Below are 143,163 nucleotides of genomic sequence, written 5' to 3'. Positions count from 1 at the left end.
GCCAAGTAAGAAAATATTGGTTTAAAACACTACATGATAGTTGGAGTAGAGGAACACACATCCAACCCAGTGCTCTAGAGGTGGAGGCAGGAGGATCACAAGTTCTAGGTCATCCTTTGCTACACAGTGGGTCTAGGGCCAGCCCGAGACATGTAAACCCTGCCTTAAAAGCAGCAAGAAAACAAACCAGCATGGAGAGTCCATCGGAAATGCATACAGCTGGTCTTCAAGCAGGTACTTCAGAGGCCATTGAAGAGAGAATGAGGAGTTTCTTCAACAAATAATGCCAAGCTAACTGCATAGCAGCAGCAAGAGAATGAAATTGGACCTCACCTCACAACATACACAAAGTCAACTCAAAATGGAGGCTAGCTGAGGGTAGATGCTCTTGGAAGACACAAGAAGAGTAAATGTTGGGAATAGTTTCTTAGACCAAAAGCATGTGTGCATTCACACACACACACACACACACACACACACACACACACACACACACACTCAGAGAGAGAGATAGAGAGAGAGAGAGATATAAATCAGACTTCATCAAAATTTAAACTGTTTGTACATAAATCACTCCTGCTTCAAGGAAACCCATCGAGTGGAAGAAATGTATTTGAAAATTATATGTTTGAATATAGAAAGATCTGGGATATAGAAAGAATTTTTATAATTCAACCAGAAAATGCAAGCAACCAAAGGCTTGAATAAATGTATTCTCTAAGGAAGATAAACAAATGGTCATCAAGGTTATGAAAAGACGTCGACTGACACTGTCATCAGGGAAGCACAATTCAAAACCACAATAAGACACCACTGCCTGCCCACAGCAAAGGGCAATAGCCAGGGTTGGCAAGGAGCCATGAGCATTGCTGATGGGAAGACAAAGTGGCACAACCACTGGGCTGACTAGTCTGTGGCTTCCTCAGTAAGTTAAGCATAGACAGACCATTCAGCCCAGCAACACACCTCAACTGTAAACCCCTAGAGTTGAAAACGGAGTTCAAATAAAAAAAAATGCATGTGCGTATCAACCATTCACAAGAGTTCCAAGGAGAAAAATTATTCAAATGTACCTCAGCTGATGAGCGGAGCAATAAAACACACCACATCCACACAGTGGAATGTTATTTGACTCTAAAAAGGAAGGAAGAACTCGTTCTTGCTGCAGGGTGCATTGGTCTTGAACACATGTTACGTGAAGGAAGAGAGATGTCACTCATGAGAAATATACAGCACTGTGATCCACAGAGACAGACAGCAGAGTGGAGGTTGCCAGGGGCTGGGGACAAAGGGGACTGAGGGTTGCATTAAAAAGACAGTGCCTTCCTGGGATGAGGAAGATGCTCTAGAGTCTAGAACTGGGTAATGGTGTTGGTTGTGTGGTATTGTGAACATGTTGAGTTCACCAAATTGTACTCTTTTAAGTGGTTAACATAGAGGGAAAATTGTGTCTAGTTTGGAAAAAAAATAACTGTCAGGACATAGTCAAATGTTAGCTGACTATATGTGCAGGAGTTGTGCCTTTTTACCCTTTTTCACAGTCTGCCTAATTTACAGTGGGTACACATTACACTAGTAATCAGAGTGGGAAAGAAGACACAACAAACTTTTCATTTTAAAAGCTAAAAGAAAGGGTCAGCAAGATGGTGCAGTGGGCAAGGTGCTTGCTGTGCAAGCCCGATACCCTGAGTTCAATCCCCGGGACCCACAGTAGAAGGAAAGACCTGCTTCCCAAAAGTTGTCTTCTGACTTCCAAGAGCATGACCATTAATAATAAATAAAATAAAAATGAGAAAAATCAAGAACAAGTACTTGAGAGATGGACCAGTGTGTAAAATGCTTGCTGAGCAACCAGGGTTGGATTCTGAGTGGTCACACACTGACAGGATACTCCTTGTCTTACTTAATCAGTGTTCTATTGCCGCAAAGAGACACCATGATCACTGCAACTCTTATAAAAGAAAGCATTTCACTCAGACTTGCTTACAGTTTTAGGGGTTTAGTTCATTTACCCTCATGGCAGGGGGCATGGCAGGATACAGGTAAACATGGCAGCTGAGACATCTACATCTGTGTCTGAAAGCATTAGGAAGAGAGAGACACTGGGCCTGGCTTGAGATTTTGAAACCCCAAAGCCCACCCCTGTGATGTACCTGCTTCAACAAGGCTACATCTCCTAATCCTTTTTGAATAGTGCCACTTCCTGATGACTAAGTATATGAGCCTGTGGGGGCCATTCCTATTCAAACACTACATTCCTGCAATGCCAATGCTGAGGAGGCAGAGACAAGAGCACATTGGAAGGTTGCTGGCCAGTCACTCTACGGCAAGGTATAGGCGAGCATGCCTGTTTAGAAATATAGGGTGGATAGCCCCTTATAAGCAGAGAAAACATTATCTGAATGAACTCTCATGCATATATTCTGCAAATCATTTAAGTTATTCCTAGAGAGGGAAAAAAGACTCTTAATGTTGAATATGGTAGAAAATAGAAATCATGATTTTTACAGGTAAGTGGATGTAACAAGAAAATATTACATTGTGTGGGTAATCCAGATGCAGAAAGACAAATATTGAATTTCTCTCATTTGTGGTTCCTATCTCTAAATCTCCAGGTGTGAGTATGTGACCTAGAGTAACCACAGAAACCAGGAAAGAAAAAAACGAGACTGTGGGGGTGGGGGTGGGGACAGGGGTGGTAGGGGGGAGAATACCTGTATCTGATGAGGGGTGAAGGCTAGGAGGGGGCATTGTGAAAGGGGTGGGACTTTCCCTGGGGAGATAAATAACACTAAGGATGTTTGAAAGGACCTATACACACACGCGCGCACACACACACGCACACACATACACACACACGCACACACGCGCACACACCGCACACGCACACACACGCACACACATACACACACACACACTCGCACGCACTCCATAGTTTCAGTGAAGTTATACCACACAAGGTCATAATGGTCTCCTAAGAGCCACGGACTGACTACCTAACAAAACTCCAGGTACCAAGCATGAGAATACTCACTTTGAGTTGTTGGTCAGGGGAGTCCAAGAGACCCCAGAACAATACAGGCTGTTGCCTCAGTTTCCTCCCTGAAGTAGAAGGTAAAGCCACAAGACTGGTAAGATGACTGACCCCTCCCCCCATCCCTGGACTAGTTTTCATAGCATCAGAAAGTCTATCACAGGGAGGAAACTAGTCAGCAGTCCTACCCAGCCCTGACTCCTGTGAACCACAACAATGACCAGAATGCCAAAACATCACCAAAGATGCAAAGTGTCTTGGGGTGTTCAGGAACTGTCTAACTGGATTTAAGACCTGAAAGCAGATGGGAATCCATGCCTGGTACTGTAAACATAGCCAACTACTCATGGCCGGTGAGGTCATGGAAGCTAGAAGAAAACCTGCCACTGCCACTTTCCAAACCAGTATAATTCCCAGCTGCATTCTAAATTTTCACCTTTCACCCACAAATAAGTGTAGCTCTCACCCCTCTTCAGAGAAACTCCTTTTTGCAGCAGACAGAGGCCATTACAGAAAACCACAGCAGGTCAAAATACAGACAGCCACTGACCATGGGGTGCCCGGCCCCGACTCATACATTTACAGCACAACCCATATACTTAGGACTCAGGGAACATGTATGAATAAGAGGCAGAAGGATCACCAGAGTCAGAGGACCAGAAATCTCCTGTGAGACATGATAGGAGACTGCACCCGTGAAATCTCAGCAATACAACTCTCTAAATAAGACCTGAGTGATGACAACATTGGCTGACATGCCTATGCGAATGATAGAGATCTCACGGAGTCCCACTCTTAGACAAGAAACTACAGGTATTAATGAATACTGAGTCTTCCCCAGGGATGAGTCCCCCAGCTTGATTATCTGATACAAAATAATCAGCCCTAAAAATGTGTGTATATACAAGCAACACTAGATGGACTCAGCAGGTTGTATTTATATACTTATTAACTTCTACATATATTATTAAATATGATGATAACAAATGAGCATACATAAATAATTATTAAAGAAAAAAGGGTCATGATTTTGAGAGGGAGCACACAGGAAGGGGTTGGGGGGGAGGGGAGAAGTGATGTAAACATAGTACACATATATGAAATTTTAAAAATGAATTTAAACATTTTAAAAAAGAACATGAAAGTATATAAGGAGGAGAATAACAGAGAAAGACACCTGATGTTGACCTCTGGCTTCTACATGTACACACAGGATGAGCACTTCCTCACATGTGCACATACATGTACACGCGCGCACGCACACCACACCACGCCACACATACACACATACACACTACAAAACACACACACATACACACCACAAAGTACACACACACACACACACACACATACACACATGTGCACAAACACCACACACACAGGCACCACACACCACACACATACACACACACACACGCACACATTACCTACATAAGAAGAAAAAGCAAAAACAAAAGAGAAAGAAGAAAGCAGGAAAATCAGAAGAGAACTAGAGAGGGAGGGGCTAAAGGGAGTTGTTGAGAGAGGGAGGGAATAAGAAAGCAAGCCTTTGAACTGTACCCCACCCCATCTGTGTAGAGATGAAGGCCTTGCTGATGTCAGTTTGGGAGCTGTAAGGACTTCTGATGCCCCAGGAAGGACTCTAGATTATCAGAATTCCCAACAGACACAACTCTACATGTCCTATGGAAAGATGCTCAAGATACCTGGTGGCATAACTCAAGTGCCACCACTAATGAGACACAGGACAAACACGTAATTGCTACAGAGCGAATACGCATACACTTGCAAAGATTCTCTACAAAAGTAAATGAAAACCAGTAATGGTTTTCCCAGGCCAACAAGGTGGCTCAGGCCCGGGTTGGGAAAGGTGCTTGTCTCCAAGGCTGACAATTTAATCCCCAGAGCCCATATAGTGGAAGGGAGAGGACCAACTATTGTAGGTTGTTCTCCAGTCTCCACAAATGTGCTGTGGTGCTCCTGTACACACACACACACACACACACACACACACACACACACACACACACACACACACACGTGCGCGCGCGCCAAATAAATGTGAAGGAGAAGAGGAGGAGGAAGTTGTAGCTGTCACAGGTGTGATGGCACTTGTTATTAATCCCAGCACTCAAAAGAGGCAGAAGCAGGCAGATTTTTGTGAATTTGGGGTCAGCCTTGTCTACAGAGTAAGTTACAGTCCAGCCAAGGCTACACAGTGAGACTGTCTTAAATTGTTTGTTTGTTTGTTTCTTCTGATCTGGCAACTGGGAACAGAGAGACAAGGCCAGTGCGGCTGCCCCATGGCCCTAACAGTACCGGTGTGGTACAGGGCGCCTCGTCACACATGCCTGCTAGGATGAACTTAATCTTTTTAAACAGACTCATTCTTTGCCGGGACACCTGCTTTATGCAATAAAACGAGTCTCTCACTCACAAGATCAAAGCTATTTAAGTCAAAAATGCTTCTCTTGTCCCTGTCCTATTTCATGTTTGCCAGTTTTTCATAAGACAATTATTTAACACATGGACACAAGCAAACATACCGTAGCACGTGGCAACAACCAGGAATGTTTGCAGTAAAAACAGAACTCTGTTCCCAGCTAACTTTCAAAGGGAAAATATATTTATAAAGAAGTACTTTTCCCAGCATTGCATACAATATGCCAATTCAAATGTTATTAACTAAAATTAAAATACACATATAAAATAAAGAAAAAAATTAAGATGTTAGGGAAAGCTGTCCTACTATGCCTAAATTATTTATGGGGCTATCTATTATTGTCTCTGGGAGAGTCAGTACTTTTCAAGCAGACTTTAGTTGTAGGTGGCTGGCAGAGGAATGCCAGGCTGACCTTGACCTCCACCAGTGCCCTCTGGTCTCATTACCCTCCTGCAGCTGCCGGGCCTCCCTGGCAGAGCCCTACGGGCCCCAGTGGAGTTGGTTGGGCCTTTGGACAGCTTCGCGGTCCTCCTGGGCTACTCAAGCTATTTGAAACTCTGTTTATCCAACAAACATCATGTTTGTGTTTTGATATTGCATATAGATTAGAAAAAAAATAGTCTTTAAAAACAAAACTTTTTAAAAGGGATGGCAGAGGGGACCCACTGGAGTGGCTACCATGAGACATGCCTGCCCCTTAGCTTTTCTGTGTCCAGATATGTCACTGGAAATCCACCTTGGACTCTCCTGTCACCGAGGGCCCTCAGTATGTGTCGTATCTCCCGGGATTATTTTCTGAGCCGTTCCTCATGTTGGCTTCTCTACTCTGCTCCTCCTTGCACATAGTGAGGGAGATGCTGAGTGAGGTGGGGGTGGCCAGTCAAAGCTTCCCAAAGCAGGGCAGTGGAAGCTCACACCTTTAGTCCCAGCACTCTGAGGCAGAGGCAGGCAGATCTCTGTGAGTTCAAGGCCAGCCTGGTCTACAGAGTGAGTTCCAGGACAGGCTCCAAAGGTACAGAGAAACCCTGTCTTGAGAAACCAAGAGAAAGAGGTGGGGGTGGGGGGGTCCTATCATATTCAGGATTCTTTCACTGCGGGCCTTAATAGAATCATTTTTATTACTGTTTTACTTAGCTTTGATCATTCCTTGTATCAGCTATTTGTTTTTAAGTGTGTGTGTGTGTGTGTGTGTGTGTGTGTGTGTGTGTGTGTGTGTGTGTGTGTCTGTGGCTTCAAAGGCCACAGAGGCTTTAGGTCTTCTAGAATTGGAGTTACAGGTGGTTATAAATCACTCAGTATGGGCGCTAGGTTGGGAACTTGGGTTTTCTGGCACAGCAGGATGTGTTTTTAATCATTAAACCATCTTCCCAGACTATTTTATTTTTTGAGACAGAGTCTCAAGTACCTAGACTGGTCTCTAACCCACTATGTGACTGAGGATGACTTTAAACTTCAGATCCTCTCTAGTGCAGAGATTAGAGGAGTGTGATACTGCTTCGTTTATGCATTACTGGAGATCAAACGGGAGGTTTTGTGCATGCTAGGCAAGCATTCTACCAGTTGAGCTACATCCCCAGATATTTACTGTTATTTTATTTATTTATTTATTTTTATTGAGACAGCTTTCTCTGTGTAGTCTTGGCTGTCCTGGAACAAGCTCTGGGATCAAAGGTGCTCGCCACCACCAGCTGGCCTTTTCTTTCTTTCTTTCTTTCTTTCTTTCTTTCTTTCTTTCTTTTTTTTTTTTTAAATAGACTATAAGGCTGCCTAAGCTGGCTTCAAACTTATGATTCTGTCCTTCATTCTCTGAGCCCTGGGGTAGTCACACCCAGCGATTTTTATCCTTTGTTTTACAACAGGAGTCAGTGTTGCTCTAAGTCCGCTCTCTGATGTGCTGTAGCTGTTAGATCTTGGGGAATCTCTTTAGGCCGTTTGCTTATCTGCAAAATGGGGATAATAACTGGTTCTATCGTACAGGGATCCCGTGAGGGGCCAATGTGATAATGCAGTCTAGTGCAATAAAGGTCAGTATCCCGAGATGCTGCTCCGAGTTCACTTTTCAGGGTGTGCAAATAACACTACAGTCCCTACCCCTTGTTCACACTGGAGATTTATTATTTACAAGAGGTTCCCAGAATTAGACCTGGGGGATGCAAAGGGTCTGGATCCTTTCCAAGTTCTAGTCAGGAGAGGCAGAATCCAGGCTTTCGGTGTCACTCTGTCCTCTGGGGTAGGACATTGAGTCTTGTTACAAACAGCTTCAATGAGTGTGAATTCAGGAAGTTTCCTTCTCAGAACAAGGCTATTGTGATACGGCCTCTTAGCATCTTCTGGGGCCTCCTGGAATAACCCTGAAACATCAGTTTCACTCTAAAACTGGAACAAGGATCTCACCCAAGTTATGGTAAGGGGCAATCAATAGCTAATGGCTGGAGCTGACTTTTGTCCTCTTCATCATAAAAGACCTTTGAGTTGCTTGGCCACTTCTGAGTTTCTGAGGAAAATGATAACATGAGGCCAAAGTTCATAGCAATTGGCCAGGCTCCCTCTCTCCAGTGCCTGTGAGCCGGAGAGCAGGAGGGAGTGACCAGTCTCATGAGTGTGGGAACAGGTTCACTGGAATTGGGGTGACCAGGGGAGAAGCCATTTTCCCACTGGCCTTTGCACACATCCCACCACAGAAATGCCTCGTGGATTCCTTATCTGCTACTAGTTTATCTACTGACATGGGTAAGATTGAGCACACAGTGAACAGAAGACCCAGGTACAGTGAGGGGATCACTTGGTCAGCCATGATGTGAAAGACACAGATTAAAAACAGGAGCCACCCTTTGTGGTCACTATCCAGCCTCCCAGAAACACTTTCCCAGAATGGCTGACTCAAAATTCTCTGTCCCTGAGTCTGGAAGTCTGCATTGTGTCCTCAGAAGATTATATCATCTAGCAAATTAACTGAAGGAACACAGAGATCCACACACCAAGTATTATCTGCTCAGCTCTCTTCTGTGTTCAAACACAGCTCTCCACAGCTCTGCCCTGCAGAGCTAAACCTGAGTGCCAAGTGTGGTGTTCAGGCCTCAGCCTACCCTCAGAACTCTCTCTGCTCCCAGAAGCTTTTCCCCACTTACAGCCCTGGGGAGCTCCTGATGCCTGAGTAGGCTAGAGGCCTTGCTTTGCTACTCTGTTAACTTTATAAGAGTCCTTCCTGATATTTAACATCCAACTTGAAGGCTCCAACCCCAGGAGTGTATTGTTTAATTTCTATAGACTTGTGAGTTCCACAAATTTCCTCCCATCATTCATTTCTAGTTTCTCTCCATAGTTATCAGAGGATACACGTTATATACTTTGAACCCTTTCAGTTTATTGAAATTTCTTTTATGGCCTAGCACTCGGTGTATACTGTAAAACATTCCATGTGCTCCAGACAAGACTGTGTGTTCTGCCAGGTGTGGTGGGGCACGCTTTTAATCCCAATACTTGGAAGGCAGAGACAGGGGGATCTCTGAGTTCGAGGCCAGCCTGATCTACTGGCTGAGTTCTGTGACAGGTCAGGCTACATAGAGAGGCCTGTCAGAAAAACAAAAAATCAGCAGAGAATATGTGTTGGGTTCTACTTTTGCTAACTGGTATGGTCTGCAGATGTTTTTGAGGTCTGTTGTGTTCACAGCATCCTTCAAGACTCCTGTTCCCTTGTTCTGCGCCTCGTATGTCTTTAGTTCTTCCATGAAATAGTAAAAAGGCCTCCTTTGATATCACTGTCGTTTACAGGTTAGCTTTGGAGGCCTATCTACTCCATTTGACCAGGTCCCAAGTTTAATCCTGTGTCTGTGTGTGTGCAGGGGCATATGAGTGCCTGTACATGCATGCCTGTGCACATATATGTAGGGGCCAGATGTCAACCTCAGATGTTCTTCTCAGGCAGTGTCCACTCCCTTTCACTTTGGGGGGCCAGGATCTCCCAATGGCTGGAACTTCAGCTGACCAGCCAGCAAGAACCAGCGATCCACAGCACGGGAATGGCTAGGGTATACCATGACAGCCAGCTTTTTAGTTTTTCTTTATAAACGTGAGTCTGGAGGTTGAACTTGGGTATTGTGCTTATAAAGCAAGCACTTTCCCAAGTGTGCCGGTTAGTTTTGTCAACTTGACACAAGCCAGAGTCGCTTGGGAAGGAGGGACTTTTTAAGGAATTATCTCCACTGGACTGACCCTTGTACAAGCCTGTGGGCATTTTCTGATTAATGACTGTTGTGGGAGGGCCCGGTCCACTGGGGGTGGGGCCACCCCTGGGAAAGTGGTCCTGGGTTGCATCAGAAATCAAACTGAACAGAGCATGAGGGCAAGCCCGTGAGCAGCAGTCTCTCAAGGCCTCTGCTTCAGTTTCTGACTCCTGGTTCCCACTTTGAGCCCTGACTTCCTCCATGATGAACTATAATCTGTAAACTGAAATAAACCCTTCCCTCTCTGAGATGCTTTGGGTCATGGTGCTGTAGTCACAGCAACAGAAGCCAAGCTAGGACTTCATTTGAGTGATCTCCCCAGCCCTCCAAAGTTAGTCCTTTCTGAATGGACATACTCCCCATGTTTCTGAGGGCTCCATGCCTAAACTTCCCTGGGTACATAACTCTTTAGAGGGGTTCTGGATGAGTCAACCCGACTCCCATTCAACCAAGCCAGTGCCCGCCCCCCTTGACTGGGCTGCTGCTCTGTGAGGCCTAGGTTGGCCTTGAATTATCCATCTCTCTGCTTCAGACCCTCGAGTACTGGGATTAAGGCAGCCCCACTACTCTTAGCCTTTCCTTTCTTTTTTGTTCCTTTCATTCCCTTGAGCCTTGTGTTTCTTTCCCACACATCCCTGTCCTTCCATCCAGCCTGATCCGTTCGTTTATTCCTCCTGGCTTTTGTCTTTCCATCCAACTATTCTTCTTTACGTCCACTCACCCACTTACCCCCCTTCCTCCTCCCTCCCTCCACTGCCTTCCTCCTCCTCTTGCCTCTCCCTTTCCTGTCTCCCCTTTATCTACCCATCCACATCCAACAGACTCAAACAACCTAAAATGCTGGAGCTCAAAGCAAGTGTGTCGAGCGAGGAAGGTCTTGTGGCGAGCTGGAGCAGAGGAGCCTGGTTTCGAGTCCCCACTTCCCACCCAGGAATCTCCAGGGTGACTAAAGCTGTTTCTTTACTTAAAATTGTTCAGAAATACCCAGTGTGTTGTACACACAGTGCTAGACATTGTGGGGGTTCGCATGGGGAGACCTGTTCTTCACAGGGCTGGGACTGCCAGAGCCTGACACAGCCACAGTACAGCAGGCTGCAGTTTCCAGAGCAAGAACTCCAGGAGGGACTTTGAAATGGCTTCATGGAAATGTCAATGGGCCTTAAAGGGCAAGCATTTTCTTGGCAGTGGTGACTGGTGCCTTTAATCCCAGAACTCAGGAGGTAGAGGCAGGTGGATCCATGTGAGTTCAAGGCCAGCCTGATCTACAGAGGGAGTTCCAGGACAGCCAGGGCTATTATACAGAGAAACCCTGTCTCGAAAAACAAAAACCAAAACAAAACCAAAAATAAAAAAGGGGGGGGGAGGGCTAGCATTGGGTGGGGGAAGGTGTCAGAATCAAATGTAAAAATGTCACAAAGACAGAAGTTTACAGTTAAGAGTTAAGATAGCCTGATAAAAAAAAATTTAGACTAATTACAATGCTTTCAAAATGATTTAGACTAATTACCATTGTCCAAAGCAGTGACAAATGTCTGTGCAGGCTTTAAGACTGCAAGCCCGTTTTCTCTAGTGGGAACCCGGCACTCAGAGTAACTGGGTAAGTTGGAGGAGTCCTGCAGACTGAGAGCTTTGAGGGCAAGCCAACTTTGCCCCAAGCCCTGCTGTTGCTTTGTTCTTACATGTTCATCTGTGGAAGAAGGTGTAGCTAGAAGAGTGTTTGGTGGAGTAACATGGGTGGAGGAGGGTGGCACATGCCATGTGCAGCTCTGGCTGTGCAGGGGAAAGGCGCTACGCAGCGGTGGAGCAAATACACATGTTCCTCTAGAAAAGATGCTTTTGTCTACTGTGAAATAGCCAAATGTATAACTGTAAGAAAATTACTTGGTCTTTCTTAGCCTTTCATTTTTAGATAAGATCTCTCAATATTATAAAGAGAGAGTAAAAAATAATCTGTCAAGAGAAAGGTCTTTAAATTTATGAAATTCAAGTAGAAGCCACAAAGATGTTCACCTTAAATGTTGTTTAACAACAAAACAAAACATTTAAAAATAGAATGTTTAGGATACTTGCTGGATGATGGCCAACAAAGTCTTGAGGAAAATGTCCAGTGTCCACCAGCACGTGGGACTACTGCATGTTTCTGGAGGGTGAGTTGGAGCATGGAGACTGGTCCCAACTAGAGAGAATCCATGGGCATCCAAACTCATCAGGGTACTAGAATGTAGACGGGTATGTAATGACCTGAAAAGAAGGTCACAGCATATTGTCACATAAAATAATCAGACACAGAAGAGGTGGTGCAATGTCAACCATATGCTAGCTAAAACAGAAAAACACTTGCTCATCATCTCTCAGTGGTGAATCAAGGGGGTTCTCCTTTGATTATTCATGCTTTACACTTCCCTTTGCTTGATCCGCATCTACTGCTTGTAAAATTAAAAATGATGCAAGAGGCTGGATGCGCTTGAACTGAGCTTAACTGGATCTGACCAGTTGCTAAAGAAACTGAGCTAGAGGTCAAGCAACATTGTCAAGGTCGTGCCGAGCCTGAGTGGTGCATTGATTTATGGCCAGTTCCATGACTTTTCCACTTGACCAGGAGAAAACACCTCCATGGTAGTGTGTTGAGTGCCTTTGATAGAGCCCCAGAGTTCTGAGAGGCTGGGCCTTGCTGTCAGCCTCCTGCCTTCTCCCTCACTCCCTTTGGCTGTTTACAGAAGGCAATCTGGAGGAGCCCCTGGCTGGGAGTTCTGTTCCTCTTCTCCCATTTCAAAGGATGTTCACTCACCAGGATTCTTTTGCACTTGAGTTTGGTACCATGACCCTGGGGATCCTCTAGGCAGAGTCTTCCCAGCAGAATGAGCAGTGAAGCCTCCTGCAGATTGAGCCAGTGTAATCTGTTACTCGTATGTGCAGATAACAATTTTTGTAAAGGTGTCTGTTGTGTGATAAGGGCACTTAAAGGCAGAGACAGATGCAGCAAGAGGTGTCAAATAATAACCAAGGAATGGAAAGGGCCCTTAGAAATCACCTGATTGGTGACTGATGACCTGGGAAACTGAGGCATGTGTTAGCCAGCCAGGGAGCTTTTGTTTCTTAACTATTTCTTCATTCTACTGTTTTCTGCTCCTCCTTCTTCGTGATCAGTCCATGGGATGCCACACATTGCTAGCTGATCTTTCAATATATGGTATGTTCCATAGGGCCAGCCCCTTGAGCCATTCTGAGGACTCTAGACTGTAATATGAGCCATGAGGCACCATGGAAAAATGTTGAGATAGGAGCACATGAAGAGGGATCTGAATTTCATGGTGCAACTGCAACCTCCTGGCTGCTGTATGTAGAGGGAACCAGAGGCAGTTAGAGCATCCTCAAGGAGACCACTGAGGATGCTGATGTGGCTGTTCAAGCAAGAGACAGTGGGCCTGGATGGAGACAGTACCAGCAGACATGGAAGTCATCAGTGGTAGTCTCCATGGCTTTCTTGAGTCACATCCATCTCCTCCTATGCCACTGAGTCAGTAGCCACCTAAATAATGCCCAGCTTGGGCTTTCATTTGGTGTGGTTGTAGAGGGACTCAACTCAAACCAGCACATGAGTTGTGTAGTGCCATGTATGAGGCAGGTGTTTGGTGAATGAATAATGTATGAATGACTGGCTCTTGACTTCTAGACCACTGTTCTCTCTACTGCACAAAATGCTGGCTTTATGCCCAAGTTCCATAGTCCAGAATGTTTTTTAAAGGCCAGTTATTTGTGCCCAATTCAGGAATCCCCTGTACAATGTACTTGGCAAATACCCATTCAGATAGGCTTTGGAATTCTCCTGAGACAGGGAAATTGTCTCAAAGAGGAACCCAGGGCTGGTGAAATGGTTCATTGGGGGAAGGTTGCTTGCTCCAAGACTGACAACCTGAGTTCCATCCCTGGGACAAGAGAGAACCAACTCTTGAAAGTTGCCTTTTGACAACGAGTGCACCCAACCAATATGTAGCTGTAAAATAAATAGGTTTAATAAAAATTTAAGAAATAGTTCATCAATGAAAACAAAACAACAAACACATTCTAAATGTATTTTAAGCATTAGTTTCACTGAAGTTCAATTTGCATCCAATAAGATGCATCTGATTTGTTGCATTGGTGTTTGACAAGACCGAACAGTCACACAGTGCAGTTTCAGAATGTTTCCATCAAATGTGAGATTCCCTGTGCTACTCGGCAGCCAGCCTGTTCTTTTATTTGAATAGAATTATACACTATATAGTCCTCGTAGTCTGGCATGTTGCACTCAGTGTCATGTGTTTAAGATCCATCTGTGATGTTGCATGTGTGTTGATAATATGTTGTTCTACTATTGCAGGATAGTATTTAATTGAATAGACATGCCACGGTTTGTTTACTCATTCACCAGCTGAAGGACTAGCTTCCAGTTTTTATTATTTTTAATAGGGAAGTTATGAAAATTCTCACACATGTATCTTTATTGTTTTAGTTTGCTTCCATAAATACCTAGCATGGGATTTCTGTGTCATATAGATGATAATATATTTAATTTTATTAGAAGCTGCCAAACTATTTTCCAGAAATGTTTATAGCATATCTCATTACTATAAATGTGTCAAAAGAGTTCAAGTTCCTGCACAATATCACAAACAAGTATTACCAGTTCATAATTGTACTCATCACAGGAAATATGGAGTGTCATACTGTGCTTTTTCAAGTGTACTAATGATATTCCCATGTACTTATCTGCCATTCTTATGCTATGTGCTATAGTTATGTGTACATATGTGCGTGTATGTGTTTGGAGGTATGGAAAGTGAAAAACGGGGCCTCACTCATGCATGCCAGGCAAGTGCTTCCACTGAACTGTACTCCCAGTCCTAAGGATAGCTATAAAATTGTAACAGAGGCTTTTCTGTCCTGCAGCCATTTCCAAATAATCACTCAAATGTTTAATATTACTTAAAAATGCTTGGCCAATGGCTCAGGCTTATTATTAGCTAGTTCTTACATTTAAATTAACCCATTTCTATTAATCTAAGTATTGCTACGTGGCCGTGGTGTTAGCGGCATGTTGTTCCTTGGATGAGGTGGCTGGATGGCGTCTCCCAGACTCCACCCTTCTTCTGTATCTCTGCTTAGATTTCCCACCTGGCACTATCCTGCTTTGCCATAGGCCAAAGCAGCTTTATTTATCAACCAATGAGAGTAACACATATTCACAGCATACAGAAAGACATCCCACATCATAAAGTGGTACCCTTTTCTGTTAGAAATGTCTAAATTCAGCTGGTCACAGTGTAATCCCAATACTTGGGAGGTGGAGACAGGGGTCAACCTTGGCTTCATAATAATTTTGAAGCCTAGGCTACATGAAACACTGCCTCAAAACAGTGGAAGGGAGGGAATCAGGGAGGGAGGGAAGAAGGCGGAGGAAGGAAGGAAATTTTCAAGCTGTATCTGGGCATAGAGATACACTTACCTATAATCCCAGCACTATAGGCCAGCCTGGGAGGCATGAGCCATTACCTGAAAATAAATAAATAGGCCAATGAAATGGATGGCTCAGCAAGTAAAGGTTTTACTGCTCAAGCCTTAGGACTTGAGTTCAATCACTAGGGAAAAAAAAAGAAAAGGAAAGGGGAGAACCAGGTTCACACGGTTATCCTCTGGCTTCCTCATGCACAGGTGGCAACACTCCTCTATCAACTTACACACCCTCACTACTTATAGTAATAAGAAGTAAAGTTTAAAATGAGTAAATAATAAACAAACAACAAGAAGAACTCTCTGAGCTCTGACTCTTGGTCTATTTCAGGCGACACTGTTTACAGACCACTTTCTGTGCCCCACACCGTGTACTAGCTGAGAGGCCTGGATACTAACAGTGCTAGTCTGGCTGTTTTCTCTTCCTGGTAGGGAATGGATACTTTAAACATTTTCTCTCAGTGTTCCTGGACACTGAACGTAAGCCCAGATGAAGGGGGACGTGAGGAAGAGCATCTACCTAGCCAAGGGTGACGCTGGGTAGTGGAGGTTGAGGTGTGAATCCCCCATGCTGGCGTTTGTTCACTGAATGCTTCCCCAGCATCCCCTGGGAAACAGGCAGCATTTCATGGTGGACCTCCATGACTTATACAAATATCACCACTGGGAGCAACACATTTGCTTCCTTTCCTTGGGTCAACTTGTTTTTTGTTTGTTTGTTTTTGTTTTTAAATCTACATATTAAATTGCTTAGATTTAAAGACACCTAGACAGGTTTCTGTTGCTTGTAAATGTTACATAATTTTGCACGTACACTTCACTGTGATTTTTAAATTAAGCATGTACTTATCCAGTTCTTTCAGAGGGGGCACCTCACTTGAGCTGCATGATCAGTGACAGAGGTCAGGATTACTGTTGTTGAATCTGAGAGTCAGGGAGCTAAATCCAAGGGCACTGAAAGTAGATGTCTGCATCTAAATCTTGGGCCTTTGGGTTCAACTCCTACACTGAGTTGTCTAAACACCACTGGTATGTTTTTAGTACAATTTTAGGATTAAAGTACTAACCCTAATCAGTTAAAATTAAGGTCCAAGGGATTATGGTTTGGATTATTACCCAGGCTTTTCTAGAAATCTACCGAATCCCTGCATTGGCCTGGGAGAATGCCCAGGGGCTCAGTGGGGAAAGCTCAGGGTGAGTCAGAGCCCAAGCTGAGGTTTCCTGACTGTGGCTGTGAGAGCAATGTCTCCGGGCACATTTCAATTGTTTGATCAATCCCTGCTTATTTATTGAGCTCAGGAGCTGAGCTTCGGAAGCAGTGTGTCCTGCTCCAGGCAGACATGTCAGGGACACAAGTCTCAGCTCCGTCACTAACAATCTTCCAAGTCTCATCTGTGAAGTGAGGAATAATAGATGTCTGGAAAGCAGTCCCCTTGACCGAAGCTCTTCACTATTTACTAAATTACAAAGAAATATAAGCACTTAGCTTCCCGTTGATTCTATAGCATCAGTAGACAAATTACATGAAAGATGGTTTTTCTGTTTAGTCATTTCACTAAATATAAGATTTGTTGTTGTTGTTTTGTTTGTTTGTTTTTGTTTTTCAAGACAGGTTTTCTCTGTATTGCTTTGGAGCCTGTCCTGGAACTCGCTCTGTAGTCGAGACTAGCATCAAACTCACAGAGCTCTGCCTGTCTCTGCCTCCCAAGTGCTGGGATCAAAAGCATGCACCACTATTGCCGATTTATTTGTTTTATAACTGCTATAATCTTCTTAATCTTAGTTAAATTGGTAGTTGTGTCCCCTGTCAGACTTCTTATTTAGTAATAAGTCTCTTTGTTTGTTCAGAGGTTTAGTCCATTATTGTCATGGTGGGAAGTAAGGCAGCATGCCAGTCCGGGAGAAGGAGCTGAGAACTCTTACATCTTGATTCACAGGCAACAGGAAATGGTCTAAGACACTGGGCGTGGCTTGAGCATATATGAGACCTCAAAGCCCACCTTCACAGTGGCACACTTTCTCCAACAAAGTAATACCTACTCCAGCAAAGCCACCCCTTCTAATAGTACCACTCTCTTTGGGGGCATTTTCTTTCAAACCTCCAGAGTCTGTTCACAAACCTTGGTTTGGGTAATTTGTATAAACCCTCTCAACTCCTGGGTTCAGAAGGCTTATGACTGAATTCTGGCCAATCAGAGCAGGGATTGGCTAAGCAATGAGCTTTTGCACCGGACTGACACAATCAGTGAACTTAAGACTTGTGGGGGGACAGCCCAGAGGGTTCCTTTGCTCCGTTGCTAAGAGGATTGGGCCTGGATATGTACAGTAGAGACTGCAGATGAGAACAGCTGAGAAGCATCCACTCTTCCTGACAGTTCTTCCTTTGGTGTGCTTTTACGTCGACCAGTAAGTTATCAGGGGAAGCCATGGAAGCCAGTTTGCATAGTTTCCTGCTCGCTGCAACGGAAGAAGTTATAGCTAATATTGTCGCAATAAATGTAGCAGAGTGCCAAGCACAAAGTAAGGCTGTTTACAATGGGATGATGAACGAATTCCAAATAATGCAGCATGGTTAACACTCCCTAGACTCCTCTATGCAGATCTATCTACCTTGACTGTGTGTTAGAAGACCAAAGTTCAGTGTAAGCATCTCACAGGCCCTTGAAGGTTTAAGAAGTAAAGGACCTCATCCAGTCTCATTATTTTCTTAACAAACTTTGAATATTCTTTTATTTTCCAAGTCTGCATGTTCTTTAGTAATATGGCTAGGACTAAATTACCATCTGGAGAAAACAAGTCTAGTATCACAAGGGATCCATGGCTACAAAGCAAGTTGATGACACATTTACATGGGACATGTGAGTGTCACAGCGCTTGTGCGTAGGTCACAGGAAAACTTGTGGAAGTGAGTTCTCTCTTCCCACCATGTGGGTCCTAGGGATTAGGTATAATTTAAAACTGTTTACAATTTAAAAGTAAAGCAAAGAAATGAAGGCATATGCTTCCTTTCAACTTGCACCCTAACCCCCCATCCTCCATCCCCTAACCCCAAACCAATTATCTGTGGGATTCTTGAGGAAGCTGGAGAGAGGCCAGTATGTACCCCACCATAGTCTGCTGCACTGAGGACCCAGCATGCTTTGCTCCTCATGATGGCTTGTGAAGCCTGGAGGCCATGCTCTCCCTCTGGATCCCATAGTCCTCTTGGCTGCTCTAGAGCTGAGGAGATTCCTCTTCATATAAAACACTCCTGGGGTGGCCTACTGACCTGAATTCTTCTCTCAGCATCCTGACTCCAGCTGTCTTTGCTGCCAAACTATGCATGGTCCAAATGACTTCTCCCACAAACAGGAGTTAGAGAATCTACTGGGGCTGAGGCCCTGGAGAGATGCCTGAGGCTGGTGCAGTTCAAGACCATCATTGTGCAGGGTGAGAGTCCGTTCTCCAAGGAGAAAAGAGATTTGTCTTCAGTGGTCCTCATCCCTTCCAGCTTCCAGTGAAGAATTCCTTATTTCTCCTGACTTGTCTGGTGACTCCTCACCCCTGCACACTGTGGAACCCAGAACCTTGAAATACCTGAGAGCAAAGGTAGAACGTAGCCACTATTTGTAGGTTCATAGCATGGTGCCGGGCACCCAGAAGGATGTACACATTTTGTTGAATCAAAGCATATATAAACATCATGCTGTAGTTTTCATGTCTTTTGAATCAGTCTTAAGTTCTCCTAAATCAACATTGTTAATTACTTAGAGCAATAAATATTGAATTTAGTCTTCTAAACATGAACTTGATTCACACAAAACTCTAGGGCAAGTTGGAGACAAAGGATAATCTTCAAGGAGTGATTTCCCCAAGACCCTAAAACCAGCAAATGACAGAGCACTCAGATATCCCTTTTGTCTGATACTTTATTTCATGTATATGAATATATACAAATGTACACATGTCAAACTTAATGTAAACTGTGTTGCCTTTTAATGATTTATTTATTTTATTTAATGGTTTACTTTTATTTAATGATTTATTTTTATATGCATTGATGTTTTGCTTGCATGTATTTATGTGTGAGTGTGTCGGTGCCCTTGAGCTGGAGTTACAAATAGTTGTGTGTTGTCATGTGGGTTCTTTGAATCTGGGTCCTCTGGAAGGGCAGTCAGTGCTCTTTGTGTAGCTCTGGCCATCCTGAAATTTACTATTTAGACTAGGCTGGCCTTGAACTCAAAGAGATCTTCCTATCTCTACCTCCTGAGTGCGTGATTAAAGGTATGTGCCAGCATGCCCTGCTGGGGTAGAGCACACACTGAATAATAACCTAGGAAAGGCACTACATCTTTTGGACCTCTGTTTCTTCACCTGTTAAATGGGCCTGAGAAGAATTCCGCTGAAGATTTTTGCCCTGTAAAAAGGTAAGAAAAAGCAAGTTTCTACTTCTTCCAAATTTCTCTACCCCCATGTTCAGTTTGGTTTGTTGGTTTTGAGAATGAGGGTTGGTGGAAAACAGCCCTTGCAAAGCCAAGAAGCAACAAGAAGCTCAAGAGCTGCTTAACACCACTCAACTGCTGATTGGGAGGCCCTGTGGTCATTAGCAGCACATGAAAGAACATGAACTGCTGTTTCTTTCAAATGCACCCACGAAGCCACAGAAGTGCCACTGCCAGAAGGCAAGGGGGTCATCAATCACAAGATGTGCCTTGCTCAAAGTAAGTGGCAGAGGCTCCCACCTGTAACCCTAAGGCCTTCAGATGATATCATCTAGGTGATTTCTGGAATCCAGCTTCCAGTCTTGTGTCTGCCACAGAGGGCTTTGTGATCCAGATGATATCTCTGTCCCTTTACAGTTCCGAAGTTCTGTCACTCAGTGGAAGACACGGGTGACAGTTCCTGCCCTGGCTTTCTTCAATGAGGAACTACAATGTGGAAGTGTAAGCAAAATAAACCTTCTCCTCCCATATTTGATTTTGAACATGGAATCAGTAAAAACCCTAACTAAAACAGAAATTGGTACCAGGAGTGGGGTACTGACATGGTGGATATGACCATGTTTTTGAAAGGATTATGGAAGGATTTTGTAACATCAGACTAGAAAAGCCAATGCCTAAAGCTCAGTGAGCTGTTTCATTGAAGCTTTGAAGGTAAGAATGTTGAGGGCAATACAGACAATGCAGGCCTGGCTTGTGACATTTGTGTGTGTGTGTGTGTGTGTGTGTGTGTGTGTGTGTGTGTGTGTGTGTGTGTGTCTGAGAGTCTCTTAATGACTTTGCTATTTTGAGTTAATAATCTGTGGTTAGGGTTATCTGGAGCTGAAGAATCTGCTGTGCTTAACAAGATACCAGAACCACTGAAGTAAAACTTTTGCTTTACTGGGACAAATGATGCTGGTCAACTAGAGCTGAGAAATCAGTAGTGAATAGGAAGATACCAGCATCATGGAGGTAAAATCTGGGAAGTGTTTCCTCAGTCTGCACACACAAGCTATATTCAGAGGTATTCAAGGTTGTTCCTTGTGTTTGCAGCCAAACTTGGTCATGTCTAAGAGTCTCCCAGGTGGTACTAGTTTTGAAGGCATGAAGGAGCCATGAAGAAGAGCCGAGGATTGGCACAGTGAGAGGACAGGAGAGGCCATTGGTGAGGGTACAGCTGGAGGAGGAGTAGACGCCCTAGGACTGAAGGGGTTGTGGAGAAAAGAAAGATCCATGGGTGTTGTCTTCATAGGCACCATGAAGAGAACCCAGGAGAGGCTATTGGTGAAAGTACAGCCTAGTTGCAGCAGAATCCCTCCATGACCTCTGTGTATCAGTTCCTGCCTCTAGGTTCCTGACTTGTTAGTTCTTGTCCTGGCTTTCTTTAATGGTGTAAGCCAAATAAACACTTTCCTGTCTATCTTGCTTTTATTCATGCTGTTTTATGCAGCAATAGAAAACCTAACTTGATGGGGACTTTTAGGATAAACTACACAAAGGTGCTGTTTTGGAAAAGTTCATCTTGGCCTGACTTCCTGTCTTGAGCACAGAAGCTGGAAAACAGAGCAGCATATGGCTATGTGACACCCTAGCTTTGGCCATAGGCTTACAGAGTTGTGGTGGCTGGCAGGAAACCTCACTGCCTGTTAAGACTCATGTCCTCCCTCTGTCACTGAACAATAGTTTGCTTAACAATTGTGTTGGCCAGTATGTGGGCAGGGATGGCAGATGTTCTATGTGCACTGGCTTATGTGTGCTCCAACTGTGGTAGCTGGTACAGGAGCGGGTGCTCATTAAACATCTGTTGAATGATGGGCAGCAGAGTCACCTAGGGGGACCTGTTAAATCTGGATCTACCCAGCCGAAATCTCTGGTGGCAGAGTACAGGTGACTGCCATGGCCTCGAGAGTCTGAATAGATCTTTCTCCTGTTGTCAGAAGAAGAAATGCTGATGTTTTCACTTGGAGCATTTGTGGGTAGAGACTGAAATACTCAAGTCCAATCGTATAGGTTCCTCTTACTCGAGCCATATCCGAGGAGCCTGGAGTGCTCTTGGCTGTGGGCTGGCTCGAATAGGCACCACAGTCACTTTCACTACTTTCAAGGGAGGCGAGGCCAATAAAGAGGCAGAGGAGGCAGAAGCAGAGTGGCATGAAGTCCAACTCTGGCAGTATTATTGCCCTTCCCACGAAAGTCATAAACGAAGAAGTGTGCCACCGTTCTGGCTTTCTCTAGGTGGCCAGCTACTGGGAGCTACTTCTTATCTCCTTGTAGGGGGCTGTAGCTTGGACCTGGTTCATACCTAGGCTTGGTTGGCTTCAGCTGGACCTCTAGATGATTGGTCTGGAGCTAAGGAAACCACTTATTCCCTTTTGCAGTGAATACCAGGGATTTAGCCTAGGACCTCCAGTGTGCTGGGCAAATATGTTCCACAACTGAGATAGAGCCCCCAGCATTAACCCCTTTTAAGCTTTCATTTCCCCGGGGATAGAGTGGATAAATTCATCCTATTGAAGGCTGTGGGAAGGATTAGAGAAAACACAGCTCAGTTGCATGGAAAATCTGGGAGATTTGGCCTGAGAATGAGAAGCTAGCAGGGACTCTGCGCAGTTCCAACCAGCAACCTTTTCATTAGCCAGGCAGAATCCCATCAAACAGCATAAAGTGATCTGCCACCTCAGGTGTCTTGAGGACTTCTCTTCCCTTCTCTTTTCTCTTTCTTTTTCTTCCTTTCTTTCTTTCTTTTCTTTCTTTTTTTTTTTTTTTTTTTTTTTTTTTTTTTTTTTTTGAGAGGAGGTCTCTCTATGTAACCTTGGGTGGCCTAAGACTTCCTTTTCTGTCCTGCTTCGGCCTCCTAAGTGCCTGGGGTTACAGATATGAATTATCACAAAATGTGCTTGATGGCTTTCTCAAGTAAGAACTCTGTACTCCTGCAAGGAGGCAAGAGGGTCATGGGGCCAAGACCACAATTGTCTCAAAAAAAAAAAAAAAAAAAAAAAAAAACTCCTAAAAAGCAAGCTGAGCTTCTCAGGTGAAGGCTCACCCTAAATGTCTTGGCAGCCACAACCTAATCAGGGGATGCATACATAGTGATAAAGTCCTCAAGGCTGGGCAATAAGTTTTAAAAACAAACAGCGTCTGATAAATGGGGAAACAGCATAGAGACCAAACTAGACTCCCTTAATATAGGTGACAATGGTGTGACTGAGACAATATTATGAGGCCACTGGCAGTGGGTCCACGATGTAACACTAATGCACAAACTGAGTTAGTGGAGCCCATTCTATATGGAGAGATACCTTGCCCACCCTAGACACAGGGATGTGGGGGTGGAGAGGTGCCTTGGTCCTGCCTCAACTAGATGATGGGACAGACTTAGTAGATGTCCAAGGGGAGGCCTTGCCCTCTCCATGGAGCAGATGGGAGATAGGGGGAAAGTCAGGGGAATGGGAAGAAAGGAGGAAGGGGCAACTGGGATTGGAATGTAAAAAATAAATTAATAAAAAAACGCAAAAAAAATTAAAAACCAAACAAAGCTTCAGAATGAGTCCTCTTTAGCAAGGCATTGAGCAGTGCAGTCATTTTCCACTGCCATGGCCAGAGACAGCTGGCTGGGGAGGGGATCCTCTGCCTTCCTTCCTTCCTTCTTTCCTTTCTTCGTTCCTTCCTCCCTCCCTCCCTTCTCTCCTTCCTTTCTTTTTCTTGGGCTATAAAAAGCACAACACCAAAGGGCCAGGCTGAATGGGCAGCTCTGGAAACCGTTCCACAGGACTCCTACTTGGTCCAGCAGCAGCAGCCCTAGGAGCAAGAGTCCTTGGTGATAACAAGGATGATAACGACAGTGATGGGCACTTCCTGTCTGCTGAACCAGAGCCAACCAATTTATTTTACACACATTGTTTCATTTGACCCTTACAACAGCCTATGAGGAACAGCACCATTGATGTCCCCTTTTTGTAGATGAGGAAACTGAGATTCAGAGAGGTTAAGCAAGTGATTATAATATATGCCACAATATCCAGTTTTATTTGGTTCTATGGAACCTGGAACTTCATGCATGTTAGGCAAAATGTTCTATCGAGTGAATTATTATATTCTCAGCCCTTATTTCATTTCTTAAGGCAGCATCTCATGTAGTCCAGGCAGTCCTATAGTTCCTTATACAGCCAAGGATAACTTTGAGCTCCTGATCCTCCTGTCTCCACTTCCCAAGTGTTAGGATTGCAGGCATGCATCATCATGCCTGTCTCTCCCTTTTACTTTTAGGTAACAGTGGCACATAGTTAGTTGGCACCAGGATTCAGACCCGAATGGAATATGGAGTCTGTTTAAGTGTTGGAAGGAAGGTAAGCCATGGTGGCTAGTGTTTGTAAGGTTATTTCCTCCCAGCCAGCTTAGTACTCCCCCTGAGGTCAGACCCTGTGCCAAGCACTTTACATATTGTATCTCTTTATCTTCATAACATCACTATGAGTACGTGATTTTACTATCCACATTTGTATAGCCGACAGACCAAGGCCTAAGATCAGATGACTTGCTGGGGTTCAAAGCCAGGCAGTGACACTGGCTGAGTTGCCCAGTACTGGAACAAGAGACAGCACAGGTTGGACCAGAACCCAGGAGTCCTCTGAGGCTAGCTGTACCTTCTCTGTTGGCAGCATTGTTCCTTAAAAGCGTGCTGGCCTTAAGCCCAAAGAGTGAAATCACACCCTGCGGTTCTGGGAACCTCAGACTGGAGGAAGAAGGAAGCTGATGCTGTGTGGCTCAAGTCTGAGCAGGTGCGCTGGGCTCTTTCCTTCTCTTGCTGGAAGGAGCCTGCTGGTCGGCAGGGTGGGGCGACCCTTGCCAGTACCCTGTGGGAGCAGGGCGGGAGGCAGGTGTGCCCAATAAATAGGTCTGAGTCTTCCTGCTTTCCAGCCTTCATTCAGCCCCAGCACACACACACACCCTCCACACACACACACCCCTCCCTTGCACACACACCTCTAGATGCCTGCTTGGCAAGCATCGAAGCAATGAGAGTTCAAGGTTGAAGTCAGAAGGTTTGCTTCCTGGCTCTGGTTCAGGACTCTCCTGGTGTGAAGTCCTGACCTACAGTCCTCTCATCCATATAGTGTGTGGTGGTGATGGCGGTGGGCCGGGAATGCAAAACCGTCCAGCCTTTTCAATTAACACATTATTTATTAAATACCTCTGGTGAACCGGAGTAATAACCAAAGCGAGATTTAAGCCTGGTTGCGTGTGTCTTAGACTCTAGCAGGGACAGATTGACTCAGATCAATTCTACTTCATTGAAGTCAAGGTACAAGGGCCGCTGAGATAACTTTAAGGAAATGGGCCGCATAGGATTGGGGTTGGAAAGCAACAAATGGGTTGGTACTTAATAGGGTGGTGGATAAGGATGCCGTAAAGATGCCTTTAGTCGGCGAATAACCCATCAGCATAGCGGCTCCTCTCCAAAAGGTTCATACTAAGAAAAGGGAGAAGGCCAATATGCCTGGGAAGCTGGCAAAAGCCTAGCCAGTTCAAGACACTGTGGGCTGTGGTAAATGACATTATGGAATTTTTTTTTCAAGGGAGGCTATTGTGTGGCGCTGGGGGAGAGAGATGGTTAGGTTTAACAGGAACTGGGTAAAAAACATAACTCAAAGAGGACAGACGAATGCCACCCTCTCCGAGAAGCCTTCTCTGATTTGACCTGTGCCTGACTTCCTCCCTCTCTGGCCTTGCACTCTGGATAGAGAACTTAGGCCTCAGAAGCTTTTCCTTTTGTTGCTGAAGCACACTGCGGCTTCAAACGCTGTTCTAAACCTACTGGAGCCTCAGTTTCCCCAGCCGGGTAGAATCAGGTTGTCAGGCAAGGGCCCGCCCAGCGCTAACGCAACGTGATTCGCTCTAGCAGTAAGGAGGGGGGTGCCCGCATTGCTGCGCAGACACCGGGCTGCTGGCCCGGGCACCGCCGCCTGGCTGCCGGCGCGTTTTTTTCCCTGCGGGGGGCTCCAAGACCTGGTCGCCGTGACAGACTTAGAGCAGGGAAAGTGGGGGTGCGACCCCAGGCTCGCACGGCCCCGCCCCCGCAGCCAGCCGGCCTGCCGCAGCCGGGGGCCCGAGCTCCGCCCTCCACCCGCCCGCCAGGCTGCCTCCTCCCTCCTCGTCGCTCGCTCCCTCCCCCGGGCGGGCTCGGCTCTGACTCCGCCGCACGCTGCAGCCGCGGCTGGAAGATGGCGGGGAACGACTGCAGCGCGCTGCTGGATGAGGAGCTCTCGTCCTTCTTCCTCAACTATCTCTCTGACACGCAGGTACGGCCAGCTGGGAGCGCAGGCCAGGGACCAGGGTGCAGAGCCACGGGGCTGCAGCCGCAGCTGCAGAGTCAGGAGCGCAGCGGTGGGCGAACCCGGGCGATCGGGGGGTTCAGGCTGCAGAGCCCCCCTTCCACGTGCCTTGCGCTGCGCTCCGTTACAGGCGTAGCGAGCTGCAGGTCGCCGGCGCATGCTGTAGCATTGGGAGACACAGCCACCCGGGAGGGTCTGGCTAGGCTTTAACTGGAGTCTACGGTTTCCCCCACCGGCAAAGTTGAGGGGTACTGCGATTCCTTGGGCAGCTAGAGACTACCCAGGTCTGAGGGACCCCTAAGTCTGGCTCTGGGTGCCGTAGGCGCGTCCTCGGCGCCCAGCACTTGCTGCCGTACTTTCACGTGCACTTGTGGCGGGGGTAAGGGAGGCTGTCCGCAGCCCTGGAGTCCCCTCGTTCTTCAGCATCGCGTACCCCAAGTGCTGCCACTGGTTTTCCCGCAGTCCCCCACCTGCTCCCGCTGCGCAGAGTTTCCTGTCAGTTGCCGGCTAGGGGAATTAGGGGTCTGCGGGGCACGTGGACATGCGGGCGGAGACAGTGTCTATCAGCTTTCGTTATCCGCAGGAGACCCTTTAGGAAAGAGCAAGGCTGGGTCGGGGCGGAAGGACCATCTGGAGGGTGCCTGGGTCCCCCTGCGGCGCGCGGCCCCGGCGCGCGCTCCACGATGCAGGGGGAAGGGAAGGTGAGGCGGCGTCCCGGGCTCTGGCTAAGCCTGGGAGCTTCACCGGCTACACGCGCGTGACAGGAGTGTGCTTTGGTGTTCGGGAGGAAGGGCGAGAGAGCTGCTAGCTTGGAAACCAAAATGGGGTTTGCTGCTGGGACAAACAGTTGCGGGAAAATGTGTGCACGCGGCGTGCGCGCTCCCACCTCCTTCGTTTCCCCCGGCCCATGCCTGTTGCAAGCCTGAAGTTTGGCTCCCGAGTTAGGGCTTTTGCTCCCAGTTCCTGGCTGCGTGTCCCCTAGAGGCTGGGGATGCCGCGGAGCCTGGGAGGAGACCCTGGATGCGGGGACACGTCTGGGTACGGAGCTGAGCTGTCGGACGGAAACCCGCGCTACTCGCGGGGACAGACTGAGTACCTGGAGTGGAAGCGTTTGTGCCGGCCCGTTTTGCATAACACTAGGAGGGAGGGGAAGGCGGAGGAGGGGGGGCGGGAGGTGGGAGGAGAGAGGGAAACTTTGCTTCTGGTTAGAATCTACCAGTCTTTGGGCGGTAGCAGCTGTCATGAGACCGGGTGGGCGGGGAGAGGCTTGCAAGCTGATTCCTTGCGGCTAGACGCGACTCGGTGGGGACGCAGCGGCTGAGACGTTCGGCTCCGGGCAGACTCCCGGTGGCGACTTAAGGCTGGCGACTAGAACAGGCGGCGTGGCGAGATGTCGCCTAGAGGAAGCCCGTTACCCGCGGGAGACGGCAGGCCGTAGCCCTCTGCTAACGCCGCGGCGTCCTGGAGATGTGGAGCCGCGTGGTGTGTGGCTGGCGCGCTCGGGTGGGTGGTGGGTTCGCAGCAGAGGCCCAAGGGAACCGTGGCGAGTGATCGCGCTCCCTCGGGTCGGGAGGGGATGTTAATGAGTCGGCTGTGCGCGGTGTGTGTATGTGTGTGTGTGTGTGTCCCCGTCCCCTGCGCGTGTGCACACGCCGCGCGCGCCGGGCGCGTACCTTTACCTCTGACGAAACTGCGGTGGAGCTCCCGGCAGCGTCGCTGGGATCGGTCACACGCCCGGTGTTTGTGTCTGCGGAGTCGGGCCCTAGCCTCAGCACCCCAGGACTGGGACCAGGACTGGAGGTGGTGGGGGTTTGGTGGCCCCGAGAAGACCTGCACCCCAGATCTCTATTGCCTGGAGTCGTCTCCATATCTCTACACTTAAGAACCTAGCAGGAATAGCCGAAATAGCCAGTGAGACTCCTTCACCCACACCAAGATTGTCCGCTCTGGACATGACCCTGGCCTTCAACTCTAGCTTTGGTGTTTGGCTCACCACTAATTAATTGCTTGCCTTTTAGCCGCCAGCCTAGCTTACTTAGTAGGGCTGCTTCACCAAAGAAACTAGGAGCGGGGGGAGGGGGAGAGAAGTATTAGGTGTCAGCAGAAGCAGTGCAATGAAAGTTAATTTGGGACGTTTGCCCCCCCCCCCAACTTAACCACGTGACAGGCGGAAGATCTCCTGGTGATCTTTGCCGGGCCAACTTGGGAAATGTAATTGATACCAGGAGCTTTGCAGCCACCCCTAGAAGGCTCAGAGCTGAGCAAGAATGGGCGGGGCAGCCCGCCGCCTCATTTTACAGTTGGGGAAGAGGCTGTGAGGGGTGAGCTGCTTGTCCACGACCACTCAGCCAGGGGGTGACAGAGCCACCCAGGGCTCCTGACTCCAGGTCCTGTGTGTTACCTCGAAATAGCACTGGACTTGGAGTCAGAAGGCCTGAGTGGAGTCACCTTCCCCGCTCTCTGGCTGGGTGATCCTGGAGCAAGCCATTTTGACTCTCCAGCCGGGTTCCTCCTTCTGTCCAATGGGGCCGGTGGTGCTGCCGGAGAAGCCAGAGGCCTGCTGGTGGGGGTGAGCCTTGTTTGCATGTGAGATGTCTGGCTGTCCCTGCTGTGCTTCCCCACTGCCCTTCCCGGACCCTCCCCTCCCCCAGCTCTCCCCTTGGGAGGGTTGGGGAAAGTGGATCGTCTTTGTCCCCAAAAGATTGTTTGTTGTCTTTGGTGGCTAACCCAGGCATAGATTAAAGAGAACTTCTGTTTCAGGGACTTTTATCCATTGTTGCTAAAGTAGCTGATTACCAGGATTGTGGCAGCCTCTTGGAAATGTTTGAAGAGTGTGTCCCAAAGACAGACCTTTGTGCTGGTTTCAACTTTGCTTAGACAATATCCCTTGCCTGGTGTGCCCTTGCCCACCATCCTGCATGGCTTTTCCCTTAGTAGGCCTTCCTGCCAGTTTAGCCTGCCCTCTCTGCTGTCTCTCATAGTCAGTTATAAAACCAAGCACTATGTGTTTGAGTCTATCCAGTAGGATCTAAGTTGTGCCTTTTTTCTCCTTGTGCCCACATGGCACCTGCCAGCCTGCTGAGCAATGTTCCTTTGCCCAGATTTGATGAGGTACACTGATTACAAGGGGTACAGTTGAGCCTTGCCAAACAGAAGCTCTGGGGCTGACAGGGGAGAAAGCTGAGCAGTGAATATGGGAGAAAGGAATGTACAGGGTTACAGCTGCTAGCAAAAGCCTGGACTCCAAAGGCCGCATGGAAAGCTCAGTAAATAAAGGAGTTATTTGAAATCACTCAAGGGCTCGGAGTGACAGTCAAAGTGTCAGGGATGACAACGGCATTATAAATCATCTAGTCCAACCCTTACTGAAAAAGTTTAAAATTTCTACATTGTTAGAAAACATCGCCAAGCATCATGGAAAAAGGAGACATATGTAATATTTCAAAACTGTTTAATTGTGTGTGTGTGTGCGCTCTGCTGTGTTTGTGGAGGTCAGAGGACAACTTGCAGAAGTTCTCTGCCAACAAGTGGGACATGGAGATTGAACTCAGGTCATCAACCTTTACCTGCTGAGCCATCTCACCAGTCGAGAAATATGTAATGTTATCTAAAGAGAGCTACTCTAAAGTAATATGTATCTCAAGATGTTTTTCTTTCCTATCCATATAGATCATTCATTTGGAAAAAGAAAAAAAAAAAAAAAGAAAACAAATGGAATTATTCTGATATACTAATTTGTAAATTGGAAGCACACTGTTTTGTAACTTGCTTTTTTTCTCCTCCTCACAATATGCTGTGAACATCTTTGCTCGTCAATAAATATTGTGCTTAATATCTTAATGGTTGTATAGTATTTCATGGAGGGTGGAGCCAACATGTACCAGTCAGTTCTTCAGTTGTTTGCATTTATGTTATTGTAAGCAATGCTGACCCGAATTTCTTTGTGTACATGTGTTCTTTCTTTTCGTTTAAATTCCTAGAAGTAAAATTGCTCTATCAAAGGAACCATGCGGGTATTTGGTAAACACATATTTAAATTATCTTCTAGAGAGATTGTATTCATTTATACACTCATCAGCATTGTGTGGGAATGCGATTGGCCTTACCCCAGTTATTCATGCTATTTTCATTTTTACCAGTTCAGTCAATAATACACTCTGTTACTCTTGCTGTTTGGTATGCATTTCTTTGGTAACATGTGCTGTTCAACTGCTCCCCACTTGCAAGGCTCCAGGGACTTGGCCTGACTCGGGAAATGAGGGAGGAAAGGAAAGACAGACACAGAAATAACTGGAATGGGGGTGGACTGGGCTCTGATGGAGAAGCCCTCAGATGCTCAGAGCATTTACTGTATACAGTTGAATGGGGTGGTGGGGTTATTGCATACAGATAAATAAGGAGGCGGGGTTTAGGTACTGCTAAGTTGAGGAGCCATCTTTGTAGGGGAGCAGTCTTCAGACTATAAATATCCAGGGGAAGAAAACGGCTGCAGACATTTTCTGCATTCACTGTTGGCAGCCACACCTTGGAGCCCCAGAAGGCTTTTGCTATGGGTCTGAAGCCATGCCCATGCCAACAGTGTCCATTCACTCAGGGCTCTCACAACTGGTTCCATACGGCACCGTGGTTGTGAACTTGTCCCATTTTACAGTTGTATCTTTGTCCCCCATCACTGTTAAGTGGGAACTGAGCACACAGAAAGGGGCCCTGGGCACATGGAGAACTGGAGAAAGGACTTGAAGTCCTCATGCCCCTTCACAGGTCAGGGATACCATTGCTCCATTGTTGCCCTTGAAGTCAGGGCCGGCTTGCTGTCCAAGTGAGAATTGCAGCTGTGGATAGCAGGTGCATTCACCCACCTTTGGCCTTCCTGAGACTGGGGGCAGGGTCACTTTTTCATTAGTACATCCGGGGACATGTTCCCCAGAGGCCTGAGCTCTACTTTCTCTGGCCAATGCTGGTGGTGAGCATGGTTATGATACCCAGGAAAGGCAACAGCCTAGCAGTTGGGCCCCTAGGGCTCATGTTTCCCTCTGGCCTTGGGGCCTCCTTTCCCCAACTGGTGCAGGTCAGCCAGGAACTCCGCTGTGCTGTGCTATGAGTCACCCTTTTCCTTCCCTCTCATTTAGAAGGAACACAGGCTTGAGTCTAGCAGCCCTGCAAATGGGGCCTCGGGCTTGGAAGTGAGGTCATGACAGCATCGCAGTGCTAACAGCTGCCTTCCCTTCCCAGGCAGCAGCTGCAGCGGTGGCAGCGGCATTTATAGCCTGCCCCCCAGGTCACATGTTCTCTGCTGAGCCTCTGTTCACACTCTACATTTCTTCCTCACAAAGATCTGTACAATCTAGGTAGTTTTTTTTTTTTTTTTGTGGTTTTAAAGGTTCCGTGGTTCCTAAGGACTCACTGACTCGATACTCCACTCACACTGCCCTGGGGTCAGTGGTGACGTGCCCGTACAACCTGACCTCTCCATGCTGCCTGTGCTCATGGTTATTTCTCCGGCACCTCACTCAAACAGATGACAGACACACTGAGAGAGGACAGGGTCTAAAGTACTTCTGTTGCTTTGGGCCTCGGTTTCTCAACGTGTGAAATGTGGGTAACAAACCCTGGCTGCCAGGAATGAGATAATGGATTGTAAAGTGAACATTGGCCTGCTCCCTAGACAACTTGGAATTTTCTCACTGAAGCACTCGATGGGACAGGATTGAGTTTGGAGCTAGCTCCGGGCATGCAATCGTTCGTTTGGTTTGCAGTACTGGGGATTGCACACAGGGCTGTGTAGAGGCTAGGCAAGCATTTTACATTTGTTTGTTTGTTTGTTGAGACATGGCCTCTCTATGTAGCACTGGCTGTTATGGAACTCACTCTGAAGACCAGGCTGGCCTTGAACTCAAGAGATTTTGCCTCTGCCTCCCTTAGAGGTGTGCACCACCACCGCCCAGCCTGGGCTGACCTTTCTGTGTTCTCTCCTCCTTGCCAAGGTCCTTTCCCCATCTCCAGCTAGATTCTTATAACTGCTCCCAGTCTTAGCCACACTAGATTTCGCCTGCTTCCATTTGTCCTTGGTCTTGGTCACAAGATTCAGAGGAAGGGAACAGATATTTTTCCATGTAAGCCTGCTCCCAACATGCACAGTCCCCCCAGTTATCAGTGTTCATCACCAGAAAGCCACTATAACACACACTCCCATCATGATTGCCCAGAGCCCCCGGTTCATAGTGTGGCTCACTCTTAGAATTACGCATTGTGTGGATTGGGACAAGGATGTAGTAATAGTACATTGTAGCACTGCACAGACTGTCCTATGTCCCAAGAGCTCTGAGCACTCTGTCTTTCCATCCCTTTGCTTTCATTGCTGCCAACCACTGGCATTTTTACTGTGTCCATAGGTTCGCCTTTTCTAGAGTGTCATGGAGTTGCAATCACTTAGTATGTGGTGCCCATAGACTTATTTCAGGTAGTAATGCAATTTAAGATTCCTTCATTTCTTTTCATAGTTTGCACAGCTCCCCACTACTTTTAAATTAACCCCCAAACTTGAAGTTTGAAGTGCAAGGGCATCATATGCTTGACTTTGGAGTTGGAGCCCAGGCCCCGGGGTTTATCCTGAGTTGCTTACTTTTCCTAAGTTTTTGTTTATTTGTTTGTTTGTTTTGTTTTTCGAGACAGGGTTTTTCTGTGGCTTTGGAGGCTGTCCTGGAACTAGCTCTTGTAGACAAGGCTGGTCTGGAACTCACAGAGATCGGCTTGCCTCTGCCTCCCGAGTGTTGGGATTAAAGGTGTGCGCACCAACGCCTGACTTTTCCCAAGTTTTAATTCAGGACTTACAAGCTCCATAACCTTGGACAAATGTCATAATGTCCCTGAGCTCAGTTGGTTCCTATATAAAATTGGGGATAGCAGTACATTTGTCTGTAGCTCATCCCAGAATGTGCTGTGACATTTCCTCCTGAGACCTAGGTCATGCTGTCCCTTGCTGTCTCTTCATTCCTCTTTCAACGTTTCTATTTGCCTGCAAGAGCTGGTTCTTGTGGCTGTGCTGTGCTCTAGACCCCATGGCTCCAGCCCTGTGTCACAGTGTGCGGGGCCTGCAGAGCTCTGGAACTACCTCCACTGGATTTGAACCCTGGTCTGCAGTTTGTCTGCTGGGAAACCTCCCTAACCACTGGAGGCACAATGTACAAGCTTCCATTCTTTTTTATTACTTTTTTTTTTTTTTAAATACAGCATGTTTTGATCATGTTTCCCCTCCAACTCCTCCCAGATCGCCTCCACCTCTCTCCCTGCCCACTTTTGTTCTTTCTATCTCACTCTCAAAAAGGCACCTACCCCCATAAAAATCAAAACAAAAACCAATAAGACACAAATACGAAAGCAAAACAAAAATTAAACCAAAAGCCCACATACACAGAAAATAAAATGGAATCCATTTTGTGCTGGACAGCTGCTTCTGGGTATGGGTCCTGCTCTGGAGTGTGGACACTCCATTGCTAGCAAGCATTGATTGGGAATAGCTTTTTTTTTTTTTTTTTTTTTTTTTTTTGTTTAACCGGTGGGCCCCTTTGTTCTCCCTTCAGTGCTGGCTTGAACCTGTGCAGGCTCTGTGTGTTGCTGGCACAGTCTCTGTGAGTTCATATGTCCATCAGTCCTGATGTGTCTGGAAGACAGTTTCCTAGGAGTCATCCATCACTTCTGGCGCTTACATTCTTTCCATCTCCTCTTCCACGTAGACCCCTGAAGGGGGAGGGGTTTTATGAAAACATCCCATTTAGGACCTAGTGCTCTAAAGTCTCTCATTCTCTACACATCTGTCCAGTTGTGGGTTTCTGTGTTAATCCACTGTGTCATTGAATACACAGAAGCTAGAAGCACTATTCGTGGTGCTGGAACGTACTGTGCACAGTACTGGGGGAGAAAGGTAATCATCAGCATCACGAAGCTACAGACCCTGCACTCTACAACAGCAATCGGCCTGAAGGATACTGGTCCAAATGTCAGGGGAGTGACCAACCAACCACTTCTTGAGTGGCGTTAAGGCCAGCTCCATGAGATGGAGCCTGTACTGCACACTGCCGAAGTGTCCAGGATCCTGAGTCTAGATGGTTCATAGGCCTTGGGGGTAAAATCCACTACTAGTATTCTGCTAAAGTGACATATTATACCACACCCTCAGAGCAGTGCCCTCATCAGACAGCTTCCATTTTCATAAAGAGTGGTAGAAACAATAAAAATACCACAGCATGTGTTTATAGTACCTGCCCCAGTTCTAAAGCATCCCTTATAGAGGTCACGCGATGTTCCTTTGGAAATTGCTCCTGGATAGTCAGCACTATCAGGATAGAGCTTTGTATGTTTTAGTTACCATTTTCTTCCTGAGACAACAGGCAAGCCAGTGCACAGCAAAAGTTAGTGTTCCTGTGTGTGGATATGTTCTTCTGGGGACAGGGCAACCCCCTGATTTTCACTGTCTTAGAGTTCCAGAGAAAGGCCACTACCCTTGCTATCGTTTTAATGTCTTTATAGCCAACCTGAGTTTTAAGGCCCTGCCTGAGAGCCTGTCCTCCTTGGGAAACCATTTAACCCTCTTCCATTCCTGCCATGGCATCTGGACATGAATTCCTCCTTGAAGCTTCAGTGAGAATTCTGGGAGGCTGGGAAAGAAATACTTGTCCATAATGATGACTAGTTGAGGCAGTGCCCGTAAAGTATTTAGTGGTACCCCCAATCCCTCAGCACGGGCTTGCTTCACTATCAGCAATATTAGGGTATCATTTCATATCCTGCACAGCATGTCTTTCATTTGAGTGTTTTGGTTTCTGTGAACAGATGGTCATGACCATGGATGGGCTTCCTGTAGTGATGCTGATGGTTGGTTGCATATTTTCCATTTGGTGTATTCTGAAACGGAGGCACAGAGAAGTTGGGTCAGTTACTCATGGCCTCATAGCTAGCCCAGAATTTGAACTTGAGCAGCTTCCTTTCCTGCAGGCTTTAGGAAGGCCCTTGGAGAGCATTGCATTCAGCCTGCATTTCACGGAAGAGGGGACTTGAGCTGCCTAGAGAGGCTCAGGCACTTCCTTTCTAGCTGGGCCTTGTCCAGCTTGGGACTTGGTTGGGGAGGGGCTATCTTGGTGCAGAGGGAGTTAGGGCAGGAAGTTTTCTCAGGGCTACTACTGCCCGGCCTGCTGGGCTGAGGGTGTCTGTTGGACCCTGGACTAGGATTTTCTTCCTGGTGTCACATTCCTACATCCCCAAGACCACACATGTTCACTGTTTGCAGTTGACCCACATAGGTCCTCTCACGGGATGCTTGGGCCCTCTAGTGAGGGAGATGGACAGGGCATGAAGAGGCATCATAACCAGCAGCCGGTTCACAGAGCTCTCAGAGATGGGTTCTGCCTTGAAGTCATCTGGGCTATAGGCTTTAGGCAGCCTGCGACCCAGCTCTGCTCTTTCCTAGCATACAGAGTTGCCACCTGATCTGGAGAGACTTACAAATGGGAAAGTAAAGTCACTGGTTAGTTAGCTTCACAATCCTGCCTTTGGTGCAGCACTTAAAACAGGGCAGTAAGGGGACTGAGCGACGGCTCAGTGGTTACGAGCACTGACTGTTCTTCCAGAGGATCCAATTCCCAGCACCCATATGGCAGATAACAACTGTCTATAACTCCAAGATCTGACACTCTCACACAGACGTACATGTAGGCAAAACACCAATGCAAATAAAATAAAAATAAATTATATATTAAAAAAAAACCAAACGACAACAGAACAGGCCAATAAACCTTTGCCCTGATTGTTTCAGAAGCAATGAGCTTAGAGTTCTATGAACTGCAGGCCCTATGGCATTGGCAAAGGATTTCTTTGTGTCTCAGCATTTTCGTCTACAAAATGGGGATGGTAGTAGCACACTGTCATGCACTTAAGGTCATAGTACAAATGGCCCGAGGCAGTGCCTGTGAGGGGTGCAGAGATGTTTGGTATATAGCCGCCTATGAAGAGACAGATCTTGGGATACCACCACACCACACCATCACACCATCACCACCACCACACACTCTAGGTCCTTGGTCCTGCCTAGGTCTGAGGTTTCTTTGTCAAAGTAATTGCTGTCCTTCCCCTGTACTAAATCTAAAGGAATATCTCATTGTGCCTTAGCAACTATTGCCTTGCTGGCTTGTACCTCTTTAATTCCAGCAGTCAGAAGGGCAGGGGCAGGTGGATCTCTGAGTTTGAGGCCAGCTTGGTCTATAGATCTAATTCCAGAATGCCCTCAAACAGAGAGAGAGAGAGAGAGAGAGAGAGAGAGAGAGAGAGAGAGAGAGAGAGAGAGAGAGACTAAACCCAGTTGGATGCCACTTGGAGATAGAGATGAATGAAGGAATATCTGGCTCTGGGCTTTGGAGTTTAGCCACGTACATTTTAAATCAGGGCTTTCCCATTTCTTAGCTTTGGGACTCAAGCAAGTGTTATCCAGCCTCATTGCTTCAGAGGAGGATTGGGGGATTAATTGTTTGGCCATCTTAGGAAAACATGACGTCACTGTATTGGATCCAGAAGGCTTGCCTCACTGACAGAGTAAGTGCTTGATAAATGATCGCCATACAAATGATGGCAAAGTCAGTGATGGAAATGTCAATTATACAGATGTCATCTTGAGCTTTGAGGGGAGTTTGGAGTGCCTCAGGGAATCACCTTGCTTAATTTTCTTACCTCACAGTGAGGAAGCAGTCTAAGAACAGATTCCTCCAGGTCACATGGCAGGGACAGGACAGAACCCTGAACTACTGTCTTCTTGTCATTGCTTGCTGTGTATAGCAGGGACTCTGCTTTCTGGGACCTACTGTCTGGATACTCAGCTGGGTAAGCCCTGCCTGGCTGAGATGGATGCTCCCCGACAGTTCTGCAGCCATATTTTTCCCTTGTGATTGCCTGGCAGAACATAGTCATTTAGAACCAGGCCCTGAGCAGTTGCAGCAGCCAGCCCACGAGTCCCTCCCTGATGTTGCCATGGCAAACAGCCTTGGCAACGTGGCTGCTCAAGCCTTTATTTCTGGTCTCAGGATCCATGTGGGGAAATGTGGTACCCAGAACAGTGAGAAGGGCTCCGTTATGGCTCCTTGATACTGAAGATGGCCCAGCCTTCATCCTGCTGGTGATCTCAGGCCATAGTATCTACTGATCAAAAATCTCTGCAGTCCTCCATGTTTCTGTGTGACCTACAGAAATGGACCTCTGCATATGACCTTCAAGGTCTCAAATGTCCATCTAACATACTCCCCACCTGTCAATCATCTACTACGAGTATATAAGCAGAAAAACATGGCATTTGGAATGTGATCCCCTTCAAAAATATCAAGGAGGAAGAGGATAGGTCATGACTACTGTCTAACCTTTCCAAGAGATAGTTTGGCTCTGTGCTGAATTCTACCCAATGAAGTAGTCTCCACCAAGCTTCATTTCACAATCGGATAGACTGAGATCCTGGTAGTGTTCTATAAGTCCCCCCCCCCCCACAAGGTTGTTTCTGAGACACCCCCGTGTGTGTGTGTGTGGGGGGGGGGGTTCTGATCCTCACTGTCCTCCCTCAATGCCGCCTTTAGCACCCAGCTCTGATGCTACCTGCTCTAATTCTCACTCTCAGAAGTGCCCTTTCTGTGGTGACCCCACAATCTGTTATACTTACATTCATTGGTTTTGCATTGTATTCTGTCATGCTGATGAGTTTTTGTTTTTTTTGTGTGTTGGTGCTAGGGGGTAGAACCTAGGGCCTTCCTGTAGGCTAACATTGATTTACACCCCACCCCCACCCTCCACCTCAAACATCCCACATGAGGAGACTGGCTAACTTCTAATCCATGTGAGGGCTTTGGCTGGGTAGGCCTTAGAATCAGCAGAATGGTTCATTTATCACCACTATCATTCTTAATGGTGATCATGAAATAGCAACCGTGTAGACTGCTTGATATGCAGGAGCCCAAGCTGGGACCTTCAGGGAATTGCAGCCACTTTCCCCAGATCACCTGATCCTGGCGCAGGTTGTCAGGGCTGGGATAGGAAACTAGGTGTGTCTGCTTCAAAGCACTTGACCCTGACAACTGCTGCCAATCCAACTGGACAAAGAAAGCAATAGAATGCGGTGCTTGGGGGCATCTGAACGGCAGTGGTGGGGTCAGGAGAATAGACAAGGGTGGAAGTCCTTCACAGCCCACTGTGTGCCAGACTGTCCCCACTCTTGACCTTGCCCAGAGTACTGTTTAAATGCAAAAAAGGTGACCTTCACCAGCTGCAGCCTTTGTGCGTGGAGCTGTGCTGTGACAAATGGGTGAGATCTACAGGGGTCAATGCCCTTGTCACCGAAGATATGCCTTGCACACAGAGGACTCAAAGAAAAATTCTCTGCGGAGCCTCTGGAACTTGTATCAGAACACACCTTCAGAGGGCAGGTCCCTATGGAATGTTAAGAAGTCGGAATTCTTCCAGTTACATTGCATGGCTGTAGTTCACTTGGGGATAAGCCCTGGATCTTCATAACTCAGGGAAGTGCCCCCATTCTCTGGACAACACAGCGTGTTTGAGGCTAGACTGGGCCTATATGAGCTCTTCCCCCTCACCCCCAAATACTGGGTGTATGGTCCCTGAGGAAAGTATATTTTGTCAGAGAAGCAAAGATTGCATTACAGATAAGATTTTTGAAAACAGGAAGTCTTATCTGTTGGGCAATGGTAGTGCACGCCTTCAGTCCCAGCACTCAGGAGGCAGAGACAGGCGGATCTCTGTGATTTTGAGGCCAGCTTGTTCTACAGAGTGAGTTCCAGGACAGCCAGGGCTGTTACACAGAGGAACCCTTCTTGAAAAACAAAACAAAACAAAACAAAGAAACAAAAAGAAAACAGGAAGCTTAATTGGGTGGTGGTGGTGCACACCTTTAATCACAGGACAGGGCAGCCAGGGCTACATAGAGAAGCCATGTCATAAAAAGGGAGAGAGAGAGAGAGAGAGAGAGAGAGAGAGAGAGAGAGAGAGAGAGAGAGAGAGAGAGAGAGAGAGAGAGAGAGAGAGAGAGAGAGAGGGAGAGAGGGAGAGAGGGAGAGAGGGAGAGAGGGAGAGAGGGAGAGAGAGAGAGAGAGAGAGAAGAGAGTTTTAGGCTTCCTATAACTTTCCTTTTGTACACACCTATTGTTCTTTGGTGGTGCCTGATGAATAAGGAACTAGGTCCAGCTGTAAACCTTCTTTGAGAATTCATGTAGTCTGAAAATGAGGTATTCTCTCTCAGCTTTCCAAGGCTTCTGGGGATAGTACAAAGAACATAGGGTAGGTGACAAGCAAGCACTGACTGCCCTCAAGACGTTGTATAAGCTTAAGGACTAATGGACCCGGACTAGCCTTAGCTTTGTGCCTTTAAATAGCTGTGTGATCTAAGGAGTCAGACAGCCATGTTGTGCTCCAGTTAGCAAGCTCCCACATAAGAGTATAGGTAGGATTTACCTTACAGGCTCTGGAGCTCTTCATGGCTGTCAGCTTCATGTGCACACCAGAACCAGCTATGCAGTGACAATATCCTAATTACACATTGGCCACTTGTGTGCAGGCTCTGTGTCTCTCCCCTTTTCTCTTTTCTATGTCTTAAGAAGCTTCCTCCAGTGACATCCTTACTCTGGTCCTAAAAAGTCAGATGGCTTGAAGAGTGTCCGGCACTAACTGTGGGATTCCTCTGGGCTCTGCCGTTCTTGCTTCTGTTTGGAGCACAGAATTCATAGCACTTCATTTACAAATGACTAAGGATTGATGGAGGACCCCTTGTAGTATCTGGCTTGAGCAGGTTGGCTTTCCTAGGTAGCATCTCTCCTTTTTACATCCATTCCATTTTATGGATGGAGAAAATGGAGGCCAGGTGCCAGAAGAGGGCTTGATAGAATGGTACTGTTTAACCAATTTCAGTCCTTGTCTTCTGGAGAGCTGGCTCAGTGGTTAAGAGCAATTGGCTGCTCTTCCAGAGGCACTAGGTTCAGTTCCCAGCACCCACAAGATGGCTCATAGCAAATAATAATAAGAGTTCCAGGGGATCTGAAACACACTTCTGACCTCCACAGGCACCAGGCATGAACAGGGTGCATAGACATACATGTAGGTAAAACACACATAAAATAAATCTTTTAAAAAAAGTTAAGACAAACCCCAGATACCCCACATCTGTTGCTCTCCATCCTCAGGCACACAGCCACACTTGGGGCAACTCATAGAAGGTAGGGTTATTTTAAGAGGTGAGTGGTTGCAAAGGAGGAAGCCCAGAGGAAATGCTTGCTGTCTGCAGACCCTCTGCCTAGGGCTTCTTTGTCAAAACCCTTCAAGATTAGAGGATGCTGGCCATGGTCCCAGCTCTAACCTGCTCTACAGAAGTTTAGGGGAACAAGGGACCCCGAGTTCACATCTGGTACCCAGTACACTGTCTTCCTAGCTCCCGTATGCTGCTTTTGCTAGTGGGCATGATGCAGCTCAAGTTAGGACTGAGCTGTGGGGCCTTTGTAACCACTGTTCCCTCCCCCCCCCCCCCGAATGGTTTTCCCTGAAGTCTTTCTTGTCCCTCAGCCCCCAGGTACCTTTTCAGACAGGCTGTCTCAGACTCTACTCTTCTCCCCACGCCTGCCTTAGGACCCAGGCTGTTCTTCAAGGCATGTGGCACTTGGGGACACTCTGGCTTATTTATAAATGTGTCTCTTCCTTTTTAAAACAATTTTTTATTCTCACATCAATGGGTGTTTTGTTAGCATGTTTGTCTGTATGCCACATGTGTGCCTAGTGCCCACAGAGTTCAGAAGAGGGTGTTGGGTCCCCTGGAACTGGAGTTACAAAGCGGCTGTTTGTCATCACGTGGGTGCTGGGAATACAACTCGGAGCCTCTAGAAAAGCAGCAGTGCTCTTAACCCCACAGCCATTTCTCCAGCCCCTCCTCGCTGCTTCCCTGAGTACCACCGTGGGCATAGAGGGTTGACAGGACTGATGTTGCCAAAGCAGTGCCTGTGGCATCCCTGGGACCTAGACTTGGCACATGCTCCACACTCATGCAGTGTTCCTTCCTTCTCTTTCTCTCCTCCTTTCGTCCTTTTTTACTGTAGCAGAACGCAGAGAAACTTTTCAGTATCTTAGCTACCTGTTCAGTGCCCAGTCCCGTGTTCAGTTCATTTCTGTACAACCAGTCTGCCCACCTCTAATGCCTTTCATCCTGTAAAACTGAAGCTTTGCACACACCAGACTGCAGCCCTCCTCTCTCTCTCTAGGATTTGGTTACTGTAGGCTCATCATGTAAGCGGGTCTGACTGGTCGTTTCACTTAGAACAATACCCTGCCCTCAGGGTTCACCCACGTGTGTCAGAATTTGTCCTTTTTAAGGCAGAATAATATTCCATTGTGTGCGTGTGCCCACATTTTGCTTCTCCCATTCATTTGTTGATGGACCCTTGGATTGCTTCCCCGCCATGGCTGTATAAACGATGGGACCATGAGCATGGGTATAAAGATAGTCGCTTTGAGAATGTGTTCTCAGTCCTTCTGGGTATACACAGAAATGGAACGCTGGATCCCGTGTCAATTCTATTTTTAAGTTTTTGAGTAACTGCCACACTTTTCACAGCAGCTGCACCATTTTTCCATTCCCACTGACAGTGAGCAAGGGCCCCAGTTTTTCCACACACTGCCTCACCGGCTGTTTCCTGGGTTTTGATAGTAGTAGCCATTCTAGACAGTATCCCCTTGCAGTTTCGACTGTAACTCCCTCCTGATTCAGCATCCTTTCCTGTACTTATTGCTATTTTTTAATATCGTCTTCAGAGAAGTAGTATTCAAGTCTTCCTTTGTGTTTTGGAGGCAGGGTCTCTTGTAGCCCAGGCTGGATTAAAACTCACTACATAGGCAAGGTTGACCTAGAGCTTTGTTTGCTCCCTGTTTCTCCCTGCTCCTGTTTCTCCCTCCCAAGCGTTGGGATGGTAAGTGCACATCTCAACGCCTGTACTTCTCAGCGCCTAGCTCTTTTCAGGTCCTTTGCTGATGTTTAAATCAGATTGTTTGAAGTTTATCACTTTCATTGGTCTGTTTTCAAAGTGTTAATCCTGAGTTGCCCATGGTGGTGAAGGCCTTATTCCCAATAGGGTCCCTGAGTTCCAGGTCAGCTTGGTATATATAGTGAGACTGTGTCAAGCCAGAACCAAAACCAAAACAAAATATGGATTCCTTATCACGTATATAATTTGCAGGCAGATATTTTCTACTTTTTTGGGGGGGAGAGAGGGAGCTCTCTATTTTGCTCTATTTGGAATTTCCATGAGATGCAGTCTGTCAGTTTCTACCCTGCATGTGACACTGTGAAAAAGAAGTTACCATAAGCCCAGTGCCAGGAAGTTTTGCCTCTGTCTTTTATCCTAAGCGTTTTGAGTTTTTAAAGCCTCGCCTTGAGGAAATGGATTCATTTTGAGGTAACATCTTCTTTCATGGAGTTAGATCGAGATCCTTCATGCTTGTAATAGATCTTGAATAAATGAGGGAAACTGAATGAATGAATCCCTCAAGCCACACTGGCCCTGAGCTCATTCATTTCTTCCCAGAAGCCCTGGCAATAAATACCTGAACCCTGTTTTGTTTTGTTTTGTTTTCCAGGAGGGCCTGGGTCTTAGGGTGAGTATCTCACTGAGATATAGTTTCTTTATTGACCAAGCCCTCAGGGCTCAGTAACCAGGGGTAGTCCAGACCCTGCCCCAGAAGCCATGACCCAGTGCCCCAGTGACCCTAGGCCACACCTCCCCCCATCCTATGGGCGTGGCCCTGTACCTGCTCTGCAGAGCCTTGGGCTTCCAGCCTGCTTTAGCACTTGCTCTTTGTCCTAGTGGCTGAAAGAGAGGTTGGCCACCTGGCTCAAACTTCCTGGTCTATCCCTCATCAGGAATGTGGCAGTGGCCCCCTATAGTTTGTGGCTCTGCCTCCTTGAGGTGTGTATGTGTTTGTGAGGGTGACTGTGGGCCAGAGGTCCCTCCACTTAAGAGTCAGAGAGCAGATCCCATATAAGCATGTTCTGTGCTCAGTCTGGCCTCTCAAGCCTGGGGTCACTGTGGGTGTGCTGTAGTATGAGGTGAAGAGACAGTCAGGAGAGGGGTTGGGGTAGAGAGTCCACACCGAAGGAAAGCTCTGCTATGCCCAGATGGTTGGTAGAGTTTTAACAGTGTGGTTGCCAGGTAGTCAGACTAGCTAAGGACCAGTATAAGCCAGTTCCTGGGGAGGAATCGAGCCTGAAAGCAGCCTAGAACCAACTAAGAGCAGGCCTGAGCTGGGTGAATCCGGGATGTGCCATTTAGCAGCCAATTAACTTGCATCGTGTTACTTATTCTACCTGGGTCTCAGTTTGCTCATCTGTGGGATGTGGTAACATTATATATCTTAACCAAATTGCTTCTCATGGTGTTTATCCCCGACAAGGACATTTACCGGTGACTTGGTGGTGAAGGAAACCGATAGAACTGTTAGGAACTATGAACAATTATTTATCTCTTTTTCTGTCCATGCAGCAGCCATTCTCTTTGTAATCGGTAAGCTGGGCTTACAGATTTGAGCAAGCTGCACTCTCTCCTCTGGAAACAGGTCCACCTACAGAAGGCTCTAGAGAGTGGTTCATGGGGCTTTGGAAGCAGAGAGTTGTGGACCGAGGAGCTGGCTGACATTGTAGGAGAAGCCTCTTAGGGCAGGAGCAGCTGCACCAGTGTGACAGATGCAGCTATGAGCTTTCTGGGGATGGTTCTGAGAATTCACAACAGGCAGGACGAATGCAATGGCTGCCTGAAACAGAAGTATCTTGAAGAACCACAAGGAGGAATGGCAAGATTTCTAGCAGGAACATTGAGCTGCAGGCTGCTCTGGAGTAGAGAGGCCTTGGGAAGGTTCCGGAGGGAGGGTGACTTTAGGTGACTCGGTTTTCCCAGGGACACACAGCAGGGTAGAATGAGTATTACCATCTGTGGTCTGCACCACTCATCCCCAGGCCTTTGGCGTGGAGGAAGCACATGGGGGTTTGCCAACAGGAAAGGCCAGGGTACTGTTCTCATCTTAATCCCGACTGGAGTCCTTGCTCAATAGAGGATTAACCTTTCCCATGGCCTGGACCCACCAGGTACCTACCCGATGGACAGGGATTGTAGTTGCTTTGTGGAAAAGCCCATAATAAATTTAACAAGGATGATGATTGCCATAATAATTATTACCCCTCTTTTACTGTTAGGCCCTGTGGCGTATCACTGTCATAGCCCAACTCCCATCCAGAGTTCACACCCTTGTGAATTTTCATTATGTACAGGGGAGCCTGAGGTTCAGGGACATGGAAGTGACTTGACCAGTAAGGACACTGGTACATGAACTTGGCAGCAGTGTGTGACTTGTGACTCCCCCTTCCCCCAACTCTGCCTAATGAGAGAGGATGCTGTTTAAAAGGGTGGGTTTTATGCCTAGAGCTTGTCTAGACTGAGTTCCTAGATTGTGTTGTCTTGAATTCTCAGGGATGATTGGTTCCCAGTGTTTTTGAAGTTGCAACATCCACCTATTGTGTGATTTTGCAACAGTTGCAATGGAGAACCTCCCTCAGGAAAGCATAACTTCCATTGTTTTCTCTTTAGTTGTGAGATAGGGAAGGGGAAAACAAATGTTTACAGGTTGTTGTTGTTCCTGCTTGGTGTTAGAGTGCTGTGGAGGGAACATGGTGTCTGAGAGTCTAGAGAGAGCCTCCTCCTTTGTTGTATATCTTTAACTCAATCTTGTTTCCTCTTGGGGCTGGTGTGTCCACTCTTTCTTCTTTCTACCAGCCTGTATCTCATTATAGATTATAGATTGTGAGGGATTTTCTTCTTTGGTAAATATTGCATACAGCAGCAGCACCACCAAGTATGGAAGTATCATATAGGTCAGAGTTGGAGAAGGAGCTAGAGCACAGTCTTTGTCTCAGGTGTGTGTGTGTGTGTGTGTGTGTGTGTGTGTGTGTGTGTGTGTGTGTGTGTGTATGTGTGTTCACCACATTCACTGGCAAAGCCAGTTGCAGGTGCTTAAACTCCCCAGATTGTCTCCCTTTCCTGGTGACAGGGGCTGACTTCTCTTTGGATTATAAATTGGAAGAAATGTGTCATGGGATCATGTGCCTTAAGTGAGTGGGTTGGAAGGAGGAGAAGGTGGAGGAGGAACTTCCAAGCTAAAGAATGCCTGTTCCCAACCTCACCAGTGAATCACAGAACATTGGATAAGTCATTAACGGGGCTAGCAAGATGGGTGAAAATTGGGAACGCTGGGTCAGATTTTTGAAACAAATCATTAAAATCCTTTACTGACAGATGTGTGTGTATGCACACACATACCCATACTATTTTGTCTGTCTTGAATCCTGTTTTGTGTTCTTTTTTTTTTTTTTTTTTAACCCCACAAACAAACTGGTTATAGCTTTGGTATATGGTTTGACTAAAAAGTGTTTTACTAAGAGAGGTAGTGCAGAGGAGTTCCTGGATATTCTGGGGTGAGCAGACCTGACTCTGGGTGGCCTCTGAGTCTCAGCATAGTCGTTCTTGGGTGTTGGCTTCTGGTGTCTCTAACAGAGTTGCAGCTGTTAACATGAGGTCTGTAATTATTTAAAGAAAGCTCACATCAAGTGGAAAAACAGTGGCCATAGTTACCATACCATGTGGCCAGTAGGCAATTCTACACCAAAGTCACCCAACTCCCTCCGAGCCTGCAGTATCCCATAGTACAGCCAGTGGATTAAGTGACCAAGGAATGACAGACAGGACCAAGTGTGCACAGTGGCAGCCGCCGTTGTGGGCCCAGCCCGTAAGCCAGGAAAACTGTGTTTGCCTGGGGCTTGGAATCTCACAAATCAAGCCAGTGCAAGGCCATCTTGTCAAGTAAAAAGGGAGCTAAAGATTACAAAGTTCAAAGTGTTATATTGCAAAAACTCAGGCATTAGTTTCATTGGGCTGTGTAGTGTATCATTGATTCTGGGATGTTTTGGAGAAGTCATTTCTTTCCTTAGATTCCTTTAATTAATTAAATAATTAACCTACCAAGAGATGGTCCCACTATGTTGCCTGGACCTCTGTGGCTATAGCTTTTCCAGCCTCAAGTCTTCCTTAGTGTTGTACCATACTACACTCCTTTTAAAATTTTATATACTTTTAAAATTTTATATTTTGATTGTCTTTCTTAACAAGTACCATGTATATTTAAATTGCCATTGAAAGGCATTTTAAAAGTTGTCATCATTAGGGACTAACTAAATTGTCAGGGGGAAAAAATGAGGTTGACTATTGGTTCCTACAGTTTCTTCTTCTTGGTAAGGAACTACTCTTAGTAGTTTGGGGTTTATATATCTCTCAGATGAATATGTGATTATCTTTCCTATTTTTATTTTTATATAAGGTTTGTTGTGTGTGTATATGTATAAAGAATTGTACATTTGCAATAAGTCTTTATCCTCCTCCCCCCATACACACACACACACACACACACACACACACATCTTTTTAGTTATTTATTATTATTTGGTTTTTTTGAGACAGGATTTCTCTGTGTAACAGTCCTGGCTGTCCTGGAACTTGTTCTGTAGACTAGGCTGGCTTCGAACTCAGAGAGATCCACCTGCTTCTGCCTCCTGAGTGCTGGGACTAAAGGCGTGGGCCACCATTACCTGGCATATTTCTTTTTAAGACGTAATAGATGTGTGAGTTGTGATGATGCACATGTGTAATCCCAGTGCATGGGAGACAGAAAAGCAAGAGGGATGTGAGTGTGAGCCCAGTTTTGGAAAACACAGTGAGACTCAGCCTTGAAAATGCATGCCTTCATGCGTTATACATACATACGTATATCAAATGAGACAGTTGTTTATTTCTTGAGAATGAAAATAGATAGCAAAAAAGAGAAAGAAAATGACCTGTCACAAGCAGTACTTAAAAATATACACATAAATAAAAGCGCCATTGCAGGTCCCACATTTGCCAAGCTTCCCTCCTTGGACACTCACACTTGGCCTTGCCCTCCAGGCTACATTTATGGACTGACTTCTCTGCCTATGATCTTGAGAGGAAAAGTCATGATTTTAGCTGTAGTTTACCATGTGACCTCCTGAGCCTCTGTCTCCTACTTTAATAATGTGGGAACAGCTCCTCCCTGGGTAGGAATGTCCACAGTGGGTCTGAGAGGACCGTCTAAGTCACCCTTTCGTGTGGGAGTGAGCTGGACATGAGGCTCTGTGGCCGGCTTCACTGACCTGCACCCCCCCCCCCCCATGCAGCTCCTGCACACTCAATGTGTGATCATCTCGGAGTATTTCCCAGGACCTCCAGCCATTCTGTCAGGTTTTGGTCTCCCCCAAGCATTTGTTAATGTGTACAGAGCAGGGTAAACACCTTTGCTGGCAGGAAAGACATTTACACCCAAGCTTCCTGCCTTAGAATCTCTTACTCAGCCAGACTGTTGGAAGTGCTAACTGATCCATCTTGTGATTCAGGCTGCAACTGGAGCAGCCCCAAGGGGAAGCTGCTGGGGAGGGTCAGGAGAAGCAAGCCCCCACATCCAGCTGCCTGGTGAGCCGGCTCCCATCCTGCTTTCACGATGCATCATGGTTCCATGAGCAAGAAACAAATGGATTGACTTCCTTGTGTGTGTGCTTAATGTAATAAAGGCCAAGGTTTCAAAATTGTTAAGAGTTGTAAGTGGAAGCTATCTTGTGTTCCTACCTTGTGTTTGTAACCCCAGAGCAATTTTGGTTGCTCTAAAGTCCTTCTAGAAGTGAACAGACAACAGCAGTGAATGGCCTGACTTCCTGCCTCCATTTTTCCCCCTTCTTAGCACAAACAGTGCCAAGCTAGGAACACTGTTGTGTAACTTGCTTTTCCCCCCACTTAATAGTTTTTTTTTTTTTTTTTTGAAAATCCTTTCATGTCAGTGTGTGAAGACTGACTTCATGTTTTGGCTTGATCAGACCGTTAGCTGTCTGTTGAGTGTCTGGGGTGTTCCTGGTGGAGTGTGGCTGATTTGAACATCTCTGCACAGCTCTCATTCTGCACACACATGAGTATACGCACAGCAGGAATACCTTGGAGGGGAATTGCCTGGGATTCAAGGGGTGTGCATTTTGAGTTTTGGGGAACATTGACACTTCCTTCTCTGCCACTAAATTCTATCGGTTTGTTTGCACAGTAATGAATGAAAAGTCTTTTGTTTCCTCATACTTAACCCCCAATATGGGATGCTATTAAACTTTTAAAAATTTATTTTTTAAAAACCACATTAGAATATTATAATTATGGGTATGTGTGTAATATGTGAGTGTGGGCATATGTATATAGAGTTAGTTTTCTCATTCCACTTTTACATAGGTTCTAGGCTAGGTCCTCAGGCTTGTGGGTAAGCGTCTTTATCCTGTGCCACTGTCTCACTGGCTTGTGTGGCCAGTGTTCTGCTGGTCCAAACCAGATAGATGTTTATCTGTCTAGGCTCTCAGGGATTTGGGGCCGCGGTGCTTCTTATGATTGAGTCTCCTTTTGGGGAACTGCCTGTCAGGTTGCTGGCTCTTGCTGATCAGTGTGGGTGGGCTTGTTGTTCCCCACATTTCTTAGAAGGATCTAGAGTCTTCTTGTGCTCCCCCTTCCTCTGGCAGCTTGGATTGAAGGAGAGAGAACTCTCTGTTAGCTATGGGGTGCTCACCCTGCTTCTGCCATCTGGCTGCTGTATGAGTGGGCTAAGTCACTTGACCTCTCTTAGTCACTGTTTCCTGCTGTGTACATGAGTGTGTTTGTTGGTTTACAAGAGGCGATCAATGTAAACATATTTTTATAAACTTTGGGACACTTATAATATCATACTTGGAGTTACTTGTTTTCAAACGAGTGGTGAAATTTTTAGATCCAAGAGCCCAGTGATCTGGTTAAACAGGTAGATAGGTAGTCTAGGGCCTTCTGCAGCTGCCTGTGAAGGTTGGGTCTAGCAGGTGGCCACTTGGCCTGACTTGCACCTAAGAACCATGGTGCAGAAACAGCTCACATCCATGATGACATACATTTCCCTTTGGGCTGAACCCTCATAGCTGGAAATGCTACTTTTGAAATTCCTTCTCTGATGCTAGACAGGGGATGGCTCTCACATGGCCTTCTCCATGGAGCACACAGGGCTGTAGAGAAGACCAGAGGGCAGAGCTGGCTTTGTGTGGGCTCTTGGTGAGGCAATCTAGGTTCAAGGCCTTACTCGGCTCTCTCCTGCTGACTGGGTATCCTTGGGCACTATTCCTACCCTCAAGGATAAGAACGGATTCTTGCCTATTTAAAGATCTATCATTGGGTATGGTGGCTCATAAATGTAATTTCTGCTCTTGGGGTGGGGATGGGCTGAGACGGGAGGACTGCCATCAGTCAAGGGCAGCCTGGACTAAACAGTGAGTTCTAGTACAGCCGAGATATAGTAAGACTATTGTGAACAAACAGAAAGTCAGCGGGCGTTGACTACAGGACTTTGGAGATACATATGAATATGTAATTTAGATAATCCGACACTGAAATGCTAGTTGATAGAGGCCTTGGGGACCAGTGTCCATTCTGATGTAGATTCTGTGGTGCCATTCTGGCAAGCTATAGGACACATCCTGAGGAAGTTTGGGGTGTTTTCCTACTCCACAGACTCTGCAGATTCCTTCCTGTGAGCCGTTCTTTTTCTATAACCCTAGGAAATTTCACATCCGGCTTTCTTCCTTCCCTCAAGGATCGGGGGTGGGGGGGTAGGTTACCTGGCTGGACAGACAGAGCAGGAGTCATTTCCTGGAATAGGCTTTCTAGTGGCTTGTTCCGTGCTCCATAGATCTAGCTTCTGGAATACTGGTCTTGAGTTTCTCTAACTTATAAATTGTTCTGTCAAAAGGATCACCCTTCACCACCAACCTAGCCCAGGTCGGTGTCTGCTTTCTGTGTGCCAAACACTGAGCTTGGGCCTGAGGATCCAGTGAGGGAACTTGACCCGGGACTACTCAGGAAGGTCAAAAGAGGATCTCAGCCAGTGACAAGCCTGAGAAAAACAATCAGTCTGCAAGGGTGTGAAGGGGTGGTGGCTGCAGCAGAGGGTGATCCAGGCCACTCTTAGAAGATGTTCATTCTAGAGGGTGCTCATCCCAATGCTGAGAAGTTAAAAGACTTTTGGGGAAAGTGTGCCAGTCAAAGGCTTTGAGCTTCAACCTTTGTCATTCTTTAAGAACACACACACACCACACTCTACTACCATCACATTTACCACCCCCCCATAACATGAGATCATGAAAAAAAACCACACACATACACACACATACACACACACCACTACCACCATATTTACCATCCCCCACCACAGAGGATCATGCAAACACACACACACACCATTACTGCCACATTTACCACCCTCCCACACATGACAGGAGACCATGCAAAAATACACACACACCACACATTGATCCCCCCCCCCCACACACACACATAACAGGAGACCATGCAAAGACAGATCCCTGGCTAAAGCAGCATGTGCTGTAGTTACTGAAATGCCTCACTGAGAGGATGGTAGCCATAGTTTGTAGATCAATTCACTTTAGGTCATGGCTGGAGTTACAGATCCAATAAAGTAAGGACATTTCACATCCTCTCGTAAGTTGCAGAATCGTGGTTTTCTGAATTTAGTAACCCTGGCAGACTGTCCTGATGGACAAAGCTTTCCTTACTGGCCTTCCATCTAATGCTGTCAGCATCCACATACACAGTTGACATAAAGTCAATTTCCACTTTTGGATCTCCTATTTAACGCCCGGCTGCTTGGAGAACGGCAGAGAATGGAGGTCAAAGGGGCTAATTGGGTTGCTTAATAAACGGGCAGCTTCTACAGCTGGAATAGCCAAGCCCCAGGCAGGTTCAAGGTGCAGGGAATCCAGCATGGCCAGACTAAGGGGCTGGACTTGGGGGTGTGGAGGCAGGGCCTGGGCTGGAGACCTGGTCCAGGCAAGTAGTCACCACCACCAGCTCCAGCAGAAGCAACACTTCCACCACCACCCACCACCACAGAGGTGGAGAGGCTGGGACCAAGCAAGAGCTGCTGTTCTGGGAGGGAGGCCTTGTCCCACTTCAGTGGCAGCTTGAAGTATTTCCTGGCTTGGATTAGTGTCTCCTGCTTACAGTCTGGTAGTGTACATCACTCCTGCTTTCCCTTTAAACTTGACCTTTGCCAGCCAAATGTCACATGTGTGGTCAGTGCTAGCACGTGTCTGTGATAACATGATGGCCATAGGAGAGTGCAGTTCACAGAGATAAGGCTAGAGTTCAGTCAGCCAACCTGTGGTGTGAGCTGGCTGGGTGGTGAGTGACTTTAACAAGTCTAGCCACTCACCTTCTTTCTGATCACAAGCTACAGGTTTATCTATTCACCACCCACTGTTCAGACAGAGTCCGTTGTACACGTACTTTCCTTTTGTACACGTACTTTCCTTTGTTTATTTAACCAGTATCTCCTGACCCAGACTGAGCTGAGCTGTGTGTTTTTGTTGGACAGACCATTCCTGCACACTTAGAGATGAACTCCCTTTAGGAGGATGGTAAAGCCTTGTGAGTGATGCACTTGCTAGGATTAGGATTTCATTTGTCACTGGGAAACATGTCCTTACAAATATGCCTTGGAGGCAAGCTGTGGTCTGGGACCCTCCATGTAGCCCTCTTTGGAAAACAACAGCATGTAGGTTTTCCAAAGCTAGATTTGACGTCTATGCCCACATTCTAGAACCTTCCTTCCAGGCTTGTAGTGTGCTCTTTTTCTACTCTTTGGTTGTATCTTGCTTTATATTCCTTCAATAAATACTTTAATTGTCAATTTTTATATATATTTTAGAAGATGTAGTATCTTAGTTATTTTTTTCTGTTGCTATGTGAAAATGACCAGATAAAAGCAATTTAAGGGAGGAAGATTTGTTTTGACCACCAGTTTTAGGATACAGTGTATTGTGGTGGGGAAGTCAAAAGGGCAGGAGCTAGGAGCAGTTGGTTACATTGTATCCAAGTTCAGAAAGCAGACGGAGGAATGACCCCTTGGGCTCAGCTCACTTTCTTCTTTATATACAGGATTCTAACACAGGGAAAGGCACCACCTACACTGGGTGAGTCTTCCCACCTCATTAACCTAATCAAAGTAACCCACCCTGCACCCCAAGGCATACCCAAAGAGGCTGTCTCCCAGGTGACTCTACATCTCATCAGATTTGACAGTTGAGATTAACCATCACATGTCATTTAAGAATTGACCATCAGCTTTATATACTCATGGTTATCTTTTTCCTGCTTTCTTTTCTTTCTTTCTTTCTTTTTTTTTTAAAGTTTCTGCTATCTTTATTTATTTGAGATGGGTTCTCTAGGCTGGTCTTAAACTATGTAGCTGAGGGTGACTTTGAACTCCTGACCCTCCTGTTTCTATCTTCCAAGTGTCCCAATTTATTTTTTGAAATTAAAACAATACTTAGCTTAAAATTTTCTTACAATATTTACTGAAGAAAATTAAGGAAGTTCAGATAGACTTTTCCACAGGAAGCTTGCCCCCTCTTCACCATCACTTGGCTATTGGAGAAACATCATCCTGAACACGGTTTCCTTCCCACCTCCCTTTTCCCTCTGGAAAACTCTCTGCTCATACTGTCTTTGTGACCTTGCCACTTACCATTGGTGGTGATGGGAAGAGGTGCTTCATGACCTGTCTTGAGATTTTGCTTTGTTTTTTTGTTCTTCTTGTGAGCTACCTATGTCTCATTCCTGATTCCAGGCGAGGGACTGGTTCTTGCTGTCTCCTTAACCCACAACACAGGGAGAACAGTGGACCTGTTGTAGTTGCCACCAAGGAACAGGAGGAGCCAGGGGAGAGAGAGATGCTGTCATTTCCTCTTTATTCAGAGGCTCTAACATACAAATGAAGGCTGGACTGAGCCCCTGGTAGGGTGAGTTAGAGTGTTACTGGAAAGGCATCTATCCTCCTTGTTCTTACCAACCAGAGGAAGTGAGGATTTTGTTAAGAGTGGCCTCCGTTAGTTATCATTAGACATTTTTCTAGCTGAGTCTTCGAGCTGGGGAGGAGGAGCCTGGCTGCCTTCAGACTGGGCTCCCCCATACCTGGTAATGAGGCTCAATGGTGAGGTCAGATGTTGACAGAGCATTAGGGCAGTGCTTGGATATGGAGGGAGGCTACCCCACTACACTCTCCGTGTCAATGCTTGCATGAATGGCTAGAGTGTGCCTTGTGTGCAAGGAGGTGCCTTGTGCCACATCTGAGGTAGATGTGACCAGGGGAGCTGAGGGAAATGACACCATGCAGTGTGGAGATACTTAAGGGCTCAGGCAGGAGTAAGACTGTCCCCATACTCACCTCTTCAGCACACACCATGAAGGCCAGCACTCTGTGCATGCAGCTGTGGGCAGGATGAGCACTGGGGCTAGCAGACAACACTGTTGCAAGTTCAAGACTGTGCAGTCCAGCAGCTCCAGCAGAGTGAAAATGCTACCGAAACTCCGCACATACTTACAAACAGTCTCATGCTCCTGGCACTCAAGTAAGATATGTGTAAGGCCCCTGGGGAGGCGAGGAGGGGATTCTTCTGCAGGGTGTAGTAGAATCCCATCTGAATGGAACTTCTGCATTCAAGTAAAAAGCAAAGATTTTGAGGTATGGAAGATGGACTACTTGGGGTTTAATCCTGCCTCTAATTTTCTTTTTCCAGATTTTTTTTTTTTTTAAAGCCTTCTTTGTAGCTGGGTGGGGGTGGCACACACCATTAATCCCAGCACTCGGGAGGCAGAGACAGGCAGATCTCTGTTATTTAAGACCAGCCTGGTCTACAGAGCTAGTTCCAGGACAGGCTCCAAAGCCACAGAGAAACTATGTCTCGAAAACCAAACAAACAATAAAGCATTCTTTGTGTGTGTGTGTGTGTGTGTGTGTGTGTGTGTGTGTGTGTGTGTGTGTACTAAGATCATTTAGGTCTCTCCTTGAAGGATATAATATAGTGTTTATTCAGATCACATTATTTACTTTATATCTCTAGAACGTAGTCCTCCTGTGTCCTCTGGCTAGCACCACCCCAACCCCTTTTCTTCATCCTTGTACCCTGGCACAGCTGGCTACTGTCTGCTTCTCCATTTCTGGATGTATAGCTAATAGAAATGAAAGCAGGCCCCTGAAGAGGAGGCTGTACTCCCATGGTAGTGCACCATCATTTCAGTAGCTAAGTTACATAAAGAACCCGCAAAACAGATGAATAAAGACAGCATCACACACACACACACACACACACACACACAGAGAGAGAGAGAGAGAGAGAGAGAGAGAGAGAGAGAGAGAGAGAGAGAGAAAAGCCACCAAGAATGACATCTTGCCATTTACAGCAAAATGGAGACCACAAGGATAGTGACATAGGCCAGATTCATACACATACTTCGTGATCTCACTTATACACAGACTCTTGAACAGCCCCTGACATTAAATTGACGGACTGTGGGATCCCATCGTTGCAAGTCTCCTCATCTGTAACCTAGAAGTCTGTGAGAGACCGCGTGGCTAAGGAGTTCTCAGATGTTCAGGTCGATTTCTGCTACATCAGAGCTTGCCCTGCCTGCCTGACATGCCGCCCCACTCTGCCTCCTCTCTGACTGGATGCTACGCTTTGCAGCTGCATGTGTGTATTTGAGAGAAGGGGTGTGAGGCACACAGCCGAGAAACCGGGCCGGAGGCTTTTAGAACCCATGGGTTGGTTCTGGCTGGACTGGCTACCACCTTCCCAGGCCTAGCCTTCTCTTTGCCTGAGGGGTAAATCCCAAAGCCCTCAAGAATGGAAAAGAATGGAAAAGATAATCCAACACCCTTTAGGGTGGGCTTGGATTATCCACCTGATGACTGATGTGTGCGCTGGCCCTGTCTGGAAGTAGGTCATTTGGCGGCTGTGTGGCAGTCTGTGTGTGGAACTAAATCTGGCTACCATCTTTTGTTGTTCTGTGTGGCAATGAAGTATCCTGGTGAGGCAGTGCTGTCCTCTGTACACTCCTGGGTCCTTCCTCTGCCCTGGTCCTGCTGGTCCTACTGTGGAATCTGCATGGAAGTCCCTGGGCGAACTCAATCTCTTAGAAGGCCTAGCTCATTTTGACTTCCTTTGAAGGAAAGGCATAGGCCAGTGGTGTGATTGTCTTCTTGCTGTCAGGATGTTGGTGAGGCAGGGCGCAATTCAGGGAAAGGGAGGTATTTGGAGCCCCTCTTGGTGATCTGTGTTGCTGTCTGAGTGTGGCTGAGTGGAATGTGTGACATGGGATTGCCAGAAGGGCCTCCAGAGATTGTTGCTTTATCTCACCCTGGTTATGAGGCCCTGAGGGAGATTCTGGGATAGTGTGGACCCCACATGGAGGAACCTCAACTTGTTAAAGGTTGTATATGCTTTCACAGAACCTAAAAGGTAGGCACAGGCCTAAACTAAGGACTGCTGTCCCCCACCTTCCGCCTCTGTGTACGAGCTGTATGAGCCCTAGCTGTCCTGGAACTAGCGCTCTCTGTAGACAAGGGTGGCCTTGAACTCTCAGAGATCTGCCTGCCTCTGCCTCTCAAGTGCTGGGATTAAAAGTGTACCCCACCACCGCCCGGCTCCTTCTTTCACTGGTAAACAGCCCTAGAAACAACTTGTGCTCACAGTCACTAATGGGAGGGCAGCTGTGGCCTGGGAGGCCTGAGCAGAGCAAGGACAGAGAGAAAGGCTCAAGGCCCTGGGCTAGGCTTGCTTTCCTGCCCTGCACTGGAACATTAGGTGAGTTGGGAGATGCCAAATACAGGAATTAGTGGTGGACTCATGATGGACTCTTGTGTGGGATTGCAGGAGCTTGGCCAACTAAGACCTAAGACTTAAGGATGCCAGGTATTGGGGTGAATGACTTCGATATGCTACTGCTTTGGTATGTGACAGAGGAGGAAACTGAGACCCAGCCAGGACAGGTGACTGGAATCTGGTCAGTACATGAGAATGGCTTAAACAAAGCCTCTGTGTGTGGCCTGGGGAACATGCTTGGTATTTGGAGTGGAAGTGACTTAGTTTGTTTTGATACTAAATGTTTATTTTTATTCTCGTGGGAGAATATACTACTAGGAATATCTAACTTACTTCTAAAGAGAAGTTTAAGAGGAAGAACTGAGTAAAAGGCCTTTTTTAAAAAAAAATTAATCAGTTAGTTAATTTAGCATGTGTACCAATGTACTACATCATGTATGGAGGTCAGAGGACAACTGCAGGAATTGGCTCTTTTCACCATGTCATGGGTTGGTAGCTGGGACTTTTACCTCCACCCACCCACACCAATAAATAAATAATTTTTTAAAGAGGCCCATCTGGATTCATGATAAATTTGACCCTGGCTGGTCTCTGAGTCCCCATGGTGGCTTTCCTTAAGGTTGAGGTACAACCCAGACAATCTTGTTTCCTGCGGGAGTGGGCCTCCTCCTGGCGACAGGGCAGAATGGGAGGAGCCCAGGAAGTGATGTCACATTGCAGAGATGGCTGTCCCCTGGGACAGCGCGAGTAGAGCAGCATCTTCAACCTAAAAACACGTGGGGCCGGTGTGGTCTCAACTCTAGACTGTGTCTAGCTATGTGACTGAGAAAGTAGAGCAGACTGTGCTCTGTCCCCTGCTGACCTGTAACAGATGGTGGCTGTGTGGCGCTTGCCATGTGATGGGCCAGGGCTCAGAGGGTCCCAGGGTGTCTCTGCCCACCCTCCTGAGCCTTTAGATCCTTCTTTCCAAAATGGGGGAAATACAGTCTAAGCCTCTGAGAACAGCTTTAGAATTGAGTTTAAATGTGTCAATGTATTTAAAGCCCTTGACAATACCTCCCACATACTCAGTTTATTTAAGGCTACTATTTTAATAAAACCTGTGTGTGTGTGTGTGTGTGTGTGTGTGTGTGTGTGTGTGTGTGTGTGTGACTCCTTATAGAAGTTCCTCGTTCTTTGTGACACGGCACACACAGATGGTACACCTGAACCTGCAAAGCTTCTCTTTGACCTGCCACCAGCAATCTGCCACCTGGTAGCAATTTACCTACATTGCAAGCTCAGTGTTTCTGTTTTTGTTTGTTTCAAGAGGGGTCTCACTGCATACCAGGTTGGCCTCAGCCTGAACTGAGAAAGATTTGCCTGTCTCTGCCTCCCAAGCTGTGATTGAAGTCTGGCTAGTGTTTCCCCCCTAAATCTTGCCTCACTATGACGATTCTCATAACTATTTGCTAGGATGAGGCAGTCTGAAATAAGGAATCAATTAGAAAATTTAAAGATTATGTGGTTGTGGAGCGATGTTATGGAGTAAAAGACAGGCTGAGTGTCTTTCCAAGCTATAGAATACGGGCCTGGTGGAGCTTTAATGATTAACTCCATATATTCAAAGTGATTACCTGTTAGGCGTGTCCTGTAAGCCAGCCAATTTGATTAGCACATTGACTCTGTTCTTTGTAAACCACTTTATGTGGCATGAACATGTTACTAGTGTTATATTTCAAAAAGAGAAATTCACTGGGCGGTGGTGGCACACACATTTAATTCCAATACTCAGGAGGCAGAGGCAGGCAGATTTCTGTGAGTTTGAGTCCATCCTGGTCTACAAAGCAAGTTCCAGGACAGCCAGGGCTACACAGAGAAACCCTGTGTAAATCATCATAATAATAATAGCAAAAAGAGATTGTGGCTTAGAAATAACTAAACAACTTTCCTGATTGCACAGCTAGTATGTGTGACACAGCAGGAACTTGGGCCAGACAAGTAAATAAGTAATTAAGTAACCTTTCACCAAGTCTGTTTTGCCCCTGGGCGGTTCAATGGGTTTGTGCCCTAGAGCTCTGCCTGTGTCTGTTACTGAGCATAGCAGCTTCCACGTGATTTCTTGCATCCCACCAAAAGCCTGGGATGAATGGCTTGCCTCTCCCCATCCAAATCAATGGGGAGGGTGTATATTCATTCTCTTGAGCCGTTCTGAGGAAAGCAGGGGGCTAGCATGTGCTTGGAGAACCTGGGTCTGGAAACATCCCAGAGGGAAGGAGGGAGGGAAGGAAGGAGCAGGAAGTAGACCCAGCAAGTTCCTTTCAAGTTTCAAGTCCTTTTGGCCAGTGGTACTTGGCTGGTTGGCTGTCATGAGATGAAAATCAGGTACTCTCACTGAGTTGAGGACAGAGCTGTCTTGCCCCTGGCAAGGCTATGCTCTGATGCCAGGAAAGGAAGTTTGTCTTGTGCTGGAGAACAACAGCCCTTTCTGAAAAGCTGTCCATCCTGGCCCACTTCTCACACTGGCTCTATTGGAGGGATGGGTGTGGGGTCAGGGGTGCACGTGCTCTGGGATCTGGGTTGGAGGTGATGTAGTGTGGGGAGGTACCAGTTCCCCACATCTAGAGGATGTGGTGTAGTGGGGCAGGCTAAAAGACCTCGTGCCATCCAATAACTGTTTAGGGATGGTGGATTACTCAGCCAGCCAAGGGAAGTCTACCTGGCGTTTCTTCTGGGTCCAAGGAGATCGCAGAGGCTCCGAGGAGTGGCGGCATGTCCTTATGCTCACAGACATGGATCTAGTCAGGGTAGGGTCATGTTTCAAATTAAAGAGGAAACCCTTAGAGTCTTGCCCTGAGTGTAGTTGATTTCTACAAGCCTAGAACCTTCACAAATCATGAGTTTTCAGCTTTCTCATGGCCTGTCTTTGCCCCCATATGAGAAAGCCACCCCTCCCCGCTCCGGGCACACACATGGCCTTTCTGGATGCTCTTGTAACTCTTAGCATTGCATCTCCAGGAGGATTGTTACCAAATTATAGCTTCAGCTTCTCCCTTCAGGGAGCCAGAACGACTCTTGTGTCCCTTTGGCCTTTCTCCTCACTTGAAGGCCCTGACCATATTTCTCCTGCCTGCTGGGACAACATATTGTCATTTGCCCAATGAGCTGGGGTTGTGTGAGCTCTCTGGTGTTGCTGAAATAAGCATCACAAACTTGCCGTTCAGGGTAAAGCCTTTCCTTGTCTAGTATGCTTGAGGCCCTGGGGGCGGGCAGGAGGTGAGGAGTGGGGGAGAGATGAGAAGCTTTTTAAACTTCCAGGCAGCAACTTGTGTGGCCTTGAACAAGTAACTTCGACTCTCAGAATCCGTTTCTTCATTTGTTAAATGGGAACATTAGACTCTTGTGTTGATAGGAGGAGCTGGAGAATATTGTGAAGATACAAAGGCTTATTGGGACAGTATTGGACTTCCTGAGAGACACAAAGGCTGGGGCTTGGGGCGTTTGGTGTGATACACAGCAGTTCCAGGCAGGGCTCATTGAGGGTCCATGGAAGGGGCTGCACTGGGGGTGAGCAGGTCCTGCGGTTTGAAGGCCATCATCTCCATCCATCTCCAAAGTTTATGTTTTAGAACTCCGAAGGCATTGTGGAGCCAAGGACAAGGGGCCTCTAGCCTGTGTGTGTGTGCATCTCATTGAACACACCATGTTGTGGAGAGTCCCAACAGGATTGGTTTCTGCCATTAATGTGACACCTATTGGGCGACACAACTCTCTTTATCACCATGGCTGCACAATCTCACTACAATCCTTAGGTAGTCCTATCAGTTGATTTCTGTATTGCAGAGACACACACAAGGCCATGGTCAAGCCAGCCATCTGCTGTGATGCATGGGAAGGGTGGGCCTTATATGGCACAGAGTGTGGAGTAGACAGCCAGACTAGGCAGGTCATGCAGCTTGCTTGAGACACTCCGGTAATTGATCCTTACCAGCACATGAGGCATGGGCTCATGCGTGGTTCTAACAGCTTCGGTGGTGAAACCCTCCGCTGTGAACTCACTAGGCTGATAAAGGTGACATATTGATATGAGGTGGTTGGCAGGGACATGCTAGTGACATGTTGATGGTGGGTTGGGTGTGATGGCGTTGTTGGTGGCATGTCTGCTGTGGGATGTGTTTTGTGGGAACCACGCAGCTGGGCTTGCCGTGTAGAAGTGATTATTTTGGTTGTGGTGGCAGCACTGTGATGCTGTGGTACTTGTGACTTGAACGACAGAAATGTATCTTTCAGCCCTCCTAAAACCTAGACGGCCATTTGGACTGGTTTCCTGAGGTCTCTCTCATTGATTCACCTGGCTGCCTTACTGTGTGTTCTCCAGTGGCTATCAGTCATGTGGGCCACTGTTGTGTGAATGTTTCCTGGGGAAATAACCTGTTTATACTAGATAGGGGGCTGATGACACACAAAGTCCTCCTCCCCCCCCCCCCCCCCCCCCCCGTGTCTAGCTTGGCAGACCAGTGGCTTAAATTGGGTTATATCTGAGCAGCCACGCTACACCACTGAAGAAAATGTCTCACTCTCCCCATCAACTGCCCTTAAGTCTGCAGAGAGGGCCAGAGCTAATAGGAATCTCCCCAGTTCATGATAAATGAATGTGCCCAATCGAGTGCTGGTCTCCTATAAGTAACCATAGCTGCTGACAGTCCAAAGAGGGTACCAGCATGTCATGCCCAGGGGCAGCCTAACCTTCACATCTCTCCTTGAAGGCCCTCTGCAATATGTCCGAGGAAGAGTTTGGCTCTTTAGTATGAACTTGGCACAGATTAGGGCTGGCCTTGTAGGCTGTGCTTCTGGTAATTATAACTACCATGGTGGTGGTGGTGGTGATGGTGGTGATGGTGGTGATGGTGATGATGGGAAAGCGCCCATTGACCTTGTGGAGCAGTTAGCATGTTCAATGTGGTGGCCTCACTGAGCTGTAAGCATGCCTGGCCCATGGGGTGATGTCTGGCTGGGCTGAAGTGGATGGCTGGTTTTGGTGCAGTGGTGTTTTCTTCAAGAATCTATACTACCATGTGCTGGTGAAGCCCACGCTTGGTGTTTCTGGCTTATGCCCTCTTGGTGCTTGGGATGACAACACCAGTTAATAACTGTGTGGCTGGGCCACATTTGTCGTAGGTGTAACACACCTTCCGCTCTTGCAGATCAGAGAGAGGGCAGGGGTAGGACAGGGCACCGTGGCAGCTTGGGTACCTACCCTTCAAGCACAAAGGAAGTGTTGGGCAGCACATTCAGTCTGCCAGCCTGTGCTTGGTCATTTGGCCTTTTTAACCCGATAGGAGCGTAGGAGGCTCTTGTCTGGTGGTGTCCTCTCAGTGGTGGCCCAAATGCCCCTTTGAGAGAGGCCATGGAGATATGGGAATCGGAAGGCTAGTAGGAAGTCTACAGGGAGTGCTGTGTGGTTGGGTGTATGGTGGAGCCCTGTACCCGACTGGTGAGTGACACTGTAGGGGAGCACTTCAAAGCAAGGACACAGGGCCTGTTAACTCTGCTTTGTTTTAGCTGTGCACAGACCCCATTCCGTTACCTGGGAAACGGGGCTGGTGAAATTGCGACCCAGGGGCCATGAAATGGAAATGCCTGGGACAGGCCACACTTTTAACTGGGTCCTGGTTTCTTTCTTGGTTCCAGTTCTGTGCCCACCACCTGGATAGAATTAGCATGTTCCAAATGTCAGGATGAGGGAGGTTAAGAAAAACCCTTCAGCTTGACCCTCATTCATTCAGCATGCAGATCACCAACCTAAGGGGCAGGCCTATCAGGGGCTCCAGGCCTTCAGGGATGAAGGTATTGGGTTTCCTGTCCCTGTGTGTTATCTACCTGCTGGGCTGGGCCTGAATTTTATCCCTCCCATCTCTGCCCCTGTGCTGACCACAAACATTCCATTTGTAGCATGGTCTCTTGCAGCCAGGTCCCATTGGGCCAGAGTGACTGGGATTCTCCAGGACCTGCTGGGGGAGTCATGGAGACCAGATGAAGCTGCTGGCTGGGAGCTGAATACTCAGCAGCGGGGCTCTGTCCGTTTCCAGAATTAAGCTGCCTTCATCTAGGACAAATCCCTGTTGTCAGCAGGGATTTCTCCAGTGGTGCTGGGACAAGTCCCCGCTGTCAGAGAGTAGGGATGTCTGCAATGGGTACTAGCAGGTACAGATGGAGGGACTGTTCTCAGCTCCACCCGGAGTCACCTCCCTGCCTTTGGTGGGTGTGTACTAGGCTCCTGAGGTGTGGAAGGGTGTGTAGAGCGGGTCAGGACACAGCCCAGTGGTGAACTCCTTCCTCTTTGGGTTTACTGCATAAGCCCTATCTAGAGTTAGGAAAATGCGCTTCTGAGTTATGGTCGGAATAAGGGAATCAGGTGCTTGTCTAAGTCTGCAGCATGGACTCTCTTGCCTTCTTTCCCATCAGGGGGGTTCACTCACCCAGCTTCCTAAGAGGATACAGCCTGGCATGGCCAGTAGTGACTTCATGGGCCCTCGCCCAAAAAGGTGGAGCTGAGGCGGCTCAAGGGCCCATGGCAGACAGAGCTTATCAGCTACCTCACTTTCACCCTTGAACTTGGACAGGCCTCAGACTCTTACAAGAGGCTCTGATGCTGCTCGTAGGTGGATTAGCTGGCACTTGAAAGCATATGTTCTAGGTCTAGAAAGGCACCTGGGTATGGGTGCCCTGTTTCTTGTCAGGTGTGTGTGTGTGTGTGTGTTTCATGTAATCCAGGCTGGTCTCCAAGTCACTATGTAGCTGAGGAGGATTTTGAACTCCTAACCTGCCTCCATCTTTCAAGTGTTGGGCTTATAGATTTGTGCCATAACGTTTTCTCCATTTTACCCTCTCCTCTGAAACCTCTCTCCCAGGTAATTCTGGAGGTGCACCAGGCTGTCTATAAGGAAAGTAAATCAAGGCAGACAGAAATCAATATCCAATACAGTCCCTGCATTTCTGCTTCCCCTCTCTGCCCCTTCCTTGGCATTGTTCCAATGCAACCAAGCTGTCTGAGGCGAGCACTGCCCCCTGGTGGTTAGCTATCAAGAGCCAAGTCCTTGTCTGCTGTGGCCCTTGGCCACTGGCTCCCATTAGAGTCCTCATGTTTCTTTTGGACCCCTTCTGCATCATGCTTTGACTGTAATTAATAGGCAGTACTCTCTGTGTGTGTGTGTGTGTGTGTGTGTGTGTGTGTGTGTGTGTGTGTGTGTGTGTAATGTATATATAAAATCAGCATGGAGATAGTGAAGGAAGGCACTGGTCTAGGAATAGAAAGTGCTGAGCTATGTGTAGCTTTATCTCCATTTCTAAATTGTCATGTAATGGGGCAGATTCCTTTTTCTCTCTGGGCCTCAATTCCTCCATTTTATGAAATGTTTCTCAGTTGGATGGCTTTCTGTGCATTTGGGACAGTTAGCACTATACACGATTATATCCCCTAATGCTTCCTGGCCATGGTACTACCTGTCTACCTGTGCTTGGCAACCCTGGGGTCCTGAGACTGTGGAAGAGGTGGATGCTGGCTGGGAGAGGGCTGGGTGGACTGTTGGTAGCAGCGGTTTTGAGAATGAGACAGGGACTACCAGTGACATGACCCACTGTACAGTAATGGAGGAGCCCCTGTGACCAATCCCCGCCTTGACCTGGTTAGCTCTGGACTTCAGACAGCTGAAACACGACGGCATATGTGGCTCTCTGCTAGTGGTTGCCTTTTCCCTTTGGCAGTATCTTCAGATTGGGTGAGGCTGGGCAGGCCTCTGAACTCCGCACGGAGGCACACACGTGTGCACATACCCTTACATTGCCCCACCTGCTTCCTTGGAACCCTGCCCTGCCCCCTCAGCTCTTCCATAACATAGGCAGCCATTCCCTGGCTGGCAGAACATGTTAGTTCGAAAGAGGGAGACTAATTTTCATTTTGCAAATGCCAGCCTAAGACTCCAATGGGGGCTGCGACTTATGTAGAACATCAAGGCCATGGCTGGAGCCAGTATGAATGTGCCCTGCGTGTTGTTACAGAGGCAGATTTGTGGTTTGTTTCATTCACTATTCATCAAGTACTTAGTATGTGTCCTGGCTTTAGAATCATTTTATGTTAGGCTACACACACACACACACACACACACACACACACACACAGAGAGAGAGAGAGAGAGAGAGAGAGAGAGAGAGAGAGAGAGGGAGAGGGAGAGGGAGAGGGAGAGGGAGAGGGAAGAGGGAGAGGGAGGGAGGGAGGGAGAGAGAGAGAGAGAGAGAGAGAGAGAGAGAGAGAGAGAGAGAGAGAGAGCCCAATTCACAGATGTGGAAACTGCTCTTCAGAGAGAAATCCTGGTTGCCAATGCTTTCTGTCTTCAGAGTCTTTGCCCCACCTACCCCTAACCCCTTTCAAATGCTACCACCCCCTGGGCCATTAGCTGCCTCTGGGTAGTAAGGTGGGGCCTAAGCAGTTCTGACAGCCAGGAGTGGGAGGGGGCCCTCTGGCTTCCAGCCCAGGAATGTGTTGGGAAATTCCTCTATCCTCCCACACTTGGATGCTGGGCCGGAAGAGTTAAGTGCTGCCTTGTGCCCATGGATCACAGAGGCCTCTTCACTCCTTTTACAGCCTGACTCTTCTCAGGAAACTGCTGGGCAGTGTCCCCTCCCCTGAATCTGGACTTATTGCCTTCTTTGGTCCTCGTTCCCCATGAGAGCTGCAGAGCCCTGTCCTCCCAGGGCCTCCAGCTTCCCAGGAGGGGACATAGCGAAGCAGACATTTTAAAGCTTTCTTCCCAAAACATGTGCATGTTACCCAGCCGCCCACATGTCTGAACCAGCATTAAGTTGATGCCCGCAGGTGACTTGTGTTTGTAACAGTGTCGAGGACCAGATTGCTGCCTGGTACCTCAGCCTGTTTTTCTGTTTCCCCAGCCTGTTGCTTGGCAAGAGTGCCAGGTTGGTAAGTTTCCCTGACTTGGTCTAGATCTCCAGTGACCAGAAGCATGAGGAGACACCCAGAGCAGAAGCCAGGCTCTTGGATTTGATAGGGCTAGGGGATCTTAGGCTATGTTGTGGAGACTACTGGCCCACCAGGCAAGCCTGTGTTTGGACACGCCCTGTCACAGAACATCAACACTTCCCAGGCTGCCCGTGACCATCTTTGGGAAGTTCTCACTCTCATCAGCTTCACAAATGGCCCTGGGCTCAGTTATGTGGGCCTTCACAGACCAAGGCTCACCTTCCTGTACGGTTGGTTGATCACAGCCGTCAGGAGCACCGGGGACTGTCTGGTAGCACAGTTTCTATGTTAGGGGGGAAAAGCTTTACAGACTGTCCGATCATGAACCATCCCTTCAGTTCTGGGGATTCAAAGAAGGAGATCATCTAGAAAGTTTTAGAAACATCTCATTGGGATCATGGCTTGGGCAATGTCAGCGTTAGGGGGCTTTATTCCCAGCCAGTCTTTGAGAGAAAAGTGTCCCGAGAGCCATTGGTCCCAGCAGTACTGGGTTTTTGAGCATTACAAATAGGAAAACCTCTGTCAGTTCCTCAGGGATCTTCCTGGAGTTTCTATGGGAGACTAGGCCAGATCCAGCGTCCTCTAGGCCAATATCCTCTTACCCAGGTCACCCACTGCCTGCGTGGTTCTCAGTGCAGCCATTGGGGGCTGCTTGGCAACCCAGTGTAGACAGATCCTGACAAAGCTTTTCTGAATGTGTCTTCTCCATTCAGATAAAGTGGCTAGCATATGGCTATGTGGCAGAGCATTCACTAACATGCCCAAGGCTCTGACTTCCATGCCTAGTGACTGGAAAAACAAACAGACAGACAATCCTTTGGGGATTTTGAATTTGAACATATGTATGACTGACAAGTTCAACTGTAAGCTTTGTTGGGTCGTGGGATGTACTCCTGTCCTAAAGGTCAGGTTTTAGTACCTCTTACACTCCCCAGCGTTCCTGGATCGTCTCAGACACTCCTGCGACATCTGTGTCTTCAGGAGGTTTCTATTGAGCATATATTGTATACCAGAAACCGAGGGTCTACTGAAGACCAGTGAGGTGCTCTATCCGTAAGGCTCTGCCAGCAGAGACTAGGAGGTGTCAGAAGATGGTGGCAGGCCAGGGAGGGACAGAGAAGGAGGTGCAGCAGGAACACTTGCTCCAGGAATGGCTCTTGAGGACACTGAAGAAGGAAGCCTGGGGGAATCTGAGAGAGGCTGGTGTGGCTGTGCCTAGGCTGGGGTGCCAGGGCTCTGTGACACTTGAAAAAGGAGCAGAGAGAAGCCTTTCCCAAGCCCTCCGTGCAGGTTGGCCCAGTCAGATCATTCCCATGGCACGGCGGTGTTTCCTAACACCCTCTGCCTGGCAGGAGCCACTGCCCCCAACCGGAACAGCTGAAAGGAGATTTGGGTGAAAGGGTGCCCCATCCCAGGCTGTGTGGAGGGATGGGGACCTGGGATGAACTCCCAGGCTCATGATGACAACTGTTCTTACTGCAGAGTTTAGGGGTCCCGGAGAGGAGAAGCAGACTCTTCCGAAAGCTCTTGCCTCTCCTGTTTGTTGCAGGAGCTACTTGTGGCCAAGGCCTGGCTCCAGGCTGGAGGGTTCACATTCTTCTCCTCACTGGTCACCAAGATTCAGGTGACCCCACTTAGCTTTCCTGACCTTGAATTGGGAGCAAGACTTCATGGCTAGCATCATCTGGTGCTTGATGGATACAATGAAACGGAGCAGGGGAGAGGCTGCTGTCTGGGATCTGATCTGGCTCCACTGTGGCATCCTAGAAACTGACAGCATTTTCTTCCTCCACAGTCCCACAGTCCCTGTTTATTTGTACAGCAAGAGGTTTGAACTGGGACCTCTAAGACCCTTCTAGCTTTGGTAGCCGGTTCTCTCTGCTGTTTTATTTTGGAGCTCTTTGCCAGAGGAGTGATTCTGCAGAGGGCAGGTACAGGGAGCATAATGAAGCTCCAAAAGGGGTCGATACTCCTAACACTGGGCTGCATTGTAGAAGTTTGGGCATAGACCTAGGCAGGAGAGGATTCTATAGCCAAGGTGTATTTGTGGGCCATGGCTGTAGAGGTGTGCAGCCCAGGGGGTCACAAGCTTGCGGCGGGGCATGAAAGCCATCTGAAAATCTCTGGCATGGGAAGAGGTGAATGGAGACCTGGGTAGAGATTCCAGTGTGGGCTTGAAGGGTCTTTTCATAGAGCTGACTCCAGGTGGAATGGGCTGCCTGTCTGCCTCCAAGGAATGGATGAGACAGCACATGGATAGACACCTGACAGCTGTTTTTTGTCCCTTGGGGCACTGGACTGGATGATTCCTGCTGACACTGGATGTGTGCCATTCTGTGAGTTGACCTGTGCGCTCTGGTGCAGGCCTGGCAAGTAACGCTGGGATGGATAATCATGACCTGGTTTCTTCCTGTGAAAAGGAGACAGAATGCCTGTCTGCCCGTGTGGCTTCTTGAGTGGTGGTTGTCTGCATGACACCATGCTGGCTCTTAGGTGGTGGGCAGAAAGAGGGGGGAAAATCTATCTTTTATGAGCTTAAGGTATCTGGTCTAGATAACCAAATCACTACTTCCAGAACTTTAGTTTTGAGAGTACTAAAGCAGGGCTGGCCATAGTGGTGTGTGGCCTGTAATACAGGGACTTGGGAGGCCGAGGCAGGAGGATCATCTGGGATATATAGTGAGTTCTAGGCCAACTTGGGTTACAGAGCAACCTAAGGCAAACCTGGAGTAAATAGTGAAATTCTATCTAAAGGAAACAAGGGCCAGGGATGTAACTCGGTGGTAGACCACCTGCCTAGCATGCACAAGACCCTGGGTTTGATAAACAGCATCATAATAAACAAACAAATGAGCAAGCAGGGATAGCCAAACTAGACACGAGTGGGCGGCTAAGGCTTGTCATCAGTCCATTTCTGTCCTCTCCTGCTGGCTATGTGGCCATGTACTCTTCACCTGCGACAGCTACTACTTACCGATAAGACTGACCTAGGAGGTAGACTCTATTTGCCACTGCTGAATAAAGGAAAATAAGCATGAATGCCAATCTTTGTCAGCATTAAGCAAGTGACTCAGCCAGTGCATCAAGGGGAGTGTTCATGTGTAGGCAGGGAGTGAATGGGGTTGGGGACAGATGTGAGCTGAATTAAATTAGTTTGGGGTGACCTCTTGGTGGAGGTGGTCCTGGGACAAACCCGAGAAGGGGAAAGAGGGGAGGTTCAGGGTTTATAGATGTTGTTTTGCAAAGAACATCACCACGAACCAGGCTCGTGTATGTGCGCCTTTCACTCTCCCAAGCACTGGGCTAATGACTGCTGTGGAGGTGGCAGTCTGTGAAAGCAAGATCCAAATGGCTCAGAAATGTGGGGGCTGGAAACAGGAGCTGCACTAGCATAGTTACCGCGGAAAGAAGCAAAGATGTGGGCTAAAGGGGCCTGTACGGCTGATAGATGCCTGCGTTTATAGAGGATAGGATCACCCCACCCTCCCCACCCCCCCAGGTCAGGAGAAAGTTTGAGCCCAGAGCAGAGGAGCTGGTATCCAGTCACGCAAGGTACCCTTTCATTCCCATGGGAGGGAAGGGAGTTGGTATGGGCAGGGACTGAGAGGGACTCATAAATTTAGAGTTGGGGTTTGGGGTCATGTGACCCTGGGTGCTGGCCTCAATGCCCTGCAGATTAGCAGGTGCCCTAATGTGAATCCACAGTTCAGGGCTGGATTCCCACGAGTACTCCCAAATCCAGGGGGCCAAGAGGCCTTCTGGGACAGAGGAGGGAAATATAGGGAAGGGAGGGGGAAAGGGGACAGCATATAGCAGCCCGTAATCCCAAGCCTATGGGGCAGAGTCCCTGGGGTACACACTGACACACCCAGGATCTGAAGCCACACTGGGTTAAAAGAAAGGGAAACGGTTGGCTCCGTCAGGCCACGCTCATTTTAGTGTGCACTTGACCCTTTGTGCTACACTCGGCACCCCAAAGGCCAGTTTGTTGCTTTCCTGAGACACGCCGCCACCGATGAGACGGTGACTTGGCCCACTAGCCCACTTGTCCTATTTTTCTCTGTTGAATCTCAGCTAAGGCTGTGATGGTTTTTCATTTCCTTCTCCGCTTTCCTCTTCCTTCCTCCTTTTCTTCCCTTTCCACCTTGACGCAGTGGCTGTGGGGGGGGGGGTGTCACCTGGCTATAGTCTCATGATCTTCCTACCTCAGCCTTCCAAGTGTTGAGAGTATAGGCTTGCCTTCATGCCTGCCTGTGGGGAGTTTTTTCCATGAAGAAATTGTCAGGCAAAAGGGATCAGGTAACCACGACTACAAGGGACTAGAGAGACTGAAGTCATGACCCTGGTGGATAACTCGTTGGGTCTTGGGCTCCTTGTCTGTGAAGTGGGGAGAAAAGAGGTCTCACATGGATGTTTTGTGGTTCTGAGAGAGAGTCTGTTGTGTTATGTAATTGGGGCATGGCCAAGGACAGAGTCATTGTATCGTGCCCTCCTGTCCACCCATCTCTACTGCAGTGTGGTGGTGGCGGCGAGTACTTCTTTTCCAATGGCGACATCAGTCTTCATTCCTGGGCTAATTCTCATTGTCTAATAGGACACATGGTACCTGAGCCCATCATGGTAGCTGAGAAAGATGGCTGTGTGATGGCTCAGGACTGGGTTCTGAGCCCACCACTCTGGCAAGAATGTGTCTGTGGCTCAGCTTCTATGTGTCTTCTATGGCAGACTTCACAAAGGAAGGTTGTCCCTCAGAGAGTTGATGAAGACCTTGATGCCTACTGAGACTCCCCAACGTTAAACATCGCAGTCACCTTCTCAGTTAAAACTTAAATGTGACTAGTAACAAACCAGTAACAAATCACTCATTCTGCTGGTGTCCACAGCCATAAGAGAAGTCTTGCTGATAGAGAATGCTGAGAACATCTGCTGTTGTGAGTAGGTAGTCAGGAAGGTGAGGATGTCTGTGCCGAGCACTAGGGATGTAGAAGATGGATGCCGCTGTGATAGTATTCTACACACAGGGTTCTGTGATTTATCATGGACTCTGTAGGGAAGGTTAATGTATATAGGACTATGGTCAGGGCTATGTTACCATGTCCCTGTCATAAGCTAGATATAGAAATAACCTGAGTTTGGGAAAAAAAAGATTCTCTCTATGCAGTGAAAGGATGGATTTGATCGTCTTTTGTTTGTGATTGATTGATTGATAACAACCATTGGAAAATTCAAAGCTGTGCTTTGGCTCAGCAGGAAGGAAGCCTGTTGTTGATTAGTAATGTCCGCAATGGGCAAAGACACTGAAAGTGGTGGGTATGCTCATTGTGTAGGAATCATTCATATACTTGCTTCCAGATCTTTCACTTTAGACTTGAATCAACAGAGCAAAATTAAGAATTGCCTCAGGGCTCAAAAAAGAGAGCAATATAAGATAGAGGCTTTCTTGGGAGGTGACTTGAGAATTCCAAGTTATTTTAACTGGGTGTGTGTCTTTGTGGAAGGCATGTTCCTTCATAAGTTCTTTTTCCTCATCTGCAGAATGGAGCAAACCATTCCTTCTTGTGAACTAAGCAGGCTCGTTAAGGAGGATGAAATGAACTCATAAATGTGAAGTCATTTTGTCCTACTTAAAATAGCAGCAAGCAGTTTTATGTGCTAGCCACTGTTCTAAGTGTTTTGTTTATATCCTCATTTAATCCTCAAAATAACCCTATGAAGTATTTACTATTGTTCTCTTTGGTTTATAGAAAACGGCACCTGGGCATAAATGCCAAGTCACATGCCCCAGACTAGATAGCTGTAGAGCAAGGTCTGGGCCCAAGTAGCCTGGCTGTAGAGTTGAGGCCCTGAACTCCTGCATCATGGCACTTTAGGGCCATGCTCCTGGCAGGGCCATGCCCTTTCTTGCTCAGGAAATGGTATCATGAATTCGATCATTCATTGACATCCATGAAATTGAAAATGGGTTTGCTTTTCATCTATGCCTATCTTGCAGGGCTTAATGATACTGTCCCCAGACTTCATGGATAGTAAGAGACAAAGAACAAATTTAAGGATATGCTCAATGACCAGTCACACTGCCTGGGTTCATCTACTGCCTCTATACCTTCCTAGCTGGGTGACCATGTGCATGTTACTTAATGTCTCCAAGCCTTAGTTAAGCATGAATGGCAATCATATGTACTAGCCAAGGACCAGGACCTTGCTGCAGCATCTTTGATAACTAGCTCTAGTCAGTTGTGAGCAGATTTCTCCTTTGCTGGGGATAGGTGGAAACTACCATTCTCCCAACCACAGACCATGGGAAAGCTGACCTCTTGGGGTGGGTTGACTCCTTGGAGCCTCAGGGCCTGATCTGTCTGGTTAGACAGCAGTCAGCAGCTGGTAGCTGGATGCTGTCTTAGTTCTACAGCCCCAAACCAGTCCAATCCAGAATGAGCTGGTGTGCAGCCTGCACTTGTTTCCTGGAAGCCTCTCCCGCTTAAAAGATTATAATGAAGAGGGGCATGTTGAAAGGGCCAGCTCCTGGCTCTAGTGTGAGAAGCATGCAAATGCTTGTGATTAAGCAAAGAAGCAAAGCTGAATGATAGCACATCATGGATCCCTCTCCCATGCCTCATGCTGAGTGCATTGTTTCTGTTGGAGGTCACAGGGAGCCTGGATCTGTATCACACACACACACACACACACACACACACACACACACACACACACACACACACTCACACTCAGCTATGGTAATGGTTAATTCACCGCTTAGGGCATAAAGATTCTTGGACCTCCTAGAGGTGGTTTCAGCACATCTGGGATCCATGGAATCTGTGATTCTGGATCTTTGCTTCCCAGGAATGCTCTGCAGTGAGTGGCTACAGACCAAACTTGGAGGAATACTGACAGAACTAAACTTGCAGAGCACGCCTGCTGAGACAGGGAGATAGTGAGTTCAAAGCCTGCTTGGCCTGTGCGGGAAGTTCAAGTCCAGCTCTGGAAATTTAGTGAGACCTTTTCTCAAAATAAAAGTATAAAAAAGGGTTGGGGATATAGCTCAATGGTAGTATATTTGCCTAACAGGTGGGGTCCTGAATGCAAACCCCAGTACTCCTCCAGACTGGGTGTGGTGATTTCCTTCACTCTATAGTAATCCCAGCACCCACGAGGCAGAATGGGAGGATCACAATTTCAAGGGCAGCCCAGCCCTGAGAACGAAGGAGACATTGTCCAGCACTATTCCCCTGCCTTCTTGTAATGGATTATAGATTAAGATACATGAGGACCATATCCTAGTGCTGCGTGCTACTCCTATGTGTGTGTGTGAAAGGCACACGCATGAAGGCTTTGCTCACTAAGTAAATACAGGTCTGAGTCCTTCCTCAGCCCAGGGCACATATTGTAAAAGCCTTAAGTCTAAAGCTTCCTCATGGGGGAATGGTGCTGAGGCAATTGGAGCGGGCACCAACAGGGCACAGGTGGCCCTTAGGCAAGTCAAAGAGAGAGGATGTGGAGGAAGGCTGAGAGCAATCACCTGGCAGGGCAGGGTGGGAGGGAAGATGGAGCCTGCTGCTATTTGGAGCCAAGGGTGGGGATGCTGTAAAATGGGGATGCCAAGTAGACTTTGTATTGGGAGTCGTCGGGAGCTCCCATTGGAGAGCTGTGATCCTTTGGGAGTAGAGCGGGGGATGAGAGATTAGAGTCTCTACCTACTCTGCATAGCATCTCCTCAGAGGCAATGGGGCCAAGTAGCAGCAAAGACCTTTTCCCAGAGCCAGTTTATTCCACGTTGGGGCCTGGCCCAGGCAAGGTGGCAAAGAGAGGACCAGAGTCTTGGCTTTCTTTAAGGAGTGGGGATTCTATTTATATCTATCTACGAACGACAGCATCTCATGTAGCCCAAGCTGACCTTGAACTTTGTGTAGTTGAGGATGACCTGAACTTCTGATTCTTCCTTTGCCTCCCAAGTTCTAGGTAACTGGTGTACACCACCGCACAAGTTTGTGTGGTGCTGGGCACGAAATCCGAGGCTTCGAAGAAACTAGGCAAGCACTCAATAACCAAGCTATATTCCTAGACCTTGCAAACACCAGTCTCAAGGGACTGCAGTGGCTGTCTGTTGTGCTCTTTGCATTTTGGCATCTGTAAGGTGGGCCCATGCTAGCTCCCACCTTGTGAGACTGTTGCTGAACAACCTGAACCAGAGTAGGTTACAGGAGTATGTCTACTTTCTCATGAGACTGGCCCGCGGTGCTCTAGTCACCTTCACAGTTGGCAACCATCACTCTCTGGATAAATCACAGCAAAAAGGAAAATGGTCAGCCTAATTTTAACATCTTCCCTTGTGAGGAGAAAATGTGCTGGTCTCCCACTGATGTCCTGCGTCTACCAGGACCCCACAGCAGAAGCCTTTCTCGTCTTGAACTGTACAGATGAAATGACAAGCCAGATGTCCTTGGTTGTCCTCTGTAGCTCATCTCCCTGTGGATCGCGGTCTATCCTTGGTGGGTTCCTCGTTCTCTCTGGCCTCTGTGTAGCTCTACTGTTCTTTCTGCCTGGCCTTCCTGATACAGGTGAGGCAGCTGGGCCTGTGTAGGCTGGAGTGTTGCTGCTTGCCAGGAGGACTCCCTGACTCAGAGGAGAGGTTTTCTTGCCAGTAGGGAGAAGTAGTTAGATCATCAAGTCCTAGGGGAAAAACAGAAGGATGTTGGTTCATTAGGGCAGCCTCCTGTCTCCTGGAAGATCCAGCCTGCTGCTTAAAGAAGTGCCTGTACCACCCTGCGTGGCAGACAGGCCTCAAGTAGTGGGAAGGCAAGGCACACCCAACTTCCCCGCATGTCCCACGCAGCAGCCTTGTCTTCCTGAACCTAGTGAGCCATTTCGTTGGGACCATCACAGAGACCCTAAATTGCTGTCCCCAAAGCAATTTTCCTTCAGAGCTCAGAGACTCATTTTTAGATACAGCCTATGCTTGCAGGGGTGGTGGGTCAGTCACTATTGGCCAGGGGGCAGCACCTAAGCAGGGAGGGGTGGTGTTTCCTCAAGAGAGTGGTCTCATTTCAGAGAGGTGTGTTTGCTGGAAAAATGGTGGCTAAAAGCTTTACCAGAGTGGATGTAGCCCCTCCAAAGACCCCAGTGCCTAGAGGGCAGCTCAGGGCCAAGAGAGGACCTACCCTGTGTTGAGAGGTTGGCACGGTGGCTGTTTAAAGAGTTAGCAGACATGTATGTGTGTGTGTGTGTATGTATGTATGTGTATATGTATGTATGCATGCATGTATGTATATGTGTATGTATGTATATATATGCATGTATGTATTTATATATGTGTATGTATGTATATATATGCATGTATGTATTTATATGTGTGTATGTATGTGTATGTATGTGTGTGTATGTGTATATGTATGTATGTGTATGTCTATATATGCATGCAAGTACGCATGTATGTGTATATGTATGTATGCATGTATGTATCTCCACAATGTGCTTGTTGGGATGTTTCCCACTCATCTTGAACCAGGTGCCTTTTGGTGCTGCTTCCTCCTGTCAGCTTTGCTTTTCCGCCTGTGGGCTGACAGAGGACAATGGAGCAGACAACACACGAGACTACCGTTTGTGCACAGCTGAAGCCCGTGTGATTTTATAGCATCCTGGCATTTCACATCATAAAGTAGGATTGGGGCTCGGTACCAGGCACTTTCTTGTGTTTCCTCTTTTCCTTTTCTGGAGAGGGAAGAAGGAGATCTTTACAAGAGGCATGTTCTCGTAGGGAGGTCGTCACCGCCAGAAAGCAGCAGGCCTCTTTATAGTCCTGTAGGCTAACTGCTGTCAGCAGCCTGGTTTTGTAAATCAAGTTGTTTTTAAAATGTATTTATTCATGTATTTTACGTATAGGAGGGCTCCATTTTCATGTACTCTACAAGGGAGCACCAGATCTCATTACAGATGGTTGTGAGCCACCATGTGGTTGCTGGGAATTGAACTCAGAACCTCTGAAAGAGTAGCCAGTGCTCTTAATTGCTGAGCCGTCTCTCCAGCCCCATAAATAAAGTTTTATTAGAACCCGCCACACACATTTCTTTATGTGGGGCCTGGGGCTGCTTTTACAGCACAGTGTGGAATAGTTGTAAAGAGACCTTCTGGCTTAGAAGTCTAAACAGAAAAACATGCCAGCACCTTTTAATATAAGCTATCAAAAGAAGGTTAACAGTCAACTTTGGGCAAAGAAGGCCAAGAGAAGTCTCTTGGAGCCTTCCCAGAATGACAAATGTTGTCAGCCATATGTTGAGACCATAATGAATGGGAACCTTGTCTGTTTCCATAGAATTAACAAACATTAAGTCAGAAGTATGATAGGCAGTGCCTAGTTTGACTCTTACCTATCCATATGGAGAAACTGAGGCCCATAGAGGCAACAGGATTTGCCTGGAGCAGGTCTAGCAGAGCTAAGTCTCAGAGAATCCAGTTCAGAGCACTTTGCTCTGAATGGCTATTTTCTTGTACACATGCATGAATGCACAGAGGGGGGGGAGAGAGAGAGAGAGAGAGAGAGAGAGAGAGAGAGAGAGAGAGAGAGAGAGAGAGAGTTTTAATTTGCAGTAGAATGGCAGAGATGGGCTTGCCTCTAAAGGGCAGGTGCTTATTTTGTTTCTCCTGTGCTTATTGCCTTTGAGCTAGAAGAGTGGGCACAGGTTCCCACTTTGCCCTGTATAAGGAGGCTGTTGTCCTGGCCAGGGCTGCCCCATAGCAACATGGCTAAAATGGTCACAGGCAGTTCTGCTTGAGGCCAGCTCCTGCACAGCAGCTGCCCCTTGGGCTGCTGGTGGCACACTGTCTGCCCAGCACCTGCCATCCCTGTTGTCACCATATTGGAATGCAGGCCCTACCCACTGGGCCTGCTTTCCTGGAGTGTGTCCATTGTGGGGCCAGTGGCCCAAGGATATATGACCCCTGTATACTTTGACTTGTGTCAAAGAAATGCTGAATACTCCATCCCGAGACTTTCTCAGCCAGGCAGAGTGGCACAGGCCTTTATTCTAGGTATTCCAAGAGACTGAGACAGGAGGACCACGAGTTCAAGGCCAACCTGGGCTACCTAGTGCAAACCCCTAAATAATGTTTCAAAGCAAAAAGTACAAAGAGGGCTGAGGGTATAAATTAGTTGTAGAGCACTTGATTAGCATTCGAGATGTGCTAGGTCCAATCCCAATTACAAAACAAACCAAAACACACCAAACACAATCGGGCCTCGCTTACGTCCTACCATCCGAGTTAGACCTGTTGAGGCAAAGGTTCCCTCTCACTATTCTGTAATTCCGCCTCCTGGGCATCCCTGGGAACAGTTCTGAAACAAGAAAGGTTTTGTTTTTATTACAGAAGAGAGGTTAAATGTCATGGTGTAGGGTGTTAGATTTCCTGGTTGCCTAACTCAGTTCAACCACCTCCCTAGCTGGGAGTTTCCAAAGGAAGGTAGTGGACCTCCCTGAGACTCGCTGCCCTCGCCAATGCAGTGAACATAAATGAGTCTTCCCATTGGCACCTGCGACTGTTGTGGTGTAGAGCATTAGGTAGAGGCTGAACCAAAGGTTGTTCCTACTGGGACTCTGCAAGTATATATCCAGACCCCGGGCTCTTAGGCAACCTTAGCTAGTAGCTTCCCAGGCTGAGGACACTTCTGCACTCTGGAAACCTGACCTGGAGATTAGAGGGCTGGAATGAAAGGAACCAAGGAGCAGGGAGCAGAAATTCCCACGACTCTACATGCAAATGTGAGCCCAAGTGTGGGTACCACAGCCCTGTAGCTGCTCTGGGCACTGGGTTCAGGAGTCAGTGGTGTCTGAGCAGGATGCAGTTGTAAGCCCATGAGACCTAGGATGCTGTCACTTTGTTCCCATCCTTCCTCGTTTCTCTGTACGATCCCCCTCCCTTATCTTCTTTTTAGGATTGGCATGTGTGTTGAAAGAATAATAATACAGTGACTAAGAACCTGTTTTTTGAAGGCAGACAGGGGAAACTCAGTTTCCTCCTATATACAATGGGCATGAGGCCAGCTAAGGGATTAAGTGACATCATGCATATAAGGACTTAGCTCACTTTCCCACACACAGTCAGCCCACTCAGTAAAACCTGAAGAGTGCTAGCTATGTGTTGAGTAGGAATCTGTGGGAAGCAAGACAGTGTTTAGGGGCTTCCATTCCAGTGGGCTTGGAAAAATAATAACAGTGAGCACAGTGGCATGTCTCCAGAAGAGAGTCGGACTCAGTTGGGATCACAGAGTGTGACATGGGGCGGGGGGGGGGGGGGGGGGACAAGTGGCCATTGCAGAGCCAGCTGTCAGGGAGGGCTTCTTAAAAGGGTGCCATTTGATGACCAAGAAGGAGCCAGCCACAAACAAGTAGCTTGAGCAAAGGCTGTGGGGTGGTGATGAGCTGTTGAGTTCAAGTGTAAAAGAGTTGGTTGGCCCTGCTGGCAAGGGCTTTGTGAGACTTAAATGTTGGGGATCCTAAGTGCAGAGAGGGTCTTCAGATAGTTCTCAGCTGCAAGTGAGGGGAATCATCTAATTTGCATGTTTTAGAGATAGATTTGGTGGCTGTGGGGGGATGGTGGGCAAACGGAAGACTTTTTAGGAGTCATTCCCCCAACTCTGAAAGAGGCAATGGTAACACCAGGCCAGTGTGGTGATGGCTGAGATGAAGAGCGCAGGGTAGCTGGTGTCCTTGTCCTAGAGGGAGGTGTCATAGGGGCAGTATGCGAAAGGGTATTTCCTTCTTTGCAGGTGTAGGTAAGGACATGGCTGCTGCATCAAAGGGTGTAAGTTGGTCTTTTAAAAAATATTTTATGAGCTGGGCGTAGTGAGGTACACCTTTAATCCCAGCACTGGGAAGGCAGAAGCAGGCAGAAGTTCAGGACAGCCTGGTCTACAAATTGAGTTCTAGGATAGCCAGGACTACACAGAGAGACCCTGCCTCGAAACAAAATTATTTTATTTATTTTTGGTTTTTCAAGACAGGGTTTCTCTCTGTAACAGCTTTGGCTGTTCTAGAACTCACTGTGTAGATCAGGCTGGCCTCAAACTCACAGAGATCCAGCTGCCTATGCTTTCCTAGTGCTTGCATTAAAGGTGTTCATCACCTCTATCTGGCTTTATTTATTTGTTTGAGACAAAGTCTTGAAGGTGTTGCTACGTAGACCAGCTGGCTGGAGCTCGGAGAGCTGCCTTTCTCTGCCTCTTGAGTGGGTGATCAAAGGCATGAGCCACCACACCTGACACATTTTTTTTTTTTTTAACCTGACAAGGTCTTCCGTAGCCCATTCTGGCTTGCATCCCAGTACATAGCCAAGAATGACCTTGAGCTTCTAGCCTTCTTGGCTTCATCTTCCAAGTGCTGAGATTCTAGGCATGTGTGACCATGCCCACTTTCTGAAGAATTATGGATCAATCCTAGGGCTTCATATACACCCTAGGCAAGCACTCTCCCACCTGAGCTACACCCAAGAGCAAGAATGCATTTTTTTTTTTTTTTCTGTGCTCAGACAGCTGTGCCTACGTTTGATGGAGGCTTAACCCTCTTCTGGCCTAAGCTTCTGGATTAGCTTTGAGGCCCACAGCCCTTACCCAGCCACTTCATCTAACCCACATCCTGCCTTGAGCCCTTAGGGCCCAGAGCCACACTGAGTATTTCCTTCTAAGTACCTTCACTCCCTTTGTAAGATCTCTGTTAGGTCGAGTAGAGTGTCTGCCTCTCTGTAAAATGTTGGACAACCTCATGCTTATAAGGTATGTGAATTTGGATGAAAAAATTATTTTTGTTTAATATTTCCTTTAAATATGAATGTAGGTGACAAAAATATTAGTGGTGCCCCTGATTTTTGTCAACCGTGGAAATCACAGATATTTTCATATCACTTTGCAGTTGTCAACATTCTCTAGAAATATTTGGGCTTATTGCTAATTAGAAGTTGTAGGTAATTACTAGACTTGCCACTAGCTGTTATTGCTTAGTATGTTAATAAGGAAAAATAAAACCATTAGGGAATTTCACCCTTTCAAATAGTTTTTAAAATTAAACACATTGTGTATATGTGTGTATGTATCTGTGTGTGGGTGTAGTATGAATGCAGATCTCCATAGAGGCCGAAAGAAGGCATCAGATCCCCTGGAGCTGGAGTTACAGGCAGTTGTACACCACCTGACAGACCCTTCAAGAGTAACACATACTCTTAACCACTGAGCCATCTCTCCAGCTCTGCCTCTTCAATATACTATAAATTCTTGTGGTGGTTTGAAAGAATATGGCTCCCAAAGGGACTGGCCCTATTAGGAGGTGTTGTCTCATGGAGGAAGTGTGTCACTGTGGAGGCGGGCTTTGAGGCTTCATATGTGCTCAAGCCATGCCCAGTGACGCAGAGCACTTCCTGTTGCCTCTGGATGGAAATATGAGGACTTTCAGCACTAACACCATGTCTGCCTCCATGCTGTGTTGCTTCCTGCTATGGCAATCAAGGACTTAAGCCCCTGAATGTCGGCCAGCTATGCCAATTAAATGTTTTCCTTTATAAGAGTTGCCATGCTCGTGGTTTCTCTTCATGTTTGGTATTAACTGCTTTTCTTCCCGATCCTGTGTTTTATTTTTTACTTTATGCATTCACAGATGTTCTCAAGAGTTTATTTTGTTTGTTTGTTTGTTCATTTCGTGACAGGGTTAGCTTTGTAAAAGGCCAGGCTGGACTTGAACTCACAGAGATCCGCCTGCCTCTGCCTCCCAAGTGCTGGGAATAAAGGTGTGCTGCACTTCCACCACCAGGCTTCTGAGGACTTTATAACTTTCACTGTGTTGTGCAGGGGCCCAAGGTTCTTCCCTTATAGCTGCGATCATCTCAGTCCCACTATACAAACGAAGCTGAGGTGTAGAGGTAGAGGATCTTATTTGGTCACAGTCACTAAGTGATTATGCCCAAACCTCTGCAGCGGTTTCTATTCCAAAGTGTTCTACTTGTCTGTCTGTCTGTCTCTGTGCACACAGGATTGTATAACAGAGCACACATATGGAGGTAAGGACAACTAGTGGGAGTTGGTTCTCTCCACCATGTTATGGCAAGGATTGAACTCAGTTTGTCAGACTTTGTGGCAAGTACCTTTACCCACTGAGTGAGCCATTTTTGACCTCAAAATTAGTACTCTTAACAGTTGGTCAGTGCTTCCAAGTGGCCCCATCAGCTAAACCTACAAGGTCTTTGAGCAGACTCCACGCCGAATTGCTTCTCAGCCTTTTGGTTAAGCTCAGTTATAGAGTGTACCCAAAAGGAGGGTGATGCCAGAAGACACATGTTTATAATCCCAGTGCTTGGGGATGTGGAGACAAGACAATCTCTAATTGGTATGCTCTGGACCAATAAGAGACCTTGTCTCAAAGGAGGTAGTAAGATTCTTGAGGATGCTGCCTAACATTGTCCCTGGCTTTTGCACATGCATATAAGTACTTGCACATGCACACAGTTGTTCACTTGCACACACACACACACACACACACACACACACACACACACATGCACTCCAGACATCTTGGTGTATGCCTTTAACCCTCATACTTGGGGGTAGACACAGAAAGATCATGAATTTAAGGCCATCTTTAGCTACATAGTGAGGTCACAGCAGCCTGAGTTACATGAGACCCTGCCTCAAAACAATGACAATAAAAATAATAATACAAATAAAAAGGAAAGGAAAAAAGCAGCCTTCACATCTGATTCCATTGTGCCCTTGTTCCTTGTAACAGAGAAAAGCTTTCTTTACTAGGGCGAGGATCTGCCTTTCTGCTGGGCATGTCGGCATACACCTTTAATCTCAGCACTTGGAAGGCAGACACAGGTGGATCTCCGTGAGTTCAAGGCCAGCCTGGTCTTCATAAGAAACCCTGTCTCAACAAACCAAAAGAGGGAGAAGGAGGAGAAAGAAGGAAAAAGATAGATCTGCCATTCTGTTCTGATAGATCTCAGAGACAGAGAAAGTAGTCTGGGCTGGCTGTAAACAAGCAAATACATAGAATGAAGCTAGAGTCATGGGCCCAGCCTATAGTGCCACAGCTCCAGTTCCAACTCTTTGCTCGTTTGGTCCAGCCCTGACCCCCAAAACACTGTAACCTTGAGCACATTACATCCTATCCCTGAACTCAGTTTCCCAGGATGATCAGGACACCACCTGCCTTCACTTGGCTGTCAGACAGTAAAATAAGGTGCCATGTAAGGCACTTGGTACCAAGGGCTCCTACAAGGACAGTGGTTATTATGACGAGATGATTTCCCCAACTCTCCCAGATCTCTGGGAAGGGACAGACACAATCATTAAGCTCCTGGTGAGCCTATGAGCATCATAGAGGAGCCATCTGGAAGGATGGTCCTTCATCCCTGTCTCTGTCCCTGCCCTGGTGTGAGTAGTGGTGGCTCTATTTTACACACTCTGTATTTAATAAGCAAGGCCATGATGAGTTTTGGTGACTTAGGGCCTAGATGGACTGTCTGTTGGCAGGAGCTGTGCTTGAGTCATTGCTCAGGGAAGAGCACTGGGCTGGTTGCCAGCAGTGGAATTTACCTCAGATTCCCTGCTTTCTGCCTCCCCTTTCCTCCCCAGGCTCCATTTTAGTGCTTCTTCTGACTTATTTGGCTTTGCTAGGCTGTAAAACTAGACAGAAAGCCAGCCACCTCCCTCAAGCCCCCACCCCAGCAGGGTGGGGGTGGGACAGGGGGAGCAAGTCCCTACTTAACTGCTGGGTCTCTGACTCCCATTAGGGAGGGCCCTAAGATGTGTACATATGGAGGAGAGCCTTGGCAGCCTAGACGACCAGAGGAGGGGCAAGCTGAAATAGTCAGGGTGGCTGTGTGTGGGGCTTAGGAACGGGGTTTAAAAGGATAGATTGAAGCGTATATATGATTGGAAACAAAGCCTTCCCACTGCAAAGGACATTAAACAGACAGAAAACATTCTCTGGCCTCCCCTTCCGCTAAGCAATCCCCCATTTCCATTCTCCCAGGCTCTTAATAGTTCTATGTGTCCTTCTAGCAGTCATGTATGCAGTACGAAGGGCTCATCCATGCATCAGTGTAAAACCACAGACAGAATCATAGCAGGTCCCTCCTTTCCTGCAGCCACCATGGCAATGGCTATGCAATTTTTTTTTAATTAAGAGTATTTTAAAATGATGTATTTATTTTTATGTGTGTAATTGTTTTGTCTGCATGAATGTCTGTTCCTTGCATGTGTGCCCTAGGAGGTCAGAGGGCAGCGGATCCCCTGGGACTGGAGTTATAGGTGATTGTGAGCCACCATGTGGGTGCTAAGAACAGAAGCCAGGTCCTTTTCAGGAGGAGCAAGTGCTCTTAGCCACTGAGTCCTCTGTCCAGCTCCCAAGGGGGAATGTTTTTTGGTCAGAAGTGCAGGAATGGTGGGGATCATTGCATGTGGCTAGAAGGATGTATCCAGGCATCCAGAGATGTGAGAAACCCACAGTGTGTAGAGGAACTTGGATGGAGCTAGGGACACCTTGCTAAGCAGGGACAGCTTACCTGGTTTTTGGCATTGGAAGATTTGGTGTTAGATCCCAGCTCCATTCTCCTTCAGCATTTCCCAGCTGTGTGACACAGAACTTTATGTGTATGGGTATTTTATTTGCATGTATATCTGTGTGCCTGGCGCCCTCTAGAACTGGGTGGGCAATGGAAGCCTTGGGACTGAAGTTACGAATAGTTGTAAGCCACTGTGTGGGTGCTAGGAATGGGTTCTCTTCAAGAGCAACACATGCTTTCGAGCCCTGAACCATCTCTCCATCTTTAGATAAGTTTCTTTGCCCACCTAAGCCCAGTGAAGTTCCCCCACATCCCCCAGGAACACCTGCTCCTCAAGAGCAGCCACCTTATTTCCCTTGTTGTGTCTCATGACTGGTGGATGGGGCTGGTGAGCTGACCCCTGACAGGTAGGCCAGGTGAATTCTGGGTGTTTTGGGAGTAATATTTGGAGGGAGGAGAGCCAGTCGATCGATCTGCAGCTCAAAATAGCCTGGAAGTGCAAGAACAACAATAAATAATGGGTTCCGGATGCTTTTAAATCTTGGCATTTCCTGATCTTGGCTCAGCTGGGCCAGACAGCTTCATCAGCGTTTACTGTCGAGGCCAGCAACACACGCCTCCCCTGGCTATGATCCAGGCCCAGGCTGCTTTCAAGAAAATCAGATCTAGAAATGTTTGGACCTCTGGCACAAGGCCTTTGGGTCCTGGATGTAGACTAAGGATCAGACAGCATCTGGGCTTTTGTTGTGGGTGGGACTAGAGGATATAGTGAGAAAAGAGGCCCGATTCTGTGGAGGTTGGACAGGCCCCATATATGCAAGTATTTATTGAACACTTACTATGTACCAGGCACCATGGATACCATTCAGATATACGGTTAATTTCTCTTTGTAAGTTCTAGAAGGTTCTGGGTTCAGAAGGCTATGAGAGGCTACTGTTGGGTTCCTAATGTAGTATGCAGGTTCAGGGAAAGCTTCCCTAAGGAAGGAAAGAGTGACAGGTGGAGAGGAGTTACGGGTAAAATGTCCATGCTAGAACTGTATTCCACGGAGAGAGGACGGGTATGAAAAACCTTATGGAGAGATCCTGGGGTGTGTCTGGGATGGAAAACAGTCAGGCAAGGCTGAGGTCTGAGGCAGAGGAGTGCTACAGCAAAATGACCCAGGAAAGTAATGGAGAACCCATACCCTACAGATCTGCAGAGAAGAGAAGGTTGGGTCTTTCCCTGAGAGGGCCCTGGGTGGATTTGGTGGTCTCAGATCTGCATCTTAGGGTGATGTCAGCAGCTGCTTTATCAAGCAGCCTGGCAGTGTCTTAAACTGCTGGAAGGAGCCCAAGTGAAGGCAAGAGGTGTGAGGGGAATCTAGTGCAGACCGGGCCAGCCTCAGAACTGAAGGTTTATACCATGCCTGTGTAGTGAGCACACTGCAGAGCCGCCCATCAGCCGTAGCTGCCTGCCGCTGTTCATGAGGTTGCTTTGGCACCGCCTTGCAATCTCACTAATGACCACTGCCTTTTTTTTTTTTCCTTTAAAGCTTTAAAAAATTTTAACTATGTGTTTGTGTGTGGATATGTACACATGAGTGCAGGCCCCCAGAGGCCACAAATTCCTTAGTTACAGGTGGTTGTGATCCATGCGTTCTGGTCCTCTGTAAGAGTGTTACACATTCTTACATTTCTCCAACTTGTCTCTCCAGCCCAGCCATTGTCTTTTGAGCACTAACTTTGCTCCAGGTGCCACGCAAAGCTCTTCTTATTAAAATCTCTTGGGGACCTGAGGGTGCCGCACAGGACCGTTAATGCTCCATTATCTGGAACATAAGAGGGACCGTGCAGGACCTTTTATCCTATTGGACAACATATATGTTTGACCCTGATTGGGGCGTAGCCCATAGTCTGGGCATCAGTCTGATTGCTCTACTGACCCTCAGTGTTGTGTCTGCTCTAGCCAGTACAGAACTGGGCCTAGAAAGCCATTGTCATGTATGGCCTGAGGGGACACAGCCTTGTGGTTCTTGATCCTTGCTCAGGCTCTGCTTGCTTTGGCGTGTGAGCTGAACGACAGTGTCCCAGGGGGTTGGATGGTCTCTCCTGCTTGTTTTTCTTGCTGACTTCCTGTCCTTTTCCCTCTCCGCTCCCACCCTGTCCCCATCTGTTGTGGCCCATGGGGTCTCAGCGTCGCCTCCCAGATGTGCAGGCAGGAATTGGAATTGAAGCAGAAGCTGCCTTCCTTCTGACCCATTCCCACCCCACCCTACCCGAAGGAGATGAAAACTAACAGTTTGTGTTGTTGCCTGCCAGGATCCTGGTGCAGTGGTTGGCCTTGGTGGTTTTTACCAAGCCTTGGGCAGTATCTAGAATGGTACTCCCCATTATCTGTTCTCACTAGACGGATTGCCAGTGGGGAAAATTTAGGGGTTGTACTCAGTCATGGACTAGAGTCTCTTCCTGACCTTAATACTCTTGCTTCCCAAACTTGAATGTGCATGTGTGTTAGCAGGGGAGCTTATTAAATGCAGGGTCTGGTTCCAGATTAGCATGAGAGGTGGGTATTCCACCCAGACTGTTGCTGCTGGGACCCCACAGTGAGGAATAAGGGAAGAGGTACCAGATCTCTTACCCTTGGCCCATGATCTACCCCATGACACTTGGTCCCTCAGTACTCATGCCCTTCATGTCATCCTCCTCATGAGGAATTGCTTATGGGACTTCCGAGACTTTCTGCTGTGCTCAAGATGTCTCTTGGTGACCCTGCGTGTACCAGGGCTCCAGCGACTTCTGGTCTCTGAGGCTGGCCAGTGTTGGGGTATGGGAAACGGGCTCACAGAGACAACTATTGAAAATGACTTAACTTCTGCCTCGTTGGGAAGAGCAGAGGGGGAAATGTATGCTTTAGAACCAAAGAATTCTTAGGAGCTTTGCAATCCCAAGTCCTGGCAAGGAGTGCAGAGGAATTGCTCTTGGTGTGTTGTGTAGTGTGGGCAAGGGATGCCAGCCTCCTCTTTCAGGCCCCTTTTGAATGCCTCAGAGGGCAACACCACCCCCCACCGTGGGTCACCTGCTCTTTTAGAAGTCAGTGGACACTTGTGATTGAGTGGCCCCGATCAGGGTCTGTCCAGTTCTTTCCCCTGGATAGTCTGCAGAAGGCAGATCCCACTATGACTGAAAACCCACCATCAGTGGATCCTGTGGAGCCTCCCTGGCAGAGCAGCCTGCCTGGCCTCTGGCCCTCCCTAGTCACATGATCAAAGAAAGCCTATGGGACCAAGGAGAATCTCTTTTTCCCACCAGCTTTATCTGGGAGTCTGCGGGTCTGGATTTCTCATCTGACCCACTGAAAAGGAAAGACATTTCCATGGGGAATAAATGGAGGCAGAAGCCCCCTTTCAAGGAGGAGAGTACGAAGAAGCTGATGGGTGTCATAGGGAATATGAGGCAGTTATCAAAACTGGCTGGGAAGTGGGGGTTCTCTCCTCAGCTCCCCTCTCACCCTTCCCACAAAGGTTGAACACCACCCTAGGTGTTGGGAATCCGCCCAGAGAAGACAGAGCCAGGCCCGTGTTCCTGCACAGTAGAGACAACCAGGCCCTGGGTTGATGCTATGGCTAAAGTACAGTGCCATAAGCCTCAGAGAATGTGTGACTTGGGATGACAGGGATCTCCCTGAGATTGAAATAGGACATTGGCCAGGACACTGCAGAGGTCTAGTGTCCAAGCTTCAAGAGCTGTGTTCCAGGGGAAGGAAGACCACTGTTTTGGAGTCAGGGAGAGGTGGACAAGAAAGGGTGCCTCTGGGCAAGCTAGGGTGGAAATCCGATGAAGCTTTGGTCCAGGGTAAGGTTTTCAGCCAGATAGTATGCCCAGCCTGGCTTTGGGGGAGTGCTGGCCCGTCCCAAATTTTCTGCCCTACGTATTTCTCCGAGGTGTTGCCTGGGTTCTGAGTCAGAAAGACTCAAAAGGAGTCAGCAGGTATCAAGAGCAACAGCGAGCAAGCCCTCTCACCAGGACTTCAAAGTTTAGCAGCCCAGAGTCAAGGAGGCGTTTCTCTGCAGTGTCAGTCACTCTGTGGGCAACACGGAATTCGGGCTTAGGTCTAGACTCACACTTCTGTTCAGTAAAACCACATTACCCTCAAGCCTCAGATTCTCTGCTCTCAAATGGAGCGCACCCTGTGGCTCTCATGGGCCACTCAGACCCAGTGATAGAGTCCTTCCAGAGTGGTTGCTTAGTCTGCAGTCTGGGTCAAATTAGCCCCATAAAGCACCTAAGTCATGCCAAAGCGTGCTTGTGGGTAGTGTGCGTATGTGTGTATGCAGTCAGACCCCAAATGCAACATATGTGCCCGATTTTTCAAGCACAGAGAGTAGAAACATGGCTATTTTATCTTATTTTGGGGCCAGGCATATTGTGTTGAATTCACTAAGGTTAAATAGTGAGATGGCTTGCCGCTGAATGGCTCTTGGCTAATAAAAATGGAAAAATCTAATTAACTCCCTCGGAATTCCTCCCTCTTCAAAGCCCAAGGCCTTACTAGGGATGTGGGGGAGGAAAAGAACAGGCTGGGGGTTCCCCAGGGAGCACAGCATGGGAACCACGGGACCAGATGGGCCATGTGGCCCTCCAACTCCCACACTGTGGGCAGCAGGGGCACTGGTGGGTTGAGCACTGACTGAGTCATGCACCCTGGGTGGGTTGAGTGGAGGGCTAGCCAAGAAGCCTGGGCTGGTTGCAAGGCCCTGGCTGGCTCTGCCTGCTAGGAAAGGGGGGCTCCTCAAGGGTTCAATCCCAGCTCAGAGCCCCACGGAATCGGCCACCTTAGGGTTGTTCATACTGAGCAGGTCTCAGCAAGGCCTCGTTCCACCTGGGCAGGTGGGCTGAAGATGTGAGTATGCACCTTGCTGGCATGTTGAGTATGACATTTCCTCAGATGCTGCATGGGGCTGACCTTTACTCTTCTGCCAGAAGCCCTTCTGCCTCTTTCTGGTTATTTATATCAGTGTTAACAGGCAAAGGGCTTTTTAGATGAGCCCTGGCTAGGCGCTGCCAGTTGAGGCAAGAGGCAACATAAACAGAACCAGAGAAAATGGACTTCCGGGACTCCAAAGAGCCTTCAAATAGGGCGTATTGTATGGCTTTTCCTTTTCCTCTTCTTCACCTTTTTAGGTCTCTGGAACTTTGGAACAATCATTTTGCTTTTATTGTACCAATCATACACAAATGTATACACTAATGTATACAAAACACTGGCATTAAGTACATTTACCATGCTGTACAATTTCTCCAGTCTCCATCTCCAAAGTGTTTGGGTTTTTTGTTTGTTTTGAGTCAAGGTCTTCTGTAGTTCTGGCTGTCTTAGAACTCACTGTATAGACAAGGCTGTTCTCAAACTCACAGAGATCTGCCTGCCTCTGCCCCTTGAGTGCTGGAAATAAAAGCATGCACCACCATGCCTGGCTGGCCAGAATGTTTTTGTCATTCCAAACCAGGTACTTCTCAGCTGCCTCACCAAGGCGGCCGTAGCCCTGACCCAGATACACTCAAATTTAGGGAACCCTCTTGAGTGAGGGAAATAGCTTGGCAGATGGTGAGGATTCCAGGGGTCACTACTTTCAGCTGCAGAGGGGTGAAAAGGCGCATTTCCCAGGCCCAGCAGCACACCTAGCTTTCCTTAGTAGTAGGTCAGAAGGAAGACGAGAGAATGACTCAGGAAACCCAGGAATCTTCTCTCACCTCTCATTCTCCCCTCAAAAAGTATTTTATGTACATATGTATTTTGAGAGGTGGGGTTGTCTGCCAGGGCCATGTTTCTATGTGGGGGTCAGAGAAGAACTGTAGTAGTTCTCCCTTTTCTACCATGTGGGTATCAAACTCAGGACCCCAAGCTTGGCAGCAAGCACCTTAATCCACTGAGCCATCTTCTGAGCCCTCAACTCTTCTTAAATGAATTCTAGTCATTTGCCAGAGTTCATTCTTTTATAAAGGAACAGTGAGTATTTTACAGTTCACTTAACAGACCTGGGCCTACTGATACAGACCATGAGTCCAACTATTCAGAAGGCTAAAGAGGATCAAAAGTTCAAGACACCCAGGCTACAAAACACATTCAAGTCTAGCCTGGGCAACATAGTGAGGCCATTTCTTAAAAACTAGACAAGCAAGGGCTGATGAGATGGGTACGATCGGTGGTGGTGGTGGGGGGGGGGGGGAGACAGTGTCATGCAAAAGCCAGACTGCGGGAGTTTTACTGAGTTTAACTCCACAGTGTTCTCTGACCTCCACACATGTGCTATGACACACATACATGACCACAGTGTACACGCATACAATGATAAAAAATACAAACACATGCATATACAGCTACAGATGTCTCAATGGCAGAGTATTTTCTAGAAGCCCGGTGGAATCAAGAAGAGCGAGAGACAGGCGACAGAGATAAAAAACAAACACGAACTTCTATTGGCTAGGTACATACATATATACACATATATATGTATATATATGTATATATACATATATATGTGTATATATATGTATATGTATATCGCTAATCTTCAAGAGGCTGAGGCTGAAGACCAAGAGTTTTGAGTCCAATCTGGATATATATTGAGAACCTGTCTCAAAAAAAAAAAAAAAAAAAAAAAAAACCAAGCCTGAACTGAATGGTGCTCACTACTCTTGTTAGCCCTCCTTTTGTTACTTTGAGAAGAATTTAATAGCATTTCTTATGAAAAGCATTTTATAGCTTCCCCAAACACATTCCCACCCCATATCCTTCACCAAACAGGCTCGGACAATTCCATAGCCAGGGAAGCTTAGAGGTGCCATCACAGAGAGGTTGAAGTGGAGGTACCAAGGCTCCGCTAATGACATGGCCTAGGGCGCAATTCCATTTTAGTTTCCTGCACATAAAGCATTTTACCAAGGCTGGGGCAGGTGTGGCCAAGAAGGCACTTGGCTCCTGTGCAAATAATTCAGTAATCAAAATAAATTGTATTCCAATTCTTTGTTTAGAAAAACATAATAATGTGTATAAAGATACCAGTTTTTAAAATAAAGGCAGGAACCTGGGAATGTCAAGGTGGCTATACCAGAGCCTGAGGCAAAGGGGTAGCTCAGCAGACCCAGCCCACCTTTATTTAGAGCTCTGGTATTTTGTTAGTTGTGGGTGGATCGTTTGTCTCCTACCCCCCCCCCCCTTGAATGTGGCTTTTAAAAATAAGATGGCCTTGGCTGCCTGGCGCTCTGATGCTTAAGTTACCCTTTTCTCAGCATGGCTAGGCCTTCCAGTCCCTGCACATTCCTGTGACGGATCCCCCACCCCCACCCCCACCCCATTCCCAGGCCTCTGAGGCTGTTCAGCCACTGGAGTGTCAGAAGAGTAGCTCCGAGTGGCATCTGATCCTAGTGGTTTATTTTTGGGCCTGCCCTTCAGCGACTGATAAATGTTGCATTGGGCAGAGTGGTGGTGCTCAAATGGTGAGTGTTGATGTCAGCTGGTTTGTATGCTCATATGTCATAATTCTTGACCTCATAAAGGGGCTTGGAACCAGGAGAGCAAAGGAACGCGGAGCAGTTTTGTCCCCGCAGGGTTTGACAGGCATGGAGCCACTACGTGGTTAACTGAGGCTGTAAGGGCAAGCAAACTTTGTTCAGGAATTTTCTGGAAAAAGAAAAATTAACATGTGCTCTTTGGCTCTTGCTCACTGCCCTTCACGGTTCATTGCGTGTCCATTGTGCATGTCTTCGTTGAGCAGCTACTGCATGCCTGACACTATGCTGTGCACTGGGGGCATGGCAGGGGTAAAACAGGACAGGGCTCTGCTGCCAGAGCAATCCTAGTTAAGGGAAAGTTCAGTAAGTGGGTGGTGTGGTGCTTGCTCAACAGTGTGGATGTAGTTAATGCCACTAAATTGTATGCTTGGAAGTAGTTAAAAATTGTTCCAGAAAATGAAGTGCTTATTTATTGAGACAATCTCAGCAGGGTGCTGGCAAAGCCAGAGTCAGGGTGGCCTGGTCAAGTGGCCATGGGTTGGAGACTGTGAAGGAAGCAGCCACTGGCAGGTGAGGGATGCCAGGGCAGAGGGCCCCAGGTGGGAACCCATATGGTCCCTGTTGCGTGCGGGGGCCTCTGGAGATACCCAGAGGCACAATGGCTGCCTGTGAACAGCAAGACATAGCCAAAGCTAGCTCTGGCTCTGGATGTTCGTGCAGGCATTACTTGGCAGTTGAGCAAGTGTCTTTTCTGTCACTCTCGTGGGAATTCAAGAGGCCCTTGAGTTCAAGTGCATACAATCAACTGCAAGACCAGGCAAACACAAAGTGCATAGCCCAAGTCACAGCATACACTAAGCTTTTATTGAAAAAAAAAAAAAAAAAACAAAAAACAAAAAACAAAAAAACAGTGCCTTCCTGGGCCTGGGCATCTGTGTACCTCCCGAGAGGTCCTAAAGTCACTGACAGCATCCACACTGCCATGGGTAGAGAAGAGAGTAGCCCCCCACCCACCAGACCCTTGGTGCCAAACAAAGGGAGTCTGGACTCCAAAGTCCTGCACCAGACCCTGCTTGAGCTCCCAACCCCCAGGTAATCCCATCCGGCCCAGCAACCTGAGTGCACAGATCTCAGGGAGATAAAGGACTGTTTGGAGGCCAGAGGAAGTGGGAAGAGGATGACTGAGCAGGTTAGCACCTGCCCTGTGGACTTCTCTCTCCCTCCCCTTTTCGTGGCAAGCAGGAATCTGACCCAGAATTTGGATACATGGACCACAGCTGTTGAGGAAGTGACCGGCAGTCATTTTGAAAAGAGCTTATACAGGGATATCCAAGTTGTATGACCTTGCTAGGAGCAGGCTGTGTGGAACTTGGGTGACGGCCCCTGCCCCCTTTCTGTGAGCCTCAATTTCCAATTTCATCACCTGCAAGATAAGAGATACGTTTGGGAAAGTGTAGCAAGGGACCATGGTGCCCCTCAAGGCTGTTTCTGGTGCAGCCGAGGGTGACTAGGTATATAGCAATCACATGTTATCTGATGGAGGGGAAAGGGCTGGGGGGGGCGGGGCGGGGCGGGGAATACCTAGTAAAAAGACAAAGTCATGGAATGCTGTATCTACCCTCCTAACAAAGCCATGTCTTCTGTGCCTCCATCTTGCCTTTTTGGCTAGAGGATTATGGTACTGTGAGTCCCAGTCATTCCTGCACAGTCCCCACACCATGGCTGGAGCCCCAATGTCCTGCTCCGGGAGCCACAGAGTTGGCTCTCACATGCTTGCTGAGTGCAGAGGCCTTGCCACTGTCTCCTCACCTTTGATAGGGATCTCATCTGCATAAAATCTGATAGCAGTATTGTTTGTTTGTTTTAGTAACTCGAGCTTCTTGGATCCTTCCACAGTCCACACCTTCTTTTCTACTAACATTTTTCTAGTTAAGAACTAGTAACAAACGGGTTGGGAGGAAGCCTTGCCTAGCAGAGCAAAGGCTGTGGGGAGCAGATGAGTAAGCAGTGAGAGTATGCAGGATAGGAGGAGCATATCAGCTAACCTGGTTGGCTGGAGACCGCGTATCTATCGCAGGGATAAATGAGAATCTGGGAATCGATAGGCTGATGGATGTTTATTCGGGGAGAAATCAGTTACACCAGAAATAGATGACCACCCGCAGGTTCCTGTCCCAAGGATGACTCCGGATGCTCTCTGTCTCCAACCAGGAAGAGAGAGAGAGAGAGAGAGCGAGCGCTGGGGTCTGGGACCCCAGACCTAGTCCCCCTTGGTCATGCGGGCGCCTGCGCCTGTCCCCACACCCCAATGGGTGTGGTCAGTGCAACAGGTGCCGGTGGGGTGGATCTCACTACACATATCAGCATACCAAAGGCCTGATAGTATTAGGTTTGTCTCCAACCAACAGAAAGACTAATAGTAAGAAGTTCTGAGTAGAGCTGGATTAACAGAGGTTGCTGTCTAGGGTGGTCCCTGGGATAGAGCCCCAAGCACACTGCTACCTTGGCTCATTGGCTCTTTCGCAGGTGACAGGTGTAGGCTGATGGCCAGTTCTGAGAACTGGACCCTGTCTTGCTTTCTGAGCTGGAGGACCCATTTTTTTTAATTATTTATTTATTTAGCTTATGTGTGTTGATGTTTTGCCTGCATGTATGCCTGTGTAAGGCTGCCAGATCCTTTGGAACTGGAGTTACAGACAGTTGTGAGCTGCCATGGGGTGCTGGGAATTGAACTCGGGACCTCTGAAAGAGCAGCCACTGCTCTTAACCACTGAGCCATCTCTTTAGGCCCTGAAGGATCTATCCTTACCAGACCCGGAGAGGTTCTCCTAGGGCCCCAACCACTTGCTTGGCTAGAGCTAACCACCTGGCTGTGAAGGGTTGAGCATTACGTTGTATTCAGCTGGCCCAAGACCAGATATTTGCATGGTTGCCTAGCCCAAGGTTCAGTCTTGAGTGTTTAGGGGTAGGCTCTTCCTAGGATCTCTGATTTCAGGCAGGTCTGTACTTAAGGCTGGGCTTAGAGCTTCTCCACTTTATCTATTTATTCTTCCGTTCATTTGTGCTTTGTGTGTGTGTGTGTGTCTGTGTGTGTGTGTGTATGTGTGTGCTATTTCTGATGATGCTATAAGTATTTGGGGAAGGGAAGGTAAAGCTTGTCTATGCATCTTACTACTCTTCTAGATTCCTCTTTAGGAGGTTTGTATTAATTTGGAAGACAACAAGAAGATTAGATTTTTTTTTTTAATGTAAGAGAGATGAATTAGCTATCACTCTGCCATTGATAAGTGATACAAACTCCAACTCGCATGCAGTTTAGAAGGGGGATTTATTCCCTTCACAAATGTACAGCACAGGGAGTCACTCAATGCCTTCAGAGCCAGCTGAATCCAGTGTGTATATTATTTTGTTAGAATCCCCTCTCCTGCTTGGCTCGGCATTGCCCTGACTTGCTGCTGTCCAGGCTGTTGTTTCCAGGCACTGACAAAGATGGCTGCCAGCCTGTCTACAATAGCAGAGCCCTCTTCACCAAATGCTACACAAAACCTGTATCGATCTTGCTGACTTGGCCAGACGTGCTTACTTCCACCTCCTGGCGTTAAGGATAGTCGGTGGACTTCCCCTATTTGGGAGGGAATGGTGAGAGGCAGAAAAGATGTCAGAGAAGAAAGAAACACATATTTGTGAAAGGAAATGGCATTTGTGGGGACCTTGTGTGTATTTCCCTGCCTTCTTTCTTAGAAAGGAATGGGGTCTCCGGGTCATGGTCTAGACTAGGCTAGTTGTAGTGGATTGGTAATGGCTGCTAAGGCTCTTTGTTCTAAGGACACTAATCTCACTCACAAGAGCTCTACCCTGCCTATGAACCCAGTCACCTCCCAAGTGCCCCATCTCCTAACATTATCATCCTTCACCTTGGGGATTAGGATTTCAACATATGAATTTGGAGGAGTCACAAACTTCAGTCTGCAGTGACCTGAGACACTCACACGGAGAGCCTGGAATGTGCTAGGCACTCAGCCTATCTTCCTTACTGGGAGTGTTTGTAAAACCAATCAGAAGGCACTGTCCTGATCTGGGAGGCAGTGTCAGCAGCAAATCCAGGGCCTGCCTGGGTGCTTCGCATCTAAGTACAGCCCTTCTTTTTGTACTTGTGTTTCTACTCTGGAAGTTCATTTCTAATTCACTTGCTAAGTTAGCCTAAATATTTCCCCAAAGCTTATGTGGCTCTGAGACATTTGATAAATTCAAGAATTGTATGAAAGATTCAGGCAAGAGGAGGGGCCGAATCTTTCTGTGATCTGTCTAGTCTCAAGTTCTGAGAACCCACTGAAAGACACATGTGAGTACTGCCCAATCTGTCCCTGCATCTACCTGCCACCCTCCTCCCTTCCACTCAGGAATTCTGAGAATTTGCTCTGCGCTGTGGAGTAAGCTAGTTTTGCTGATCTCAGGCTGGAAAACTGGACTGAACATTTTTTTTTTTTTTTTTTTTCTCCTGAAGATGCATTCTTTCTGAAGCAGGGGATCGATTTCCAACAAGATACACAAGCTTCCAATGAAGCCACTTATGTGAGACCTGGAGTGAAGCCTTGCAAATCTTCTGCCAGGGTCATTTATATCCCTGGCTGGAGGAAGCCACAACCCTTTCAGATGAGGGGAGTGGTGTTGTGGGAGGAAGGGGCGTATGGCATAGCAACTCCATAGGAGAGCAGATGGCAGGAGCAAATTGTATACAGGAAGCAGGGTGGGGGTGGAGGGGTGGGGAGGGTGGGCTTGGTGCAGTGTTGCTGTCCCCAGACCAGTCCTTGCTTAGCCACATGACTTGCGCCGCTTCCCAACTCCATCCTAAGCCACACTTCCCCTCTGTGAGTGGGAATGAATGGTCTCCAGTATTCTTCTCACACTCACTAAAGGTAATGGATGGTAACACTGGCTTTTTAGAGGAAAGCCTGGGGTTTGACTCAGCCTCACCTCTCTGGGTGATTTGGAGATAAGGTGTTTACAGGAAAGACCAAGTTCAATTGAGAGCAATTAGGTAGACCTTGATCTGGGTGGCTAGTGTCCTTATCAAAAGGGGAAATTATGTGCAGAAAGGCAACGTGGCTACCTCCAAGGCAAAGAGAGGGGACTAAAACAGAGCAGTTCTTTCTCTTGAAAGCCTTGGAGGGGCCAAGATGGCAGCCTGCTAGCCTCCAGGCCTATGGGTCCTGGTTTTATATTGTTGCTGTGCCATACACAGGTAGTATGCTGATACTGCAGCTGTAGCAATAAACGCAAGTGACCCCTATGCCCTAGTCTCCTGCCCAGTACTTTGGGGACATCAGCACCTACCCTCCTGGGTTCTAGGATTCTGATGAGAAGGTGTATATGAGGCACTTAGCATGGCTTTTGGCATACAGTAAGCACTCAATAATAGCAGTGGCTATTAGCCCTGTGCTGTGACCTCTTGGCTCTCTATCAGCAGAGCTTGCAGAAGGCAGGCGGCCAGGACAGGGCCAGAAGTCATCAAATGAGACCTTTCCCAGGGAACTGGGTCACCTTAGGCACCCCTTCAAAAGCCTCTAAATGTAGAGAAGGCCAAGAATGTCCCATTAGCAGGGCGCCTAATGGTTTTTAGCTGGAGAGTGGTCTTGAGCCTAATTGACAAGACTACGAAGCTGAGGTTCTTTATTTTTGTATGCTGGCTGTGCTCTGAGTATGTTGAGCTGCTATGGGGATCAATATGTGCAGCCACCATGGGCATTTATGGGCATTTTGTAAGGAGGTGGTGTGGTTGCCGAGGAAGGACATTCCCTGGATGACCCTGAGCAAACCCATTGTCCCCCTTGAGCCTCAGTTTGCAAAGTGAAGGTGGTAGGGCAGCCAGCTGCATAGCTTCTCTGCTGAGTGAAGACCTCAGAGCTGTGTGTGAATTTTATGTGCAACGTGTGTGTTGGGGAAGAATCTCCATCTTTGGTTTGGCAGTACTAGGACTGAAGCTAGAGCTTTGTACATGTTAATAGCAGACATTAAGCCACTGTGCCACACCCCCCAGTCCTTTTATGGGCTTCTGCATGGAGTCTCTACCTCCCAGGTCATCTACCAACTGGACCACCCTTCAGGACTGCTGGCTCCTGTCTGAACTGGGGTTCTGAGACTTTGATTCTAAGGCTATTTCTAAAAAGCAAATGCTATGGAGGTAGCATCTCTGAGTTACTAGGATAAGAAAGACTAAGGGCATAGCCGAAGAGCTAACGGCTGGTCAGCAGGTCCTGGTGTCTTCCACCTTCTGTCTCAGCTTCAGGGCCTCCTTCCCACTCTACAGGCCCTAGGAGATGATGGCTCTCCAGCTTGCCAGCTCCTGTCTCCTGGATGCCTCCATCAGCCTAATATAATACTGTTCTGTGCTGACCCTACCCCCATCACACTCAGACTAAAACCCAAATCTCCTTCAATCCCACCTGATCCGGCTTCCACCTGCCTTGCCTTCCGCTGCCATTCCCCAGCTCCTGTCAATCAGCTGCAGCCTGCTGACCTCAGCACCTCTGCAGCTCCATGTTAGCGTGTCCCAGGCTCATCCTCACGGAGGTCTTTGCCCTAATGCCTCTGCCCGAAAAGGCCCCACCTGGCTTCTGTCTGCTTCATTAGGAAGCCTTACCTGGCTCCACCTCACCTCCTCCATCTCAAACAGTCAGCTCCCGTATTCCAGATGACTCAGTAAATCCAGACCTAATAGAAACCCCAGAGAAATAAAGACATATATCCACAGAAAGATTCATACGAAACTATTCTAGGCTTAACAACGGCAAAGCCAACAGATCATCCACAAAAGTCAAAGCCATCTGCATTGCCACAGGCTGACTGGATGCAAAGGGAATGGATGCGCTGAGGCAGCTGGGAGAACCCATCCTTGGTGGCAGCAGCTGAGCATGGGGTGACTCAGAGCTGGCGTGGCTGGCTTACTGCAGGGATTCGGTTAGGGCAGCGTGTCCCCTCTCACCTTCAGACTCCTAGCTAGGCCCAGAAGCATCTAGCTGGCATCATCACAGCTCATGCAGTGGTCCTTTCTTATTCTTAAAGTTTGTATTCGAGGTCCCAAGTAGATACCTGAGGCCACAGATTACACCAGACCTTAGTACTGTAGGGTTTCGTTTTGTTTTTTCCTATGCATATGTACAAAATGTGAAGCCCTTTCCACCGCTGCTAAGCCCTCACTCTGTGCTGTGACCTTAACTGTAAACGTTTGAGGTGTGATAGCAAAGCCAGCCTGCCTCTCTCTTCCCATCCCACTTCACAAATGCTTAGATTGCTTCTTAGATCTGAACCCACCTCATCACAGGACTCTTTCCTGATTAGAACAGAACTTGCTTGCCTTTCCCCCCATGAGAAGTGCTTCATTGCTCCACGTTAGTGTGTTAGGACAGCAGCATTGCTGCTCTTGAACTCTGGGGGCATTTGCTGTGAGATAAGAGGTAACTGAGCACAGCACTGTTTTGCCACAGCAGTCTTTCTGGTAATGAGGAGGACACTGGAGACGGCAGTGGGTGGGCAGTGTACACCCTGTGGATACACTGGACAAATGGAGGACTCAGAGACTGGGCCTGGCTACTTAAGATTTCATCATGCTACTTAGAATGGCACATAATTGAAAACTCAGGGATTGCTTACTTCTGGAATTTTCTGTACAGATAAGAGGCGATGACTCTCATCGGACCTTTTTTTGTGACTGGCCTAACACCATCCCTCCCTCAGCCCCTGGGGGTCCACCTCTCAGAGGCCTGTGGTGGATTTTGTCTGTTCCACCCTGGCTGTTGCATATTCTCTAGTATGTGGTTCTGAGTAACTCACAGCTCAGTGCTGCTGGATATGTGTGTATTGGAGAAGATGGAGAGCGGGGATGGTGGGGGCATGACTCTGGAGTGTATGTGCTGGCACAGAGCTGCTTGGCCTGAGACTCAGCCGGGAATGGCCACGTGTAGAGAAGCCTGGTTCCCATGCTGCCCATATAGACAGGACTCTTGCAAAATGCCAATTAAGATGTTTGACCCAAATTTGGGTAAAAGCCCTTTTCCTGTTTCAAGTTGAACTAATTATATACATTTATTCATAATTTATGAGGCCTAGTAAGTGGGAACAATTAGGAAAAGGCCAGGGAAAAGCCTATTTCTCTTGTGTCGTGTTTGCCTCCCCCCCCCTTCTTTCTTGCTATTCCCTGAGGATTCCACCCATCTGCTGTAGAATACTACTGCTTTTATTATGACCATATGACCATTGTCTTTCTCTGAGATCACTACCCTTAGCTGATATTTATTGAGTACTTACTGGTTGGGGCTGTAACACATTGCAATTGTTCAAGCCTCTTAGGCCCTGTTACTGTACCCATTATATAGTGAGACAGGTGGGTTCCAGAGGGTCATGTGAATGGCCTCCTAACAGGCTCATGGCTGATGTGTAGACTCTAGATAGCCAGGCCTCAGCTGCCTTCCTTAAACCTGTGCTAGCCCACTACAGTGCTATCCTCCTGCCTTGAGGGCTTCTGAATCTTCAGGGCAGTCCCATAATTGATGATGGATGACCTTGGGTACCAGTGAAAAAGTTGGCAACCTGTGACTCAGCAGAGGTGGGCTGGCTCAAGGGTCTGCACTGATAGAAAATCCCTGGGTGGGGCTGGAGAGATGACTCAGGCTGTTCTTCCAGAGGACCTCAGATTTAATTCCCAGCACCCACATGGTAGCTCACAACTGTCTGTAACTCCGGCTCCAGGGCATCTAATGCTTTCATACAGACATACCTGTGGCCAAAACACCAATGTAATCCTTTGGAGCCATTGGTGAGGATGGTATTGCTACAAGAGTCCCCTCAAACTTCCTCCCATCCTCACCTCGATGCAGGTGGGTGAAGGGCTCTGTAGACCTCTTCCTGTGAGCTTACATGATGTTATTCTATGGGTGGGGGGGGGTGGAGAGGGGGGAGCTTACAGCCTGCTTGCCATTTCCTCTCCTATGCATGTGGATTGCCTGATGCATGAGGCTGTTCTGTAACTTAGTTTCTTCTTTTGGCACACCTTCAAGGCAACCCATAGATCTGCCTTATTCTTTTCGATAGGACTGTGGTATTCTGTAATAGAGGCGTGTAACGGTTTTATCTTCAACTTATCGTCTGGGTGGTCTTCCCACACTTCTGCATTATAACTAATCCCCAGACATGCATGTGGACTTAGGTGATTCCCAAGAGTTTGGCACTCAGTGTCAGACGTTATCACCTCCTCATTCTGTTCTGTGGTTATTAAAAAAAAGGACATTAACTATGAGGCATTGTTTTCCAGGTGAGGGCACTTACATGAAATGGTAACAGTTTACAGGTTCTAATAAAGTTTGCAACGAAGCAGTAAGAAGAAAGACATGCAGTGTGACGCCTTGAGGGATGTATACAAACGGAAAAGAAGGAGGGCAGAGGGGCTTGTGCTGCAGGGCCCACTTTACCTTCCAGCAGGCTCAACAGTTTTAAGAATGGGGCAGATCTCTACTTTTATTGGTTATTGGGCAAGTTTGGGTCTTGGTAGAGGATCCAGATCTACAGATTTATGAATAAGTAGGTTCCTGGCTGGGTGTAGCCACTCAGCTCTGATCACCTCTTTCCTTCCTGTCTTCTCAGGGTGGGGAATCCGGGGAGGAACAGCTGTGTGCTGATTTGCCAGAGCTCGATCTCTCCCAGCTGGACACCAGTGACTTTGACTCAGCCGAGTACTTTCGGGAGCTGCAGTGGTGCCCCGAGACCTCAGAGACAGAGCCCAGTCAGTACAGCCCTGATGACTCCGAGCTCTTCCAGGTGAGCCCCGACTCTCACCAGTCCTATGTGTCCTCTGCTCTGTTCCTCACGTTTTGTGCTTGCTCAAGCTAACCTCCGTCCACCCATGAAGGTTCTTGCAATCCCGTTTCCCCCTCTGGATCTACACCTGGCTTAAGCCTGCTCTAGTCCACTTGCCTGGCCTGTTTTGCCACCTGCGGAAAGTAGGGTCTTGAACGAGCTGTCCCTTCTGTGCGCAGGCGCAGGCGGAAGCGGAAGTGGAAGCAAGCCCCTCTGCGGCCAAGGGGTTCTGAGTCCTTTGTGTCCACATTATCCTTACCTCCTTTCCTACGAGGCGGGGGCCGTTACTTCTTGACTTTGTGAATAGGGAAGCTGAGGCTTTGAGAATTTGGATTAGTAGCTGGACTAGACTCAGACTCTGAGCCAGGCGGGCATCCTGATTCGTGCTTGCAAATCCCAGCACTGGGGAGACTGAGATAGGAGGATGGCCATGAATTTGAAGCCAGCCTGGGCTTCCTTCCATGCGCGAATTTCTTCTTATCTGGAAAAAACAAAAGCCAGAAGCTGGGTGGATGGGCCAGCAGTCAAGAGCACTTGCTGCCTTTCCAGAGGACTCAAGTTTAGTTCTCTGCACGCAACAACCACTTGTAACTCCAGCTCCCTGGGGAAGCGATGCCTTCTGCTGGCTTCTGCAGACACCAGGTACGCGCGAGTGTGTGCATGCACGCACGCGCACACACACAAACAAATGAGTTATAAGAAAATAAATCTTCCAGCACTCAGGGGGCAGAGGCAGGAGGATCTCTGTGACTCTGTTCTGGGATTAAAGGTGTGTGCCACCACTGCACCACCAAATTGCATATTATTAATCGCTCATTTTATAGATGAGGAAAATAAAGCTCACAGAGCTAAAGTGACTGGCTCAAGGTCACACAGCTAGGAAGGATTAGGGCTAAGGTTCTAATTTAGGAGCCCATAACCTGCACTTCTATGTGGAACCCCTTTGGCAAGCCAGTAAGAGCTGGGCCCTGGCTGGCTCCATCCAGGATCTCTGTCCCTCTCTCCTTCCCTCTTTCCCTCCCTCCCTCCCTCTCTTCCTCCTTCCCCCCTTCCCTTCCTTCCTTCCTTTCTTTTTTTTTTTTTTTTTGGCTTTTCAAGACAGAGTTCCTCTGTGGTGGTTTTGGAGCCTGTCCTGGAACTCACTCTTGTTGTAGACCAGGCTGGTCTCAAACTCACAGAGATCTGCCTGCTCTGCCCCTTCCCCCCAGTGCTGGGATTAAAGGCGTGCATCACCAACACCCAGCTCTCTTTTTTCTTTCTGTCCCCCCTCCCTCCCTCCCTCCTTCCGTGTGTGTGTGTGTGTGTGTGTGTGTGTGTGTGTGTGTGTGTGTATATGTACATATGCATGTAGAGGACAATCCCTGTGTCTGTGTTTTGTTTTTGAGACAGGTTCTCACCATGTATTCTTGGCAGAGATTCATCTGCCTCCACCTTCAGAGTGATGGCATTAAAGCCACACGTACTACACTGGTCACATCTTGCTTTTGGAGACAGATGTTGTCATTGGCCTAGAATTTACCTGTTTCCACTTCCCTAACCTTGGACTAACAAGTACATGCTGCCACTCTTGGTTTTTTTGTTTTGTTTTGTTTTGTTTTGTTTTTTATTTTGTTTTTTAAAAATGGGTTCTGAACCTTGAACTCAGTCCCGCTTGCTCACAAGACAAATGCTCTACCAACTGTCTCACCAGCTCTCTCCATTAAATAAATTAAAACAAAAACAAAACTTGAATATGGAGCCAAAACAGCGCTGCTCTCCTCTTAGGGGACAGTTTCTCCGCTCTCCTCTTAGGGGACAGTTTCTCCGCTCTCCTCTTAGGGGACAGTTTCTCCAAGGCTGTCAGATTGCAGAGACCTAATGCACAAGTGGGGCCAGACTGCTGCTGGAGACCACACCCAGGAGCCTGCACGGGCCGCGCGCGCCTTCTGCTCCGAGCTGAAAGAGGCTGCAGAGGCTCCCAGCTCAGAGAGCCTTCACAGTGGGCTGAGCTCTTACACCGCTACCTCTTCCCATCATACCCACTTCCCCCAGCCAGGCCATTTCACACAAACACACCTGCTCTACAGGTGATGACATGACTAGAGTCTGTTGCCATCACTGTCGCTGTGACATCCCTCCACCCCTTCATGACCTCTGGGGCTGTGTCCTCAGTTTGCATATTGTACTCCAGGACTTCACCCTGTCTTTGTCTAGCGTTGTGTCCAGTCCTAATAAATAGTCATCACATAAATAAAGCCACGGACCACTCCTCCTGAGGCATTTGGCCACTTCTGCTCATGGACAACCATCTTCTGTCTGTGCTCTCCCTGAAGACAATGGTTTACTCGTTTCTGAAGCCTTTGCATTTGATAAGGCGTTCAATTAGTAGGTGTGATGACCTCCTCCCAAACCATGAGCTGAGTGAGACCTAGGGTCCACTGGTTCTGATCCTCTTTCTGCCATTTACTTAGACAGTTTCCTCCCACCGGGGGAGGGGAGCATGCAGCATGATGCTGTGTCAGTGCCCTGTTCTGACAATCTGACAATCAATGGCACCATTGCTACAGGGACAAACTAAGAGAGAGGAGAGCAAGGATTTGGGGACATGGACATTGCTTTCTATTTTCTGTATGTTCCAAAGTCTTGGAGCCAGGGTATGACAGGCACTTAGTGAATATTCTACAGTAAGCAGATGTTTGGCTATTTCACTCTACATGGCCTTGGCAAGGTCCCTTTCCAGGGCCTCAGTTTCCCCATGTGAGGAATGAAGGAAGAACAGGGTCTATGTCACTGTTTCTTGGTGTTAAGGATGGATGAAGGAAGTCACCTGTCCTTAAAGATGTTGGGAATTCATGGACCCTCTTAGAAGAAGGGCATGCTGGGCCGTGGGTGACCTCCTCAGTGTCTCCAGACTCATGGAGTCTCCTTGGACAGGCTAGGATCTCTGTGTGTTCTTCTGGCTCTTGGCGCTGCTCTGTGCCATTCCTTTAAGCCACTCCAGTCCCTAAATGGAGTATTTCACTAAGGTTTTTGCAAGGCTCCTTTTCCTCCAGCTTGAGATGAGCCGGGGAAGGCTGGGGGCGGGGCAAGTCTATTAATATCCCTTTCTCAGCTGATTAACTCTCCATTAATTTTCACTCTGTCTCTAAGCTGAGCAGGGGGAGCAAGCTAATGGGCCCAGGCAGGATGAGGTGGCCAGTGCCAATGAAATCCAAAGGCGCCTACAGGGCAGCCAGGGGGCCCACAGCAAAGTGGGTAAGCTGGGCCTTCTCCTAGCTCCACCCAGCCATTCTAGAGCTAGGCAGCTCAGGGAGAGAGGGGGATGAACATGTCTTTTGTTAGTCACTGTTGCTTACATCCAGCCTCATCATGGTCCCATCTCCACCCCATGCCTGTGATCTGTAAGCTAGGGTTCTCTTGTCCTTGGCCCTGCCCTGGCTTGCTATGTGGCTTTGGCAGGTCTTTGTTCTGGGGCTTCAGCCCACCTGTGGAAAGAATAGTAGGTAGGCTTCACAAGGAGCACCAGCTGTGACTGCTTGAGGTTGTTGCCTAGAGCCCTTCTGTGTCACCAGGACTCTGGCATGAAGTCATCCGTGGCGCAGATGAGCTGCAACACACATACTACTTGTTTGACAGCCCCTGGCCACTGGAGATCCTGAAAGCCCTTACAGTTCTGTTATGTGTGAGAAGTTATGGCACTCTGGGGATTCTCATTCCACCCAGCACTGATGGTGGCATTCTGAGTGACTTCTCTAGAACCCGAGAAGCTGAAGTCAGCTAGTCTCCCTACCTATTTCTCTCGTTCAGCAATTTTGCTGCTTCCAACACCCCAGGCTGAGAGCTAGGAGAGGCTCCTGGTTAGGTCCCCCACTTGTGAAGGTTTGTTGAAGGGAAGCACCTTGTTCAAGGCCACCCTGGTGGCAGAGCTCAGTGCGGTCATCCTCCAAATATCACTAGGTCCAAGTTCCAGGCTCTTTATTGCCCATCAAGCCAGCAAGGTGTTCTGGAAATAAAGCATAGGGAGCCCTGCCTGAGGACTGTGGGACTCTTGCAGGTGGGGGGCAGGCAGCCACTTGAGTCCTAGACCCAGAGTCCACTGAGCCCTGGCTCAGACCCACTCGCCACTTCTTTTGACTTTTTTTTTTTATTCTTAGCTCTGTTCTAAAAATTACAAACACGTTTGTTCTCCTCTCCCCAAGTCCCCATTTGAGTTACTCAGCTGACTGTAAGGTTACAGCCTAGAACAGATTTAGTGCAGCCAAAAGTCCATCACGAGATGTGTATTTCAGATGAACTTCCTGAAGAAAGGATAAACAGCTGGACCCAGGATGGGAAAGCATGCCTTGGAAGGGAGCATGTGACAGCCTGTGCTTCTGCCAGCACAGAGCCAGGGAATCAGGGTTTCTGACTGCTGTAGAAGCAGTGTAGTCTGTGTACCCAACCTCAAGCTTGGGACCTGGGGCCAGGCACCCCAGGGGTTGGAGACATCAGGGAAGGTGGGACTCTGGTTCATTTGTTTGCAGGCACATGGTTCAAATTCTGGCTCTGTTTGATGCTTGCTGGGTGACCAATCTTCTCTGCAAAATGGAGACTAGAAGCATGCTCCCCTCACATGGGTGCGTGTGAACATCTAGGTGCTATTGACAGAGCTTTCCAGTCCCTCTCATGCCTAGGCCATTTACTCTGGGTCGCCCCTTAGCCTGAGCCTTGTTTTCTCAGCCTTTTGCTTAGTTACTGAAGTTTTAAGTGTCAGCTGCTCAGAGAAGGTTCCTGAACACTCTAGGCAGAATCTTGGGTTTTTGTTTTGTTTTGCTATCCCAGCTTTCTCTGGCTCCCTCCAGCCTCTCTCTAGCTCTGAAGTATTCTCCCTTGTTCTCTTGTCTAACTCCACAGCATCACCAAAAGCCAAGCTGTAGGAGGGGAGGGGGTCTGGTGGTTTTGCTGTGCTAAAGGCTAGAGTCCAACACACAAAGCCGGATGTCCTACAGCACTGTGATGGGGAGGGAAGAAAGGAAGTGAGGTTGGGCTGGCTCCCATCACTGTCGCCGACATGGTGGTTGTTGTGGAATATTAGTTGAAGATGTGTTACATTCGCTTATGCTGTGGAATATTTGTTTAATGATGCAAGGATGTGTTGCATTCTTTTTTGTTGCTGTTGTTGCATTTTTTAATGTTGCATCTGTTTAACTCTGTGAAGCTGTGTTGCTTTGCCTGGATAAACACCCGAATGGCCTAATAAAGACCAGAATGGCCAATAGCTAGGCAGGAGAGAGAAGTAGATGGGGCTGTCAGGGTGAATAAAAAGAAGTACAAGAAGGAGGAGGAGCTAGAAAAGGAGGAGAGGAGGACACCGGGGGCCAGCCACCCAGCCACACTACTAGCCACAGAGTAAGAAGGAAAGAAAGGAATATAGAATAAAGGTAAAAGCCCAGAGGCAAAAGGTAGATGGGATAATTTAAGAAAAGCTGCCTAGAAACAAGCCAAGTTAAGGCTGGACATTCATAACTATGAAAAGGTCCCCATGTATTTATTTGGGTGCTGGGTAGTGGGCCCCTAAAGAGTAAATAACAAAGCAAAGCAAAACAATAATAGGTGGTAGTACAGTTAGTGAGTATAGCACAGCAAGGAATGGCTGCTTGCTTTGTGCCAGGCAATGCTTTCTAAGCACATAACCTGCAACCTATCCTCAACAAGAACTCATTGGAGTAAGTCCTATCCGGCATCCACATGGCAGGTGAAGACTACCTCACCCTAGAACCCACAGTTAGTAAGTGTGGTCGCTGTGAGTCAGCAGCTCCAAAACCCAGCACCTATCACCTCACCCTGAGTGAACAAGAGAACAAGTCCCAGGATCCCATCATAAGCCCAAGCTGGTTGTCATGGTTTTAGTTATGACAGCCACAGTTGAGCACTGGGGTATCCAGTCTACCCTCTCTGGGCCTTGTGAGTGGTTCAAGGGGCTGGAACCCTGCTCCCGAAGATGGAGAGGGGCTTGAGCCTCTGATAGAAGAGGAGGGTGTTTTCAAGTAGGCTGCCTTCTGTCCACATCACAGCACAAGAAGCAGCAGGCTCCAGGCAAGGCCTGTCCCGTAGCCTACTTAATCATATTCCGTGGTTCTTGGAGTTGACAATCTGTTTATTGACCATATGATATTCCAGAAATATGGAACAACAGACCTGTCAGGTTAAGGAGCGGGAGTGAGGGTGTCAAGAAGATAGTGGTGGCTCATTGGGGTACGCAGAACAGGTTTCCTTCCTGCAGACAGCCAGGTCTCCCACAGTGACTAACCCTCTCCCCTCTTTGTCTCTTCTATCCAGATTGACATTGAGAATGAAGCTCTTTTGGCTGCGCTCACCAAGACCCTGGATGACATCCCTGAAGATGATGTGGGGCTGGCTGCCTTCCCAGGGCTGGATGAAGGAGACACACCATCCTGTGGTCCAGCTTCACCTGCCGCCCTATCTGCGCCCCCCAGCCCTGCCCTGGAGAGGCTTCTGTCCCCAGTGTCTGAAGTGGATGAGCTTTCACTGGTGAGGGCTGTGGCCTGGGGTTGCCATCAGACTGTAGAACAGTGAGTCAGTTCCAGCTCAGTCTGGGTTCCTGAGCACCAGGCATGGTTTCTGCAGAGATCCTGGGGTTTGAAGCCTCGCTGGGCCTTTACGCTTCCTGTCTGGACAGTGGCATTAGGCTATTTCTGTTTTAAACCTTAAAATTGCGCGCAAACATTTTCACAAAGATAATACACATAGGATAAAAACCCAGGCAGGAAACAGAACCGTGGACGATTAAAAGCAAAACCTTCCTGGCCCTCTCACAATTGCCTTTTCCTTCCCCAGAGGTAACCATGGTTACAGATCTGTTACATGACTTTCCTCTTCACCTATTTTTTTTTTTTCCAAACTATAAAAGCAACAGAGCCCGCGTTATAGACCGTTCTGCACCTTGCTTCCTCAAAGCAGTGTGTCCTGGAAACCCTTTAGATGAATGTGTGGAGCTTTGTCTCCTCCTTGTTGGCTGTGTAGTACTTCCAGGTAAGGATGTGCCGTCGTTTAAACATTCCCTGCTGATGGACATCCATTGTCGACCATTGTCACACACAGTATTATAGTCATTGGTTGACCTATGTGAGTAGATAAATTCTAGGAAGGCAAATTCTGGATCCATGGATTTTTCAGTTGAAATAGGTCCTTGTAGATTATGCTTCAAAGAGATTGGGCCAGTTTTCACACTAATGAGAGTGTACGTTAAATGTGGTCTATGTGAGTGTGTATACAGTGTGTGTGGAAACTTGGGGTGTAGATATCAGCTCGGACTAGCCTTGCAGGAATCTGAATCTCCCAATTGCTGAGGACACTTGCTATGGACTCTGTCTGAGGACAACAAAGCTCAAGCACATACATGGTCGGCTCTGTGCGGATGCAGGGCTTTCTCCCTTTCTTTGGAGCTGCAGCTCCTTGGGTTGCTGAGACCCAGCTGGGGATCTAGAGCCTGTCAGGACTGAGAGGGCTCTTAGATCCTGGGAAGGCCCTCCATGAGCTGGGGATCTAGAGCCTGTCAGGACTGAGAGGGCTCTTAGATCCTGAGAAGGCCCTCCATGAGCTTTGAGTTCTGCTCTGGGGAAAGTAAGGCCTAGGGGAAGAGTCGCATGGTAAGTTGTTGAGCCAACCAAGTTAGCCATGTGTACTGGCTCGTGTACGAGGGCCCTATGACTTCTCTGCTGCTGCCTTTGAGGGCCCAGAGCATTGGGAAGACATTTATCAAGTGTCAGCTCGGTTCCGTGGGAGTTTGTCTTCTATCTCACACCCTCTTATGGGGTCCTGCATCCTTCCAGACTGGAAGAGGCCACTTAGATTTGAATTTCAGCTCTGCTGAGGAGAGCTTGTGGGTCCTTAGGCACACACCCTCCCTTAGCCTCTCTGTGACTCAGCTTTCTGATCCATGGGAGTAGATAAAAGACCTAGGTCAAAGGCTGTCAGGAGAATTACAGTGGGTAATGCCTAGGGAATGTTCAGAACAGTGCTTAGCACAGGCCCACCTAAGACATTCTGGCTGACTCAGAGCCTGACAAGGCCATTAACAGTACGAATTCTCAGTGATATTTCTGTACCAGACCACTGCAGGAAGCCTTTTCAAGGAAAAGAGCAACCCCTGCTGGTCACAGGTTGTCCTTGTCCTCAGCCTTCTATTCTGCCTACACTGCACTCTGGTAGCCTGAGTGATCTTCCCCCCCCTCCCCCACACACACTGGGTTAGGCTTATGGAAGGTAAACTCAATGTCAAGTCTCCCAGGATATTGATGGTTCTGGAGGTGCTCAGAGAAGTCACGCAGACCCTAGGCCTTGCTGTGGATTCCAGAGAACTAGCCTGTGGGTTTGGAAGGATTGTGAGTCTCTTACAGATCTGTGTGTTTTATGAGGTCAGCAGTGCCTCTCAGTGTCAGCAGCTGGACTCTCAGAAGTGTTTTTAAAAAGTCTCAGATCCATTGATTTTTTTTTTTTTTTTTTTTTTTTTTGGGTGTCATCCCCTGCCCCTTTATTGTGTCAGTTCAGAGAAGGCAATCGATTGCCCAGGGTGTTACCTGGAATGGGGCTGAAGTAAACTAAAACCAGCTCTCTTTCCTCTAGCCCGGGGTACAGAGTGGTGTGGGTGGTATATGCATGTGTATGTGTGGTTTGCAGTCTAGGTAGGGTGTCAGGGATCCTCAGCTTCTTGGAGAATAGGGTGTGGTCTTTCTCTAATCTTGGGTCTTTGGAGCTCTCTGCTAGGGTGCTGGGAAGGCATGCTCCCCAGGAAGCACTGGGTGCTATAGTACAATCTCAGGACCCTTCTCGCCGTGTTCTCATCCTTGGCTGCAGCGGAGCCTGAAGATGTTGGGTTTTGTTTTTGTTTGTTTGTTTGTTTGTTTGTTTTGTTTTCCCCCAGCCTCTTCACTCTCAGGTTGGATGAACTGTGCACCTACCAGCAGGGAAGCTTCCACAGTCTTGTTAAGGGTTATCTGAGGGCTAGAGGGTGCAGTGCTTGCCAGTCACATACGGAGCCCATAAAACTGGGTGTGGTGGTGTGTGCATGCCTGAAATCTCAGCACTTGAGAGGTAGAGGCAGGAAGCTCAGAAATTCAAGTCACCCTTGACTACACAGTTTGAGGCCTTGACTACTTGTGTTGTTTTTAAACTAAATCTCAGTCTCAGGATTTTACTGATCAAGATTCGGGGAGTTAGATGCTGGGGTGAAAACCTGCTAGCTCAAAAAGGCCAGGAGCTGACTTTCCTCCTTAGCTGACATCCCAGAAAGAGAGCTTCTTTTCCACTCTCCCAAACCAAAAAGGCTGCCAATCTCAAAGTCCCTCCCTACTACTTCCTACTACTTCCTGCGCTGGCTCCACCTCTTGACCAAGGTTGATTTTATTTAATTAGTGTAATCTCAGTGTTTACAGATATGCTGTAACAACCCTACGCCCACACACACACACACACACACACAAAGGTGGTGGTGGGAGCAAACTAAAGGTTAGCATTCTTTTACTTGTATGGCAACAGTTGAATGTGTTGGAGGTAACATGTACCTTGTATATGTTCTTATATGATTAAAGCCCATGTTATGAAGGCTCACAAGAGATTAGTGGGAGTTACCTTTGGAATGGAGAAAGGACCTCAAGGAGAAAGGAGAATTTCTTTTAATTGTCTTTCTTTTAGTATTACACACACACACACACACACACACACACACACGCACACACACACTCGCATGTGAGCGTGTGTTAACATTTGTTACATCTCTAAATGTCATGGACAAAGGGGGGAATCAGCTGAAATCCTCTATCAAGCATCATTTTGGTATCTAACCTCTCCATCTGTGTACATGTGTGTCTCTCGCAGACACGTGGAGTAAACTGACACTGTTCTAACAGTAAAATGAACAGGCAGCACCCAGACCTGCTCTCTTGGGTCACTGACTGTGCTATCTGTGGGGTAATGGTGTTTGGGAGTTGGGGAGATGGCAATTTGTTTTCTGTATTACCTGGTCTCCTTGGAGGTCTTTGGCCCTGACCAGGGCGTGGTCAGCTGACATGTGGTGCCCTGTGTCTCTGAGTGTGCTTGGCCCTAGTCTCTTCCCCTCTTCCCCTCTTCCCAGCTGCAGAAGCTCCTCCTGGCCACATCCTCCCCAACAGCAAGCTCTGACGCTCTGAAGGAGGGGGCCACCTGGTCCCAGGCCAGCCTCAGGTCCAGAAGTCAGCGGCCTTGTGTCAAGGTATTTCTGCATATGCCCAGACGTGACCTGGGCCCCGGTGGCTATCAGCTGTGGCTAGGAGTGGCAGATTCAGTCTACCTCAGTTTCTCCCTCTGTCTTCACACAGCCCTGGCTGAGCCAGAACCCTGGGCACTATGCCTCCAAAGCAGCGTAGTGTGAGGCTCTACGAGCCTTGTGCTTTCCCACACCCAGCTTGTGAGATCTTGACACAGATCTGGACACACGTCACAGCAGGGACAGGAAGGTGTGGCTCCTTTGGGGCTCATAATCTAATGGGGGACAGGGTCCTCACTGGTTGTGGAGGCCATAGTCTGTTTCATACTGAAGTTTTAGGGTTTCTTCTCTGAGGAGCCACTGGCCACTTTAGAGCCTTGCACACAAAAGGGTGACGCCCATACTTGTACTGGCCCTATTTTTTTTTTTTTTTTTTTTTTTTAAAGGCTCTGCAGAGGCTTCCTGTTTGGGAGCCCTGTAGAAGTCTGGCTATCTCTTTCTTCCTCAGCAACTCAGTTTGCCAGGTACCAGCCCTGCTGGAGGCTGGGGGTGAAGTGAAGGAACAGGCCATTCCCACAGTCCTGGGAAAAGATGCTGGCTGCCAGAACAGACAAAGGGAGAAAGTTTGTGCCCCTCCCTGCTCACTGTGGCTTATTTCCTTCTCCAGGTGGATGGTGTCCAGGACAAGAAGACCCCCATGCTACGGTCTCGGAGTCGGCCTTGTACAGAACTACATAAGCACCTCACCTCGGTGCTGCCCTGCCCCAAAGTGAAAGCCTGTTCCCCAACCCCACGCCCAAGTCCTCAGCTCCTCTCCAAGGAGGATGAGGAGGTGGGGGAGCATTGCTCAAGCCCCTGGCCAGCTCCAACTTCTCCCCAAAACTCCCTAGCACAGGACAGGGCCAGCCCCAACTGTGCCCAGGCTCCCCAGGAGGATGTGAGGTCCATGGTACAGCTCATTCGCTACATGCACACCTACTGCCTGCCCCAGAGGAAGTTGCCCCAGCAGGCCACAGAGCTGGTCCCCCAGCCCTGCAGCAGCCCTTCCAAGCAGGTCCCACCCCAGTCCCGGCATCCCCCCAAAGCCTTCTGGACTGAGTTCTCCATCCTAAGGGAGCTTCTGGCTCAAGATATCCTCTGTGATGTCAGCAAGCCCTACCGCCTGGCCACACCTGTCTATGCTTCCCTCACACCCAAGTCCAGGCCCAGGCTCTCCAAAGACAGCCAGGCCTCCCCTGCCCACCCTGCCATGGCTGAAGAAGTGAGAATCTCTGCTTCCCCCAAGAGCACTGGCCCTAGACCCAGCCTGCGCCCTCTAAGGCTGGAGGTGAAGAGAGATACCAGTCAGCCTGCCAGGCAAAAGCAGGAGGAGGACGAGGAGGAAGAAGAGGAGGAAGAGGAGGAAGAAGAAAAAGAGGAGGAGGAAGAGGAGTGGGGCAGGAAGAGACCGGGGCGTGGCCTGCCATGGACCAAACTAGGGAGGAAGTTGGACAGTTCTGTGTGCCCCGTGCGGCGTTCCAGGAGACTGAATCCAGAGCTGGGCCCCTGGCTGACATTCACTGATGAGCCCTTAGGTGCTCTGCCCTCGATGTGCCTGGCTACAGAGACCCACAACCTGGAGGAGGAACTGGGCAGCCTCACAGACAATAGTGAAGACCAGCAGCTCCCCCAGGGATCCCAGATCCCAGCCTTGGAAAGCCCCTGTGAGAGTGGGTGTGGGGATACAGATGAGGACCCAAGCTGCCCACGGCCCCCTTCCAGAGGTAGTCTGTGGCCCACAGGAGAGGGTGGGGTGGGCATAGCATCCCCACTGGAGCTGGGAGCCCTGCATTCAAGCCCTCATTTTTAGGCATTGAATGAGGTTCCTTCTGGCTGTCCACTGACCTTTCTGTACAATCGGGTATTGGGTAGATCTTCAAGAGAACACCTGCTCTTCTCCGAGATTTTCATCATGCCTGTCAAAAGCACTGCTTAATGAACAAAGGACAAGAGGCCTGCCTCCATGGGGATAGGGGAGAAGGTCAATTAAAAAGTACCCAGAGCTCTGGTGACAAACACAATATTAGGCAGGGGCAGAAGACTGAGTTTGAAGCCAGCCTGGGATCTCCTACATATGGAGATCTGTTCCAAATAAACCAGCAGGAACTGAGGCCTGAGGCTCAGAGCTGCTTAGTGAAGGACCCCTCACCAGAACCATCTAGAATCATAGCTTGGGTGCAGGGCCTAGGGCTCAGAATGCCTGGCCACTGGGCTGCTCTGCTTGGCCGGCAGGGGTTGGCTCCCTCATCCATTCTTTCTGCAAAGAAAGGAGATCTGGCTGGGACCCAGCAATGCGAGGTGTATTCGAATTGTACCTGAATGTTCCCCTAGATGGCCATGTGTCATATTAAAGGGTAGCTGTGCATGGTGCCCCGGAAGTGGGAGGACTCCCCAAAGGGGAGAGTTTGTTATGGTGTGTGTGTGAAATCTTATGTTCTTTTTCTTCTTGTCTTCCCAGACTCCCCCAGGTGCCTCGCGCTGGCCTTGTCACAAAGGTAGATTTTTTTGTTTTTGTTTTGTTTTGTTCTTAGAAATCTTTGCTTATTTTTCTGTGAGGTTAATATTTGTGCATTTGGTCATGAGCCCCTGAGCCCAACCCTGCCCTCAGGCTCTGCCCTGGTTGCCATCTCTAGCCCTCAGGGTCCAGACTCCTTCCAATGGGCGTGTGTTTCAAAGAGACACCCTCTGCAAGCTGAGGGGAAAGATGGAGGGACAGGCCATTTCATAAGCTGTCATCTCCAGAGCCGCTGCAGTGTTCTCTGGAGTGGGGACTGGAGGCCAACAATGCTGTGGGACTAGGAGCAAGTTCCTTCCCTCTGGGCCTCAGTTGCTCTGTCTGTAAAGCAAGGGGACAACATCAATCTTTGCCATACCTTCCCCAAACTGTGCGACTTGAGTTCCTTTTAACAGCCAGAATGGGGCCCCCTCAGCAAGTTCTCTTTAGGCCCTTTTCCATGGCAGAAACAGGTATCTGACGGTGTCCTTTGCTCCCCTCAATTTCTGGGGCCCTGGAAGCCTCCTGCTGACCAGCCTCTTCTCTTTCTATCCTCTCTGCCTCTCCCAGCGACTCTCTTGGCAAGAAGAGCTTTGAGGAGGCCTTGACGGTGGAGCTTTGTGGCACGGCAGGTGAGCTAGGGGTCCAGCTGGCAAGGCCCTGAGCAGGAGCGCTTCTGACCATTGCCTCATGAACTACCCTGGCTAGCATTGAGATGGGTGGGGAGCATGCTGGGAGGAGGGTCAAGGCCCGGGGCCAGCCTTTCCACTGCTGGTACCAGCAGCTGAGATGATACCAAGGTCAGGAAACAAAGACACAGCTCTGGAGGAGACTGAAGTCTGGTGGGGCTAACCCTTGGGGAGCATGGTTTGCTATGTGCTCACTTCAAAGTATGAGCAGAACCCAGCTCATATAAGAGGGTCATTGCGGCCTGGTCAGACTGGAGTACACAGCACAGGAGGCCACTGGAGGGTTGAAAGACCAACAGGCATTAGGAAGACAAAGAAGGGTGTGCTTAGCCGAAGAATTGTTACAAGTAAAGACATGACGGAACAGAAGTACAGGGTGCACCTGAGTTTGTGGTTCCCTGGTCTGGCTAAAAGGAACAAATAGGGATAAAAAGGAAGAGCATCCCCAAAGGACCAAAGTGCAGAGGTAACTGGCACCTAGGCTTGGAGGAGAGAAAGGAGTAAGCGTTTTAGCAAGTCCCTGCGGTGCACTGGGGAGAACAGAAGACAAAGTCAGGTCCGGCCGGTAGCATTGGGGACACCGAGTGGGTGGTTTTACCAGTGACACCTGCCTGCTCTGTGCTGGGGTTACTTGTGAGGCGGAGCTCTTTAGATGATTGGCAGTATAGCAGGAACAGATACCTCTGACCTGGACACATTAGCAGCCATTACCAAGTCCCAAAGGGATGGCCAGTGCCTCTCATTTCATGCCAGCTCCTAAGAACAGGAGGACTTTTGGGCTGCATACAGGATTAGGCAGCAGTGTGGTGACGAGTTAGTGACGCCTGCCATCCACCTATAGAAATGCTGTGGCCTGCAGCCACTTCTTTGTCCTCTCAATCGGAACTCTTATTGTCCTCTAAGGAGACCTGCCTTTCCCTCACCTGTTTCTCCTCTTGCCTGGGTAGGACTCACTCCACCCACCACACCTCCATATAAACCCATGGAGGAGGACTCCTTCAAGCCGGACACCAAGCACAGCCCAGGCCAGGACACAGCTCCCAGCCTTCCCTCCCCCGAGGCTCTTCAGCTCCCAGCTGCCCCAGGGGCCCACAAGCTACCCAAGAGGCACCCGGAGGGAAGTGAGCTCCTGTCCCACCTGCAGCACGCCACAGCCCAGCCAGTGTCCCAGGCTGGGCAGAAGCGTCCCTTCTCCTGCTCCTTTGGAGACCATGACTACTGCCAGGTGCTCAGGCCAGAGGCTGCGCTGCAGAGGAAGGTGCTGCGGTCCTGGGAGCCAATTGGAGTCCATCTTGAGGACTGGCCCCAGCAGGGTGCCTCTCTACCAACTGAGACAAAGACCCCTAAGAGGGAGGCAGAGCAGAGCTGTGACTCTACCCTCAAGGACAGCACGCAGCTGAGAGACCATGAGATCCGTGCCAGCCTCACAAAGCACTTTGGGCTGCTAGAGACGGCTCTGGAGGATGAAGACCTGGCTTCCTGTAAGAGCCCGGAGTACGACACCGTGTTTGAGGACAGCAGCAGCAGCAGTGGCGAGAGCAGCTTCCTGCTGGAGGAAGAGGAGGAGGGAGGGGAGGATGATGATGGAGAGGACTCAGGGGTCAGCCCTCCCTGCTCTGACCACTGTCCCTACCAGAGCCCACCCAGTAAGGCCAGCCGGCAGCTCTGTTCCCGCAGCCGCTCCAGCTCTGGCTCCTCATCCTGTAGCTCGTGGTCACCAGGCACCCGGAAGAACTTCAGGTATGTTAGGTGGCCCTGGGGAGAGGGGTACCTGAACACCCACTAGGTGCTAGAGGGGAGGAGCCTTAGGAGCTTGCTTTGAAACTGGGCTTGCATCTCCACATGTGGCCCAGCCCTAGGCAGAAGCCATGAGATGGGCTTCTCAAGAGTTGGGCTGTCTGAAGCAAGTCAAGTCTGGCAGGGACTATTGGAAAGAAAGCAACCCCACCTTTTGGCCATCTTCAACTTTGTAGGCTTGTTTTCTACTTTGTATTTGTCAAGAGAAAGACTCATTTATTTGTTTTTGTTTGTTTTTCTGAGGCAATGTTTCTCTATGCAATAGTCCTGGCTGTCCTGGAACTCACTTTGTAGTCCAGGCTGGCCTCGAACTCACTAAGAGCCTCCTGCCTCTGCCTCCCAAGTGTTAGGATTAAAGGCATGCACCACCACCACCTGGCTAAGAAATACACACACACATACATACATACATACATACATACATACATACATACATACAATTTTATTTTTGAGACAGGGTTTCTTTGGAGCCTGTCCTGGAACTAGCTCTGTAGACCTGGCTGGCCTCAAACTCACAGAGATCCACCTGCCTCTGCCTTCCCCAGTGCTGGGATTAAAGGCGTGTACCACCACCAACCCGATAGATATTTTTATGGAAACACACAGACCCACATAGTTGAATAGCAACATGATGTTAAAGAAAGGTGGGTGTAATTTCAATCTATGTTCTGAAAAACACCCAGATGAAAGCAATCCTGAAGTTTACTCCTAGGCTTAGTTCTGTCTTATTTGTTGCTGTGAGAAACCCTTAAAAAGCCCAGTGTGGGGCTGGAGAGATGGTTCTGCAGTTAAGAGCACTGGCTGCTCTTCCAGAGGTCTTGAGTTCATGTTCCCAGCAACCACATGATGGCTCACAACCATCTATAACAGGATCTGATGCTCTCTGCTAGTAAGGAAAGCATTCGTATATAAACATAAATAGATTAAATTTTTTTAAAGCCCAGTGGGGATATGGTGCATAATGAGCCAGTTTAAGCACCCCATCTTTGAGCACTGGACTTGGAAAGGGTTTTCTATTGCTGTGATAAAACACTATGACAAGCCAGGTGGTGCTGGTGCATATCTTTAATCCCAGCACTGGAGAAGCAGAGGCAGGCTGATCTCGGTGAATTTGAGGCCAACCTGGTCTACTAAGTGAGTTCCAGGACAGCCAGAGCTGTTACACAGAGAAACCTTGTCTTGAAAACCAAACCAAATAAACAAAGCAACAACAAAAAATAAACACTGTGACAAAAAGCAACTTGGAGAGGAAAGGGTTCGGGTTACTGAGGGATGTTAGGGCACGAATCCAAGGCAGGAACCTGAAGGTAGATTTGGGGAGAGCAGTTCCTGTTTGCTCTGTTCATATCCTTGCCCTGGGCTCCCCAGAAAGATTTGGGAGGTTCCCAGACCTGTGCTTGAAGTTTGCTTGAATGGCCACTAGATGGTACTCTTCAGCCTTAAGCAGAGCCATGGAGTCATCTTGGGATTTGCTAGGATGCTGCTGGGGACTCCGGGGTATGCTGAGCATCTGAGTCTGCTCTCAAAGCACTGTACTCAGAGGTTAGAATTCAGATCTTATGGATACCTTTCCTGAGATTCAGCTTTGTATACACATATCTCTACCAGCTGCTCTTAGCTTCTCAAGGACCCCCAAAAAAGCAAAGGGCTGTCTTCTCACCAAACCCTACAAAAACATAAGTTTCAGAGGGTTCATGAACACCCCGCAAACCAATGTGGAGACACGCTGAGTTATGTATTGACTACAAATGGCTTCCCCCGATGTTCTGCTTACAAACAGTTGTCTAGCAGAACCCTTAAGGCTTGCTTTCTGGTTCTTTTATCCTTGCCTGGGAGCTTGCTAAGACATCCTCTCTGTGAAGGTTTGTTCCTAATGCCACTGGAGTTTCCCCAATGTCCAGCCCACCCCCCTGGAGCCAGCACTAGATTTCCTGAGCACTTTCTTTCCCACTTAGCCCATGGATTTGAACAGGGTCTGCATTCCAGAGCACTAAAAGTTGAGACCAGAGCTTCCTTGAAGCTATAGGTTCCTTACTTTCTCTTCTTGGATGTAGGCCCAGTGTAGGCCTGGCTGTTACTGTTCACTGGCCAGAGTGAACTATGTATCTGATGAGCCTAGGAAACCACCCCTCAGTCTTCCCTAGACTGCCTTTCTTTTCCTTGGCTGTAAACAAGAAATGCATTGAGGCCAGTTGAACAATACCAACTCAATCCAGTCTCCATCTAGAAAGGAAGGCCCACCAACTGTAGTGTCGATGAATGATAACACTTGAAAATTATCAAGTCACATCGCCTTCTGTTATCCTGTTTAGTTAGGCTTCACTGATGCAGTTGGAAAACACATATATGTCTTATCCTCATTTTATAGATGAGGAAACTGAGGCCAGAGAAGATAAATAGAAAAAAAAAAAATAAGCCGTACCAATCTAAGTACTTAAGTGATTTTTTTTTTTTCTTTTTAACTGCTCACAAATGACCAAGGAGATGAACACAGTTGGGTATTTTCCAGATGAAGAAGTTGAGAGAATTGGTCACCCTCCATAGGAAAGTGGTAGAACTGGGGCTTAAGCTCAGGCTGTGTGGCTAGAATGCTCGTGTTCTTATCCTGTGTGCTGCATGCTTTAAAGACTCACACGGGAAGGGCAGGCCCTGGGTGGGGCTGCATCCTCATGAGGACCAGAGATGAGTTCTACAGTGGGTGTGGCTGTCCTGGGCTGGAGTAGGAACCACCAGAGAGCCGCGGTTCTAGAGGAGTCCTGATTCCAGCTCTGGCTTCTCCCATTTCTAGTTTTGGGCAAATCCTAGCTGGAACCTGAACCTCAGACTTCATTTTGGAAAATGGGAATATATAAGACCTTCTGGGATTTTTTTCATCCAGTCAATAAGGCAAGGAAATGAAAGGGCTTTCTGTCCCTAACAGCAGAGAAAGGCGATGCCTGGAAGGTCAGGGCCAGAATTAATTAGCACAGGGTGATTCCCAGCAGAGGACGCCAGTGTCCAGTCCCGCAGAGTGAGGGCTGGGTTTCTGCAAGAGAGAGACTGAGCGCTGTACCTTGCTTGTTCACTGACAGACATGAGAGCAGAGGGCCCTGTTCAGATGGAACCCCACGCGCCCGGCATGCCAGGAAGCGGCGGGAAAAGGCCATCGTAAGTGATCTGGGGTCCCTGGGCCTGGAGTAAATGGGGTAAGCCACAGGCATCAGGAAATGCTAAGTGGGCCAGCCTTCAGCTTCTGCCTGAGAAATAATGGGCTGTAGCCTACATGTAGGACACACTATTTTTCTTATTTGAAAGTAACAAGGGTAGCGAAAAGCCATTAAAGGTAGCACCGTTGCAAAGCTAGCACTTGACTGGCCTTGGTATGCAGGGGTTATGCCATTGAGGACTCAGCCTGAGGGACTCTGAAAGGATCGAAACAAAAGATGGTGATCGAGCCAGGCCACAAACTGCAACTTCTATGTGACTTGGGGCAAGTGCCCAGCATCCTTGAGCCTCAGTTGATTCATCTGTACACAAGAGATTTGGGCCTTATGCTTCATAACTGGCCCCTCAACAAGCCTGTTCCATCCTCCACCCAACCTCAGGGAGCCTGCAGTATGCATGGGCCAGCCAGCTATGTCATACATAGCTCTAGAAAGGAGGGGGGAAGGTATAACAGAAACACAAAAAGGCAAACAGCCTTACTGGTTGCCATGCTTTGCAAGGTAGGCACGTAGGGGGCACGCAAACCCTGGAGGTGCACAGCCTGTGCAGCAGGTACTTAAAACTACAGGTAAAACCAGACAGTGGTAATGAACGCCTTTAATCCCAGCACTCAGGAGGCAGAGACAGGTGGATCTCTGAGCTCAAGGCCAGCCTGGTCGACAAGAGTGAGTTCCAGGACAGCCAGGGCTGTTACACAGAGGAACCCTGTCTCAAAGACAAAACAAACAAACAAAAACTATAGGTAAGGCCAGGCACGGTGACACATACTTTTAATCCCAACACTTGGGAGGTGGGGCTCTTTCCACAGAGGCAGGTTGTTCTCTGTCAGTTCAAAGCCGACTGGTTTGTAGGGGTCAGAGTACATTGGAAGGAGAGATAATGAGACGGGCTTTAGACTATGGGAGCCACCATTTTACCTTTGAATTCTCCAAAGACAAATGTCAGGTCTACATAGTGGATTCCAGCCAGCCAGGGCTACACAGTGAGACCCTATCTCAAACAAAACAACACCACAGGTGAGCATAGTCTTCTTGGGCTCAGTGGTTTCACACACCTGGCATAACCCTAGGCTTTAAGTGACAGCTGTATAAAGACCAATTAAGTCCTTAATTCCTGTGGTTGGGACAGAAAGGAGAGAAAGACAACAAACTCATAAACAAAGAAAAATCAATGAGATTAAGAGTTGGTATAAATTCCCTGAGATTGATAGAGTCCTGACTAGAATTTGGACCATTGGGGTAACTTGTTTACACTGGTGACTTAGGAGAGATATCCATAAGGAGCTTGGGTAATTAAAAGTGTGCAGGGTCCAAGGTCTGGGGTAAGGGGCAGGCATTCAGGAAGTTACCAGGAGGCTTTTTCTATGCACCTGGATGGATTCCACGACCATGTGTGAGGTCCTGTGGAGCCTCACTTTGGGGTTTCTTTCTTGCCATCCGTGGTTGGTGGGTGGACTGTGTACAGAGTTGCTGGCTATTCCAGCATATGGAGAAAGCCTGACTGGACCACAGTGTCTCAACCCACCTGGGCACAGGTATCCAGGCAATGGCCTCAAGTCCATCAAATCTCTGGTCTCAAAAGAGAGGCAGGAGGTTGCAGCCTGGCCTCCTTATTTAATTGTCTCCTCTGCCTGTCTGTTCTGCTTGCCCACTAGAATCTAGCATAGAACTAAACTCTCCTGAAGGAAACTTATGGGGCATGGCGTCTGTGTCATGGCTTTACCCAGCTTTCCCTGGCAAACGCAAAGATATAATGGTGGCTCCCTTGGCTCTAATACCCACCTCATTATTTTTCCTTGTGACCCCACAACCCAACAGGTCCCCTGTGTACTCTCAGAAGCTTGCAGGCTTGACACAGTGCTGTGCAGAGCATGTCTCATGGTACAGCTCTCTGCCCAGGCTCTGTTTAGGCTCTCCACGCAGGTGCTTCCTCTGGGGGCTGCTCCTCCTGTACTTAGTGGTCCCTGTTCCAACAAGGACAGGGCCTTCGGTATTGAGGTTGTCATGGTCCTCTCTCTGACTTCAGCAATGTTGCAGCTCAGCCGGGCCTAGACAAAGGCTCCATGATAGTAATAACGGGGCTCCTCTCTGTCCTCCTCGAGCAGGGCGAAGGCCGTGTGGTATACATTCGAAATCTCTCCAGTGACATGAGCTCTCGGGAACTAAAGAAGCGCTTCGAGGTGTTTGGGGAAATAGTGGAGTGCCAGGTGCTGACAAGAAGTAAGAGGTGAGCCCAGAGCAGCCCTTACAAACCGGAGGGGGTGGGGCAGGGAGCTGGCAGGAACACAGGTGGGAAAAGGACCATGATGAATCCCACTGACACGTGACCCGGTGCCAGACAGTTTCCATGATTTCTGTCATCTAAACATTTAGCACTACTAAACCCCAGCCACCCTGCTGCTTTCTTCTCTTGGGATCTCAGACAAGCTGGAGCCCATGTATGCTTTAAGGCCTTTGTTCAAACGGCCATGCAGGCCAGGAAGTGCCCTTTGGCAGCTTGAAGATGATGCGCTTGTTTCTCGGGGCCTCATTGTGGCACGTTTCCATGTTACTCACAGGCAAGCAAGTCCTGGGCCTGCAATCTGCTAAGTCACCCTAGCTTATCCTCATTCACCTAGGGGAGCAGGTTTTTATCTGTAAGGGAATCTGCAAAGAAGCCAAGTTGCCTGTAAACATTAATTATAGATGCCACAGGCTTTTCAAATTATCTGCTCTCATACCTGCGAAGTAAGTTATTAGGATTTTTAAATTCTGATTTAACAAAAATAATCACAATAAAAAGTTTTAGCCTGAAAGTCATCTCTTGTATAACTGGCATTCCATGCCTCATATCCATTTAGATGGCTACTTCTCTAGTTAGGTTTTGGTTGCTATGATAAACAGCATGACCAAATGCAACCTAGGGAGGAAAGGGTTGATTTCAGCTTGCTGCTTAGCCCATCATGAAGGGAAGGCAGGACAGGAACTCAAGGCAGGAGCTGAAGCAGAGGCCATGGATGAAGGCTTTTCACTGAACTTGTTCCCCGTGGCTTGTTCAGCCTGTTTTTTTTATACAATCCAGGACCACCAGGATGGTATCACCCACAATGGGTCAGGTCCTCCCACATCAATCACAGATTAAGAAAATGCCCCCCAGGCTAGCCTCCAGGGCGGATTTGATGGAGGCAGTTACTCCACTGAGGTTCTGTATTCCCTCCTGGCTCTAGCTTATGTCAAGTCAACAGAAACTGACCAGCATACTACTATTAGAATAAAAATAAAGAAGAGCTGGTTAAGGATGTGGGGAAAAATGGAGTCCAAGTGTCTTAGGGTTTCTATTACTATAAAGAGACACCATGACCACAGCAACTCTAATAAAGGAAAACATTTGTTTGGGGCTGGCTTACAGTTTCAGAGGTTTTCATGGTGGGACGTGTGTGTGGCATGCAGACAGACATGATGCTGGAGAAGGAGCTGAGAGTTCCACATCAGGATATGCAGGCAGGAGGAAGAGGGGCCTAGACAACACTGGTCAGGCTCGAGCATCTGAGACTTCAAAGCCCATCCCAGAAACACACTTCCTCCAACAAGGCCACACCTCCTAATAGTGCTACTGTCAATGGATCAAGCCTTCAAGCACATGAGTCTGTGGGGGCTATGCCTATTCAAACCACCACACCAAGTAAAATATTAGTGGACTATAAAGTGACATCAATCATACTGGAAAACATAGTGGTTTTTTGAAATAAGTATAGAACTATTTTGTGATCTAGCAATTCTACTTATGGGTAGATAATAATATATTCAAAATAATTGCAAATAGGATTACAAGAGATACTGGTCATCCATGTTCATAGCTCACAACAGCTATGAAAGGTATATGATAATGAAGTATTATGCAGTCCTAAGAAAGAAGCAAAACATATTTCACATAGATGAATATATATGGATATCCATTAAAGATGGTATGCTAAGGGAATTGGCTAGTCCCAAGAAGACCATTGCTGTTATGTTTACACTTATATCATATGCCTAATAGAAACAGAAAGTGAAATGATTGTTGCTGGAGGCCCAGGGATAAAATGGAAATACTATTTAATGGATATAGGTTTACTATTTAGAAGATGGAATATTTTCTGCAGATCACACCAGGTATGGCAGTACAGACCTGCAATCCCAACATTTGAAAACTAGGGTCTTGAGGACTGAGAGTTTGAGAACAGCTTAGGTTATAGAGTGAGATCAAGCCTAGCCTGGTCTACCTAGTAAGGTCTATCTCAGAAAAGCAAAGCAAGCCAAACATTTTTCTAGAGACTCATTGTACGACAATGTGTATCTACCTAATATTGCTCAACTAAACAGCTTAAAATGCTAACTTTTTTTTTTCTTTTTTTGAGACAGGGTTTCTCTGTATTGTTTTTTAGTCTGTTCTGGAACTCACTCTGTAGACCAGGCTGGCCTCCAACTCACAGAGATCCACCTGCCTCTGCCTCCCGAGTGCTGGGATTAAAGGCATGCATTACCAACGCCTGGCTAAAAATGGTACTGTCATGTGACCTGATGCTCTCTGAAGAGATAGGGAGTGGATGCTGGGCAGGCAAACTAACAGGTGTCATCCGTGCCAGTTGAGATGGGTCTGGGACATCAGCAGTATTAGATAAATTGAAGGGCAAGTTGGAAGTCAAGAAAATGGAGACTGAAGCCATCTTTGAAGGTGCTTGAGCAATGGTTCTAAACTGTGGGTCCCTACCCCTATGGGGGTCAACAATCTTTTCATAGGGGTCACATATCAAATATTTATATTATGATTCATAACAGCATCAAAATTATAGTTACAAAGTAGCATTGAAAATAATTTTATAGCTGGGGGTCACCACAACCTGAGGACCCATATTAAAGGGTCACAGCATTAGGAAAGTTGAGAACCACTGGTCTAAAGGATGGTAGAGTGGGATAGATGGGGAGGAGGCATAGCGGAAGCAGGGGAGTGATGAAGTAGGGGGATGTTAAAAGCTTTAGCTTCATGACAAGAGTCCCTGCTGGGCCACAATGCCACTGGGTAGAACCTTGAACTCTACAGAGCCCATTTTTTCCTGGGGGAGGCAGACATGACAATACCCCCTCACACGGTCATCTGACTATGATATAATACATGGTGTCCAGCAGCTGTCAAACACCCAGCAGCTCAACTGCTCCTGCTGTCCTCACATTGTAGAGGTTGGGCTATCAACCCTTATCAATGAGAAGGGGGCATGTGACATGGTTTTCTGTTCCTCATCCTACGTTGCATGCTTGCTCTTATAATGTCCATCAGACTGGTCTAGAAACACCCTCCCTTACCTTATCCTCTTCCTCCAGAGGTGAGAAGCACGGCTTCATCACCTTCCGGTGTTCGGAGCATGCAGCCCTGTCCCTGAGGAACGGTGCAACCCTGAGGAAGCGCAATGAGCCCTCCTTTCATCTGAGCTATGGAGGGCTCCGGCACTTTCGCTGGCCCAGATACACTGACTATGGTAAGAGAGCAAATCCTAAGTATATTCTAGTGAGTCCCAGAACATGAGGCACAGTGACATGTTCCTTTAATGACACCTAGACTGAGGGCTGTCTGAACATGGTCCTACATCAAGCTCCTGCCCATTATTACTCCACAGAAGCTTTATCTGTAGCTGCCATGTTGCTTATGTTCTGGCCTGTGGTCCTGTGAGTGACTCTAACCGCACAGTTACAGTCCTGTTCCAACAGGAAGGCGCTGTCTGTGCTCTCTGGCTCTCAGGCTCTCGGCAGCAGCATGGCCATCATGTCTCTTAACATTCATCCCATAGTGACCCTTCAGCAGGTAGCAGCTTTGCCATTAATAGGTGGCAGTGTGTCTGCACCACCATCATGCCCTTGCCATTTGTGTACGAGTTGTTGAACTCCGAAGAGACCTGACATGGAAAAGAGTTATTTGTAGAGGAGAACCCATGGTAGCCTTCCTGATACAGCACTGGGTATCAGGGGCTCTAGACAGGTCCCAGGTGGGGTGGCCCACTCCACCTGGCTGCAATCCATTTGAGACTGTTTTCCCATCTGTGTGAGATAGGTTTGTTAGCTTTCTTCTGTGACTGACTAGTAACAGTGTGTGGAGTTCTTAGTCATTGGGAGGGTGTTGAGGGACATCCATTTCTAGGATGTTGGCTGGAAATGAGTTGTAAGGTGTTCTGTTCAGACACTCATTGTTCTACAACAAGGCCACTGAAGCCACTAGATCTTGTCAACATGGAAGAAAGGTCACAGCAGCATGGCAATTGATAGCACCCACCCCTGCCCTGTGACACCCTGACCCCCCAGCTCCGTGAGGCCCACCCTTGGTGACAGATTTGCTGGTTGGGACTGAGTTTCTTACCGCCTTACCTCTCACTGATCCACAGATCCCACGTCAGAAGAGGCCCTTCCCTCATCTGGGAAAAGCAAGTATGAAGCCATGGATTTTGACAGCTTGCTAAAAGAGGTCCAGCAGAGCCTGCATTGATATCAGCCTTAACCTTCGAGGAATACCTCAATACCTCAGACAAGGCCCTTCCAATATGTTTACGTTTTCAGAGAAATAAGTATATGAGAAGGAGAGCGAGCCAATGAGCGAGCGTGAGAGAGGAGACTTGAATCTGCTGTCGTTTCCCTTTAAAACAAAACAAATCAATGTTTACATTGAACAAAGCTGCTTCTGTCCGTGAGTTTCCATGGCGTTGATGCTCCACTGCCACATTAGCGTCCTCGCTTCCAGCGGATCGTCCGTCCTGGGTGCGCCTCAAAGTGCTGTCAGTCACCCTGTGTCCCTCCCGCCCGACTGACTTCCTTCTGTAGACTTGAGCTATGTTCCCCTTAACATCTTCTGTCTGTAGCGTGTGATGATGAAATTGTTACTTGTGAATAGAATCAGGATTAGAAACTCATTTTTAATTGAAGAAAAAAAAAAGTATATCCTTAAAACAAATGTATTTATGGCTCAGATATACTGTGCCTGGGATTATCGTATTGCTTCCTTGATTGTTTAACTATGCACTGTCATGAGGTGTTTGCTACTGAGCTGCGCTGCTCCCCTGGCCATGTAGTCCTGGAGGTGCTGGGTGGCCACTAGGTCCCCAGGAAAGATTGGGTTGCAGTCACAGGTAGGAAGAGTGGAGAGAGGTGTCCAGGTGTCCTCTACCAAGCCCCGGTGTCTTTATTTTGAATGAGTTCCTCTCAAGCTGTAATGAGGATTCCTTCCCCCTGTGTGACTCATACTTGCAGAGTGCCTGTCTTTAGAGCTCAGAGCCATGAGTGCCTGTAAGGAAGAACAGTGCTCTGTGAGGTGAAGTGTCTTGCCCCAAGGTCCCACGGCCAGGCAGCATGCAGAGCAGTGACCCACACCATGCCTCCTGCTTCCAGGCCCCAGCCTGCTATCGTAGTTAACATAAAGATGCAAAAGTCAGAGTCTGGAAGAGTAGAGTTAGCTGAATTGAACAATAGGCTAGAAGCCTAGTAGTAGCTTTTTGGAGAATTAGGTCAATAGTTGACTCACCAGCATTAAGACAGATTCAAGCTTCATTCAGCACTGCCTCAGGTCTCCCTAGGCTTTGATCCTCCGTGCCTCATGATTTACCTTGCCTGTGGATAACCCTCAAGGCTTTGAGACACCTGCAAATGGTACACAGACTTCACCTGAGAGCAGTCACTTTGGGCAGGGAGGGCAACTGGTAGCCCATCCTATAGCCTACTGCTGTGCTTACTGTCCCTCCTCTGTAAAGGTGCAGAGTGAGGGATGTACAGGTTGGAGGTGGGCAAGGCACACCCAAGGAACATTCACGGTGGGATCCCCTTCAAACTGCTCTTGACCACTGTCAAAGCCATATGCAGTGTGGGTTCCTAGGGGCCCTTTATGAGGGAGAACCAGCTAGGCAGAGTATCTACAATGCTACATATAGATCAGAACCTCTTTGGTCTTATAACATTTTTTTTTCATCCCCTGCCCCTCAATGTTCTGCCAAATAAGAAAGTTTGAAAGTAAATGACTCATTAAATTAACCAAACTAAATTAATTTGCTGTTAATGCCAGGCTTATTCCTTTGAGATTTGGTGGTTATTTATTTATTTATTTAATTTTTTAAAAGATTTTCAAATACCTCAGTAAAGAAAGTGAGCTCATGACCTTATGCTTGGTTTTGGGAATATTCTCCACCCATAGATAGGGCTGGGGGAGACTGGCTTTAGCAGAAATATTGGAACAGAGAATCTGTGTCAAATCCGTTGGCCATCCAGTTTCCTTTCCTGTGAAACAGACTGAGGGACACAATTAGACAGTAGATGTCTTCTTAGCTTCTGCTCAGGCAGAGTCTAGTCACAGTTATGACTCCCACATCCTTGGTCAATGCAGACATACTTAATTGATCATAACACTAATTATTTTGGAGCCTGGTGTGCTGTTAGAATCTTCAACACAGTGTTCTGGGCAGGCATTACTAATTGGTTGGTGTTTAATTTATTTGACATCCTGATCTAGTGGTAGTCTTTGGAAAACTACCGTTGTAGAGCCATATGCTGACTGGATTTTATGCTGACCCCAAGACCTGATCCCTGGGAAGAGGGGTGGGATGCCCTTGAATCCATTCCTTGGCAGAAGACTTCCCAATGCTGTTAACACAATAGTATAGAGAGGGGAGAGTGGAAAACCAAACAGGAATATAACTGGAGAAAGTGGCTCCTAAGGATAGATCCAAATAGGGACTTCTCACAGCACAGACCCAATCATTCTGTAGGTAGCTGTTCATTGCCTAACATATGGTAGACCCATGGAAAATGGGTAGAGAACAGAAGCAAATTAAAGCTCTTCCATTGTACCCACTAAAACTTAGGCTCTAATCATGGCAGAAAGCGAGTGTCTACTGAAAGTACCTGATGGGAAAGGGACTAGATTTAATCCAGAGAGCTGCTTGAAGTCTGACCCCACCAAGACCTTCTTTTGTGGTTTTGTTTTTGTTTTTGTTTTTGTTTTTGTTTTTTTTTTTGGTCCCTTCTTCCTGGACCTCGAAGTGTAGGCGTTGTTCAGAAAACCTAGGCTCTTCCTATTTGCTTCCACAGTTACACTGAGCCAGATGATGGTTGCTGGGGTAAAAGAAGAAATTCTTAGCTAACAGTGAGTCTCTCTCTCTCTCTTCCCAGCCAGGGTTAACTGGAGCTGCTCAGTCACTTAGATGTTGGCTCTTGAGCAAAGCAGAGCATTGAGCCTGGCGTTGGTGCCTGATACACCATCAGTCATGCTGAGAGCTGATGCCCACCAAGGGTTTCTAGTATCTATCCTCCACTTACCCTCTCATTAAAATAGGCTACCAGTTCTGTAGATGATCTCTCTCTCTCTCTCTGGAAGATTCACTCGGTGCTGCATATGACTTACCAAGGAGACTGTCAGGCCCCTCCAAGACCATGAGTCCATTTGGTCTCTTTCCCATTGAATCAATGAGTAACCCAGAGGGAGCAGCTGCTATTGGCAACCATCTCATTGTAACTGTCCTATCGTGTCTCAGTGATGTTTACGTGTGATTGCCATACAGCTTCCTAGACTGTTGTCAGCTGCCCAGGGAGGGTAGGCTCCATGTCATCTCTGTGCTGTGCCGATATATTTCCAGAAATGTCCAATCCAATCACTAAGTGGAATTCTTCCATCTCCTTCCTCAGTCAGTACAAGGCTGAATCAGAGTCCTCTCTCGGTGGTGGTGGTGTTGGGGGACTCTGGTTACCGAAGGAAAAATGCATCAAATAGGTAAAGAATATGAGTGGATGGAATGCAGCTAATGTCCCCACTCCCCATCCCCCTGACAGACATTGTGGCCCCCATTAGACAAACGCTCTGAGTCAGAAAGTGCCCATCCTACACCTGTTGATCTTGTATCATCTGGTAAACATCAAGACTCCAGGGGTGGGAGGAGAGCTCCAGGCCAGCCACAGACTTGGCCCTCCAAGTCCTCATGTGGGAAGACATACAGTAAGATGTCTTTTGTGACCTCAAACCTTACAGGTCAGTGTTTTGGGGGAGATGGGATATGCCTGCCTCGGTCACTGTGTAAATGGAGACAAAGTGCAGGCAGCTCTTTTTCCAAGGCCAGCTCTATTCAGGGTCTGTCCCAGTCTTTGAGTTCTATTCACCTCTCAGCTGACTCTGCTGTTGCAGAAACAGGACGCCTCTCTCTGAAGCACCCTTCCAGGGTGTGTGATGTGATTCACTGAGGTCAAAAGTATTGTTCTTGACCTCAGCGGTTGAGATCAGCTTGAGAAAGCCATATCCCAGTGTCATGTGTGACAATGGAAAGGAGTTGGGTGTGTAATAGCAAATAGTGTGAGCCTGTGGTTTCATTAGCCAAAGAAAAGGGATCCCTTCACCCTTCCCACTGGGGCAGAAGGAAGCTAACCACTACTTATGTGCAATATGTTGACGCTACTCTCCAAATCCCTGAGGGTTTTGCACACCAGGAGATGAGCTCCAGGGCTGTTTGAAGAGTCTGGGGATACAGGGTAAGTTCAGGGAGAGCCTGGAATAAAAAACTTTCATGTACAGAGATGGCCTTGGCCTAGAACAGATGGGAGTGTGGGCAGGGTGGCCCTGACATTAGCTGCGGAATCCCGGGACACCCGGGAAGTAGCTAATCAGACACTTTGCACTAGTCGACGGAAGCACTTTGAGAAACCTAACACTTCAGCCTTGCTCCACATTCTCCTCTGGCAAATACGTGTATCCTTTATCTATGTGAGGTGCTGCCCTAAAGGCTGGGTCAGGGGATAAGGAAGGAGGCCAGAGTGAGGAACTAAACAGGCATCTTCCAAGGCAGAAGCCACAAGAGCCTGCAGCTAGCCAGTCCTTGGCTGTCCTCTTCACTAGAAGCCCAAGAAACAGAAGGATAGGGGTTTACATCTTGGTACCCACTTTCATAAAGACTGAAAAGCAGCCCAGCCAACTGCAACACTTTGTGGCTCAATCATTTCGCTTGCTGTCTGACCTTCCGCCCCTGTTCCCTGAGCTAGCAAATGAGGCTATCCAATGATAATAGCATCCTCATCCTGGAGCCAAGGGGAACCCAGAGTTCCACTCTCTGGCTAGCTCAGGGTGTGTGTGGTGGGTGGGGGGCACTTTCTACAAGGTCATCAGCCTCCAACAGGATGACATCCACATAGTCCTGGCCGAGATGCCTTACATGAAGAGGCTAGCTTGCCAGGACAGACCCAAGCCATAGTTTCTTGTGGGGATGGTAAGGAATTAACCCCTCATTGGGCTCGTTGACAATTTCCAGTCTTGTATTAGCCTTGTCATCATCCCCACCGAACAGCTTTTAATCTGAATGTTGTGACCACTTGGCCGTCTCTTGCTTGCTTGCAGACAATACTAGCAATACACTTGTTTTCCCCAAACAGCTCAAGTTAGACAGTTTTCACACATTGCTTTCAAATGATTGTAAAACACATGGGATAACAGGAGGCATGGATCACACTGCATATGTTTAGGGCAGCTTTTGATTTTTTAATCTTTAATGGTATAGCAGCAGTGACCAAGCCTTTGGGATTTGGGGAGACAGGTTTTTCACAAAGCCATTTCATCAGAATGCCTTGCACATTGGAAGGAGTACAGGCATCCAGCTACCCAAATTGAGGGGCTTGCAACATATAAATTTGTAGATGGTCCATGCCCACTGTACAACAGCTCCTCCAAAAGGTATTCATATGACTTCAACCCCTCTGTGCCATATTATGTTTTTGTCAAAGGATTTTCCAAGGAAGCCTTAGCAAGCCTCCTTGCTCCCTTTTGCTGGCCTTAGGTAGTGTCCTTGTGGAGGTGATTAGCCAGCACTTTGCCTTATCTATGTGTGGTCACCAGTCTAGTGGTCAATGACTGGTGTCAACTGGCCACCAAGATGGAAGGCAAAATTAAGTTCCTTTGGTCAGTCACCATGCCGGTCAACATTAACTTGGCAGTGAAATACAATGATACAAGTGAGTTGTCTTATGTGTTCAGTACCAATTTAGAACATCAGCAACTACCTAGATGCCTATGTAGTCCCAGAAATGCACTAGTTATCCTGTGGTAGCAGAGATGGGGTTGAACCCTGTTTCCAGGTGTCCAGAGGGGTTTACTGTAACTGCAATACTGGCAGCCAAGCTGCCAACCTTGTTAAGTGAACCTCTGCTAGATGGCTTACATGGCATCTTTGGGATGAGTAAAGTTGGCTATGAGGATTGGGGAAGAAGGGGCCCTGGCCATGACCTTTGATATGGTCCACTGAATAGCCAAACAGATTTTGTTTTGTTTTCTTAATTTTTTATGTTTTGTATTTTGTATTTTAAAACCTTGTCAGATGTTTTTATGTTAGGAATAATAAGTCATAAACTATTCCCACCTTGGTTTCTGAGGGGTGTTCTGATTCCAGTTGAAACAGGTTGGAAATCTCAAGGGAAGCATGGTTTGGGGAGTACATGGGACAGGGCGGTGGAACCCCTGGGTTTTTTAGGTGGTTGCTGGGGAAGCTGACCATCTGGAAGCCTGGAAGTCCACAGTGCAGTCCATTGCAGAGATTCACACGGGCCTTCTCGTCTCCTGAGTCCTGTTAGCACTGGGCTGAGCACGTGCTTGGATGAGAAGCAGCTGCTGAGGTTAAAAGCAAGGCTCCCTAGCTCCCCAAATCCTGTGTTCCAGGAGATGCTGTCAGTAGCTAGCCTTAATTGACTGGGCAAGGTGGTCCCTGTGCTCCCTCCTGGCAGTTCCAAATCTTAGACTCAAAACCCTTTTCTCTTAGTGTGACCATGTAACCTAGAGAATTTTGAGCAATAGGGAGCCAAGGAAAGGCAAAGCCCTGGCTCTGCGACAGGATCAAACCAGGGAATGGGTAAACTTGAGAGGTTTTGTCAATACCCAGGGTACTATTGTAGGGGGCATTATGTATTAGGGAGCTCAACAAGGCAACTGTAGCCTGGGGTATGTGAACGTAAGGTTGTGTTTGTGGGTGTGCACATGCTTGCGTGCGTGTATGTGTGTGAATGTGAGTGTGCGCGTGCGTGCTAGTGCACATTACATTGATGCATTTCTTGAGAAAGGTGCAAGAATTTCACCTATACAGAGGGACACATCTGCTTTATTATTTATAATAGAAGCTAAATTTTAATTTTTTAAAGGACACTGCTAATGATTGAAAATCGAGTTTTTAGTTTTGCTATTTTTTTTTAATTGGTAGAAGATTTTTATATATTTTTTTCCCATTTCGTTGGGTTGTGTCCTTATTTATATAAATACTTTATCCGTGAGCGGCGAGGAAGAAGACTTCTTTGCTCTTAATTATTGTGGTCGTCATTGTCCCTATTTTATTTCTGGTGTGATTTATCTGTCTTACCTTCTAAATGAGAAACCGTTTTCCTGTATTTGTACATTGTCAGATTCTATAGTTTCGTAGATAATTTAACCAAATTGCTCTATGTATTATTATTCTGTGAGTATAAAGTTCTATTTTAACGTCTGTAAATACTTCAGAACTGGTTTCTTTTCTTGGCTCCTGCTGGGAGCTATTGTTTACATCACAAAAAAAAAAAAAACTGTAGAATCTCTATGCTCATGTACTGTAAATAGTGAAGTGATCTGCTTATAAATAAACTGAACAAATACACTATGGAAATTAAAAAATGCCACCCACTACCCTGCCCTGCCCAGGGGTGTCTTCCTTTATTAGTTCTTGAACTCATTTTGTTGGGGGGGGGACAATCTCTTCATCAAATGAAGGAGAGAATCCAGATCCAATCTTCTAATCTTGCCTCAGAAAAAGTCCTGGCCAATGTATAGTTTGTTTTTTGTTTGCCCAGTGCTGAATCCAAGCTCTTATGTGCTGGTACCATGGTGTTAGACCCCCTGTACCTTATTATTTTCATCTTGAGACAAAGTCTCACTAAGTTTCCCAGTGTAGTTCAGAACTCACTATGTAGCTCAAATTGACCTTGAATTTATAATCCTCCTGCCTCAACCTCATGAGTAGTAGGAGTATAGTTACAAGTATGCTGGGTACCAGCCAAGGGCTGCTCTCCAAACCTCTTCAGATAACAGTTACAAAAGCTTACCGTGTGTGCTCCAGGGCAACTTCTCTTCCGGTAGACTCATCTCTGCCTCCTTGCCACTTAATGACTAAACACAGCATGCTTAGGGGCAAGCCTTTGCTTGAGAAACCAGTGTCCTTTGTGGCCCTTATAACAAAGCTGAAACTCGGGATTAGAAGACCGATGTCCGGGCACATCCTGCTGTCACGCAACCAGGACAGAAGGGCAGAACAGATCTACAATGGCAGTCACAGCATGTCTGTGCCACAGGCAGTTTTCTAATCTTGGACACCTTCTGGAAGAAGGCCAGGGACCTGAGCTGTAACTATGCTCAGCCTCCTACCCTCTCTGGCCTTCAGTTTCCTGCTTTGTTTAAAAAGGGGCCTTAGAACAGGCTCATGTTCCATGAACAGTTTGAGGGAAACTAAGCCCTTCCTTCCCTCTCCTTGAGGCTGCTGCTTTGATGTAAGCTTCTGCAGAACCGATCCCCAGTTTGCAGTGAAGACATGTTTAAAAGATAGCCATTTATGGAAGGCAGACAGGTGTGTGCTAGGGGCGGGGGTTAATGGCATATGGAGCAACTGACCCTGCTTACAGGTGACAAGAGCCATACACAGTGCAGGTAGCTAATCTCAGCCCATGGGTAGACCAAGGCATCACTCTGAGCCTTAACTTTGGTCTCTGTCTGTTAGGGCTTTTAAAAGCTGGAGGTTGATAAACATTGATAATAAATTTGAGCGAGTGTGGCAGATATTTTTGACAGTCTTTTGTACATGTTAGTGTATTGACAACTCTTGGGTCCTTTTGCTGATTTCATCTGTTTCTGTTGTATGGGTGTTGACTCTGCCAGGCATGGCATACTTAGATTTAGTCTGATAGTAAGCCAGAGGGCCTCTTAGTGAACGGAAGACCTCCAACTGAAATCAATGGAGAATTCAAAAATAAAAAGTGGCCAGGGGTGGTGGGTGCACGCCTTTAATCCCAGCACATGGGAGACAGAAGCAGGTGGATCTCTGTGAGTTTGAGGTCATCCAGGGCAGGTTCCAAAGCTACAGAGAAACCCTGTCTTGGAAAACAAAAACAAAACATGGATCTTAGTAAAGAAAGCAAGCGAAAAGAAGCCGGATGACTAACTTCAATATGTGAAGTGTGGATTAAGTTGAAGCACGCTAATACTTTATTTTCCACTGTGTATGTAGTGTGTGTTCTCCTTAGGCCTAAGGAGAGGAGCCTTTACCTGCTGAGTCATCATACTGATCCTCAAACTCCTTTATGATTTTTTTCCTTGTTCTTTGGTTTGTTTGAGACAAGGTCTCACACTGCCTGGAACTTTCTGTGTAAGCCAGGCTGGCACTGAACATAAAGCAATATTCTTCCCTCTGTCTCCTAAGTGCTGGGATTAAAGGTATGGGCTACCACACCCAACACAAAGTTTTAAAGAGTTTCATGACCACAGGGGGACATTGATTCAAGGCTTGCATCACAGTTGGGTTTCCCAGGAAACAGACTCTAAATTGGTCTCTATGTATAAGCAGTGCTGTGAGACTAGTAAGAGTCTAGATATTAGCATTCAGGCATTTACACTGACCTCCTCCCAGGGACCTAACAGGACAGTCATCAGCTGTAGCCACTAAGTAGAGCATTCCCTGTGTGCATGCGCCATATCCCCTCCTAAAAAGGAAGCCCTTCTCACCTCTCCTCCCTTTTCTCTACACTCTTGCTCAGAGGCAGCCTCTGCTCCTCCTCCGGATAACCCTCCCATGTGAGTTGTTGTTCTATGGTGTGACTTTGTGGTGCCCCTTGGCTCCAACCCGCCAAGGTCATCTTCCTGCTGCTGCTAAACTACTAGATTGGTGCCAAGACTCAACAGGGTCTCTTGGTGGCACCTCCTGCCCACCAGCAGCTGGAGGCATGCCAGGACCCTGTACCCAGTCTACCGGCAACAGGCGCACTTTCCAGCTACCCAATTCCTAGGCACGCCACCCAACACTGGTAACAATTGGTTAAGTCTCCCTTCTCCCAGTTAGAAGTGACCGTCGAGCATATGTCACCCCTCTAGTGTTCTTGAGAGTGGGGGAAGCCCAGCACTGTCTTTAAGACTACAGTTGACCCTCTTCGCTGAGATTCACCTCTGGTCATTTCCCATGAGTGAGGCTTAATCTCTCAAGCATGGTTTCTCACCCCTTGGCCTCATTCACAAGCCCTGATACTAGGTGACCATGTGTCACTCAGGCTCTCAGCCCTTGGCCCCTGTTCTTGGGTGCCTACTCAATGTGATCCTCCTTGGATGCCTGGAACACTAGGATATCCAGACAGACCTTGAATCTTCTTTCCCTACCTCACTCATGAGAACTGTGTCCTTGGTCATACCTTCAAGCTCCCCACCCCTTGCCTTTAACCTCATACCTCTACACCTAGCATCTGACTTAAGAGCCTCTAAACTTATCTGCCTTTGCAGTCAAATTTGGCTCTGATACCCCTTAGATAATCAATCCAAATGGCCGCCTACTGACAGCCTAGATCCCAATATTACACGGGACCTTTGCAACTTCTGCCCAGTGACTGGGTGGGTGGAAGGCCTGTGTCCAAACTCTCTCTAATCTTAACTCCAAACCTTCCTGCTGCTCTTCCTGTTCTCCTACTCAGCCTTTCCTAGCTATGAAGTCTGAACTAGAGGAACCATCCACTACTCTTTGTGTGTGTGTGTGTGTGTGTGTGTGTGTGTGTGTGTGTGTGTGTGTGTGTGTGTGTTGGGGGGCGGTGTTTAAGACAGGGTTTCTCTGTGGCGTTTGGAACCTGTCCTGGAATTCATTCTGTAGACCAGGCTGGCCTCAACTTACAGAGATCCACCTGCCTCTCGAGTGCTGGGATTAAAAGTGTGCACCATCACCACCCAGCTCTTTCTACTACTCTTGACCCTGCTAACCAGCCTCCACTTTACCAACCTCAACTCACAACTGTTCCTCCTTCGGCTCCTTCTGTCTCCTCTTCCTCTTCAACAACAGACCATCCTAACCGTCTGACTCTGGCACCCACTTTCACTCCACCAACAGCCTTTAGTCCCCCTCCCCCCCTACTTGCTCCTGCTCCACTGTGGGACCCCTCCATCTCTCTCTACCCAACCTAACCCTACCAGAATTCTCCCTTTGGGAGATGTCACTAGGGTAAATGGACTGGTTAAGGTACATGTCCCCTTTCATTAAGTGAACTGCATCAAATAGAAAAAAACAAAACTGAGGTCTTATACGTCTAACGCCGTTTCTTTCGTTAAAGAATTCCAGTATATCACTCAATCCCATACTCTCACCTTCAAATATATATATATATGTATATATATATATATATTTCCTTACTAACAGCCTCCTTCCTGAGGAATGCAGGCAAGTTTGGGAGCAGGTTAGAACACATGCAGATGAAATTCACCAAACTAACGCAGCACACCAGCTGGGCTGAGGTGGTCCCCAATGAAGATCTCCATTTTGTGACTATAATACCTCAAGGGGTATTTTAGCTAAATATCAGTTTACAGCTTGCCTTCTGGATGGTCTCTGTAAGGCTGCCCTTAAACCATTAAACTATGAGAAATCCCAAGAAGTCAACCAAGACAGCAGGGAACCCTGTCTCAGTGCCTAGAGTGTCTCCCAAAGGCCCTCCTACCTTCCAGACCCCAAAATGCCAGAGGGCAAGCAACTCCTTATGACCTATTTCTTTTCCAAGAGCTTCCCCGACATTAGGGCCAAGTTTAAGCACCTGGAGAGAGGACCCCTAACTCCACACTCAGAAGTCTTGGTGCTGGCCATTGAGGTATACCATGGGAGAGATGAAAAAGCCCATAAACAGAAATACCAAATGCTGGCCAAGGCCATCCAACCAGCTTCAACAACTGCCTAGGGCTCCTAAGGCTTGTGGACCACGGGTTCCCTGCCTCCAATGTGGTCAGGAGGGTCACTGGAGCTGGGCCTGCCCTAATCATAACAGGATACCTGGGCCATGTCCAAAGTACCATCATGAGGGACATTGGGCTGTTGACTGTCCCAGTGTTCCTCATGGCATGGGACATCAGACATAGACCACCCTCCAGCCATCCTTTAGTCGTGGGCTCCCTTGGCCCGACCACTGTCGTTACAGTGGGTAGTCATTACAGTATCAGGGTGGTCCATCTCCTTCCGAGGCCACTTACTCAGCCCTCATGGAGTTTTGGGAACCCACCTCTCCTTGTTTCCATATTGTCCAGGGAGGGGGGACAGCCTCACCAGATCCCACCACTCAATTGCATTTTCAAGGGTATTCCTCTTATCCATTCCTTCCTGGTGGTGCCAACTTGTCCCATCCCCTTACTGGGAAGGGATCTTCTATGCAAAGTAGGAGCCTCTATTTCTTTTGCTCCCCTCATTTACCTGACCCCAAACTCACCAGCAGCCCCTCTCCTCCCCCTAGCCGCCCAACCAACTGGTTCCAACATGTATTTCCTTTGCCAGCCTCCCAGGTGGACCCCCAAGTCTGAGATACCCAAAACCCCTCTGTTGCTAAAACCATTCCCCTCATCATCATCCAATTACAGGACCCTATCTGATGTCACCCAAGCCCAGTATCCATTCCCACTCCAGAGCCTCAGGGAACTTAAACCTATCATCTCCTAAAAGCCAATATTACTTTAGCCCATATCTTCTCCCTTTAACACCGCTATACCTGCAGTTAAGAAGCACAATGGGACCTACGGCCTGGTTTAAGACCTCTGGCTCATTAATTCTGCAGTGGTCCCACTCTATTCTGCTGTGCCTGACCCTGCACACTCTCACAGCTGGCTCTTTTTGCCTCTTGTCTCTCTCGCCTCTTCCTCTTCCTTGTCTCTGATTCTCTCTCTTGCTTCTCTTCTTCCTCTTGTCTGCCTGCCTTTCTCAAGTCCCACTCTGACACAGCTTTTCACTCTCCCTCTCCCTCACTGGATTCACTTATCCCACCTCAAGCCTTTTACTCCCCCACTTCAAGACAATTTTCCTTCCTACGCATCAACCCCAAGAGGACCCTGCTCCTTTACGTTTCAGAGGACACCAAGATCAACGGCCTTGTCCCAAATTCCAGAATAAGGTTTCACCTGCAGCCATGCTCAACTCTACTGAACCCCATGAGGAAGTAGACCCTTTCCTTCCCGACCCCTCTCCTCATTCTCCTATCTTTACTGATCACACCATGCCTCGTCAATTTCTTCTCTATGTATCTCCAACAACATAGTAAAAAAACAAAATCTCTAATCAAACAACTAATCAACTACTGTTAAAGGATTACCAACCACAGAGCTAGAGATGCAAGACCACCAAACATGCCCAGGGAGTGAGAATCAACAGCACCTCAGAGATACCTACACCCCTGCCCAGACTCGGAAAAGAGACTCACAGAACAGATTTCAATGTACCTTTTACCATTCCTTTATTTAAAAGGTACTCACTCTGCAATGACTGCCCTCAGTAATCAACCACCGGTGTCTCCTGGTAAATTAGTTGAAAAGAAGGTGCTTTAAGGTTTGCTTATGTGAGGATATGAAAGCTTAAGTGGTGATGAGAAGAAAGTGATTTGGGGCATATAAAACAATGGAACATGTCTCAGATTTAGTTCTCTTGCAGGTCACTGTTATAGCAATACTCCCAAAGTCCATAGTCCTAACATTAATAGGTGGAATTCCAATAAGCTATTAATCTAGCCACAAGCTCAGGACTTTAAATTTCCTTTGGTTGTTTTCTAATATAGACTTGAAAGTGCTTCTCATTGTGCTAAAAACTTATGTCTAAACTATATTCACTCTGGACAGAGAGTGTTCATGCTTTTAACCAGAGTCTTTCTTGGGTCCCCTATGACTCAAAGGCGTGAGGCTACTGCCTTTTCTACAATGTGGATTTCAGTACAGATTAGAAACAGTGGGAATGTTAATGTGTCTAAAATGTCTCTCTTTTTGAAACTTCTTGTGTCCTCCAGGGAATCAACTCGAATCTACCCTGATGCACTCCAGGTAAATTCGAATCTACCCTGAACAGGTCAGATGCACTCCAGGTAAATGCTGTCAACCAGACTCCTAAGTTTCCCAACTTACTGCCTGTTCCTGAGGGTGGGGTTTCACCCACCTTTTGCTGGTCTTTGGACTGCCCTCCCTCAATTACCAAGACCTAAGAAAAAAATTCCCGCTAAATATAACTTTATCTTCTGTCCTGCCAGAGTTTTGCTAGGTCCAGGCATCCCTTAATCTGCATCTGGGACAGCTTCAAAGTGGCAAATCCCAAGTGGACCAGCTTACAGACTGCTTCAACTAGACCTGAACTTTCCTAGCACTGGATAGTCCCAAAGAGCCTGAACAGTGAGTGAAACACCTAGTTATCCTAGGAAGCAAGCAGTCTTGAGAACACAGTGGCCTCATGACTGCCTCACCCACTACCCCTTCCCATTTCTTCACCTTATTATAATAAACAAAAGGGAGGAATGTTAGCATTCAGGCATTTACACTGGCCTACTCTTAGGGACCTAATAGGACACTTCATCAGCTGCAGCCACTAAGTAGAGCACTTCTTGTGCGCATGCGCCATATCCCCTCATAAAAGGGAAGCCCTTCTCAAACCTCCTCCCCTTTTCCCTCCACTCTCACTCAAAGGCCGCCTCTATAACCTCCCATGTGAGTTCTCTTATATGGTGTTCCTTTGTGGTGCTCCTTGGCTCCAACCCTCCAAGGTTGCCTTTCTGATGCCACTAAACTACTACACTAGGGACTTGCACAGTTAACCCATGTTGGGCAATGTGGCCAGACTTTTTTCCACCTCAGGCATAGGTTCTCTTGAGAAATGTGGAGTATCTTGCAACTAAAGAAACCTCAGGAGAATCTGTGTCTGCTGAAGCCCTCAGTCCACGGATTGTAACTCATCAGGACATATTCCACAGCTGGGCATGAAGCGTTCGCCTTCTCCATGTGACAGTGTTGTGTTAGAAAACATTCTGTTCCTTTAAAGATGTGTGACTTTCCCCTTGAGATAGTCTCACTGGATAGACCAGGACCTCCTAAACTCCTGATATTCCTGTCCCTTTCCTTAGTGCTGGGATTACAGGCGTGAGCTGCCCCGCCCGGTAAGCCATGTGACCTCTAAAGACTATGGAAGAGTGACGTGTGTGTGTGTGTGTGTGTGTGTGTGTGTGTGTGTGTGTGTGTGTAAATTACTGTTAAATCTTTCTGCTAAGTCATGGGTGGTAGCAAACACAGGGGTAGGATGCCTGAGAGTTTTAAGTAATCCTGGCCTACATGGTGGGATCCAGAAAAATGAAGGAAGGGAGAGGGGAAAATTGAAAACGAATGTAAAAACTCATGGAACAAATATGACCAAAGCTTGATGGTCAATCTGAGGGTAACTTTATGGGTATTTGAGGTATAGGTCTCTACTTTTGAAAATCAGCAAAAACTTTTATAATAAAACACTAAATTATAAGAATTATAAGCATTATAGGGACAAGAAAATAACTAAGTCAGTAATGAAGTCTAGAATATTGGGCCAAACTATTGAGTTTCAAGATTAAAAACAATCTCTAAACCAGGCATGGTAGGTGGGGCACACCTTTAATCCCAGCACTTGGGAGGCAGAGGCAGGTGGATCTCTGTGAGTTCAAGGCCAGCCTGGTCTACACAGCTAGTTTCAGGACAGCTAGGGTTAAACAGTGAGTCCCCTGTCTAAAACAAAACAAAAAACAAACAAACGTGCAACAAAACAGGGATGAAAACCACTTGATGATATAGATGCCTACTGTATTTTCCATCAACCTTCAACTCTAGATTCTTTAACTGTCCAAGAAGACATGAGGCTTTCCAGTGGCCTGGGTGACCTCTTCCTTCCTGAGGGCTGTGCCACCTGCCAGCAGTCTCCTCAGCTACTGGATGCAACAGGACTTGGATGCAGGTGCACCCCCTGGGCTGGGGTTTCCTCCTGGCTGGTTCCCGGAAGCAGCTGTGAAGGACAGGAAAGCACACAGCAGGTCAGCCAGCACACTTGCCTTTGACCTGTTTGGACAAAGCTCAAGGCTTGGCATGAGCAGAGAGCAGACTGGAGGTGGGGGTGGGGGGATGTAGTAGAATGGGGGGAGGTAGGAAGGTGTCAGGAGAAGCAGGGGAAGTAGGCGACAAATGGCAGCCATGGCTCCGATACCTCTCGGACACAGGAGGCTATGGGAGCTGGCATGGGGGACAGAAGGCCAAGGGACAAATTATCATTTAGCTTCAGCCACTATCATGCTGACTTGTCAACTGGTGTGGCCAGCTTTAAAATGTGAACAGCAAATTCATATTTAAGAAAAAAGCTCCTGGGCTAGAGGAATAGATCAGGGAGAGAGCCCTTGCTTAGTATGCATCAGGCCCTAGGATTAGTTCCCATATTGCTGTCTTTAAAAAGGAAAAACTGTAGGCCCTGCGTTGACACGAAGGCAGTTTTTGCAATAGCTAAACCCACCCATGTGGGCAGTGATATATAAGATACCCTGGGGTGGTAGCAAGGGTGTCTCCATCTTCGAAGAAACTGTTTTTTTAAATCACCCCCCCCAACCTACTCATAGAAGAACTTGGGGTCAACAGTGTCTATGCTCAGACAGTCAGACATCACGTGTCGGAGACAAGAAACCAAGTCCTATGAGGAAGCAGAGCACACAGACAAAGAAATGGCAAGCTAGGGGGAAGGGAGGATGGTGCCTGTGAGGGGAGCTGGGGCAGACAAATTCCGTTTGAAGCTAGGGCCTTGAAGACTCTGCTCCTCCCCAGTTAACTTCTCTCCCAGCACACAGCCTACTGAGGCAAGGTCTCTGGTGTCCGCTGCGCCATGTACCCCAGGCCTCTGAGTTCTCCACATCGTGCTGTGGAAATGCTCAGGTTGCACACACGTGATTCCACCTAACTTTTTATGGGCTCCAGGACTGGACTCAGATCATCAGATTTGCACAGCACATGCTTTCTTGAGCTAAGTCATCTTGCTAGTCCTTTGTGTTGTTGTTGTTGTGGATATTTGTTGTTGTTTTCGTTTTTTACTAGTGTTTAGCTGGAATCTCCAGCTCACCCTGCTGGATCTGTTCATTCCTTCCTCTCCTCTCTAAACCTCACCCCTCCCAGAATAGCCACCAAAATCCCAGTTCTGCAGTGACAGCAGCTCCTCCACCGAAACCGATAGCTGCTTAAGACCCTGCCTAAATGTGTTATAATCGGGCACAAACCCGTCTTGTAGAAGACACACCATCACCTGCCCCTGCCCCTGCAGGTTATTTAAGTCCCCTCCTGGCTGTGTGATTTCTCTCCTGACCCCCACCCCCATTCTCTGGGATCTGGAGGGTCACCCAGAAGTCCTTTGTCCAAATAAACCAGGTCTTGTAATTTTTAATTTAGCTTGATCTGGCTTACTACATCAGCTCAAGGCCAGCCCAGCCTTCTTGTTGATAGGTTTTCGGTTGTCCCGATGATAGGTTTCTCCGCTGATGTACAAGCATGTGTCCTTATGCTCAACTCTATATAGCCCCTATCCCATACATGGTCATGTGCATGTGTGAACCTGAGTACATGCAACTTCATGTGTATGAGTGCAGGTATGATCATGCCATGGTATATATGTAGAGGAAGATCAACCAATAACGTCAGGTGTCTCTTCTCCATATTGAAATGGTCTCTTGCTGTTCATTGCATTGTATTTAAGGTTAGCTGGCCTGTGAGTTTTGGGGGATTCTCCTATCTCTGCCTGTCTTCACTATAGGAATGTGATCACCCACATGTGCGCTTGTGTGCGCGTGCACGTGCACATGCACACACACGTGCACACACACACACACACACACTATGGCACCTGACTTGAAGTGAGTTCTGAAATCTGAACTCGAGTTCTCACTTCCATGTGACAGCGACTTTACCCACTGAGCCATTTTTAGCCCCCACATATGGTTCTGTTTCCTTCCTTCCTTCCTTTCTTCCTTCCTCCCTCCCTCCCTCTGTCCCTCCCTCCCTCCCTCCCTCCCTCCCTCCCTCCCTTCCTTCCTTCCTTCCTTTCTCTTTCTGGTTTCTTTGTAGCCCTAGCTATCCTGGAACTCGATCTGTAGACCAGGCTGGCCTCAAACCCACAGAGATCCACCCGCCTCTGCCTCCAAGTGCTGGGATCAAAAGTGTGCGCCACCACTGCCCCACACGTGGTTCTTAAAGTGGACACGGGCAGGCCCACTCTGTGCCCAGCCCTGGGTGGGGAGGAGTGGCTCTGAGGCTACCAATAATAGTTTCACAAATCAAGTGCACTTTTGAGTTCAAGGGAGATCTTTCCAACCACAGTGCTGGATGAGGGTACGTGGCTTTCACTTGTAGTATACAAGCCAAACCTTGTGGTGCTAAAGCTAGGACTCAAATAGAGAAACAGCCAGAAAGTCAGCTTCTAAAATTCCTTCCAACTAAAAATTCTAGGCACAATACCTGCAGTTTTGGAATCAGAGTCTATGTTCAACTACGGATCCTAGAGCATCCCTTAGCCTCTGTCTAGGGACCAGATTCTGGCACGTTCTGACTGCGTGGTTTAGCCCCAATACTTCACCTCCCGCAGTCTCAGCACTCTCCCACACGGCACAGAGACAATGTCAAGGCCCAGATACGCTGCACGCTGCGTGGGTGTCTGGCCAAGGCCCCACTTGGCCCCTTCTGCTCACCTTGTGTGGCTGCCTGCTGCTTCTGCTTCTCTTCCTCCAGTGCCTTCACCTTGGCCTCGTACTCGTCAGCCAGCGCCTTCCATTCCTTGCGGTTGTTGGTTATCCCATCCAGCATGGGTGTAATTTCCTCGTGAAAACGGGAGAACTCCTGGCAAGAAGTGTGGGAGGGGCGGGGGAAGTGAGAGACAGAGAGAGACAGGCTGTAAAGCAGGGGCATTGCCCTAGGACCCTGGCTCAAGGTG

The 143,163-nt window shown here is 47.8% G+C and overlaps 2 protein-coding genes across 5 annotated transcripts in view; one reads left to right on the top strand and one right to left on the bottom strand.

The window, feature by feature from the left end:
• Nucleotides 1–25,422: 25,422 nt before the first annotated feature.
• Nucleotides 25,423–125,359, top strand: Ppargc1b (PPARG coactivator 1 beta). 4 transcript variants are annotated; one of them, XM_051200781.1, is made up of 12 exons: nucleotides 25,423–25,949; nucleotides 99,527–99,700; nucleotides 106,037–106,249; nucleotides 109,851–109,967; nucleotides 110,629–111,724; nucleotides 112,459–112,495; nucleotides 113,065–113,126; nucleotides 114,131–114,923; nucleotides 118,052–118,127; nucleotides 120,286–120,410; nucleotides 123,521–123,675; nucleotides 124,573–125,359. In XM_051200781.1, exons 1-12 carry the CDS (start codon nucleotides 25,872–25,874, stop codon nucleotides 124,671–124,673), a joined length of 3,027 nt encoding a protein of 1,008 aa, XP_051056738.1. In that variant the 5' UTR covers nucleotides 25,423–25,871; the 3' UTR covers nucleotides 124,674–125,359. The 4 variants fall into 4 exon arrangements, with proteins under 4 accessions (XP_051056738.1, XP_051056740.1, XP_051056739.1 ...); XM_051200782.1 differs by having other exon boundaries at nucleotides 25,425–25,949; nucleotides 120,289–120,410; XM_051200783.1 differs by lacking the exon at nucleotides 109,851–109,967.
• Nucleotides 125,360–140,040: 14,681 nt separating this feature from the next.
• Nucleotides 140,041–143,163, bottom strand: part of Pde6a (phosphodiesterase 6A) — a 64,940-nt gene continuing 61,817 nt past the window's right edge. The window contains exons 21-22 of the mRNA XM_051201025.1: nucleotides 142,922–143,069; nucleotides 140,041–140,211 (exon numbers count right to left, since the gene is read on the bottom strand). Coding sequence (XP_051056982.1) covers nucleotides 140,135–140,211; nucleotides 142,922–143,069 — 225 coding nt within the window. The 3' untranslated portion in view covers nucleotides 140,041–140,134. The remainder of the gene's footprint in view (nucleotides 140,212–142,921; nucleotides 143,070–143,163) is intronic.

The sequence above is a fragment of the Phodopus roborovskii genome, unplaced genomic scaffold, assembly GCF_943737965.1.
Source record: "Phodopus roborovskii unplaced genomic scaffold, PHOROB, whole genome shotgun sequence".
Taxonomy (NCBI): domain Eukaryota; kingdom Metazoa; phylum Chordata; class Mammalia; order Rodentia; family Cricetidae; genus Phodopus; species Phodopus roborovskii.
This window is presented reverse-complemented; position numbering and strand designations above follow the sequence as displayed.

What these genes read in the sequence shown, in the direction of transcription:
- Ppargc1b (XM_051200781.1), top strand. Translation starts at nt 25,872, where the DNA reads ATGGCGGGGAACGACTGCAGCGCGCTGCTGGATGAGGAGCTCTCGTCC. An exon ending in AAGTGGATGAGCTTTCACTG is followed by an intron (nt 106,250 to 109,850) that starts GTGAGGGCTGTG and finishes CCCTCTTCCCAG; the next exon opens with CTGCAGAAGCTCCTCCTGGC. An exon ending in GCCCAGATACACTGACTATG is followed by an intron (nt 123,676 to 124,572) that starts GTAAGAGAGCAA and finishes ACTGATCCACAG; the next exon opens with ATCCCACGTCAGAAGAGGCC.